Here is a 143,104-nt window from a genome sequence, read left to right as displayed (position 1 = left end):
GTTTTTATAGTTTGTACGGAGAGGTTGGTTTGCACCTGATCCAACCTACTAACCCATTAACATTATTCGATATTAAAATATTAGCTAAGTACTATTTTGACAGATAACTGCTGCAAATATGGATATAAATATCATCAAGTATGGAAGTGTAATTTATAATGCGTGTGAACATATACAATTGACGACTTTACATGAGGGTTATGGAAAGCAGGAGGTTTCAAAGTCTTTCACCAAAGAATAGCTGCTTATTAGAGTTCTCAAATTCTTGCTTATTAGAGTTCTCAAATTCTTGTTCTTAAGGTTCACGTACTGCTCTTAGTCTAACCAAGGCAATCAACCACAAGCGTCTATACCAAATATACAAGCAAACAAGAATAAATTTAGTCTATATACATGAAACTGAAGAATACGGGAAAAAAATGCAAATTGCATTCTCTAGTTTTATACTCTCAATTTCACATTGACCATGCCCTTGCTCTCACCCTTTTTCATCGATTTGGCCTGTCTCCTTGCTGCGCTGTGCGTCGGAGCTGCTTCTGCTTTCCGGCGGTGGCTGCTAAACGCTGGTGCTGCCTATTCGTCTGATCAATTTCTTGAACTACGGACTCGATGCCTTGCTAGCTAGTAGTAGCGTTGCGAGCAGGGGCTGTAGAGTCACGGACACCTACGAAAGCACCCAGCCCCATGACGGACCAACGGAGAGCAAAACCGAGACAAAAAAGAGATAAAGCACGTGCGGACCATACTGCATGACAGAACAAAAGTCAATATACGGTAGAAACGGTCCGATCTTTGATATAAATTTTACAAGAACATTCCGAAAATTATTTTGTTTTTTGTGATAAGTGAGTCAAAATTAGTATTTTTTGTGGGACAAATTTATAACTCTATAGTTACATTTATTTTGTGACGGAGGGAGTATAGCACTAAGATAATCCTGCGAATTTTGCCGTTCCAAAATTACACTTTTACTGCTTTTACCCACTGCCACAGCCGTATTCCGCAGTACAATAGGACTGTAGACACATACAGTATAGGTGACCTATACGATATACTCCTCCGTATTCTGCACCCCCCGTATTTCTCCCTTCTCTCCTCTACGGTGGGGCCCACGGCGGCGGCGACGTCGGGCGGCTAATCAGAGCCCGCGGGCGTGTCACGACGGTGAGGTGGCGCGCCCCTATTGGGCCCGGCCCCGCACAGGTACGTGGCGGGCTGCCACCGTGTCCCCGCCCTGCCAAAACCCCGCGCTGTTTAGGACAGCGCCCACTTTTACACCCCTCTTAATTATCACTAATTACTCTCTAAAAATCTGGCCTTATCCCATCCAACGATCTTTAGCGCCCCTTAATGACTCGAGAGATTTAAAATCATTCGCGGTAACCCCAGGGGCCTATCTGCAAACGCGGCCTGCAAATATCTCGTGACCACCCCCCGGGTCCAGGAGCCCCGCCGGCGGTGGGGCCCGGGCGTCAGCGACTCCGCCGCGGTGGGGCCCGGGCCCGCGTGGCACCGGTGGACTCTCCTTCTCCTCGCGTGGTCCGTCCGGACCGCCCCCTTTTAAAACCTCTCACCCGGGCCGTGCTCAGACGCCACCGCCGCGTCCCGTCCCCGTCCCGTCCCGTCCCCGGAGGAGGAGAAGATCCGAGCAGCCCACCATGGCGACCCGCTCCCCCGCGGCCTGGATCCCGCTGCTGCTCGCGCTCGCGCTCGCGCTGTCGGCGCGGGCGGAGGAGGCGCCCGCGGCGGCGGCGGCGGAGGGGGAGGCCGTGCTCACCCTCGACGTCGACACCTTCGACGAGGCCGTCGCCAAGCACCCCTTCATGGTCGTCGAGTTCTACGCCCCCTGGTGAGTGCCTGTGCCCTCCCGCCTCCCGCCCGGTTCGCTCGTGGGGTCGCGGCGGGTAGATCTCGCGCTGGGGGGTCGCGAGGGTCCAGCGTGCCTGGATCGGGGGCTCCGCCGCGGTGGGTTTATGTCCGGGGGTTCAGATGCGCGAGCTGGGGAGCCTCGTGGCGCGCTCGGGGCTCCGGTTTTGGGTGTGATGCGTGGGTTTGGGGCCGCGGCCAGCGCCGATTTGGTCGCTGGCTTCGCGTGATTTGTTTTGTTGGAGTTCCAGTTCCACACTCGGATGAGTAGTGATAGATAGTTTCCGTGGATTTCTAATTTGATTCGGGCCGTCGATGGTTTATAGGGGAATACGCATCAGGGGTTTTGGTCGGGGTTTTCTGCGTTTGGTGGGGTTTATTTGACGTTTGGGAGCCTTTTTGTGATGGGTCGCGCGCTTGCAACCTTGCTGATGTGCTGCTGCCTCCGTGTGTTTTCTGCTGGGGCGCACTTGCAAGTTGCAACTCCACTGATGCCATATTTTTTTGAGTGATTGCTGCTGCTGGGCATCCATGACCTCTGCTGATTTGTTCTGGTCGCAGTAGCTAATGTGGTCGAATCTAATTTGCAGGTGTGGACACTGCAAGGCACTCGCTCCAGAGGTAATGCTTCTGGATCCTGTGGCGACTTACCTGGAGGGTTATTTAGTGGTAGTTTCAGTTTCATATGATAAGCTGTGTTTTCTGCGGTGTTTCAGTATGAGAAGGCGGCACAGTCGCTCAGCAAGCACGACCCACCGATTGTTCTCGCTAAGGTCGATGCGAATGAGGACAAGAACAGGCCGCTTGCTACCAAGTACGAGGTCCAAGGGTTCCCGACCCTCAAGATCTTCAGGAACCAGGGCAAGAACATTCAGGAGTACAAGGGACCTAGGGAGGCTGAGGGCATCGTTGAGTACCTGAAGAAGCAGGTCGGCCCTGCTTCCAAGGAGATCAAGTCACCGGAAGATGCGGCATCCCTTATCGATGACAAGAAGATCTACATTGTAAGCTCCTAATTCAGTTTTGTCCAGATCTGTTTTTGATTTAGTGATGATCCGTATCATGACTTGTTTGCTCGAGTTGATGTTCTTGAGCTGATTACTGAGGTTGCAACTGTATAGGTTGGTGTCTTCACAGAATTCAGTGGCACTGAGTTTAGAAACTTCATGGAGGTTGCTGAGAAGCTGAGGTCTGACTATGACTTCGGCCACACTCTGCACGCCAACCACCTCCCACGTGGTGATGCTGCGGTGGAGAGGCCATTGGTTAGGCTGTTGAAGCCATTTGATGAGCTTGTTGTTGACAGCAAGGTTTTCCCCTAATTTCCTATTATGATTTGCAATAATCTTTTGTGGCACTCATGTATCCTACGCAGATGATTAAACATACTATATGTGTTACTATCATGTGTGAATTGTCACTAATGTCACATTGCTTCCACATTGTGCAGGATTTTGATGTTGCTGCACTGGAGAAGTTTATTGATGCTAGCAGCACCCCCCGTATTGTTACTTTTGACAAGAACCCTGATAACCACCCATACCTCTTGAAGTTCTTCCAAAGCTCAGCCCCCAAGGTAAGAAAATGAAACTTGTTCTCGAATTACCTTCAGTATTACTTCTGTCGGCACATTGTTGGTTAGATTGACCATATCTTGGTATTAGTTACTATCACTACTGGATATGTCCTCAGTTTGAGCCCAAGCTACCATGTCTGTATCCAGTTAGCTTTTAGCGTGCCGATGTTCTTTATTGAATCTATCATGGGCATATTGGAAGCATTCATTGCTCTTGTTGGATATGAAGTATCTAGTGCCATCAATGAACTTTTCAAATATATTCAACTGCTTAATCAATTTATGCTTTATTTTTAGTTATGACTTGACAATGCTTACTGATTGGAAAAGGCTGTTTACAGCGTTGCACAGTGGGTTTTATTTGTTGATTACTGACTAATTTCACTTTTCTGTGACTCCTAATGATTGGCAGGCTATGCTATTTTTGAACTTCTCCACTGGACCTTTTGACTCCTTCAAGTCTGCTTATGCTGCTGTTGCAGAGGAGTTCAAGGACAAGGAAATCAAGTTCCTCATTGGTGACATTGAAGCTGCCCAGGGTGCTTTCCAGGTTTGGCTCTCACTTCCCCTTTTCTCAGACTGATGCTGTCAATCAATACTGTAACCCTTCATGCTAACATTCAATTTGTTGGAATGACAGTACTTCGGTCTGAAAGAGGAGCAGGCACCCCTTATCCTCATCCAGGATGGTGACTCCAAGAAGTTCTTGAAGGATCACATTGAGGCTGACCAGATTGTCTCTTGGTTGAAGGAATACTTTGTAAGTATTGCTTTGAACTTTAATGCACTCTTGTGATATTTTGTTTGATTTCATATGATTTTAGATCTCATTGATCCGTTTTATTTGTAGGATGGCAAGTTGTCACCGTTCAAGAAGTCTGAGCCTATTCCAGAGGTCAACAACGAGCCTGTTAAGGTTGTTGTGGCTGACAGCCTGCACGATGTGGTGTTCAAGTCTGGCAAAAATGGTATGCATCCTGATTAATCTTTATTTTTTTCATCAGTTAGGGATTATTTCTGGTAGGCATACTTTGCACAGAAATATGCTTAGCATGAAGTTCTTGTCTTTATCCCTGTGATGAAGGTCTATGATAAGCTTGAAAGCCCCTTGATATATCTATTTATGTTGCAGTTCTTATCGAGTTCTATGCCCCCTGGTGTGGACACTGCAAGAAGTTGGCGCCCATCTTGGAGGAGGCAGCCACCACACTTCAAAGTGATGAGGAAGTTGTGATTGCTAAGATGGTATGTTTCTTCCTGATGCATCTAGACCACTGTTCTCCAAGAATTCCTGCTACAAAATTGAACAAGTGTTAAACTCAATCCTGTTTCCAGGATGCCACTGTGAACGACGTGCCCAGCGAGTTTGACGTCCAGGGCTACCCAACCATGTACTTCGTGACCCCCGGCGGGAAGGTCACCTCCTACGATGCTGGCAGGACGGCTGATGAGATCATCGACTTCATCAAGAAGAACAAGGAGACGTCCGGCACGACCCCGGCGTCCAAGAAGGCAGCGGAGGCAGCCCCGGCCTCCGAACCCGTGAAGGACGAGCTGTAAAACCCAACGCTCTGGGATGCTTGCGGCTGTGAGCATGGGAGAGGAGAGGGAAAACCTGGCGCCACTAACATGTTTGACAGCTCAAACGCCAGATTTTGCGAGGGTGAGAGAGGGGGGGGGGGGGGGGATCCGCGGTTCCCATGACGGATGATTCTGTACAATCACAGTACCTTTTAGTTGATTCTGAGAAGTGACAGTAGAAATACATGGATTGTGATCAGGCTGAATGAATAAATGGCGGTTCTGCCTTGCTGAAGCTGTGTTGCCTGCTTTCTTTAGCACGAACAACTGTGATGATGAATTGCCACTGGGTGATAGCAATGGCATGGGAGCGCGATGATCTGTTGATGCACGTTGTGGATTCCTCTTCTGCGCCTCTTACCGACGTGTAGCTTATAATTACCAATCATTGAGATTTTTAACAATCCAATTTTTATGTTGAAATAATCCTATGCTACTGACAAACAGATACAAATACAAAGTTTTAGGTAGAGAGAATTTTTATGTTGATTAATTTTTCTGGAGAAGTGAAAAAGTAGAAGCGACTGGAAATCAACGGGCTCGCTTTGCTTTCTGTCAACTTTTGTATCAAACTGAATTGCTGTCGCCAGGTCGTTGAGTGCGGGATCTGGAGAGTACAAGTACCAACACTCGCGCGTCCGTGCAAATTGTTCTGTAGCTGGGTGCCAAGATGAGGCCATTTGATGAGCTTTGGTGGCATCTGGCAGTAGTGAGTAGCTTTGGTGGCACTCATGCACATGCACTCCCTTACAGTTACAGGTAACCAAACATACTTTCCATGTTACTACAATGCAGGATTGTCACTAATGCCAGGTTGCTGCTACACTGTGCAGGATTTTGATGTCGCTGCTCCGGAGAACTTCATTGATGAAATAGAAAACAAAATTGTTCAAAGCATGCAGATCTGGAGCGCCCCATGTTTCAGTGGGAGGATTAGTTTTTCGCATGTATAACTAAATAGTCAGAGGCGAACCGGAAGCCAAGTGGTGGTTATCAAATGGTGACCTGTCGATATATCCAAATTTATTTCTCGAACACAAAGATATACTTTCTTTTCGTAGATATGTATGTATACAGATAATATCCGTATCTGAATGTGTAGACATAATTATAAATGTGGGTAACATGAAGTTTAGTCTTTTCTCTTGTTCCCTCTAATTCTTTCATCCTACCTGCCTGTTATTTTACTATTTGGCACACATACACTGTAGTGGTAAAATGTGGCCTTTTCATTGTCCAAAATCATCTTAAGTCACCAAGAAAAGGCTCTCCACCTCAAGGTAGACCATCAATCCATACATGTATGCTAGGTTTTGGTTGTAGACATTCACATGTTAATGTTGAAGGTCGGGATTTTCCTTAAATTTTTTTTAAAAAAAGTTTCAAGGTGAACGCGTGCACAACAGGAGATGGGGACACAGGGCTTTTGCAGTCCTTGTAACTTGCCGAGCTGGTGGGGCAAAGCTTAGCACGGCCATTGGACGCCTCTGACTTCTGAGCCCTTGTTGCCCTTGCCTGCAACTCTGAACCTCCTCCACGTCTCTGTTCCTCGCTGTTGCTGTCAGTGAACCTTGCCATCAAGCTCTGCATTTAACCTCCAAGTGGGGGGCATTTTTCCTGATTTATTTAAGGTTGGCGAATGTATCATTGGAAACAGAAATGAATGATCACTGTATGATAAAGACGCTTGCGATGACAGGACCGATTCTGAAGTTTCGATCACTACTAAATCCTTGGCACAACTGCCACACCAAAGTGCATCCATGGGGCCCCTCTCCGCGACAGCCCTACACTTTCACTACTCCCCTTCTCAAAATCCCAATCCATCCAACACAAAAAGGGCCCCATCCAAGCATATCCTTACAAGTCAATCCATTTCCTAATCAGTTGCCACGTCCACATCATCACCTGAACAGACGACCTGTCCAGACCCAAAACCCCAAAACCAAAGGCTGGTTTGGTTTTGTTGGTTGGTGAGTTTTGTCCAGACACCCAACCTCCTCTTGACAACCATGCATGCCAAAGACCAAGGAGCAAGCCCAAGCAAAGCAAGCTCTGTCAAATGTCAGGTTCATAGAATAGTATGCCAATCCTCTTGCTTCACTCATCAGCTTCCTTCCTCCCTCCCCCCTTTGAAATAATCTTCCCTACTCCTTCAAGAAACATACCACCCATTTGCAAAACATTGGTTTGATCGAATTGCCCTTGAATTTCAATTCCACACACATCATGTATGTTTAGCACACAAACACTTTCACACAAACAAGTGGGTATGGATTAAGCTTGCAAGCACTACTTGGATTTGGTTAGTTTGTTTGGTTTTGGTTTCTTCCCATCCATGCATGGGCAATTGAGCGTGAGGATGAGGTGCCTCAGGCCGGGCGGTCGCCGGCGATGCCCGGTTCTTGGCGGCGACACGGCCGCCTTCTGCGCCTCGCTCATCGAGGGGCTGGCGCACCTGGAGAGCACGCTGGAGGTTGATCATGGCGGCGGCGGCGTCCTGAGCTCGGGGTCGGTGTCCATGCGGTGGTGCGTCGACGCCATGCTGCTGGTGAAGCGGATGCAGCGCGAGATGCTGGCCATCTTCCGGAAGGCCGACGTGCCGGCGGCCGGCGCCGTCTCCTCCCGCGGCGGAGGTGCTGCCGCCGGCGCCGGCGACTGGTTCGAGCACTACATGCAGGAGACCGCGGCGCTGCTCGACTTCTGCAACGCCTTCAAGGCCGCCGTGTCGCGGATGCACCGCTACTGCATGGTCGTCGACTTCGCCGCGCAGGTCGGCGGCGGCGCGGGCGCGGCTGCTGCCTCGCTCGTCGTCGAGAGCGCCGCCGCCGCCCCCCGCGCCGTGGAGGCGGGCGGCCAGCGGGCGTCATCGGCCGCCGCCGCCGCCCGCGATAAGATCGCGGAGGTGAAGGCGACGGTGGCCGAGGCGGAGCGCCTGGGGAGGACGATCATCTCCGGTGGTTCCGGCGGGGACGGCGGCGGCATGGTCGTCGTCACGCTCGTCGCCAAGATCACGACGTCCGTCCTGGCCATGTTCGTGCTCCAGGCGCTGGCCTCGCCGCCGGCCCAGCTCGGCGACGGCGCCGGCGTCCGGCCCACGCTAGCCGCCGCCGTCGACGTCCCGGAGCTGGAGCCGTGGTGCGAGTCGCTGTCACTGATCCACGCCCGGTTCCCGAGCCGGGCGACGGTCGCCGAGCACGAGAAGGTCGCCATGGTGGTCCGGGACCTAGTCAATGGCGGAACCGACGGCGGAGGCCACGGCTGTCAGCAAGAGGAGGCGGCGAGGGGGCATGTGGTGGAGCTGCTGAGAGCACGGTCAGGCGAGCTCAGGGAAGGGGTGGAGATGTTCGCCTGCGTTCTTGACGAAGTGTTTGATGAGGTGATCAGGGGCAGGAATGAGATGCTGGGGATCCTCAGAGACAAGGCTCTAACCTAATAGCAATGAGGTGAGTTTTAGATTAGCCTCTGGATCAATTGATGGATTAACCTTGTGTAGCTGGAAGATCTTCTGAAGTAATGTTGCTGGGTTCATGCTGGTTTCTGTCTGATCAGTTGGGTTTCTGTTTTGCAAATGGTGTAGAAATGTAATGAGTGGTGAGTATCGACACGTGTAATTGTGTATGTTAGATGTGCAGATGATTTTTTTTTCATTTCCCTATGGTTTGCAACTTGTATTAATGACAGTGTTGAACAAGAGAAAATTCTTTGTATGTACCCGCTGAATACTTGTAAAGTCCAATCTCGGGTCTACCGTCTAGTACATACAAAGGTTGTTATGGAGATAAAAAAAATACAGCAGTTTATTAGGGAGACAGAGAATTACAATGGTTATTATGCGAACTGAGTACCTATCAACAGTTATTTACTTATTTATTTAACATGTGTAAGGGTTGCAATTAGATATACATACATCGGCATGTTTCATATTTCACACATAAGGTTGTTCAATGAAAAGAGGTTCAGAGACCAAACATACACAGGAGGTGTGAAGATTTCACGAAATTAGGACAAAAATTGTGACTTGCTATCCTGGATGAAATTACATAGTGCAGTTTCCTGTCGTATTGTACATTTCAGTAAGACCACAGAGAATTATAGAAGAATCATGGTCTCACTAAACAGTCCTACAGTATACACCGTGCATGACCAATCTGGGAAGTCGATGCGCAAACATAACTTCTCCAGATTATCCAATGGACCATGTTTTCCGAAAGAATAAACAGAACTTTACGGAGAACAAGGAAACCAAACAACTAGAAACTCCTAGTCCACCTCTGTTAACTGCAAAAATTAAGGTGGGAACTGGCCTGCAGGATGGGAGTAACAATGGTTGGATCACTTGATTATATAAAGTATAAGCTCCTTGACAGGGGCATAATTCTCAAGATGGACAGCCTTGTGAATAGCCGAGCTGTAAAAAAAGTACAATCCCTGATCTCCATTTCTTCCGCCCCCATCAAGAAGGATGTGTCATCTTGTTAGTTGTGGACCACTGTGTCTCTCTTCTGACCGATGATGGAATAGCTTTGCTATTGATCGCCTCTCACAATCCTGAAAAGTCGTAGAATAACAAATTAATTTCTTGAACAAAATTCAAAATGATTGAGGCTTGTAATCGTCAAACTAGATATGATGGCCAACTGTACCCACCTTAAACATATTGAGGCGAAATGGTTTGTCAGGATTCATCCTTCGAAGTTTCAAGTATGTATATGCAAAGCTGAGCTGGTCCCGAGGTGTGAAGCGGTCAACCTCATTGTACCACAGGCAAGAGAATAAGTTGGACATTGGTGTGTGTTCCCTCACGATAAAAGAGCCTTCAGGGACATCTATAGCAAGTAAAAATCGTTAGGTCAGCAGAATTAAGACAGTAGTATTAACATAGCAGGTAATAGAGCATACAGCTTGGTAGCAGCTTGTTGGGATCCGATGGGTTGAACCTTGTCAGCCCATCTGCTTGGTAAAACTCAAACTGCTGATCAATTATTGTATGATTGAACTTGTTCAGCTTTTTGTTTTGTGCTACTTCTTCCCAAACACAGTGCCGATCATAGTGATTGGAAATAGCATATTCATAACAATGCCTCCAGAGAAAATACTCGAGGATAAGGATTGGGTCAGTTTGTAGTCGCAATTTGCTATCCAACCAGATTGAAAACCTGACGCAGCAATGTACTTAGAATTGTCAGAGGATGGTAAATAAGAAAACAAAAAAAATCAAATACCAAGCGAAAGTAATACGCAAATGATGCAAAACTGAGCAAAAACACCACATAACAGACCACAAATTATTAGTCTGAATGAGCACCCTAGTGTTTGTATAATGAGAATATACTTTTCGGATTCAAAATTACTAATGTTTTTTACAAAACATATAAAATTAACTTGTTTGCGTGTTACACCACAAATCTTATAGCACAACACAAATAAACATTCAAGGCTGCAAAAAATACCCTAGAATAAAATCAAGAAGATTTCTGAACAAAACCTGATGTACTTGGCTCAACTCAAGCCAGCATAAATATGTGTGGGAAAGAAAATAAAATTCTGTGACTCTAATTATAATGCAGGCACTATAACACACCAGAAACAAACATATATTATTGTATCTCGAAATGATGTCAACAGATTAGATAACAGCAAGTCAGCAACACTGACATAATTCAGCTGAAGAATTGAAGAAACCAAAACGTGTTACAATTTTAAGAAATTTGTTAGGCAAATAAACATGCGGAAACAAGGGATCAGGATGAGTTCCCCACTTGGGGCACCGGGACTTCATGCTGAATGAAGTGGGGTAGTCCCAGGACAGGCAAGGGTTTTAAAACACATCTGTATTAAAAAAACTTATAATAGACATAATAAATAACTGTGCTAAATAGGTTCAACAGCCAAAAGGATTGTTGGAGATTAAAACATTTGAAAAAAAAGTTGACAACTCCTATGCATGGCAAACCAGGGCAGGAACTATTATAGAGAAACTCACTCTTACCTCGATGTTGGGAAAAGCCTATGTGCCAAAAACTTTGGTATTTTCCCCACTCTCCGCATATCATTATAAGGCATATTCTTAATCAATATGATCTTCCATATACCAATGAAACCCATGCTGTCCATTTTCTGGCCTTCAGATTCTAAAGTTTGCAAAGTCACTTCATCCAAAAACATAGCAAAGCAAACTGTCTTCTTTGATAGACTTGTAATCTGCATAAATATATAGTAATATATTTCTTAGGGATGCAACAGAATTTTTAAAATTGTGAAATATAGACCAAAATAGCAACTAGTGGCGCATCTTAAAACTATATTAACACAAAGGAAATATCACACAGCTGTTTAACTTGCAGTTTATATAACTTGTCGTGGGAAAATTGAAATATATTATTTTTCCATCTTCCAGCAGCCCTAATAAAATGATTTTGATGGCAGATATGATCATTATGATATTTACAGGACTTTCAATAGGCCTGCTATCTCTGCTATGCATGTCTTTAGTATACATCTGAAAATAAACGGCAGTAAAAGTACTTTGTTTTTAAAGTTCCTGTAGTGCTAGAACCATGGAAATTGTAGTGAAGCTAGCTAGTTTCTATAACTTTCTTAGACAAGCCATATAAAATGATGATTTTTTGATGTGAATGTATGCTTAGTGCAAATTGATACAAGCTGCTGAGTGCAACATGTGCAGGACATAAGAAGCATAATAAATTTACTCAACAATTTACCATCCAGAAATATCATACCGTTTTGCCAAATGGAGTCCTCAATCGATCAGAATTTCCAAAGATGCAGGAAGAGACAGCAATGTGGCATTTGCTCATGTACTTTCGGTCATCATCTGATATATCAAAACCAGTGCTTGTACCATTCGGACCCTTAATGAAAGCACATTTCAACTGTTGGTCATGGGCTATGTACGACTCCTCTCTTTCTTGCAGACTCTGGTGTCCGGCAAATCTTGGTTCCCAATATTCTGATCCAACAGGTCTTTCTTCAGCATCTACATACTCCAAATTAAAAGTAGCAAATTTCTCATTTCTTGCAGGCTCCACCAGTTGAGCAGTGGAGTTCAGAAACTTCATTTCACATGTTGAGCCTGTTAAATTTATAAACAACTCATTACATTACCATCTAAATCAATATGCTGCTTGCTTCAGTCACAAAAAGTTTCCAAAACTTAATATCATCAGCTGTTTACAAATTGTTGTCAAACATTTGAGAATGGTGAGTAAAGTTATGTTGAAAAGTAGTTTCATAATGTAACATATTAGTTATACTTCATATATGTGAAGGTACATATTGGAGACCAAAACTGTCTTTTGTGACTGGATGGAGTGATCATTTTCCTTATCAGATGTAGTAATCATATTCATATTCATAAACCTCATCATGAATCTCACAATTATTGATATGGACTTGCATGAGATACTAAGGCAAACGCATCATGGCATTGCCCCCAACATGCTCATATAACACCAGTTTCATGCATGTAAATAGTTTGCAGGAGATGGTGAGCAGCAGAAAGTTAGTTTTTCACGCAGTTTTTAGGTATCCATATCCAACCGCACATCACGAATATGTTGTGACACCACAATACTAGTTGGCAGTCAAATCCCAGGGATTCAATGTTTGGGTCATGTTATTCTTTTTGCAAGATGTAGGTACAGCAGGCACATTCTTCATGCAGTCATGCTCTAAGATCTTGGTAGTAACCAGGTGCGGAAGCACCTGTTAGAGGATTCTTAAAGAAGAATGCATGTTTCTAAATAACTATAATCACCATACTAGTCACTACAGCAACAGGTGAATGTAAAAAGGTCTTAACATCGTTCACAACATAGACTTGCCAAAGAGCTACAGTAATATATTAGAACAAAAAGGAAAACACAAAAAGTTTTAAGTTATACTAAGCTAGTGCCTCATTGGAATAAACATGTCTAACAAGTAGAACTATAACATCAGGTTTCGAAATTGCAATTGCAGAGCTAAAGCACTTAGACTTCAAAGAGAGAAACAGCTCACCAGACTTCTTATGTTTCGATTTCTTCTTGGACCCATGTTTCTTATCGCTAGTTCCTGAAGCCTTCTTTTTGTCCATGCTACTAACATCATGGCTATCAACAACCCCAGCACCTGTTTCTGTGTGCCTCTCAATGGCGATATCATCCTTTTTCTCAGCACTTTCATGAACACCATCACCAAGCTTCCTCCCACCATCAGATGCGTGAAGGTGAGCATCCTCTAAATCATCCTGCGAATCAATGCCATCATCATACTCATCATCTGGATCAACCTCCTTCATCCCTGTTCCCGAAGCACCCATGGCTGCCGCCTCATACTGCTCCAACTCCTTCCTGCCCCCCTCATTGTACAAGGTACCTCCTTTCCCACCTTCAGACACATCCGGAACATCCTTTGCGCCACCGCTGGTTTCCAAAGTCAATCCTTTATCCTCAACACCTGCCTCGGCTGTCACACCTTTATCGCCGCTGCCGCCAGCATCGGCAGCAGTTCCACTTCCACCCGAGATCTTCTCCTTCTCGTCCTCTGTGTAGTCCTCGTCACGGCGGCGATCGTCTCTGTCCCAGTACCTGGAGTCCCGCGCGCTCCGACCACCCCCGCCGTGCCCGAACTTGAGCTCCTTCCAGCTATTGCTCTGGTTCCACTCCGGCAAGCTCTCCCCGGCGCCCGCACCTTCACTGATCTCTGCGGAATCACACAGACAGCAAGGCAACCAAGCGGAGAAAATTTACAAATCAAGCACGCGATGGTAGGTTCGTCAAAACGCGAAATTGGATCAAGAACGATAGCGCGGCACCGAATCGCGCCGCGGACGGACCCGAGGCGTGCCAAAGATGCCGTTTTTATTTAGGAGAAGCGGGGAAGAACGGGGCGAGCGCGCCAACCAACCTGCGGGGCCGCGCGAGATGCGGCGGGAGAGGAGGAACACGGCGGCGAGGAGGAGGAGCGCGGCTGCGACGGCGGCGGCCGCGGCCGACGAGCGACGGCGCGGCGCGGGCTTCCCGGGGCGGCGGATCCGGGAGGCGGGCTTGGAGGAGGCGTGGTGGGGCCGGTGCCAGTCGGGGAGCCCCTGGTGGTGGTGGCCGCCGCGGGAGTCGGAGGAGAAGCCGCCGCCGTACTGCTGCCTGTACTGCGCCATCAGAGGCCGCGGCGGGGCTCGTCGGCGGCCACCAGCACCATGAACGGCGGAGGGCAGAGGGAGGGGGGAACGGAAAGCGAGGGGCTTTCTTGTAATTCCGGCGGGGATTTGGTTGGGGGGAGTTGGTTATTTGCACGTGAGGATGGTGAGGATTAGGAGTTGGTGAGATGGGGAGACAATTTGAGCCGCCATGTTGGCATTTCTACCACGTTACACTGAACTTTTCTACCACGTTACACTGAACTTGCTCCATTGACCATTGCTTTCACATCTTGGAGGTAACTCAGCAGGGGAGTTTTGTCTTTGTATCAAAATGATTGTTGTGTTTGTACATCGGCAAAATATTGTTGATAATTTAGGACATTAATGCTAGTTTATAGGCATTCTTTCTTCATGGTTAGCAAGAAGTGCAATTTTAAAGATAGCTAAGGGGTTAAGGAATTTTAAGGACTTTTTATGGGCTTCCTTTCATCACACTAATCTTCCAATAAATATACTTGCAAAATTTTAGTATCAACAATATGATAGGCGCAAGTAAGTGGATCGAGATAACAGATGAAAAAATAGTGTGTCAAAACTTGAATTCTAAAATAATATTTATTTTAGGACGGAAAGAGTATTTATCTTCAGTCAACTCGCTACATTCAGATTTTTCTCCAAGGGCTAGCTTTCTCTATTCTTGCTCTATCTCTTCTAATTATGACGTCCCTCGGACCCTGAAAATCATTAGGCATGATTTTGATTTGAAAAAAGAGAGAGAAAATCATTTTCATTTGGGATTGGAATTGAGCTTGGGCGACGACAGGCAGATTTGAGACGCCAGTTTTTTCGTCGACACGCGCGGTTGGCCTTGGGCCGACTTAAAGTCGTGCTCGATGATTGGGCCCAGATTAGAGGGCCTTAATCGGCCCAGTGAAAAATAGCGGGAGTATAATATTTTTTTTGCAAATAAGAAAAGTATATATATTTTTAAAAACTCTGTAAATGGATTTTGGGCCCACATTGTTGACGCATGCAAAAGCGGATGCTCCGGCCAAAAGATGCTTGATTTTGGGGTCGTCGGGCCATTTTCACCCACAACAAAAGGAATCGTCCATTCTTTTATCGAAAGCACGATTTCCTGATGCTACCAGCACTACACTGTAGATTTGGTATGAAATATTCAGCCATTTCCATGTATGAGCTACGATTATTCCGCTACATTGGACGCGCGCAATTTTTTTAACATTATTAGATGCTTGTATGCACACGCATAGTCACCTTTACCAATTCACTTAACTACACTATACCACTATCATAGACGCTTCGCAATCAACAGAAACGCCACCTATTATTCAAAGAATAGAGCAGGTAATTTTTAGAACAAATTTAGGAAAATGTGAGCATCATGCTTAGTTCAACGACTTGAATAGTGAACCTAAGTGCGTAGGTTTCAACCGTTCAAAACATGGGTCTTTTTTTTAGGGAAACAAGGGTCTGTTCGGATTATAGCCTAAAGTTGTTATCACTGATCTTAGCCAGTTTATACCGTTTTTAGTCAATGTTTGATAGTGTTTTTTTCGCGAACGTGCCTGAGCACGTATTTCATTAAGAGAAAAGCAATACGACCAGTATAAACCTTAATAGGCAGATGCTATTAAAGCGGAAACAGAGCCACCACCAAGCAGGTGGCAGACGACAACGGTGGCACAGTATCCGCCAGAGCAGACATCGATAAAGTATCCACCAGCGAACAGGGCAGCAAAGCATCCGTGAGACGACGACCAATGCAACCCGGACGATATTGACGAAGCGAGCGAAGGCAGGCGCAGAAGTAGAAACTCTCCGAAGAGAGCAGACGACCACCACCAGCAGAGCTTCCAAAACGACATCACCAGGGAGGGGGCGAAGCCACAAGCGCCATCGTCGTCCGACCAAAAAGGTCAAGGCTTTCGCCTGGAAAGCTCACAGGCGAGGAGGGAAGAGGTGGGAAAGATGACGCCTTCAAGAAGGTGAACGGCGCCCGCAGGCGTTGTCATCATGGATCCAGGAGAAGACCCAAGGCTTTCGCCTCCACCTCAATCCCTCCCTAGAGCCGAGGGCGAAGAGACGCCACCACAACACAGGAGAGCCTGCTTGCCGGCCACCAGAAAAGAGTAACAGATAGGATGGCGCATGTGAGATGATGGCCTGCCTCGGGGCGGGCGGCGGTGGTGGGGCAGCCACGGGCTACAGCCACCCGAGCTGCCGGAGGCAAAGCACCCAGGAGCATGCAGCCAAATACCACCGGCCACGAGCCCACCAGAGCGCGGCACGGCAGCAGGGCGGCGGTCACCCAAGCGCCGGCCAGGGGGTGGTGACTAGCAGAGCATCCATCTACCCGAGCGCAAATGGTGCGGCGCAGCATCAGCGCCCCATGAGGTGAGTCCCATCCATCGGCGGCCGCGAGCCCCGGCCAGAGGAGCCTCGGGCACTAGTAGAGCCCAAGTGAGAGGAGGGCCGGTTAAATCCCACTGAGGGAGCTCCGATTCGGACCGGGGGAGCCCCGATCTGGTGAAGGGGACGCCGGATCCGGCCCCAGGCAGCCGGAGACCGGTGGTGGCGCAAGGAGGGCCCAGGTTCACGAGGTCAGAGAAAAAGGGAGGGAGGGAGGGAGGGAGGGGGCAAACCGAGCCGGCTTCGTCTCAACAGCCGGGCGTCGGTGCCGGTGGTGGCCTATGGGAGGGGGTGGGTTGGGGTGCAGTGCGGCCCCTGAGTCGCCTGCGAGGACGACGAGGGGATGGGGGAAGAATGGTTTTCAATGTTTGATACACAACTTATAGTTTATTATCAAACTTCTCAATTAACCACTCGGCATATCTCTCGGTGACTTTATTTTTTGCCTAATATTCTCTAGACATAGCTGAGAGATATTTGGTATTCTCATTTCAACTTCACAAAAAAAATTTTCTAGTTATACCTTTTTTAGATTAGAGATAATTCCGGCCTCAGCATTCACAGCATGAATTTTTGTGTTATACCTGATAACACCTATGTGTGCGACATTATCAATATTTTCAACCATTCATTCACCTATATGTAGGTGTTTCTTGCCAAATACATGCATCCTATATATTCACCTACCACTTTCTTTGTCTTCTCCTGCGTAAATGAAGGAGGTATAGTTTGTCATCTTCCCCTTATGTTGTATATAAATATCCTCTAGACATAGTTAAGAGATATTTGGTATTCTCGTTTCAACTTCACAACTAACATGCCTTTTTTTTCCTAGTTATACCTTTTTTAGATTAAGGATAATTCCAGCCTCAGCATTCACAATATGAATGCTTGCATTATACCTAATATTACCTATGTGTGCGACATTATCAGTATTGTGAACCATTCATTCACTTATATGTAGGTGTTTCTTGTCAAATACATGCATCCTATTCACCTACCACTTTCTTTGTCTTCTCATGCGTAAATGAAGGAGGTATAATTTATCATCTTTCCCTTATGTTGTATATAGTATTCTCTAGACATATTTTCATTTTAACTTCACAAATAACATGTCTTTTTTTTTTCTAGTTATACCTTTTTTAGATTAGAGATAATTCCGGCCTCAGCATTCACAGTATGAATGCTTGCATTATACCTGATAACACCTATCTGTGTGACATTATCATTATTTTAAACCATTCATTCACCTATACGTAGGTGTTTCTTGCCAAATACATGCATCCTATTCACCTACCACTTTCTTTGTCTTCTCCTACGTAAAGGAGTTATAGTTTGTCATCTTCCCCTTATGTTGTATATAATATTCTCTAGACATAGCTTAGAGATATTTGGTATTCTCCTTTCAACTTCACAAATAACGTGTCTTTTTTTTTCTAGTTATACCTTTTTTAGATTAGGGATAATTCCGGCCTCAGCATTCACATCACAGTATGAATGCTTGCATTATGCCTGATAACACCTATGTGTGCGACATTATCATTATTTTGAACCATTCATTCACCTATATGTAGGTGTTTCTTGCCAAATACATGCATCCTATTCACCTACCACTTGCTTTGTCTTCTCCTGCGTAAATGAAGGAGGTATAGTTTGTCATCTTCCCCTTATGTTGTATGACAACTCAAATTTCACACTTCTTCATGTTTTTGTGGCCTGATTATCTTTGTAGAACAAAAATAAACTTATAATTATGATGCACGTGAACGCACCAATAAAAAACTATATATTGATACCCAATAATTTATACTTTTATATATTTTTGTGGGATCTCATCAAATATATGTAAATAGAGTGATAATATAAAGAAAATGTCACAATAGAGTGTGACATCCGCCCTAATTTGGATGTGGCCCAGTTGTGACCCATGAGTGCTGCATGCACATGTTTGGTACCACCTTACTAGTTGAGCAAGGGTTCTTTGGGGTGGGGGGGAGGGTTGTGACATCCGGCCCAATTTGGATGTGGTCCAGTTGTGGCTCATGAGTGCTACGTGCACATATTTAGTACCACCTTGCTAGTTGAGCAAAGGTGGAGCCAAATTACAAGCCTTTGTCCTCCAGCTATAGCACCTTCGGGTTGACCCTTTTACGCGAAGCGATGATGAAAGCATAAGTGAGGTGCTATGTATAAGCGGGCTCGCCCCTCGGAAGAGCTGGGCTGTGCGCGGGGGGGGGGGGGGGGGGGGTGGGGGAGGGTGTTACATAGAGCTAAGTGTATTGTAGGCAAGCTTGTAGCAAGTAGCAACCTTGTAAAGGATAGCAAATGTACCATATCTCATGTTTGAACATTAGTGTGCATGCCGTATATATGTACTACGTCAAGCATGTCACATCCTTTGGTAAAAAATAATAATGGCATAGGAGTTCATCCTTCTCCACTGCTGGTGAGATGCATAGATGCTATTTCTCTCACCAACCATGATGCGGTCCCAAGAAATCAAAGATACGAAAATCAAGTAAAAGCCACCTCCTGAAGTCCAGATGCTACCTCTTTAAAGTTGATTACATTTATAAAGAAATTATTAAAGTTAATAGCTCTATTATGAAAATATAATTATTTAGTATTATAAATACGGTAATGCTATTCTACATTCTAAGTGTGGAATACTATTCTACATTCTATTACAAACAAAAATAACTGTCAAAATATTGAACTAAATTTACCAAGTTACTTAACAATGTCAATAATAGCTTGTCGTTTACTGAACTACTGAAAAATTGTTTAGTAATTCTGCTCAATCCAGCTGTTGGTGTAGAATAAACTGCTACACCTAAGATGTAAAATAGCACATCGGATTATAAATAATATTAATTTATATATAGTTAAAGTTGAGATATATTGACCCTGTGAACGTTTAAAATTGTATCTTTAAGTGTCTGGGTATCTTTAATCCAGTAGTCCTCTGGTTAGCGACACCACGGGCTTGCGGCCTATTTGGCTGGCTCGGCTGAGTAGCCCAGCTGCCGCTGACAGCAAACACGAGGTCATCAGCGAGATTCCCCACTAGCTGCTGCTCTAGTCTCTGTGACGATATCCAGCCTAGCCACCCAATTGAGGTCAACCGAACAGGCGCCAAAGAGGGAGCTCAGGCCATCATCACCTTTTGATCCCTTTACCTGAAAAGAATGACCCTTTTATTTGTCCTGTCGTGGCCATTTCTTTCCTTAAACCCAGAGAGATCTAGAGAGAGTCTGCCCCAGCTTGTCACTGTAGTCCAAAGTCCAAGAAACCCGGTCAGCCTCCATTGACTAGTGGTAACAACTGTCATGTCGTGTCGAGACGGCTTGATGGCAGCCTAGTGGCCATTGTTTCCCCGCACGTGGTGTTTGTGAGACGCGGGCGGGGTGACTATTTAAAGTTGATGAGATAAAAAGTCACTGCGCACCGAGTGGTTGGGAGAACAAATAATCTATATAATACATAATATTCTACTAAACATTATGCATAATAATACATGTACTATATCAATTTAAGAATAACACGTAGTTTAATCCGAAGCATAAGTCGTGCGTGTATAAGCATAATAATACATGTACCATTTCAACGTTAGAATACACGCCAAGACTAAGTGGTGCGTGCATAAGTATGAGTAGAGAAGTGTGCGTGTATGGCCAAACATCGGTCATGATGAGGTGCGATACACATTCCCTGTATATCTCTACTTTTCTAGAAATACGCGCACACAAAAAATGGTTATCACATAACAACATTTTTCTATAAACTCATTTCAATCCTACAATTCTCACAGGATGACATAGTTGATGTTTCTCTCTTATCGCTAAAAACAGTTAATCCTTTGGCAAATACTTTTAAACTAAGCATGCAGCAAAAAAATATTTTTACATATTTACACTCAACTATATGAATTCACGCATCACACTATATTACTATGAGCAACTATAAAAAACTGAGGCAGCGGCTCGCAAATTAATGACTTCATAGGCATATGGCAAAGTCGACATGCACATTGCCTTGCCTGTTATCAGAAAAAAAATAATGTAAGTAATTTCTAGAATAGAATCAAGAAAATGCGAGACTTGAACATTGAACCTAATTAGAATGAATGTTGAAGACTTGGAAATGAAGATATTATCACTACTAATTAATGAATATGAGCCATTCATTCACTTATATGTACATAAAGTAGTCCATAAGCGATATAATATTTCATTCAGTCTTCTTATAACATTGTGTAAGTGGTGTGTAGGAAAGAAATAGTTAAAGCTACCCATAGTGCTATGGTAGGCCACAAGATAATAAAATTACACATTTGTACAGTCGCACTATACGCAAATGCTAGAGAATTGAGGAGTGCAGCGGTAGAAAGTCATGAGAAGTATAGCACGGTTTGGAATTTTTTACATTTAGTGGAACCCAACATAATTTTTACCATTATGGTATTTATTGTAGCTATAGACTTCCAGATGTGGATTCCACCCCTACTGCTTTTCCAAATACATTAGGGTCGTCCTAGTGCCATTGGAGTACACCCTTCTCCGTTGCTCGTGAGATTATGCACAGTTGTTGTTTCTCTCACCAACCATGACATTATCCCAAGAAATTAATTATGAAGAAATTCGAGCAAAAGACAACTCCTATGCTGCAGCCTGCAGATGCATATGAGCTGGAGTTTATCTCCAGTCCAGCAACACAGACTGGCCGAACAGGGAGTGTATCTCTAGGCCATCACCTTTCGATCCTCTCTCCTAAAAAGAATGAGGCGAGAGAGCCAGTCCGTGTGCATCACTGTGCCCAAAATCCAAGAAAGCTAGTCAGCCTCCAGTGACCATTGGTAACAGTCGTGTCTTGTCGAGGGCACCAGCCCAACCAATACTTTCCCGCACGCGGTGGTTGTGTGAGACGCGGGTGATGTGGCAATTTAAGGCTCATGAAAAAAAATAACGCTACGCTCCAAACAGTTGGAGAACAAATTTTGAAACTAGAGATGAAGTGTAGAATTTTTGCTATGCATCTGGATATACACATGCACTTTAATATAAAGCAAATGCCGTTTGAGATTGTAAGTACCTTTAGGGATGTGCAAAAGAAGCGAAAATACGCATGATAAAAGACAAGAAGAGAGAAGGTGTTTGAACTGATTATGGGTCGAGCCCTTTCAATGTTAGAATGCACACCAAGACTAAGTGATACATGCACAAGTATGAGTAGAGATTTATGCGTGTATACCCAAACGGACAAACGACGGTCGTGATCGGGTACGATGCACATTCCATGTATACCGCACTTTTCAGAATCAAGCGTACACATAAAAAATGGTTACCACACGACAACATTTCTCTATAAAATTGCTTAGAAGGTCGGCATCATGATATTTCTTTCTTAAGATAATCCTATCAAGTTCTTAGTATCTAATAAAGTAAAGTTGAAATTATTTTGCACTAAATGGCATCCAATTTTTTTCTTGCAAATTTCTATTAGTAATTTTTTACTTCACTTTTGTTTCCAATACTTTTTCTAAACCAGATATAGATCCAAAGAGTGGAGGAAGTAGACATGGAGGCATGGAGATTGACCGGCATTTCCGAAAGGTCCTGTTTATTTCAACTTTTGGAATGGAATATTTACCGAATTTCCATGAATAGGATCAAACCTTCTACACCCCGTCTTTTTTCACACCTAGCTTGAGAGCATTGCATCATCCCTCATTCCAGGTGGTGACAATCTCATATCAGGTGATGATCCATATCGTGACAACCTTACTCGGGTGATGATCATGCATGCTGGCTGTTTTCCTAGCTACAGTCCAGAGCACGCTGCCCAACAACCCAAAGACTGAGGTTCCATTTCAGAAAAGGCAGAAACAAATACCCCAAGGAGTACATCTAGGAATGTGCAAAAGAAGTGGAAATGTGCGTGATGAAAACGAGAAGAGAGAATGCGTTTAAACTGATTTGGGCCGAGCAATTTCAACATTAGAATGCACACCAAGAGTAAATGGTACATGCACAAATATGAGTAAAGACGTATATGTGTATACCCAAACCCAAAAGGCGGTCGTGATCCGGTATGATACACATTCCATGTATATGGCCCTCTTTACAATAAAGCGTACACATAAAAAATGGTTATCACACGACAACATTTGCCTATAAAATTATCACATCTCTCTTATCTCTAGCAACAATCAATCCTTCGGCAAATACTTTTTAAACTAAAAAACAAAGTATTGTTTCCAATCTTTTTAAAATGAAGCAGTCTTTTACCACACTTCTTTATGGAGGATCATCTCATTTAAATTGGGAAAATCTCTTCTATACCCCTGAATAATCTTACAGCGCCCCATATTTACTATGGGGACTGAATACTTTCTTCTAATGCTACTACTACTTTTGTTTCTAGTTTCATATATAGCATTGTAAATATGGGTGCTGTAAGACTATTCAAGGGTATAGAAGAGATGTTTTCCAATTTAAATGAGATGATCCTCCATATATATATGAGGCTCCACATGTAAGCTAGGCAGTTAGAGTTGATTTGTAATTAAACTCGGGAAGCTGGCACAGGAGAAAACGTGAAATTTTTTGAAACAGCAAGTTGGTGCTTGGCCCCTACACATATTTCTTTGTCTTATCTTTTTCCCTTTTCTCACTAATGTTTCCCCTTCGCACCAGATTCATGTTGGACGAGGATGAAATCTAGCCGAATCGTCGCGACACCTTCCACCTCTATCCCCATAGGCGCAGCCTTCGACGCCATTGGAGAAGGAGGCCACGCTAGGTGTGTGCCCCATATTAGATGGCATCACCACCCCGCCATTGCTTCAACATTGTAGATGGTCAGCTTTGTGATATTTTTCTTAAGATAATCCTACATTAATTTGTGTCAAATAAAGTAAATGAAATTATTTTGCACTAAATGGCTTCCAAATTTTTTGTTGCAAATTTCTATTTGTTCAGTACTTTTTATAAACTAGATATATATCCGAAGAATGGAGAAAGTAAGTGTGGAGGCACAGTGATTGACCAGCATCTCCAAGTGCACGCTTCTATTTCTACATGCATGTGCATGTCACATAGCCACCTCTCTAAGTTCTGGGAGTTCATATTAGATGGTAAGATTTCGCCGTTGAAAAAGATCTCAACGGCTCATTTTGTCCGAACAATAAATATTATACTCGATAAGGAAGTGTGACAACACATTATTGAAGTCCGTTTTCATTCAGTAATATGTACATGCCAGATCATGAATTAGTGTTCGACCACCGCCAATTTCCAAAAGGTCCTATTTGTTTCGATTTCGGGAACAGGATATTTACCGAATTTCCATGAATAGGATCAAACCTTCTACACCCCGTCTTTTCCACACCTAGCTTGAGAGCATTGCATCATCCCTCATTCCAGGTGGTGACAATCTCATCTCAGGTGATGATCCAGATAGTGCCAACCTTACCTCAGGTGATGATCATGCAAGCTGGTTGTTTTCCTAGCTACAGTCCAGAGCACGCTGCCCAACAACCCAAAGACCGGAGGTTCCAGTTCAGAAAAGGCAGAAATAAATACTCCAAGGAGTACATCTAGGAATGTGCAAAAGAAGTGGAAATGTGTGATGAAAACAAGAAGAGAGAATGTGTTTAAACCGATTATGGGCCGAGGTATTTCAACATTAGAATGCACACCAAGACTAAATGATACATGCACAAATATGAGTAAAGACGTATACGTGTATACCCAAATCCAAAAGGCGGTCGTGATCGGGTACGATACACATTCCGCATATATCACCCTTTTTACAAACGAGTACACATAAAAAATGGTTACCACACGATAACATTTCCCTATAAAATTATCACATCTCTCTTATCTCTAACAACAATTAATCCTTCGGCAAATACTTTTTAAACTAAAAAAGTATTATTTCCAATCTCTTTAAAATGAAGCATTCTTTTACCACTTTTCTTTATGGAGGATCATCTCATTTAAATTGGGAAAATATCTTCTGTACCTTTGAATAATCTTACAGCGCCCCATATTTACTATGGGGACTTAATACTTTCTTCTAATGCTACTGCTACTTTTGTTTCTAGTTTTATATATAGCATTGTAAATATGGGGGTTGTAAGATTATTCATGGGTATAGAAGAGATTTTTTCCAATTTAAATGAGATGATCCTCCATATATATATGAGGCCCCACTTGTGAGCTTGGCACTTAGAGTTGACCTGTAATTAACCTCGGGAAGCGGACACAAGAGAAAATGTGATTTTTTTTTGAAATTGCAAGTTGGTGCTTGGCCCCTGCACATATTTCTTTGTCTTATCTTTTTCTCTTTTCTCACTAATGTTTCCCCTTCACACCAGATTCATGTTAGACGAGGATGAAATCCAATCGAATCATCACGACACCTTCCACCTTTCTCGCCATAGGCGCAACCTTTTGACACCATTGGAGAAGGAGGCCACACTAGGTGTGTGCGCCATATTAGATGGCATCACCACCCCGCCATTGCTTCAACATTGTAGAAGGTCGGCTTTTTGTGATATCTTTTCTTATGATATCCTACATTAAGTTATTTTTGTGTCAAATAAAGTAAAAATGAAATTATTTTGCATTAAATGGCTTCCATATTTTTGTTGCAAATTTCTATCTTATCAATACTCTTTCTAAACTAGATATACATCCGTAGAGTGGAGAAAGTAGATGTGGACGCACAATGATTGACTGTCATTTCCAAATGCACGTTGCAATTTCTACACCCGTGGGCGTGCCGCTCAGCCACCTCCCTAAGTTTCGGGTGGGAGTTCATATTAGATGGTAAGAGTTCGCCGAAGAAAAATATTTCAACAGCTCATTTTGCCAGAACATTAAATACTATACTCAATAAGCAAGCGTGACAACACATTACTCAAGTCTGTTTTCATTTCGTACATGCCGGATCATAAATTGGTATCCGACCGCCGCCGCCAATTTCCGACAGGTCCTATTTGTTTCGATTTCGGAAATGGGATACTTACGGAATTTCCATGAATAGGATCAAACCTTATACACCCTTCTTTTTTTTTTCCCCACACCCATGCAGCTTGAGAGCATTGCATCCATCCCTCATTCTAGGCGGTGACAATCGTGATGATCCTCATCGTGACAATCCTCATCGTGACAATCCTCATCGTGACAAGTGACAACCTTACCTCCAGTCCAGAGCACGCTGCCCAACAACCCACAGACTGAGTGAGGTTCCAGTTCGGCAGAAATAAATAGCCCAGGGTGGTGCCTCAGGCCCTCGCCTTCCGAGCCCATCTCCCCCTCTTTTCCTGAAAAGACCAACTCTTTTGTCCTCGCCATAGCCATTCCTTAAACCCAGAGCGAGAGAACGAGAGAGAGAGAGAGAGAGAGACGGGCACTGCCGTGTCCTGGCTCCGAGAAGACACCGGTAAACTGTCCACAGTTTATCTGTCGCGGCAGCGGCTGCGTCGCCGGCGTGAATAATCATTGAATCCTGTTCATCCCGGGGTATTCCTCGTTGCTCTGTGCAGAGAAGCCGACCATGGTGGCCGGGCGCAAGAAGCAGCAGGGGAGCAGCGGCGCGGCGGCCACGCCCGAGAAGGAGAGCGGCAAGGGGAAGGGGAAGGCGGCGAGGGACGACGGCAAGGAGCCGGCGAAGGAGAAGGCGGTGGCCGGAGCCAGAAAGAAGGCGGCGAAGGGCAAGGAGCCGGCGAAGGAGAAGCAGAGGCAGAAGGGGAAGCAGCAGAAGGAGGCGAGGGAAGGCGGCAAGAAGGAGACGGCGAAGGCAAAGGCGAAGCAGCAGCAGGAGAAGCAGGCGGCGGCGGCGGCGGCCAAGAGCGCCGGCCAGCAGTTCTTCAAGATCTTCTTCCCCAACCAGTCGGGGGAGCGATTGGTGAGCTTCTTCACTGCGTCCCCTGTTTCATTTAATCCATGAATCAATGGCGACTGGCGAGGACTGTGCTATTGCTTTCCGGTTCCTGTTTTTTTTTTCCAAAAGAGAATTACTACTTTTGGTTGTTGCTCCATGAGATGCTTTGATGATGATTGATGATCCGACTTGATCTATCTCTGTTACAAATCTGAATCCTTTTGCTTGCAATGCCAAAAAAGGGACGTTTTGCCTTTGGTCACCTTTTTTTCTTTTCTAATGTTCTAGCCGTTAGTAGATTGCTTGTTGTCTACTCATTTACTTCCTCGTGCGGGTTTTGGTGTCCGATTCGGGTGTGATTATCCGATTCAGCAAGTTTATTGGACATGCCGAATACCACTCGGAATCCGACACCAGTGCGGAATGTCTGACTCAGCAAAAATAGTAGGACGTGGCTGATTCGGCAAGTTTATCGGATATGCCGAATACCACTAGGAATCCGACACCGGTGCGGAATGTCTGACTCAGCAAAAATTGTCATGACGTGGCAGATTCGGCAAGTTTTTTGGACACGCCGAATACCACTCTGAATCCAACATGGTGCGGAATGTCTGACTCAGCAAAAATGTCATGGCGTGGCTGATTCGGCAAGTTTTTGGACACTCCGAATACCACTCGGGAATCCTACACCGGTGCCGAATGTCTTTTTTTTTTGAAAAGGGATATTTATTGACGGTGCCGAATGCCTGACTCAGCAAAAAGGTTATAGGATGTGGTTGCCCGGATAATTCTGATAAGAAATATTCAGCAACGTTTTATCTCACCGCATACCATATATACGCCATTTGTCTGCAGGTTCTACTTTTTTTTTATAGTGTTGGTCTTACCTTTGACATGAGATTGAGTCATACATGCAGCTCGCCTCAGTGTCAATAAGTTCATGTGTGCATCCTAGAGGAAAATACTAACAGCTTCTTTGTTGATATGTGTAGAAAATCCCTGCATCGTTCCACCAGCACCTCAAGGAGCAACCTACCGGACTTGTTTCCCTGAAAGGTCCGAGTGGCAACACATGGCAGGCAGTACTTACTTCGGACTCCGAAGGGTTGTGCTTTGGGCAGGGGTGGAAGGAATTTGTTACGGATCACTCTGTCAAGCAAGGTCATTTCTTGGTATTCACATATGACGGACTCTCAAAATTCTCCGTGACAGTGTTCGGTTCATTAGGCGTCGTGGACCCACCAGCTTTGGTTGCGAAGCCTACTAATGATGTAGTGATTAAGATTGAAGATGATGAAGAGGTCCAGGGGGACATGGATGCAGGTGGCACCTCTGATACATCAATTCTCCCCCCAAAAGAGGGTAATGGAATAACAAGAAAGAGGACTAGAGGAGTGAATAATCACTCAGAAGGTGGCAATGCATCAAAGAGGCATTCAAGTGTTGCAAAAAATTCTGAGAAGAAGAGGCCTGATGCTATCCCTCGCACTTCTAAGGATCGTCGCACTTCTAAGGATGCATCAACAATTGACAACACTGAGAAAGGTAAAAGAGCCTTAATGTTCAGAAGTTGTATAATTGACCTGAATAATTGTTCTTGGTTGTTGTGTTCATTGCAGAAGTGCATAGCTATTTTCTGCTAATATTGCAATCTTTTTAGTATGTTCTGATTGACAACATGAAGTTGACTGCAGGATAACTGCATAATGACTAATCCATTAAGCACATACCTGCAACTGTACTGCTGATTAGGTGTCCTGCATGGTCTGAACTTAAGAGGCCATGTGCTTTGACGTTGCAGGCATGTAGTTGCCAGAACATCCCCATGCCTAAGCTATTTATTGGTGGTGACAATTGTCTAAGATTACCGCTGACTCTTCTCTCTTTTTTAGTATTAAAAATAAGTGTTCTATTATGTCAAAACAGGATTGCAATCCCAGTTCAGCACGGTACCAAAACAACCTGGTGGCCTGTCTGGTTACCTGCATAGATTACATGCATAGGCATAGATTGTCAAGCACACTCATGATCAACCATTATTTTTCTAGCTAGGATTCATTCAAAATTATTGCCATCCATGCTTTCTACTCAAGTTAATTTTTGCATATCACAGGTACCCCATACAGTTTGTTAGACGAATCTATGGCTTTCAACAAGACTCAGGTCAGAGAGAAGAATATGCCTAAGCTTGGTAAATGTAAGTTTTCCCACCCCCTGAACAATTTTGTTACAGTGAAATTGACATCATTTATTGTTAATAAGAGATTCAATTCTTTTGGACTACATGACTTCTGTGAATAATTTGATGCTATTGCATCTTTCAGTCATTGTGAGGAGGGCCAGGCAACCAGTGGTAATATCTCAGAGGCGTCCAGTAACTCAAGAAGAGAAGGACCTTGCTCTTAAAAGGGCTAAGGAATTTAAATCAGAGAATCCTTTTGCCGTGCAAACAATGATGGAATCTTATGTCTATGTGGGATTTTTCATGGTAATGTCACTTATTTCCCATATGGTATTTCATTTGTATCGAGCTCAAAAGTCTTCCTTGTAGTTGCTAGCATGCTCAGGGTTCCTTATTGTGCTTAGTTTGAATTTTTCCCAGATGGGATATAAATTCCTTGAAGATAATACTGAAGGTTCTAATAATGTTAAGCATCAATACTTTGATAGATAAAAATCTACAGATCGTAGTTTACAAGTGTTGTATGCTTTGTTGCATTCACTGTTGGCTCCACTGTTGGAAATATAGAATTGTTTAGTATATAAAAAAATACTGGCAGCTGGGCATAGCTGAAAGACATTCACAGTTACTACATGTTGAGATAATCAGCTTGATCCACGTATGGACCTGGATTCCTATTTGTTTCACTATATGCATTACTCTTGGCATTCCATTTATAGGGAGTTTTGTTTGTGTAGTTATCACATCTCTTGTAAATCCATTATTTATCACAGAGTCGTGCTTCCCAGCTCTACTCTGCTCTCTGCAACAAACTGTTCTTGTAACAGCAAATGGTTTCCCAGCATTTTTCTAGTAACTTTGCAGATTAGCTTAGTTTGGATCATTTAACCACCTTTTGGTTCCCTAGCTTTTCGATCCCTAATTGGACTATGTAAAGTTAATTTGGTACTTTGTGATTGTAATGTTCAAGAACCTAACGAAAAAGGGGGTTAATACTTTGTTTGTGGATAGCATTGCCAGCCATATCTACCATTGTCTCGTTTACATTCTCATTACTTCTCTGACTTACCTTGTATTGCAGAACATCACATGCGAATTTGTCAGAGAGTCACTTCCCCGGACAAGCAAGAAGATGACGCTCTGGGATCCCCTAGGGAAGCCTTGGGAAGTCAACTATGTTTACTATAGTGGCCGCTCAGTCGCCTCTTTCAGCGGTGGCTGGGGAAAATTTGCTCTAGGAAACAATCTGGAGAAGTTTGATGTTTGTGTCTTCGAACTTTTCAAGGAGGACAACATTAGAGTGCACATCTACAGGGTTGTCCCCGAGATAACCCCGCTCCTCCGTGCCAGCAATAAAGACTAGGGTGTCATTCGCACATTGGAGAGTGCGATCCCGTCGACCTGTGGCTAGAGAATAAGAACACTGGTCACTCATTCACATGCTGGAAATTGCTTCTATGCTCCTTGAAGAGGGAGAGCTTCACAAAAATAAGTGACAATAAACATAAGATATGTGCTCATGTTTTTCTCTGGAACCCTGTTGTACCGGTTAAATATGTCGTTGTGAACCTATCATAGTAATTTGATGTGCCCCTGTTAAATCTTTTCTTGCGGAGTTGCGGTTTCTAATGGAAACGCATTTTCAAGGAGTAGGAAAAACAGGAGAGCGGTTGCAATTTATCTGATCATCATCAGCCTTACATTGGCTGGTGGAGTGGTAGTTGCAACCATGTGGCTCTAGGGTGCAACTGAAGTCTTGACCAAAACTGGCTACTGGTTATGAAGTATTCTGCGGTCACTTATTAGTTTCTCTCTGAAATTGTTACTAAATTTACTTTACTGTGATCATATTCATGCCTGCTCAACTACTAATTTTATTGTTGTATGACTTGTGAGATGGCAGTAGCCCAGGACTTCCAGCAAATCTTACAGGGCACAAGATCAGGTCTTTTGGCACCTGCCTAGCAGCTGCAGATTGTTGTGAGGCCAGACCTGTCAGGGCACAAAAATTCCACAACCAATTTCCTGCTGTTCAAGACCAACCTGCTTATTGGTTGCTGCATCCATTTCATGGCTGTGCCCTTGGCCATCCATCTCCTTGTTGCTTCACTCTGTTTTCTGTTAGTTGCTGGCTTGCTGCTGATGGCTAGAAGACCACGTGTTGAGGTCTCAGTCAGGCTCTGCAGCTCAAGCCTCCTTTAATTCCTTTCTACTCAATCCAGCACTTCAGCAATGGAGAAAGATCACTCCTCATTACCCACAAAAAAAAAGATCTCTCCTCATCAGCAGACTTTTTCGAAGTACTGCTGATCAGTGTGCCAAGAGCAACAGCTAAACAGGAGATAACTGAAGTAGGTTAGGTGAGGCCTAATTATTGCTCAATGATTCAGTCTGCAGAAGAAGAACATCAGAATGAGAGACACGTGAATGGAGGCTGCCTTTTAGGTGTTACAGTTAGTTAGAGCCTTCCTTCTATCTGATCTTGTGTTTGTCCTTTCTCAACGAGCATTTTTTACTGTCCCTGGGAGGTGCAGAGAGGTACTACCATGTCAGCTAGACTGCTAGAGTTAATTTCGGTATCTCTTTGTAGAATTAGTACAGACAAATGGTACCTTCCCAAAGTAAAAAGAACCTCTAGAAGCCGGAGAAGTGAGTGCACAAGTACTACAACTGTACATTCTTTATGGTGTGATTAGGAGAGCCAGATTAAGACATGTGATGGATAAGGTAAGGCACTTAGATCACTAATGCTGAAAGGTGATACTCTGATTGCAGCTTCTTGTTGGTTACAACGTTTAGGGCAGTGTTTATGAGCTTGGGGACTTTGGGGCATCCGATTTTTTTGCCTCGCATACAGATGCTGGTGCAGCCACCAGACACTTTGGCTCATCTGCAGTTAATGGCCCGTTCATTTCGGTAGGTTCTTGATGGCAAAGGAAGCTACATCTACGAGGTTGTTGGCAAGTACATGGTAGGAGTAGAACTCAGAACAGTATCTAGTATGCCAACTAATTCCAACATATCAAATGCCAATAAATTAAGTTGACAAACATTTCTTCTTTTATTTACCCAGTCAAATATGCATTGCATGATTTTAAGTGAACTTGCTCTGGTTGATGACCAGATGCTGCAACTTGAATCTCAAGAAAAAAAAACTGTCATGGGGGCAATTATCTGATAACCACATGCAGAATTTGATGGTAATAACAAATAATGTATACCAAAATGCAAAGTCTAACAGGCAGTTAGGTTTATATTTATACTGATGATAAGAAACACACTTTTGAGCAAAAAAGAACACAGGGCTATTTGCCTTGTGAGAGCACAAACAAGTACAAACTTGTACAGATCAATGTCACGCACACTATCGATTAATCAAAACATAATCTGTATATTTTATATAACTCGCCATTGATGTTCTTGGAGGTAACAGCCTAAGCCCAATCTGATGAGGATCAAATCGGTGCAGTTCTCGGGTTCCTGGTTTTCTTGACCAGGAACAGCTTCTTGAGCAGCCTGAGCATCAGCACCAGGCTCCACCGCCGGCGCCGGACCACCCTGCCGTCCTGTGGATGTTGGAGGTGCTTGATGCGCTTCTCCAGATCGACGACGATCAGCTCGTCGTCGCGCCAGGCCGCCTCCTCCTTCATCGCCAGCCCTCCCTTGTTGATCAGAGGGCTCAGCGGGCACAGCGGCGGCGCGCTGGCGAGCTCCTCGTTGAAGTCCTCCCACAGCATGTCCATCTTCTCCTCGTTTTCATCCTCCTCCCCACCGGCGGCGGCGAGGAACCACGGCGGAGGGGAGCCGCCGAGGCCGAGCTGGTGGTGAGGGAACGCTGATGGAAGAAGCTGCTTGCAGTGCCCTCCTGCATTGTGGAGAGTGGGGAAAGTGAAGTCATCCATGTTTTCTTGCAAACCTGCAAATCTTTAAGGTGTATATATGTGTGGTGTTGATGTATGTGTACTACTCCTCCCTAGCTCTTTTGTATCTATATATATGTGTGTATGTTTATATGTGGAACACTTGGTGTGTACTGCTAGCTAGCAGTAGCAGCTATGGTATGAGAGTGGTCATGGATGCCTCACTGTCATGGATGGTGCAACATCCTCATCTACCAACCTGAAATTGGATTGTCTGTTGAAGATATGGCTTCCTGGAGTTTCAACTTTGAAGACATGGATGACAAGGCAATAATTGTCTAGTGATTAGTGCACACTGTTGAGCCAAAATGACAGGCACTGAGGGCCTTGATGCTTCAAATGACCACATGTTATGCAGAGGATCTATGCACTCAAAAGTTCAGGGGGGAAGGCGCTGTGTGTGTTGTAGAATGCACCTTAAAGAATGTTCATGGGTCTGGCCTGCCTAACAGAAGCTGTGAATAAAGGATGTTGCTGGTTGGACCAAACAGCCAGTACATTTTGAGGAAAGGGCATTGGTGCTGCATGGCTGGGGTGATTGGAAAGCAAAGGGAGGCTGCCTGGAATCCATGAACATGTAGATCAGGATTATTTGAGTGGTTTTGGAGGGGGGGAGAAAGAGCCCAGATGGTATGCATTCTGATGCCTTTCTGCAGAAGATGTGATGTTGCTTGGAAAGATGGAATCTGATCTGCCTGCTCCCTGTCAGTGTGTGTCCTATGCTCCTCTGGCCTTCTGGGGAAAGAGTAAAGAAGACTGAAAGAGGTGTTCAGCAGTGCTTTCCACAGAGAGGAAAAGATGTCTGAGTGAAATGGCCTTGGGTAACAGATTGTTTTGGCTGACTCTGCATTGTTTTACCTTGATGTTGCCATCTTGGTGAGATAAGATTCTGAAGATGTACTGTTGCCAGCACAGGTGAGAGTGTGAGATCTTTTGGAAGTCATGCAAAACATATCCATTTTCCATATAGAGAGTATCTAAAATTCCGAAAGAATCAACTGAAGTAGCAAGGTTGCTACTGAAAATCTCTGTGCTCACAATTCAATTTCAGGACAGAGCAAGGACCCAATGTTAATGCACACCTCGGAAAACATGGGCTTGACGGCACAACCCACTCAGAGGACTTGCCAAGTGGGCAAGTCATAGCAAAACCGTCCAAGAAATTCTTGTTGGGAACTTAGAGGGAGCTAGAACCAGAATAAATGAATTCTGGATTGGCTCAGAGACGCCAATCATTGGAGATCTTTGCTTGAGCACTCACAAAAGATGTCACAAAGTAGCCATAGCCAATAGGTGTGCACTCATGGACCAGTAGCAAAGTTAGGCCTTTTCTGGTGATGGTGTGGAATAACATGTTTAATATTACTGGGCTACTGTGCCATCAAATGTCATCTCATGATGTAAACCAAAATAGAAGGATGCACTCAAGAGACCAAAAGCAATGCGACATTAGGGCCTACAAATCTGATAACATGTGCCTTATCATCACTTTTATGGTATGTATAACATTAGAAAAGGATACATTTGCATAAAGTCATGGTATGGATCAGGGGTGGGCCCAAGTGGGAGCAAGGGTATTCACTTGAATACCCATTATATTTTACTAAAAATTTTATATATGTAGTAATTTTCAAGTATATGAAGAAAAAGAATGAAAAATGAACAGCAAAGCAGCATGACAGAGGTTCGAAAATGATGCAGCCCACCACCACCCCTCCGGACCTTCCCACCAAAATTTTGTTATGCTTTTTCACTTGTTGTATGTCGGTCTAAAAATATCAGTTGCATAAGTTAGAAGAAAAAACTAGATACAATTAGTGTATAATTAGCATTAATTGATGCTACAATCAATTACACATGCCAAAAATTAGATTTAGGCTGTCAAAAAATTGCTCTTAAATATTTTCAATACCCATGTTTGAAATTCTAGGCCCCTGGTATGGATGTCCGTTGTTCAATTTAGTACAGCTTTGTGCTTTGCTTGAGCAGGAAAATCACATGTTTTTTGGAAATAGATAACATATATACTATTATGATACACCTAAAATAGCCATGGCCTCCAACTGTTCGGCAATTGTTAGTTTTAAACTATTTGAATCACACTTTGTGCATAGCTAGATGATTATTGAAGTCACACTTCAACAAACTAAAGAGAAATCTACGAGGGGAAAAAATTACTTTTAACTCTCGCACTAGACATGTACAGTGAACAGAGAGTGTATTTTCAAAGCTAGCCGCAATCCATTCGTCATTCGACTACCTATTTGGACAAAAAATGAGAAAATAATATATAATACCTGTATATTTCCCAAAATTTTTCCTCCCCTCTCCGACTCGTGATTCTTTATCCTTGACGAGATCCGATATCATCTTCCCCATCTTCGGGGAGCTTGGACCCATCTTCTCCATCTCGGTTGATTTCTGCGAACGAGATTAGGATTAGGTTTTGGGTGGTTTGCAGAAATCAACGACTGTAGGCCTACTTGGATGTGGTGACGGTAGGTATAGGGCGGTGAAGCGGCAAGGATGCTGCTAAGTATAGATGGCGGAGGACGGCCGGTGCATAGAGTTGGGACGGGAGGGTAGGGGGGCAACCTACCACCAGTCGAAGATGGCTTAGCTCACAGAGGGGATCCGTCGGAGACGGATCCTGGAGGGAGGGGGTTGACAACGTGGTGATTTGGCGTTGAAATGGGTGGAGTGCTAGGGAGAGAGTGGAGGAAGAAGAAAATGGTGAAACTTAGATTTGATTCAAAAGTTTGTATGTAGGGGGTTGAATAAAAAATACCTAGGCAAACACAAGTTTTTCCTTCTATGTGGGCTTGCTCTATGGCTAGTGGGCCTCATGAGTTAGTGAGAGAAAAAGTAAGCAAATGAAGACAGATGAACTAGAAAGAGAGTACTAGGAAATGAAACCCGCTTTCACGACGTGTTTTCTACGAGGCCACATGAATCTATCCTGTCATCTCGTCTACTTTGTCATGTCGTGATCAATCACCACCCATGGCCACAAAGGTGTGACAGTTTGCACTACACAGCTCCAGTGGATCATTTGATTCATTTTTTAAAAACTATTAAATTTTAATTAATTTATTTATTAGAAAACCCACTCGATCAATTAGCAGCGTGGCAATAGTTTATAGTTCTATTCCTCTAGCTCGAAGCAGCGAAACCGTGGGCCACTCACTCAGTACATGGGGCCTATTGGCGAAGGCTCCCAAGTGTGTGGCAGGCCCAGGAGCCAGCACTGGTCCGGTGGTCAGATCTTTCCAAATCCTGTGACAGAGACGACACAGCTTGACGGTTATACACTCTAAGATGACTGGACTGTAATTGCAAGCTCTGTAGGGGTTTAGCATGATGACAATAAGAGATCAGTTCACTGGATGTACACATTTCATTTAGTGACAAAGTTTAGTGAAGTGATGTATTTGGGGTTGGATGTGTGGCACATAGATGGTACTAGACAAGAAATAAAAATGAAGTAGCTGTACACTTTTAGTTCAGTCTGGTAGGGAGGCACTGTTTGGCAATAACTCAACAGTGGCCCAGTTCACCAACTACTCAGATCCTTGTATTCAAGATCTTTAGATACGGTTCGGCATATAAAGCTCTAACGCTGCAGATAGGGTCTTATGTTATGTGCTATTGTATCTTAGGTTGTTTCTTCTCGTTTTAACCAGAAAAAGGGTAGCACACAAATCATTATATCTTAATGAAAAATAGTTTCAGACATGGTCGTGAAAAAGGTACTACCTTTCCTTCAAAAAACAAAAAGAGAAAGAGGTACTACCTCCATCTCCATGCCTAAATGTGTGATGTACCCAACGGCACACAAACCTTATTGTCTCCATTTTTATGATTTTTCTCATACGTATAAACCGTTGTAGCCTAGAAATTTTCCTTAGGGCCATTCTTACTAGTTCCCCTCATTAGAAATTTTCCTAGTTCCGTGGTCGGCGAAAAGTTTTGGGATCAAATGGCCCTACATCCAGATTCAAATTAGTGGGGGATTTCGTTGTTATGCCAAAAAAATCATTTTAGTTTCCTTGTGTGTATCCCGATCCCGTATGGACTGATGCACCAGGTTTGCCGCTATGTGGGGAAGCTGGCACCTGTTCAGAGAGTTCACATGCACAGTCCCCCACTGTTGTCTTTTTCTTGCTGCAAAAAGAAACGGAAAAGGGAGTGCTTATCTGCCTTCCCTGGCCTAACATTTTGCTGTAAAGGAAAAAAAATGCAAAGGCATGTGAACTCTGAACTGTTTCCCTCCTTTCCATTTTTCCATTCAGTCCTTCTATTTTGAATTGCGATTAAGACTTTGAGATCTATCTAAGGGATCATTTCTATTTTATTTTTCAAAACACGGCATAAACCATTACACATACATTCTTATGAATGTACACTTACATCTCACACACGTCAAATCTCTATAAGCACCTCTGAGCTATTGATCTTGTTATGTTTCAAGATTAACGAAGTCACCAGAACCATCTTTTATCGATGATCACGTCACCTATTATTGGGAAAGAATAGTGTCACTAATTCCTGACATTCTGAAATGAATCTAGAGAAAATCGACCTCCACAATGCAAAGAGGACTCCAAACTAGGTGAGCAGATTCCATCACAATTATTCAAACATGCTGTAGATCATAATCATGCAAATATAATTCAAATATAATTCCCTACAAATAGAACCCCTACACAAAAGGGAGGCGCATTTACGTGTGTATAAAGGTGGGCATCGAAATTAATGAGAATCCTGATACGATGAGATTAGTACAGATATGTTCATGGGGCGCAACCCACAAAACCACATGGTTGCGAGTCTTTATCTTGCAAAGCACATAAGGTTGCATGCCATTCATTAGTGAAGCAACATGAGAAGGACCATTTGGCCCCATGTGTGTTGCAAGTTCAGACCGACCTCCAAAGGAAACACCAAGACAGATAGGCAAGTAAAATGGTCTCGTCCTAAAATATCACAGCCACAAAGAAAATAAGAAAATAAACTTGCAGCAAAAAAGTAGAAGAATAATAATAACTTTGCTGCCAACTGCCGTACAGATTCTACCAGCTGCCTACCTAGGAATAGGATCGGTAGTCAGTTAAATCCTGGTAACAGCTAATATAGGCATCTTGTTAGGAAGGCAAGTATTAATTTCTTTTACGAAAGACAGGAAAATATTAATTAATAGCTCCGTAATTCATTTCTACTTACCATTTTAGAAACACGGCATTTTAGATACACGGATTTATTGTAGACTAACTATGTTAGTACAAATACAGTACTGTGAAGATAGTAGTTCATGAAAAATATATTGTTGTAATATTTTTTTGTGTGCGCATAATGAGCTATTTAAATCTGTAAAATAGAGTACCAGTCATTTCGCATAAATTTGCAGAAGTTTTAGTTTTGCTCTAGCTGAGTTTCCTATTTTTCTCCCTTATTGGATGGGACCTGTAGCCAAATCTATATATCGTGCGGGTAGGAGGAGAGCCATGAAAGAAGGGGGAGCGACGGGGAGGGAAGAGGGTGGAGCGGCTGCCTGCGAGCTAGGGCAGAGGGAGGGGTGGAGCGGCCGCTGGGGAGGGGTGAGAGGTGGGGGGAGCAGCCGCTGGCGAGGTCACCGGAGGCCGGGGTGGTGGACGAGGCGGCGAAGCTTTATGGTTTGGGGTTGCCGGGATATAGGGGGCTTCAATGGCCTCACGCTATAGAAGAGGAGGGGACTGGGGGCGGCGGAGGACGGGCGGTGGTGAAGGTTTGGCCAACAGAGGGCGAGGGGGCGCGGGAGTGCCGCCGACGGGGCAGGACAGGAACCCGGTGGGCGGTGGCAGGCAGCAGGGCGAGGAGAAGACAGTGGCGGTGGACGGGTGGCACAATGGCGAGAGTGGTTAGCGGCGGCGACGGAGGTGCCACCGGAGCTGGGGGTGGCGGGGGCGCTCGGCTGCTGCTATTGGATAGATTCCAATCACACGCAGCGAGGAATAGACGCCCCAATTACGAATCCTTGGATCATGCTATAGAATGTATACACCAGAGGATGTACCGAGAAGGTGTCAATTGCTCGGTACGGGCACATCTACATGACGAGTCAATTGGATCGCCCTAATCTTTCACGTACAGCCAGGAAAAAAATAGAGGAAATAACACAGCTGTATTTAATTAATTCATGATACAAAAGCCAATCTAGATATCTTAGAAAGACATCAAATATTAACTTCTCCTCATTCATTTTTTACAACTCGTTTGCTTGTTTTTACAAGCTGTAATTTTTTTTTGTTATGACCAGATAAATAATTACTCTATTAGTATTTCATTTCTGTGTTATGAAATTATAATAAGAAGAAAGTGTTCTCCAATACAATCTAATGGCATCAACTCTTTGGTATTTAGTTGTAACATCCCAGTTTTCATCATGATTAAGGGGGAGTGTTGAAATATATAATGCAAACTCCTAGAAGATTCTATAAAAATAAGGATAAACCATGGCATAATTTTGTTCACCATGACAAGGTTCTAGAATGTTCTACAAGAATCATAAGAAGACATGAAGCTTGGATAATTTCTTGTCATGGTAAAAATTAGAATTTTCTAGAAATAGATATTTGTAGGGAACTTAGATATTTGTAGGAAACTTCCTAGAGTGTGACATGTGTCACTCATCCAAGGGGGTATGGGTGCCTATATAAGGAGGGTGCCACCCCTTGCCATGCCATACTACTCCACTCCATCCCACACATCCAAGGGCATGGTAGAAGTGAGCATAGGTAGAGTGTGCTAGGTTAGCCACCACAAGGTGTGTGTTCCTTTGTAACTTTGTTGCTCCAATAAGATAAGTGTCTTTATAAGTGTTAGTCTCACGGTTAAGCTTAGTACTTAGTGTATAAGTTGTGATCCATCGAATGTTGGCTCTGTCACCCGGGATCACAAAAGGGTCTGGGCTTCATCGAAGGTTGGCTCTGCCACCCGGAAGCCAGTTTCATCTGTTGGTAGGCTATGCCTCCCGGAAGCAAAAGGCGGCTCTGCCGTCAAAAAAGACCCGGTACACTAAGTAACTAGAAGCTGACCGACTCCGAAGTGAGTTGGTGTAGATCCTCAACTTAGTAGGGCCACCTCAATTTCCAACAATCACTAAAATAAAACTTATGTTGCAATTAAACTAGTAACGTAAAATAATACTAACGTTATACGAGGTATTACATAATTACTAGGCAAACTATTTTATACTCTTGCCTTGCGTTAGTACATTCGTTCCCTCCAGTAACCAGCATACGCATACTTACACCTACGACAAAAATCATCTCGTCTCCATAAAAGCCTCTCGAGTCACCGTACCATGCCATAATTCCCAGACAATCATGACAGCGCCTACCTCCTTTGCCATAACTTCATCATTCCCTGGAAGCCACAGAGTACCCACACCATTGACCTTGAAATAATCCGTCATGGCAGCACCCACCTCGCTATAAATCGGGGTCGCCACGCACAGTGCCGGCCGAGATTTTTTCCGCCGAACCGCCTCACCCGCTCGCTCTCGCTCGCGCATGCGCGACACGCCGGCCCCACAACGGGACCGCGCACTGCTGCCGGCACCACGCCATGCCGCCCACCCCCAAGTCCCCACCTCGCCCACGCCGCTGCAGCGCCCTCGACGGCTTTGCCGCCTCGACGCTCGCGCCTTCAGCGCTGCCACTGTTCGCGTTGACGACGAGCTGCCGCAGCCCACGCCATCGCCTGTCCTTGCGCAACGCCGCCGCTGCTCTCCTCGCCTATAAAAGGAGCAAGGCCGTGACGAGCCCCGTCACCAGCCCAAGCACACCGAGCCGCTTCGCTCTGCTAGCTGAACCACTCCTCCCGAGGCCAGCTCACTCACGAGACGAAGCTCCAACAGCTGACCCTCTTCCTCGAGCTGTTCCGCGCCAAGGTGAGATGACATGCAGCTCCCCCGACCATTAACTCCATAACACTAATAAAGGCCCAAAACACCCACCAGGCCGTGAGCACTTAATCCAAATCATTCTACCAATCAATACTGTAAACTCAATATCTCCTTCATATCAACTCCTTTTCATGTAACTCTTTTTCCTTAACTCTCCTCAAATCATATACTATCTATTCTTCCTATTTTCATCTCCATTTGAGCTTATTTTATTGCTTGCTTGTGTTTGTTTGCGGGTTGTGCCGTTTTCACCCGTAGATCACGGAGTGACCGAGGAGGAGCCTGCCAAGGAGCCAGAAGACCCGTACCACGAGCAGAAAGCCGCCGCCGCCGACGCGTACGCAAGCGAAGGCAAGTTTCATCGACCCCTACGTGAGCGGTTGCATCCATGTGAGGACGTCTAGTTGTAGCCCTGGTTTAGGATCGATTACATATACCAGTACTTGAGTGATTGAGTGTGCTCATGCATGCATCTGAGTAGTCATGCATATCCAGAGCTGAGAATATGATACGAAGGGATCTGGCTGAGACCAGGGCAGCTGGGTATGCTGGAGCTGACGCTACCGTGGTGGTAGACTGGCAGGTGAGTGCTACCGTGGTGGTAGGCTCGAGTTGATATGTTGAGGGATGGTTGCTGCCCTGGTAAACCATAAGGACCGAGTTGTTTTGACATCTCACCTAGCTTACTTTAGTACGACCACAGGTTACGGTATGGTCCGTACTTAGCCTAATCCCACTGGTTAGCCTGACGGTCGCAGGGATGGTTTACGGGTATAGACCATTGGGGTCAGGGCCCGAGGGTTTGTGCGGCCGGGCTGGGGCGAGACCACGGCTGGGTGTCGGCTATGTCGGTTGTTCGTTCGGGCAGTCGAGCGTGTGGGTACAGTGTACGACCTCTGCAGAGTGTATAATCCATTCGAATGGTCCGTGTCCACGGTATGGACAGGCTACGGTGTGGTCCTGACAACTAGTGAGCTACCTACTGTGGGTTGTGTCGGGAAGAGTTGCATACCATTAGTTGCATTGCTAATGCATTGTGCTCAATGTGCGTCGTGCATGTCATTTCCCCTCCCGTAGGGTGAGATGGAGCTTGCTGAGTACTTTTGTACTCACCCCTGTTGATTTTTTTTTTCTCCAGAGGATCCTGACTTTGTGCCAGAAGACTACGAGTAGATCGTGTCCGCACCCAAGCTGATCGAGTGGAGTCGTGATGGATGAAGAGCTAGTCCTGCATGTCGCTATGCTAGTTGTTATCCTATGGTTGTTCTGTGTAGCTTTGTGTTGTCACTTTACTCCTCGTGTACGTGTTAAATAAAGCTCTGTATGACTCTGGACTCCACTTGATGTAACATGTATTATGCCGGAGACCTTATTCGGTAATTAATACATGATTTAGCCTTGATCTTCGGGTTGGGGCGCTTCATTAGTTAATAGAGTTTTTTTTTGCCAAAGCCTAGTGCCCTAGTCCCACTAAAACAAAATGTGCCTTGTAAAATACCTAGGGAGTATTTATTATTTTAGATATTGACATGGTTTTGTTACATTCATGTTATTTTTTCATATCTGTATTAATAAAATTTTATAAAAGTACAGTAATATGAAGCGACCAACGGCTTCCCGACCGTGAAAACCTTCCGAGCCCTAGCCTTTTTTTTTTTAAGCGGGGTGAATAGCGTCAGCGTAATTTGGATATGAGGAGTAGCTACTGAAGTGAGGTAGAAGCCCGTTCACACCATGGACCACATCAAGGATTGGACTTGAGCACCACAGGCTGTGCATGGTGTTTTCTACTCGAGGACACAGCTAGCTGACATCGAAGGCACGCCTATGCATGCTCAATTTGACCTGTAGCCAAAAAATTTTTTGTCACATCTTTCATAGAGTTCCCAAAAAAAACTAGAATATGTACACATACTTTAAAAGTGGTCCCTAAAGTATAAGGAAATCAAATATATATAAAATACTTACTTTCTGGTAACCAGATACTGTTACTAGTAGTACAATGATTGCGTAATGATTGTTAGAAGAATAACCCTCATCTTCCATCTCTGCCGATTCGTGCATCTCTGTCTAGATTTATAATGGAAAAAAGAAGACTCTTTGCATCTACTCCCTCCTGTCATATACTATGCGCATTTGAACATCACTGCGGTATATTTTAAAATAATTGCACGGCATTATTACGGCGCATCAAACGACGCATCATGCATCCATGTAAATTTGTAGTTATAAATTTTAGTATACAGGTTCCATGATCAGATACATTTTAACGTGTTAATTGTCTGTACACTGAGAGGCAGAATTACTGTTGCTGAGCAGTAAAGTTTTTATTTTTTGAAAAGATCTTTTTTTTTTTGAAATAAGGTAGTAGCACTGCCAATGCATTTAGGAAAGATTTTTTTTAAAAGATCTGAGCAGTAAAGTTTTGAACTGTGTCACTGTAGGAAGGGGACAAAATAAGCTGTTGCTGAACAAGCTTGCTGCTGGCCGAGCAGTAGTGACACAGCAGCAGCAGCGTTTGTTGGTTGTATAGAGCGCTGGACGTTCCAGGTGTCCTTGCTGTCTGGAGTACTCTGCACGCAGAACCAGAACCACCTACCCTCGTTCTTGGGCCCTTGTGTAGCTCGGAGGAGAGCAGTACAACACGATGGCGAGCAGTCAACTACGCCCGTGTTTAGTTACAAAATTCTAAATTCTAAATTTTTTTTCGGCATCTGCATAGCGGCTTAAATCTAGATAAAATAAAAAACGCATTGCGACTGTTGTCTGTAAATAGCAAGACGAATCTAATGAACCTAATTAGGCTGTAATCAGACACTAAACTGCTACACCTATAATGACGGATTAATTAGGCTCATTAGATTCGTCTCGCAATTTACAGACGAGTTCTGTAATTATTTTTATGATTAGTCTATGTTTAGTACTTTAAATGTAGAAAGATATATTTTCAAAAATTTTACGGAGCGCAACCAAACAGAGCCGTAACATCACAGAACATACCAGATTTTTAAACCCTTTTTTGGCACGCAGCTATTTAATTCGCTCATGAATAAGACAGATATGCATAGAGTCGATCTAGCTTTCAGAGGCTGTGTTTAGTTCCCAAAAACTTCCCCCCAAACTCCAAACTTTCCATTACATCTCCATCACATCAAAACATTAAATATAGCAAATGACTCATGCATGGAGTACTAAATATAGTTAAATAAAAAAACTAATTACATAGTTTTGATGTACGTTGCGAGACGAATCTTTTGAGCCTAGTTAGGTCATGTTAGGACAATATTTGCCACAAACAAACGAAACGTGCTACAGTGCGCTGCAGTGACTGATGTGACTTTTCGCATCCACTTTTTACACTCTTTTTACGGAACTAAACACACCTAGAGGAAAAAACAACAATATTCTGTCAAGCCATTTAAAAAAAATACAAGCATATAAAAAACAGGTCGGGGTGAAACGGCCCATCGTATTTTATTAAGACGAGACAATGGCTTCTTCGATCATGGAAAAAATTTCTGAATCCTGACTCATGCCCATAAGAGCCATGCCTTGCGGCAAGCATAACGAGAGGGATTTTTTTAAACCCACCGGCGGAAAATTCGTCCCATCCGGAGTTCGAACTCGCGACCTGCGGGGTGCCAATCGGAAAAATACAAGCATATAGACAGTATATTTCTTCATTGTGTGTATATGGGCATTATTATGCTGAAATCTGAGATCTTGTTCGCTTAATCCTCTTTCTTAAGGGGATTGGAAAAGATTGAGGTGGATTTCGACTTGCAGAGTCCTTCTAACCCCACTGAACCACACAAGGCTTGAAAGTCATCAAAATCGCTGTCTAACATCAACCTAGGAGAAAGTGAACTCCTTAATTTAAAAAGAAGACCTACAAACAAGCATAACAATTGGGGTCCTAATCCATAGCTGGTGGAGCCTACAACAAAACAATTGACGGGCATCTGAATTATCTGAACTCTAGACGAGTGCTGTTGTGCTTTGATTGGCGGTGCTCTCGTCTTACCTATCATCAAAGAAAAAATAGGATTAGTTAGGTCCCATGCATCCATTATTTTCCTACTATAGCTTTGTTCAAACAAACAGGGGGCAGTACCAAAGTATTTATTCCTCTTTTAATCTTGGCATTTTTTGACCAGAGGAAGATCCAAAGTACAAGCTTGGCTGCAAACTAGCTAGAGGTTCATAGACTGCATCAACATGACTGCAACAATTTCTTTTATACTTTATTTGTAGTAAAAGGTAGTACTGTACTGCACCCTTCGTTTCAAATTGTTGATCGTTTTAGTAAATTTAGATATATAGATTTTGCCATGCACTATATCTAAATTTACTAAAACGACCTACAATTTAAATCAGAAGGGATAAATTACGGTACTTTCGACTGCATGTAATAAAGAAGTTAGATAAAGACCATGTCTGAAAAAGCCAAGCCAGAGCCTTTGGAGGAGCCGGAGACGATGGAAGGAGGGCGCCAGCGTGGCAGATTCCTTCCCCTCCCGTCCAGAGGGGCATATTCCACGAGCTCCCCGGGCCCACCTGTCCCCACACGGCCAGGCGCTTCCGTGGACGCGGTCCATGGGGGCGCGACGGACACGAGCCGTCGGATGCAGCAGCCGACGGCGGATCGTGTCGCGCACGCGGGGGAGCCCACGGGGACGGTGGCGTGGTCCGAGTGGGTCTTGGTCTCTTACCCGTGGAGTCCACCGGACCGAGACCACTTCGATTCACCTGGAGTTTTGGAGGTGAGTCCCTGAGTATTTAAGATATTACGATTTTAGGCCTGGTAAAGATAATTTGCCTTGAATTATTTGAGCGAGAAATATTGGCAAATACGCCATAGGATACGTGTATGGCAACGGGGAGCTCGGCAAGGATTTTGTGTAGATTCAGCCAAGGGTGTAGGGGAGAGGAGCCATGGACTTGATTCATTCACTCTGTTCGGCTGACTGTGGCTGGTGACTGTTGCTGGTTGCCAGCAAAATAGAGTGGTTGAAGTCATTGCCAATAATTTCTCTTGCACAAGATCGTATTTGGCAAGCATCTGGCTGGAGACTAGATTCTGGGAGAAACTTCTTTCTTCTCTTCATATTAAAATTGGCAGCACGTCAAAAATGTTGCCAACATTAATTATAGCAATGATAAAAGTTAGGCACATATTAAGTTATTCTAGTTAATTCACAAGGTCCGAGTCTTGATGATTATAGTTCAAGCATCTAAGCAAGATCCATGTACCATGTTCAAAACAAGTGTCTTCATTTTTTTCCCTCAATAAAAGCATATATTTCATTTCCCCTTGAGAAAACACGCACGCACGCGCTATACCATAGGTGTTTCTTTGGGAAATTTCATTTACTTTTTATCATGTAAGTGGAATACTAGATCTGTTTCATTTTCCTGTGTGAACAGAAATATTATGTTTTTGAGTAAATCGAGCACTATTTGTTCACATGCCACACTGTGCTAACCGAAACACGAACAATGGAAAATATATATTCATTTTATTGAGTAGTACAAAAATACCTACATTTAAGAGGAATCTAGAAAATTGTAAAACCACAAATAATAATCTCCTTACAGAACCCTACGAAAATATCATAAAAATCCAACTAAAATAAATCAAGTAAATATATCTAGCATTTTACGGAGGACTATATATACATATGCATCCATGTGTAAATATCTTATTCTTAAGGGGCTTCGCCGCATATAAAAGTCCCGGCCCCTTAAAATTCCCACCTGTTCATCTTGCTCCTTTTCCCTCCCGCTTCCGACCGCTGCCCCCCTCCTCGCTCCACTCCCCATGACGGCGACGGAGGCGGCGGCGGCGGCGTAGGGGACGGATTCAGCGCGGCCGCACCAGTGCGGCAACCGGGGGATCGCGTGGGAGCGAGATGGCGGCGCCGGCGTCAGCGGCGGCCGGGCGCGGCGGGGGCATGTCGTCGGACAACGCCAAGGGCCTGGTCCTCGCGGTGTCGTCCAGCGCCTTCATCGGGGCCAGCTTCATCGTCAAGAAGATGGGGCTCAGGAGGGCGGCCGACTCCGGCGTCCGCGCGGGTGAGTGAGAGAGGGGGCCCCCCCTGCTCGCCGCGCCCGTCGGTGGATCTCCCCGCGCGTCGGCGGGGTGGGTTGGGTTGGGTTGGTTGGCTTGCGCGACGGCGAGGCGCGTCGAGTTGGCCTCTGCCAGCCATGTGGTTGCTTCGCTGGATACTAGAACCGGGCTGGAGCTCTGAAATTTGTTTCTTGATTTTTTTTTGGTTTTCCCTTTTTGCCACGCGGTTTCGGGTGGGTGTTCTTCGTTTGGTTGGTGAGAGGGATCTGTGCGCGGTAGAGAAAAAAAAAGTGGCGCGCTGTTCTTGTCGGCGGTAAACTGGGAGTCCTACCGAGTCCAAGAAATTTCATCCGTGGCGGAAATTTGGGGGCTCCGATCGGAGTTTGCTTTTCCTGAAGCTTTTTCTTTTTCTTGATTTAGTTTGTCAGAGGAGCCTGCCTAGTTGACTCCGAAAAGGTCAATTTCTTTGGCCTGTAGTAGATTCGATTGCGGAGAATCTAATGGAGTCAGCTAGTGAATTTAGTCAAAGGCGCTTTATGTTTCTTCGCATTGCAACTGGATGGATTGATCGATTCTGTTTTGCGTGGGGGTATAAAAGTTGTGTGGGTTTGACGGCGCGGTCAAGTCTCACCTTGGAGACTTGGGGTCTGCGCTGATGCAAGAAAGTTTGCCTGCAAAAGTAGTCCAATCAAGTAAAGGCTTATTTCGGTTAAGTGGCAACTTGCCAGGGGGTCAATTAATTAAGTAAAAAAATAGAGTTCATTTGTCATATTTGTTGAACATTTATTTATTAGAAAAGAGCTGAGTGACTCTGAGTTGCTGTGTGCTGAGACAATTTCAGTTAACAGTCTGTGCATTGCATGCTGAGTCCAATATATTTACTGATATCTTTCTTCTGTATTCTATAAATAATGTCGTATGCTTTCCATAATTTTTTGTGCATACTGTAATTAGATGTTTTGATGTACATAAACCAGGATATGGAGGATTTTCTTACTTAGTGGAGCCTCTTTGGTGGATAGGCATGATTTCTAGTAAGCCCTCTTTCTTTTCCTATTAAGAGTTATTTATTGACCTTATTTATTACCAAACTCCTCAATTTCCTGTCACTTATATGTATACATTCTTTTTCCATGTTGGGGTTATTCGTGTTCATCCTCTAATCGAGTGCATAGCATGCTCCTTTTGAACATTTTCCCCATTATTATTATTAATCTTGTTGGCTCTCACCCTGTGAGCTAACATTGTCCATGTTATTTTCTGCACAAAAGCATAGTTACTGAAAATATCTTGCGGAGGATTTGAGGTTGTTACTGCAAATATTACGGAGAGTAAGGGTTCATTCAGAAAGCAGCTTTTCTTAGTTTCATAGGTGCACTGGGCCATGAAAAATGCCATCACAATTGACATCCTATCATCTTAATGAAATACTTCATTATTAGCACTGTTTGATGCCATTTGATCTTCTCAAGGAATCTCTGTAAAATCTCTGTTCAACTTTATTCAAATGAATTGGATGGAATCAGATTGTGTAGTTTCTTAAGTTTGCTAAGTGCTTTCTGTGTAAGCCAAAGTTGCTGCAGCCTTATCTAGGAGAACATGCTACTGAAACTTTCCGGATGAAAGAAATTTGAAAAATGTTTACTTACATGTCTTTTGTGTACAGTGATTGTAGGTGAAATCGCTAATTTTGCTGCTTACGCATTCGCTCCTGCTATTCTTGTCACTCCTCTTGGTGCACTCAGTATAATTATCAGGTACATTTAGAAGATTACATGTCAAATTTACTAGCATTGTGGTTTATGGGTGTGACAATCGTTTGTAAATTTCTGCAGTGCTGTACTTGCACATGCCATTCTACAGGAGAAACTGCACATATTTGGTATACTTGGTTGTGTTCTCTGTGTTGTTGGGTCCATCACAATTGTACTCCATGCTCCACAGGAGCGTGACATTAATTCTGTAAAGGAAGTTTGGGATCTTGCAACTGAACCAGGTATTTACTATACTGAGACCAGACTGATCACATTATCATCGTTAGTCCTTGTTACAATGCTCATGGTTTATATTTATTCATTGTTGGTTATTTGTATTTGCAGCTTTCCTTTGCTATGCAGCTATAATAGTTGCAGCAGCCTTAGTGCTCATATATTTTGTTGTCCCTCATCATGGTCAAACAAACATAATGGTGTACATTGGAGTTTGTTCTCTTCTGGGATCACTCACAGTATGTTTCCCCCCACATAAATGGATCAAGCATAATCCTTTTGATATTTCTCTACAGGGATTTCATACTAAATTCCATTTTTATCTGATAGTGAGAAGTTTTGCAGGTTATGAGTGTAAGAGCTCTTGGAATTGCATTGAAGCTAACATTCTCAGGAACAAACCAACTATTCTATCCTCAGACTTGGGCTTTTGCACTAATTGTGGCCACCTGTGTGAGCACTCAGATTAACTATCTAAATAAGGTAATCGTTCTGTTTTTTCCACTCTTATTGTTGTCAGATTGTCGGCCATCAGCTTCACTGAAGAGATTATTATTAATAACTATATCTGAGTATGTGTCTAACCCAAAGCAAATTTAGCTTGTAAGATTTCCACATTGTGTAACTCTAGTTCTAATTCTGTGTGTACAATAGATACTAGACAATACTAACATTTGAAGTGATTCCTTATATGATGATCTAGGTTCTTGGATTAGCAAGGGACCCTAAACTAAAGGGACCAATAATTGAAAATGGAGGGAGTACATAACTGATTGCAATGTCTGTTTCCATAAGCATACACATAATGTGAAGTTGATAGCATTACTTATGCAAACAAAAGGAAGCACATGCAGCTTATTTCATACTCTGTATATGTGTTTGAACTGTCACTTGCAGTCCTTATTATCTCAAAATATGGTTAACAAATTTCATGCAAGCTAAGTTAATGTGTTTTTCTCTTTAAATTGCAGGCGCTGGACACCTTTAATACAGCAGTAGTCTCACCAATATATTACGTGATGTTTACATCACTAACAATTATAGCCAGTGTGATAATGTTCAAGGTAACCCATTTTCATGAGAAATAATGCACATTTTTTGTTGCAAAAAGCTATAAATTTAGGCTTGCTGTTTAATCTACCTATATTTTGTTCTTAAGTGTTCTTGTGGAGTGGTTTACTAAAAAATAGATCTCAAAATGATAGGCATTTGGCCCTTTAGCATTATAGCATAATTCTAACAGAAGTTCCCACGTTTTTTGATTTGCAGGATTGGGACCATCAAAATCCAACGCAAATTGTTACAGAGATGTGTGGTTTCCTGACTATCCTTTCTGGGACATTTCTTCTTCACAAGACCAAGGACATGGCTGACAGTATGTCATAATTCATGCAATTTTTACACATCCCTTGAGAATGTTTGTTTTTGTGTGTTGAGATTTTCTTTCCAAACAGGTCCTGGACAATCTTTCTCCACAGAACGGCTAAAGCATGCTAGTCAGAATGGGTTTTCCATTGAAGTCATGCCACTAAAATGTCAAGATTCTGTGGATGATGAGGCCTTGACGCTGTCACTTCCCAAGGCTGACAATGGCTACCTAAAGGAAGAGCATCCTCTTAGATATAAATACTCGAGTATTGTCTGATAGATAATTCTTCGCCAACCTTTGGCAGGATATCTTGGGAATCTTTTTGCTCACAACGATCAGCCAAGATTAATTGATTTAGAACTGGAGTAGGAGGTTTTACTTCAACCTGGCCTTGGATAGATTGAGATCACAGATTATAAGTTGTCAACTATTGCTTGCCTGTTTCTGGAGGATGTTTTCTGCTAAGGAGCAAGCCAGAAAGATGCCAAATTCAGGCCAAAGAAGTGTTACTCATCCAGGAATACCAGTTCTGGAAAAGCATTTGAAGTGTATTTAGAGACAGTGGTGTTGTTCACTATACTATTTCTTTTTCTCATTTTAGGTTAGCTGCAATGTGATCTTATCTGATTTCTAGGAAGTTGCTATATAGAAACGTCAGGCTTCATTTTCTGTACCTGTAATTACCTCATAAATTGCTGCCTGCTTGTCAATGTGTATACTGAGCCTGTGTAAGTATCAATTCATACTTTATGATAAGCGACCCCTTCTGATAAACAGTTGATCACTCTAATTTTGATGTTTCACATTGCAGATATTTTTTTATTATGCCTCATTGTGCATTCCTTTTGTTCATGGTGTTTAAAATGCAACTTTTAAGACCATTAGTGTGATTTAGGCTACATAGTTTAAAAACTGTGATTAAAGGAGGATGTTGTGGATGAATAGTTTCCAGTGTACATGATTGTTTTAAGTGTGTAGTTGTTGCCATGCTTTGTAAGTTTTCAGGTTATCTTATTGCAGAAAGCCAGAAAACAAGGGAAATGGTTGTTGAAGGGAGGAACAGAGTTGCGCCTCAAAAATATTTTTTTTACTACTACATTATTTGCTCCAATTATTTGGTACATTGAAGGGAGGATGCAGAGTTATTACCTATTAAAGGTAAATAAACCATTCTTCTGCAATTATTTTTGTGTTGTTGCTTCATGTTACTACTACATTATCTGATACAATCCTTTTACGATTACTCCTTTATATGCTCTACCAAATTCTTGTTCATGAAACTTGTCAAATTTTTTTGGAAGGGTCCATTGTCAACTTAGTGACTATTGTGGTTGATATATTTAGGGAGAAAAAAATGTTCCAAGCTTCAACCCAGTACCCTGCTGGTGCTTCCATCCTGATCAAAGATAGGCTGTGCAGATTATGCATGCATGATTGAATTCTCTTAGATGGAACAGGATATGCTTATTTACATTATTCATAATCATAGTTAATGACTGAGATTGATCACAGGAACTTACTTTCAGTTTCTTATGAGAAAGTTCCATTTTGTAAAGTTTTTAGGAACATCTTCCTTGCTCACGCTCACCACCGCCGCTGCCCGCCTGCTCACCACGGTAGGATCACTAGTTCTATCATACATATGCCTCGCTCAGTCGCTCTGCTTCAATTCTCACGTTGCTTTACAGCAATGGATTGTTACAGTACCAGTGCAGAATTTACTGTTCACACAATCTTTAATTTTCAACTAAAACACCAATGACATTAAATGGACCCAGTCCCCCTAAAACTGATATGCGGTTCAAATCTTTACGACTACCTTGCTCTGCTTAATTCTTTTTTTTTTTGAAAGACCCGCTCTGCTTAATTCTCACCATGCATTAAAGCGATGGATTGTTTTATTAAACTTCTACCCTTCTGATAGTTGGAGTACCAGTGCAAAATTTACTGTTCACACAATCTTTGATTTTCAACTAAAACACCAATGGGACTAAATGGACCCATCCTCCACATAAAACTGATATGTGGTTCAAATCTTTTCAAGTACATCGCGCTGCTTCAATTCTCACGTTGCTTTACAGCGATGGAGTGTTTTATTAAACTTCTACCCTTTTGATAGTTGCAGTACCTGTGCAAAGTTTACTGTTCACACAGTCTTTAATTTTCAACTAAAACACCAATGAGACTAAATGGACCCAGTCCCCCACATAAAACTGATATGCAGTTCAAATCTTTTCAACTACCTCGCCTTTGCAGAAGGATATGTACAAGGATGCGACGACGTTTGTCCGGACATGTGATGGCAACACCACTGACTTTCCTATTAACATAGGCCTACACCAGGGGTCAGCATTGAGCCCTTATTTATTTGCTTTAGTGATGGATGAGGTCACAAGGGATATACAAGGTGAGATCCCTTGGTGTATGCTCTTTGCCGATGATGTGGTGCTAGTTGACGAGAGTAGGGCAGGGGTTAATAGGAAGTTAGAGCTGTGGAGACGCACGTTAGAGTCGAAAGGGTTCAGACTTAGTAGGATCAAGACCGAGTACATGATGTGCGATTTCAGCGCGACTAGGCATGAAGGGGGAGACGTTAGTCTTGATGGGCAAGTGGTGGTCCAGAAGGATACGTTTCGGTATTTAGGATCGGTGCTACAAAAGGATGGCGACATTGATGAAGATGTTAGGCATAGAATTTCAGCTGGCTGGTTGAAATGGCGGCAAGCTTATGGCATCCTTTGTGACAAGAGGGTGCCACAAAAGCTAAAAGGCAAATTCTATAGGACAACAATTCGTCCGGCGATGTTATACGGTGCTGAATGTTGGCCTATAAAAAGGCGACATGTGCAGCAACTGAGTGTAGCAGAGATGCGGATGTTGCGGTGGTTTTGCGGGCACACAAGGAGGGATAGAGTCCGGAACGAAGTTATTCGGGATAGGGTCGGGGTGGCACCAATTGAGGAGAAACTTACTCAGCATCGGCTGAGATGGTTTGGACATGTCCAACGAAGGCCTTCTGAGGCGCCGGTGCGTAATGGGGTCCTTGAGCTAGTCGATAATGTAAAGAGGGGTAGAGGTAGACCTAAACTGACGTGGGTTGAGTCGGTTAAGAGAGACCTTAAGGATTGGAACATCTCTAAAGAGATAGCTTTGGATAGGAGCGCTTGGAGACTAGCTATTAATGTGCCTGAACCTTGAACTTATTTCTTTCGAGTTTCATCTCTAGCCTACTCCAACTTGCTTGGGAAAAAAAGCTATGTTGTTGTTGTACCTCGCCTTTGCAGAACAAATTTTACATTTTTAAGCATTTCCAAACATATATTTTTTTTGAACGCGCTAGGAGCTGCGCATCATTATATTAAGAAGAAGAAAGAAGGGTAAATAGAAATCCTCGGGTGATACAGTTAGGGGCTTGTATCATGCCCTACAACGGACGTCTGTGGACTATTACATATAGACATAAGGGTGAGACCTGACCAATAAGAACAAACCTAAATCCATTTCCAAACACATTTTTCTTAAGCCTGGCGCAGTTCTTTTCATTAAATTATTTATCTTATTCACTTTGTTCATTGTACAAACACCAATGAGATAAATAAATAGATAGGCTATGGACTGTACTGTACATCAATCTACTAATAAAGTGCAATGCCTACTTACCTATTTACCTTGCCAGTTGATAGCAACACTTGGGGCTGGTCTCTGGCTCCAGCAATAGATCAGACACTGCCTCCGGCAGCACGATCTCCAGACTCGACTACGGCCCCGCTAAAGTTCTCCATCTCTAAGCTGTGCTAACCATAGAGATGTATTTTTTTTTATCTTTCAAGCACTGGGGAAAGGCAAATTTTGCCGCAGGACACTGTTAGAGTTAGGACTTTGCCATAGACCACTAAAAATATCTGTTTTTGCTGAGGGACACTATAAAATTATGGTTGTTTGCTGGAAGACATTACATCCATTATACTATTAAATTTAATTGAAGAGCAACACGAAATGACAAGTTTATCCCTGCTGCCTTATCCTCTCCCTCACACAGAACTGCTCGCGGCTCGCGAACTAGGAGGCGACGCGACTCCTTGCACTTGCAGCTCGCGAACGCAGTCGTCGAAGCTGCCGGCCGTCGGCAGCTCTCCTCCACTTGCAGCCCGTCCCCGCCCCCATCCCCAGCTGCGTCTCCTCCCTACGCGCAACCCCGGTGGACGCCCCCTCCAGGCTACAGGTCGAGCTCGACGACGGGCAGCGCGGTGCTGCTGAGGCGCTTGCTGGCAGCTAAGCACAGCCGCTTCCTCCTCGTCGGGCCAAGCTCTCCACTGGGCTCGTCGACCAGGCGCCCCCTCCCCCTCCCCTGATAACTTCCGGGGCTTGGCTCTTGATTGGAGCAACAGCTACGCACTGCAGCGGTGGAGGCAACAGCAAGAGGTAGGCCGAGCCATCCTCCTCGTCTCTCGCGTCCGCGCGCGTCTCGCGGCAGAACCCCCTCCTTCCTGCGCTTGGACTTGATCGGCTACAGTATACAAGCGCGCACGACGGCAACGCCCACGTTGGCCACCTCCAAGTCAAGCCTAACTGCGGAGATCTGACCCTCACTAGCGCGCTGAGCTGGGAGCGCCGGCCACACCGGCGGTGGCCGGTCCGTCAGCCCCTCCCTCACGCACCGGGCAGGGAGCACTGGCCAAACCTCCGGCGTCCGGGCTGTCCGTCGGGCAGGGAGCGCCGGCCGAGCTGCCGCTCGCTTGCGTGCCGCGCAAGCAGCGCTGGCCAACCCAATACTGAATGTACAGTCACCCGTGAGTTTCAAAACTCACGGTCGATCCACCCCTCTAAGACTTATTGCTTTTTTTCCACAATCTTCCCCTCTTCTCTCCTTTCCCTCTCTCTGCTCCCTTTTTCCTTTCTCCTTTCCCCCATTCTCTCTCTCCGTGAGATCCCGGGCAGCGGCGGCGCGGGCGAGGCACGACGCTGCGGCGGGCTCCCCCAGGGCCGGCGACGTAGGCGGCGGCGGGGAGCGGGGGCAGGGTCGGCGGCAGCGCGGCGGAGCTCCAGCAACCTCCCCGGGCGGCGCGGGCGAGGCACGGCGCTGCGCGCAGGCTCCCCCAGGGCCGGCGACGCAGGCGGAGGCGGGGAGCGGGGGCGGGGCCGGCGGCGGGGCGGCGCAGGCGAGGCACGGCACGGCGCGGCGCGCGGGCTCTCCCCCAGGGCCGGCGGGGAGCGGGGGCGGGGCGGCACGGCGCGGCGCGCGGGCTCTCCCCCAGGGCCGGCGGGGAGCGGGGCCGGGGCCGCCGACGGGGCGGAGTGGGGTTGATGGCGGCGCGACGCGGCTGGGCGGGGTTGGGCGGCGCGGCGGGGCGGGACCGGCGGTGGGGTGGCGGGGCCCGGTAGGTTTTTTTCTTTTTCTTTTTTTTTGTTTGGTACAAAAAATTTTAACAAATTTTTTTATCTAAATTTTTTTATTTTGGATGTAAAAATTTTCCTCTTCAAATGTTTTTCAATTGATTTTGTAAAACTTTGTCTTTCAAATTTTTTCTCTTCAATTTTTTTCTTATCTCCAAAAGTTTTCTTGAAAATTTTTTCTGTCTCTCTAATTTTTCTTTAAAATATTTTCCGCGGCCTACAAATTTTTTGTTGAAATCTTTTTGTATATTTTTTTTCAGAAAATGACAAAAGAATTACCAAAAAAAGGGAAGAAGAAAACGGTCGGGAGATCGACCATAGGGAACCCCTCCCTACGGTCGACCGTGAATTAGCGAGCCCCGCTGGCCAAGCCGCCGGCGTCCGGATTGTGCATTCTGAAGAGTGGTAACACGAGAGGGAGAAGATGATAAGATAGTAGGGGTAATTTCGTCATTTAGTGTTGCTATGAAATTAAACAGAATAAAATAGTAGGTATAGTGTCCTCTAACAAATATACATGGTTTTTTGATGTCCGTGAGCAAAGACCATATTTTTTAGTGGTTGATAGCAAAGACCATCTTTTAACGTGTCATGTGGCAAATTTTGCCGGCCTGGGGAAAAGGCACCTTGAACTGGTATAACTGATTTTGATAATAGGTCCACGGCAGGTTAATGAAAATAGTATTGAAATTACGTCAAATTTTTAATACCATGCTATTCCAGGCACATACAACACAAGAAAGGGTGGCATTACTTGCTCATACAAACTATAGAATATGATCTAAACACACCATTGCTCTAAAAAATGCGATAAATAAAACAAACCAAGGCATAATTGAGAAAACTGCATACATGTGGCAATCACAATTCAAGGCCTAACCAGCTGTTGTACATTCTTGTAAAGATCGGAGAGGAGAGGCCTGACTGTCTTCCTTAGACCATAATCAGTTCCAGAAAAATCATGCAACTTTCAAGGCTAGACATAATTTTCGAAGCCTTAGACAGTGACTTCACGAATTCCTTGTTTCTGAAGTCCTCGATGTACTGGTCATGCTCCATCATCATTAATTCAGAAATCCGAGCACAAAGCTTCACAATTCTTAGACTGTCCGCTGTTGCCTGGCTGTTCTCTTCTACTATTTCCTTGAGCTTCTCCACAAATGCACCATGTCCAAGGCCTTTCTTTTCAACAGCATCAATGAAATGATCTTTATTGTCCAGCCTGACATATATCACAAGAGTAAGAGATAAAAAGGCTTCTTGCAATTCCTTCCTAGGTGTTTGCTCCTCATTCCTTTTATCAGATGAATTATATGGGTCCGATGTTGATGAAAGTTCCTGGATCTCTGTGCTGTCTCCCTGTGTAGAAATGCTGCTATGGGTTTCTTCATTGTTTCTAGCTGCAGAATTTTGCTGCTGGTTTTCTACATCGTTTCCCGTTGCAGAGTTTTGCTGATTTGCTCCATCGTTTCTTGGTAAATAATTTCTCTGGTTTTCGTCTGGTCTTTTATATATGAAAACTGACATCAGCTGTCCTATATAAACTATTCTTCTTTCATGCAGTTCTCTTTTGCCGGACGGTATTTCTGTAAGTACCTGCAGCAGCAATTCGACTTAGTTTTAGCGAATAAAAGGATTAAAATTTGAAATCAGTATATCACTACAAATGCCACTGCTAAAAGTAAAAAAAAACATGCTTGAAAATGTTACAATAACATGATTAACTGAATGCACGGTTTTAGAAACTCGTGTTGTTATCAATTGCCATGTGTAATGCTACATGAGGTGATCGAATTAGATAGATAAACTAAGAGACTCGTAGACTCACCTTTGGCAGTACTGTTTCCTTCAGGACATGTTTGCACGAATCATCTGACTGAGCATGGGTACATAAATTCTCCAAAATTTCCGCTGCTATTTTCCTGTATGGTTGTTATTCTTGGGGTCAATTAATTCGGCGAGATGAGCAAATGTGCTATTCATACCATCTGGTAATCCAGTGAGACGAGAAAGAATGCTGTCATATTCTTTCCTGATGTCGTCAGAGTTGGTCTTACAGTTGGTTGACAACAATACGAGCATTCTCCCTGCTGTGACCTTGAGCCGGTTCAACGTGGCGCCAGGTGCTTTCCCGTCAGCAATGAAGATCTCCAGCTGCCTGCCGATGAGGTTTTGCTTGGTGTTATGGGGGAGCTTGATAGACGCATCCAACGCCAGTTCTGTCATGATCTTCATGGCTTGAATCTGCAGGCCTTGGTCAGTTTCGCCACTGGCACGGCTCAGAATCCCCTTCAGGTTGCTCATTGCTTTATCGTTATAGACAATCTGCCGCCGGAGCCTTCTGCTGTTCTTCCCTGGAGCACAGATGAGCTGACCACGTTGGCCCAGTCATGGATCTTGATGTCGTCGGAAAAGGTGGCAGAGTAGAGGGACGCTGTAATCTTGGGAAGGAGACCCGGGGTGCTGCAAATGTCCCTGCAGTTGTTGTGGTCAGACGCGAGCCTCTTGAGGATGGTGAAGCCTTGCAGGATTAGCTCGTTGCAGCCACCTCCCCCGCTGCCCTCGCTGGAGGAGCGATCCACCACTTCCAGCTGCTGCTGCTGCTCATCATCAGGACCCTCTTGCTGGTTCTCGCGCATCAGCCACCGGTGTACCTCCTCCTATTTCCTCCTTATCCACGCCCACATCTGCCCGCGTTGCGCTTCAGTTTTCTGCAGTCGTCGCTCCAGGCCTCCGTCGTTTTGGTTGTTCATCAGATGATACGTCCTCGTAGTTTCCTCCTGGAGCAGCAGGGAGGAGATGCAGCGCATCGCCCCAGGGAACTGGGACAGATGGATGTCGCCGGCGAGATGCGCCACGATCCGTGCGGCCACCACCCTCATCTCCCTGCTTCTTGTCCCGGGGCCGCGTCTCCACCCCAGCGTGTCGATCAGCTTCTGAACCTTGGGCCTGGACGGGAGCAGCAGCGACCTGACGTCTGCCTTCTGCTGGATGAAGGCGTCGAGCATCCTGGCCCCCGACAGGTTGTCCTCCCACGACTCGGACTCGAGCAAGCTGACGGCGTAGTGGATCACTCTCCAGCCGTTGATGGTTGTAGGGTCCTTCAAGCCGCACCGTCGCCGGAGTGAATCGACGTCCCAAGCCGCCTTCAGATTGGCCAAGGACCATACCGAATAGAGCGCGCCTTGGCCAAGCACCAGGGAATAGAACACCTCCAGCGCTGGGGTCAGGTTCGCCTTGTCTTGGTCCCCGTCGCCGTCGGGGACGACGCCGTAGTCGCGCTTGGCTATGCGCCACAAGGAGAGCGCTATGCAGATCAGGGGCCCTCTCCCATAGATAATTGCTACGACATTGACCATGCCCATGGCCGGTAGGTATATCACACAAGAAAACAACGTGACAGTGAGCCTCAGAACCCCATTCCGTAACGAACTTTCCATTAACGTATTCACTGCTTGTGACAATACAAATTTGAGAACCTTGAGGAAAAGGTTCATTGCTAGATTCATAAAAGTGGGGAACAGTTTGTCAGCCTTGTCGTCGAAGATCCTGTGGTTGAACCATAGCCAGTGCACAGTAAGTGTTGTACTCTTGTGCAATCCATCAATAAGGAATTAAACAAACTATATAGTCGCATTTGCACGGGGACTGGTATAAACAAACTTGTCGCATATTTACCATATGAACATGAGTAAATTTGAAGGCTACGGAACTCTCCTTTAATATTGTTTGTAAAATTCCTGATTCATGTGTACATGTCCTTGACCTCAAATGCTAGCACCTACTACGCCATCTACTTTGAACCTTAAATTTACTTGTTGTTCGAGCTTGGCCATCGTCTCTGACAGTGATGACCGTGTGCCTTAGTAAGCCTAAAGAAGAACTCTTTATCAAGTTCATGATCACATCACATCACATAATTGAGCTATCAGAGAGTATTTACTAAGAGTGTAACGAACATGGCCCATTTATGCCATTTCGAGTGATTTTGGTGATCGTATGATAACACAATTAATGAGACTAACGAGTTCATTAAGAAAATCTAACTAGGTCCCAGGGATGAAGTAAAAAGCCCTAGAAAAGCAAAACACGAAGAAAAAACTCAAAGAAATGTTGAATTGGACAAGTTCTGCAGAAATCAGCAACATCGGTTAAACCGATGCAGTGCCATCGGTTAATCCGATGGGTGCCAGATACATCGACGCCTAAGCATCGGTGCAATTTTTGGTGCCAAATGGGATCAAGTCAGAACAGTCTTAAGACACCATTTTAACTGATGGTATGAAGATAGGCATCAGGGCATTCGTGGTACTATTACTCAGAGACGATGTCAAGTGCGCAGGAGTCAAGCTTTCAACACCGTTTACACCGATGGTCACAGGAGCAACGCATCAGTGCAATAATGTCAACAAGAGAAGAAGGGCTATGTGACATTCCCTACTGTCACCAGTTTAACCGATACCCCAGCATCGGTTTAACTGATGGTTGCGAATGTCGCAGCTTTGTCAGAGAAGCGAACGGATCTATTCTGCCTGTGTGTGACCAGTTGAACCGACACCAATTTAACCGATGTCTATGCAGAAAAGCTGTTAACGGCTAGTAACGGCATCCTTTGAGTTGGTGGCCTATATATATGGGTTTCCCCAGCCATTTGAAGCTTGTTGGAGTTTCTAGAAAACATACACACACCCAAGAACACCTCCAAGCCATCTAAGAGCTTAGTAATCAAATCTTTAGTCCTTAGCACATCTTTGAGAATGTTAGTGCTAGATTAGCTCTTAAGTGAGTGAGAGAGCAAGGTGTTGCTGCCTTGTGCATGGGGAGTGAACCAAATATTATATCTCGGTGCGCCGACCCCTTTGAGCATTGGTGGCTCGCCGACAAGTCAACGACCCTTCGGCTTGGTGTGGAGCGGCGTCGACAACTTTGTGCGGGGGACGTGGAGACCCCATCCTTCGTGGGCAAGCTCCTTAGTGGAAAGCGGGATCAAGGTGATCCTTCGTGCCTTTACTTTCTTAGTGTAGATCAAGCTAAGATTGGCTATAGATTGCAAAACTCTTTTGGGATGAGGGTTTCATACTAGTTGAACCATAGTTGCACATCTAGTTAGCATGTTCTAGATTAAGTTTTTGTGTAAAATTATTAGAGCCATTGGTTAAGATTTTAGCTTGCCTAATTCACCCCCTCCCTCTCTTAAGTTAGAGCACCCGATCATTTTCAAGTCCAATTAATCGAAATTGGATAGTTTGGAGAGTCTCGTTCAACCTCAAATCAGCTCCTAGGTAAACTCATACAACCTTGGTAGATAACCAGATTAATCAAGCTATACCTACTAACTGCACCATGGCATGCAGCACACCTGAACAGACACTACTAATGATGCAGCTGAGATTACTATAGCCTCTTTCGATTCTCTAATTACCCATCAGTAAATAAGCAAAAATATGCGTGGCATGTGCTTTAATTTATTGACTTTTGCTTGCCATGGTTGAAGCTATATATATACTCGAAACAATGCATATCGTTGAAGCTATCCGTATCTCACTTGTCACTTGTAGACCTCACTTCTACCACCGAAGTGGTCACTCGCTACCACTGTCTACTGGTCTACCAGATCCGACAAGTGGTGCTACACTTATGCTTGATAAGAGGGTCTAAAATTTACTCTACAAATTTTGAGGATCAGGCTAAAAAAGATCGGGACATGGATCACATGTGACGGGCAATGTTATTTGCTCGTTATCTATGACTTAGAGCTTGGTGATGAGAGAAGAATTACATCAATTAGGCGTCACTTGTAATTTTGTTAATGGTGAAGCTACAGATGATAGGCTACACTATGGCCAGTGGCGGAGATAGGATTAAGCCCGGGGGCTCTTCTGTTCTTCTCCTTCTTCCTGCCTCCCTTCCCTGCTTTCTCCTCCTCAAGGCTTTGGGGGCGAGGCTCCACCCCTTGCTATGGCGCATGTAAGGAATATGGCCCCATTTAGGCCATTATTTGTGATTTCGGTGATTGAGTGACAACATAATCAATGGGACTAACAAGTTTATGAGATCACACTTGTAGGAGTTCTTAGGTCCTATGGATATAATTCCACACGTCTAATTCATCGTCAAGACGCCATGACCAATCTACCGTCAAGACGCCAAGTCCAATCCACCATCAAGATGACAAGTCCAAACCGCCCTCGAGGTGTCAAGATATAGTGACAATCCAGAGAGAATATATTTCAAGAATCCAAATGATCGCCGCGATGAATTGTACAAGAGGATGCAGAGTTAGCTGCACCGGTTAAACCGATGGCTCCACCATCGGTGCATCCGATGGTTGCAGGATACACCGACGCCCTTGACATCGGTGCAATTGGACGTGCATATTGAGCCAAGTAAGGAAAACTCAATAGCACCGGTTTAACCGACGGGTCACTCAGAGGCATCGGTGCATTCAACATATCATTATCCAGAGACAATGTCAAGTGTGCAGCAGCCAGGTCTTCAGCACTGGTTGAACCAACGGTGCATCAGAGCATAGCATCGATACAATGATGTCAGAAAGAAGAGAAGAGTGCAACGGCTATGTATTTGGTCCAGTGTGACCGGTTTAAACGATGGCTAAGCATCGGTTTAACTGATGTGTACTGAGTCTGCAGCAGACTGCATCAGAAGCTCAACGGCTACTTCAGGTCTGAGAGAGACCGGTTAAATCGACGCTACCCCATACAGAGGCATCGGTTCAACCGATGGTATGCTGATTTCAGCTAGCTGTTTGAGCAACGGCTCTATGGACTTGTTGGGCTATATATATATGCCTCACCCCGGGTCATTTGAGGTTGCTGGAGTCTAGAGGAACCCTATACACACCAGAGAAGCATCTACAAGCCATCCAAGAGGAAATTGATCAAATCCTTAGGTTTAGCACTAGCTTTGTGAGTGTGAGTGCTAGATTAGCTCTTGAGTGAGTGAGTAAGCAAGGTTGAGATCCTTATGCTGTGGTTCTTGAGTGAACCAACTATTGTATCTCAGTGCGCCGGCCCCTTGGAGCATTTGTGGCTCGCCGGCAAGTCAATGACCCTCCGGCTTGGTGTGGAGCGGCGTCGACAATATTGTGCGGGGGACAGAGACCCCTCCTTCGTGAGCAAGCTCTCTTAGTGGAAAGCGGGATTAAGGTGACTGTGATTGTGTTCACGGAAGAGACTTGATTGCTGGGAAGCGATACTCTTCGTGAGTGCTTCAACAACGTGGATGTAGGGGCGCCTTTGTGGCAATCCGAACCACGAGATAAATTCTCGTGTCGAGAGTTTGCTTTCTCTCATTCCTCCTCTTTAAGCTTCCGCATTTCATATTGCAACTTGTGTGCCTTTACTTTCTTAGTGTAGTATCTTGTTAGGATTGGCTATAGGTTGCAAAACTCTTTTTTGGGTGAGAGTTTCACCCTAAAAGAACCGTAGTTGCACATCTATATAGCTTGTTTTAGTTTAAGTTTTTGTGCAAACTAGTTGGAGCTATAGGTTAAGGTTTTAGAGTGCTTAATTCACCCCCTCCCCCTCTTAGGCTAGAGCACCCGATCACTTTCAGCGCGCCTATGTCCCTAGTGAAGTTCGTCATCTTCGTGAAAAGGGAATCTTGTATGCATGGAGTATTAAATGAAATCTATTTGCAAAACTTTTTTACAGATAGCTGCAACTTTGCAAGCTGAATCTAATGAGTCTAATTAATCTATAATTAGATATAGTAATGGTACAATAACAATGCTCTAATCATCCTTCAAACATACGGTCAAATACCTCCTTAGCTACAGTACTGCTATAACTATGATTGTAGAAGTACTTTTGTAGTTAGACTTAATGTAATCTATAATTAGTGGTCAAAGTTGTAAAAAGATTTCGCAATATTTTTTACATTCCTAACCAAACACGGCCTGTGATGGAAATTGTCCATCAACTTTTGTGAGTAATTAATGGCACATCTACGGTGACAAACTCACAAACATCGTGACAATCACCTTTGATGGATCTATGCCCTTTCATATAGCGTGTGAATAGACAAAAACTGTATAATTACTGACCTGGCTACTTGTATGAAGCTGATGATGGTTTTTTTTAGATAAAGGAATATTGAACAATATCCCGGCTTCTATATCAAGAGTTATATCCGGCCCTTATTACAAACTTAGAGAGATAAACAGGAAGCAAATTACAAGCCACAAAGCCTATTACTAGACTGCCACCCATTCCGTGCAAAGATGTCCATCGCCGCCACTTCCAAAGCGCGACATGCATCTGCAATAAGACTCTGTCCTCCTCCTTTTGCAAAATCGCCCATGTCCTGGTAAGATAAGTGACCCTGAAAAGGATCTGAAGAACAGTTTGTTTTTTTAAGTATTATGAAAAACTACATCATTTCTGGATAACCAGATTGACCAGAGAAGCGCACATAAGCCCGTAAACATAACTTTTTTCTTTTCCCACATAAAATCCTACAGCCACAACCCGAATAAATGCACAATATTATTAGGTTTTATAAGACCGAAGGTGATAAAAATTATCCTCCAAAGTAACCTAGCCATATGACACCCGAAGAAGAGATGCACAATAGTTTCGTTATTCATGCAAAAACAACATTTTTTGTTCCCCTTCCAATTACGTTTGGCTAAATTATCCTTTGTCAGGATAACCCCACGGTGGAGTAGCCAAATAAAAACTTTTACTTTCAAAGGAATTTTCAGTTTCCATACGGGCTTGTTTATGGGTAAAACTCGAACATCTAATAGAGCTAAGTACATAGAACGAACTGAAAATTGGCCACTTTTGTGAAGCTGCCAGATTCCGATATCTTTATTGTTTCCCACCTGGATGTTAGCAACGCGATGTCCCAAATCCATCCAGTCTCTCAGATTAACTCCCGTAAGGTGTCTCCTAAACGAGACATTCAAAGGGTCTCCATTAAGCACTGTGTGAACGGTAACTTGTTTGCGATGAACCAGATTGAACAAATTGGGATATTGATCTTTAAAGGCCGAGTTGCCCAGCCACTTGTCTTCCCAAAATCTGGTTTGTTTCCCATTATGTACCTTAAATGTCATCCATTTAAGAAAATCTTGTTTTACTGACATAAGTCCTGACCAAAACTGTGAATCACCAGGTTTTTTTCTCAACCTGAGTGAGGGTTTTGGATTTAAGATATTTATTCGTGAGTATCTGTTGCCAAATGCCATCTTCATTAATAAGTTTGAACAACCATTTACTTAAAAGGCATTTGTTTTGGACGTTTAAATCCATAATTCCTAGTCCACCTTGTTCTTTTGGTCCACATAATATATCCCATTTAGATAATCTATATTTTTTGTTGTTGTGACCATCCCCTTGCCAGAAGAATCTAGATCTATAAAAATTTAGTTTTTTGAGAACTTCTTTAGGGATTTCAAAGAAAAAAAGCATATAGACAGATAGGTTGCTTAAAACCGAGTTTATGAGAGGAAACCTGCCTCCATAGGAGAGCAGCTTGCCTTTCCATGTACTCAGTTTACGTTCAAACCTGTCTTCTATGATCTTCCAGTCTTTATTACTTATTCTTCTATGGTGTAACGGTATTCCCAAGTAATTTAGAGGAGTTTCCGCTACCTGACATCCAAAAATGTTCATGTAGTCAGATTCTACCTCTTTCGCTTCACCAAAGTAGAAAAGTTCACTCTTATGGTAATTTATTTTGAGGCCAGATAGTTGCTCAAAGATAGTCAAAATGAGTTTCATGTTTCTGGCTTCATCGAAATTATGTTCCATAAAGATAATAGTATCATCTGCATATTGTAGAATTGAAATACCGTCATCAATAAGATGGGGGCAAAAGACCTGAGATTTGTCCATCCTGCTTTGCTCTAGCAATCATAACTGCTAACATATCTGCAACAAGATTAAAGAGCAAAGGAGACAATGGATCGCCTTGTCTAAGTCCTTTTTTAGTCTGGAAAAATTTTCCTATGTCATCATTGACCTTGACCCCAACACTTACTTTAGACACAAAAGATTCAATCCATGAGCACCACTTCTCGGAAAATCCTTTCATCTTCAGCGTTTGTTGGAGAAAAGACCATTTTACCTTGTCATAGGCTTTTTCAAAATCCAATTTCAAGATTACCCCATTCATCTTATGTCACACCCGGTTTTAAGGACAAAACCGAATGCATAACTATATGTATGCCAGGATCAAGTTTCATACATATAGAGACATCATAAGTGAATAATCAGTACAGTATCATGAAAAAGAGAACTAAAACCAATAAAAGACTATCAGAGTTTACAGCTTATCCTGGAAACGAAGGCTCCAAACTTCACAGGCAATCGACTGGGGTTGCGTACGCCTAGAACTCAGCATCATCTTCAAAATACTCCACATCAACTTTCCCTTCTGAGCAACAGTAAGCAAGGGTGAGTACACTTATGGTTGGTACTCAGCAAGGCCACAAGAAATAACCAGAAAATGATTTAATTCCATCTTTAAGTTTATTAATCATGTGAGGGTCCAAGCCGCTCTTGACCGTGAGCACGGCTAACCGGTTAGTTTTAACTCTGCAGAGGTTGTACACTTTCACCACAATTTGCGTAAAAGTTCCGAAGAACTTTGAACCCAACCACGCAATGTACTAGCTAGGCACAATACCACACTTCCGACGTGTGATTGCATAGGGACGCTACGAGGCCTTTCCAAAGAATCACTATATGTACGCACTGGTCCCTTTTTCTGCGGTACCTCAGAAGACGAAGCTTCCTTCACCCGCTCCTCAAAGCACGATAACCCAAAAAATCCACCAATCACCGCCCCAGCACGACATATAGATCATCTAGTTACTTAGCCAAGACCAGAGCCATATAGTATTGTGGTTGTACTGTTTTCTTGGGTGGTTCTCCATGTTCCAATTAAATCATATCATCTTGTAAATAAAGCATAGATAGAAGTATGGTTAGGGTCACTTGCCTTTCTCCAACGAAAAGCTACTCTTACTGCTCTTTAGCTTTTGCTCACTTGGAACTCTTGATCTTCAATCTTCAAACGACGATCCTTCTACTCGGGGCAATCATCGGGCAAACATACAAAGCAAACAAGAAGATACATCTAAGAACATTACACCAAAACAAAAGAAAGTCTTTAAAAGAACATACTAACGGATAGATCTCACTGCTACGGTCACAAGAGAGCAAGAAACACGAAAAACGGAGCTAAAACATCGATTCTATGTGTTAAACAGTGCTTTAGGGATCTAGTTGCAATTAACTATAGACATGAAGGGCTAGCAAAAAAGATTTGTGAGGCACATTAAAGTGTGATCACAGAGGATAACAAGGTCATAAAGTTATCGCACTCATTGCAAGGATCACATGAGCGCAAGAATCGATGAAAACGGAGTTAAAACGTGGAAGATATGGCTAAAACAAGGTTCTAGGGGCTTATTTGTAAAGAAACAGAGCTTCCAGTGACTAGATCTGAAGAAACCAGGGATCTAAACATAATTATACCTAATCTTCAGGGGTCAGTATGCAAAACTAGGGGTCTCGGACTGCGGGTTCGATTTGAGGAAAAGGCAGGGGCTAAATCAGAAAATAAAGGGCTACCTTGTAAATACTTTTGAATATGTGTGGATCGCGGGTTGATTTTAGCAAAACAGAAGGGCTCTTTTGCAAAAGATCCACAGTTGACCGGTATAAACCTGGTTGACCTATATTGCATCTAATCTGGGCCGTTGGATCTGATCTAGACGGCTCGGGTTCGATGGGGCAGGTTGGCGGCGGCGCAAGGCTGCCGGCGGCGAGCTAGGCGGCGGCGCATCGCCGGCGTGTCGCGTCTACGCGATTCCGGCCCCGATTCAACTCGGGTCTTGCTCTGGGAGCACGCGCGCGGCACGGAGAACGCATCTAGAGCAGCGGCTCGAGCTAAAGCGGACGGGGCAGTGCTTGTGGCATCGCAAGGCAGAAGGGCGGCGTCGGCGAGCTATCTTGCGCGAAGGAGAGGGTAAGGGAGAGGGAAAAGGGGCCAGTGAGAGTTCTCACCACGACTCGGTGCTCCGGCGGCAGCTTTTGGAGTCGAGGGAGCGACGGGACGGCGGTGCGGCGATGGGCTCCGAGCTCGGCAACAATGGCGGCTCGCGAACTAGGGTTTCGCGAGGGCGTGGTGGCTGCGGCTCGGTTGGATGGGTTCACAGGGTGCGGGCGGCGCCTTTTATAGGCCAGGGCCGGGGCCCTTGGCGTGCGGGCCACGCGAAGGCGGCGCGCGGGGTGCTGCCGGGACTCTGGAGTCCAGGTCGCGCACGAGGTAGAAGAAAGGCCCGACGGGCGGGGCCCATGCGGCAGAGAGTGAGAGGGGAGAGGGGTGCCGGATTGGGCAGGAAGAAGGGAGATGGGCCGGCGGCGTTGGTTTCCTGGGCTGCAGGAGAAGGAAGAAAAAAAAAGAGGTAGAAGGGGAGTTGGGCCGGGCTGAGATCTTGGGCCGAAAACGGATTTTTTTTTCTTTCCAAACTCACTTAAACAAAATCAAATCAAATTCAAACTCAAAGAATTTGAATTCAAATTGAACCACAAACATTTAAAACAATGCAAGGTAGCATGGATGCACAATCAACAAAACAACTTCGTTTAATTTTATAAAACCAACCAATCATTATTTATTTATTTATTTATTTTACTAAATTCCCTGTGAAGAAAAGTAAATGTTGAGAAAATTTTAAAATTATGAGAAAATTAATGTTTTATTTTTAATTTTAATCACATCCTGAAATTTAAAAATTTCAATGTGTGACATCTTATTTTTGTGAAGTTCATGTAAAGTTTCATGTAGGATTACAACCCCTTCCAAGATGTATCTCTCTGGCATGAACGCAGATTGTGTTGGTCGGATGACCTTATCCGCCACTTGCGTCAGTCTGTTAACCGCCACTTTTGTGAAAATTTTGAAACTCACATTCAGGAGACAGATAGGACGGTACTGTTGAATTTGTACCGCACTATCCTTCTTTGGAAGGAGTGTTATAATACCAAAATTAAGACTATAGAGAGGAAGGGTCCCATTGTGGAATTCTACAAACATAGCCATTAAATCATCCTTGATTAGATCCCAGAAAGCTTGATAAAATTCAGCTGGGAAACCATCCGAACCAGGTGCCTTGTTGTGTTCCATTTGGAAAATAGCTTCTCTAATCTCATTATATGAGAAATTCGCTATTAATTTCTCTTTGTCACTATCTGTCACCTGTGGTATATCCTCCCTTCTATTCTCATCCATGGTCAAAGGAGAGATGTCCGAAGGGCCAAATAGACCATGATAGTAATCAGTGATGTATTTCTTAAGTTGTTCATCCCCTTTAATGATTTTTTCCGTCATCTTCTAGATGGAAAATTCTCGTTTTCCTATATTTTCCATTTGCAATAAGCTGGAAATATTTGGTGTTCATATCACCAAAAAGTAATTTCGTGGTCTTCCCTCTTTGGTACCATTTAATTTCTTCCTCCCGAAGGAGCTGGATTAATCTCGATTTGAGAGTCTGTTTTAAATCTACCTCCCATTGATTGAGTGTCTGGGTTTCTGCTTTTTTGTCCAACATATCTAGTTTAGAGATGAGTTCTTTTTTCTCTTTCCTGTAGTGTCCACTTTTATTTTTGGCCCAACCTCTTAAGAATTGTCGTAGCCTTCTTATTTTATTTTGCCACAAATCAAGAGCCGTGTTTCCTTCACAAACAGACGTCCACGATCTTTCTACCACTTCACGAAAATCATCTCGAGTTAACCAAAACGATCCCTCCGTCACCCCAGAATGAAATGGGTGATCTCGTAGTTCTTGGTATGTGAAGATGTGTTGTTAGGTGCTCCATTTTCCCATTGAGGACGAACCTCAACCTATGCTTGAGAGATAGCTCTCCATACACTGATAAGGGATGTATGGATTCTCGAGAAGAGAGGAGCCACGGTGGCCCCCCCCGGACCGCCCGGATCCCACGAGTGAATAGAAAGTTAGATCTACATGGGATCTCACCTGCTACCCAATCTTTTTAGAATATCATAAAGTTTAAGTGGCAGAATTTTTTTCTAGGACTGTTTTATCAATTCATTTTATTCCATTTCTACCCCTGCTAAATTCGAGAGACGAAAGTCGGCCATAGTGATCCGGGAGTCCCGTGTGGAAGGGCTCTCGCTCAACGGATCAAAGGTACGCCGGCGGTTATTCTTTGCATCCCCGATTCTGGACTTGATGAACCTAATTCAAATCTGAAAATTGGTTGGCTTGCACCTCGTCTGTCACCGAAAGAGAGATGGAGTGGCGTATGATCCGAAGTAATTTCACGTGGTAAGGCTAGAACGGTGGCCCGTGGAAATTTGAACTCCTGTTCCGTGGAAACCAAAACTCTGTCTAACCTTTCAAAAGTAGGCTCAGGCAGAGAATTAGCCCATGTGAATTTGTGGCCAGATAATTCAAGTTCTCTTAGATCTAGACTATTGATGACCGTATTGAACAAAGATGGCCATCTATCATCATACCGATCATTATTTTTCTCATTTGGGCCTCTAATTATATTAAAATCACCCCCCATAAGGAATGGCAAAGACTCATTCTGACAACATTGGACTATCTCAGTCAAAAATCTTTGCTTATGCTCATCTTGAGCTGCTCCATAGACTGCGATAAGATTCCATTGAAAACCATCATTTTTATTTCTCAACCGAAATTTAATGTGGTAATCGCCTTGTGAAATAAAACCAATGTCAAAGATGGATGGATTAATACCCAACAGGATTCCACTGGAATGTCCCTTGGGATCAATCCAGCTCCACAAAAAATGTTTACCACCGCAAATATTATTTAATTCTGTATCCGTAAAATTCTTTCTACAAGTTTCCAGAAGAGCAATGAAATCAAGGTTCTGCTCCTTGGTAACATCAGACAGAAATCTAAATTTAGCCAAGTCACGAAGACCTCTGCTATTCTAGAAAATGCCTTTCATTTAGATTCTTTATGTTTAATTTTAATTTTTTTGTCCCTTTCTTATGAACTGGGACCTTTATCAATTTCTTTCCTTTACTGGTCTTGGATTTTTTTGTCAACATAGAGAGACAAATATCATCTAATTGACTATTGCTCTCTGTCGGACCATCCACCAGTTTATCACTATTAAAATCCTTCAAACCGACATGGTCAAGACCATCATCTTCCGGTGTATCTAATTCATCAAGATCTTTCATAAGATCTCATTTAACTTTGGAATTAGAAATCGGAGAATTGGCTATCCTACCATGTTCGAAATCTCTAATCTCCCTAGTCACTTTTTTTTATGGCAAAGTCATTGTTACCCAAAATTACACCTAGATTGGTAATATTTTTGACAATGCGATTATCAGAAAGGCATAAGAAAGAGCCCGAGCAAGTACCTTGATCAAGGTTGCGTTTTGCAGTAAGACGTTGCGCCCTTGCCAACGAGTGCTTGTCGAGAGATCCTGCCCTTCTCACGCTAGAGCGGCGACTAGGACCCTGCGCTTGCACAGAAAGCCCCTTCACTGGCGTCATCAAAGCCTCCTCGCGACCATCCATCTCAACGACACCCAGCATATCAGTCTCTGCACCAGCCTCAGTGGTAGAGTAACCCTCCAGGTCAGCCCCACACACTAGGCACCAGAAATCCTTCTTCTGCAGTGATGTGACGAAACCGCCAAGGAGGACCACCGTTGACCATGTAAACGCCACGAAGCCTAAGCCCGTCACGGCCATTAGAAGGTAGGTCTGTGAGAGCACATACGTGTTGAGCGAAATCTCCTCAAGCGGAATGGGGGGTTGCTTCGGCCGGCTTGATGCGCCGCCGTTCCTCCTCCCTCCCGCGCCACCAGCCATCTTGCTCAGACTCAACCGGCGAGCTTCTTGAGTGGCAGCGCTGCTCCCAAGGCTCCACTACTAACTTGCAACTGAACTGGGGAGGATAGATGGGATCTCGCGGTAATAATGTGCTGGGACTTTTAGTCATAATAAATACGTTAAAGTGATAGCCCCTGCCAACTTGAAGAATGCATTAGGACATTTCCAGTGGGGATTCACGAGAGTTTCATACAAATTAAATAGGATGCCATGTCACTATTTTAGATGACATGGCACTGGTTTAATGAGGAGAGAGATGAAATGAATTTCATCTAGATGAAATCATATATGCATGGTTACCAACACTATATGAGTTTCTTAGAATTAAATAGGATGAGAGCCTATGAAATAGCAAACATGAAATAATGCATTGTGAGGTGAGTTTTATCCATAGTTTCATTTGTGTTTTTGGTGATGTGGTATTTTTGGAAACAACAAAAAGAAACCACCCATTGGGATTAGTCTTATGATTTTTTTAGCGAAACAAGAGAGGCACGCCCGCCCCTACTGTGCTACTATGTATATTAAATAAAGAAAGCCCAAGAATCCGGAAGCATGACAACCTTTTTCAATAGGTGGACCGGTGGACCATGATTACATGGCTGCATTGCACTCGATCAAAAGACACGAAAGGATTGCGAAGCCTCATCATTTTGGTCACTTGGGAGTTAACGCAGTGCAAGAATTTTCAAGAAAAAAGAAATGGCATGCCTGATGCTGATCTCCAAGATTAAAGATCAAACGAACTGCTGGATGGCGGCGGGCGCCAAGTGCTTGACGGATGACGGTGCTCTTGGCTAGCTTAGTCGAAACTGTTCCTTTTTTCTTCTTTCTGGGTTCTGTTTCTGTTCTTTCTTTTTGTGATCCGAGCTCTGAGCTTTGTTTTGTGCTTTCTCCTTTGTACTCGTCCGTCGGGCACCCTTCTTTTTAATATAGCAGACAGCTCTTCTGTCGGTTCTTTTCAAAAAAAGAAAAAGAAAGAAAGCCTAAGAAACGAGGTCTTACAGGTAAATAAGAGAAGAGGACAAGAAAAGGAGAAACAACAGACTAAAACTGAACAAAGCTAATCTACACATAAGCAATCAAATAGAGTTGAACCAGCTTGTCATCTCAGGCACAGCACTATCTTTAACTCGGTGAAGGATGGTGGCCCTGACCTCACACTTGCGCCCAGCTCTCGCGCGCGCGAACACTAAGGCCCTGTTTAGTTTCTAAAAAAATTTTATAGTACCCGACACATCGAATGTTCGGACATATGCATAGAGCATTAAATGCAGTCGAAAGAAATAACTAATTACACAGTCTAACTAATTAGTTCATAATTGGACATTATTTGTCAAATAACAACAAAATATGCTACAGTACCAAAATTAACAACTTTTCACCAACTAAACATGGCTTTTCACCAACTAAACAGGGCCTAAGCTTGAGGTAGATGAAGACAAACTAGGAAGAAGAGAAGCAGAGGACACACACGAAGTGGTGCTGCTTGAAAAATCCTGAGCTGCAGCTCATCTTTTCTTTATACACAGCCAGTCAAAGAAGAGCATTTACTAGGTATGGCTTTGCAGCCACTACTACCTGCTACTGCTGTCCCTACTGCTAGCCATGCTGCTGCTTGCAGCTTCTACTGTGTACATAGTCATCTGTGGCCTTAGGCCTGTTTAGTTGGCAAAAAAGTTCCTACAGTATCTGTTACATTCAATCTTCGGACACATGTATGGAGCATTAAATCCAATTAAAAAAATAACTAATTATACATTATAACTGATTCATACGAGATGAATCTTTTAAGCCTAATTAGTCCATGATTGGACATTAATTGTCAAATGACAATGAACTGTGCTACAGTACCAAAGTCCAAACTTTTTCGCGTACTAAACACAGCCTGAATTTAATGTCAGGCTTGACTATGAAAGGATCGAGGCCGAAGAAGGGGGGTTTTGAATTGTGACTTATTCAGAATTCTAGCTTGTCCTTAACCTATCACCAGTGTTTCCCAATCTAACAATTTTGAACCTAGCAACTAGAGCACACTAACAATGGAACCTTAAGTTGATAAATACACTAACATGCTTATTTTGCCTAGTTGAGATCATACAAGCAAGAGAACACTCTGGTCAAAAGCTCACACTAGCATAGATATGTCCTAGTTAAAGAGCAAGCAACAAAGAGCAAGATCAAGCACGAGCGAATTTAAATGCTAGAATGTAACACGAGACAACCAAATTTTTTCCCGTGGTATCGAGGAGTTGACACTCCCTCTAGCCCATGTTGGAGCACCCACACAAAGGGTTTTGTTCTCTTGCCCCACCAAAAAGCAAGACATCACTAAGAATGCTCCTTCTCCATCTCCAGAATGGTGAGCTTCACACTATGTACAATCTTCTCTTTTTGGGGCTCCCATAAACTCCAAGAGCTCACCAAGAACCTCCCGATCACCAAGACCGTCTAGGTGCCATCAAACACCAAGAGTAACAAGCTCTCAAGACTTCACTTGACCCTCACTAAGTTGGCCCTAAGCTCAAGCACACTTGCTACCCTCTAAATGGTTGATTTCTTCAAGTTTGGAACAATTTCAAGCTCTAGATCTTCATCTCATGGCTCAAAACACTCTTTTCTTTTCTCTTGGGTGGCCTCAGGTATTCAATGCGTCAAAGACATCATAAATGAACCAGGGGTGGCCTTATATAGAGTGGAGAAGCCCCATAGCTGTTGCAAACCCACTGCACAAAAGTTGTGAGCATCGTAAATCCGACAGGTATGCGTCGGTTCAACCGGTCACACACATCACAAAGAGTAGCCGTTGCAGTTCTGACACAGTAAAAGGGCTGACATTAATGCACCGACGGCTTCACTGCTGGGGCGTCGGTTTAACCGGTCTTGAAGAGAAACTTTCTAACTGAAAACATGCTCTCTGGGTAATTGCAGCATGAATGCACCGACACTATCCAAGGGGACGTCGGTTTAACCGGTGTAGTAGAGTTGAGTCCCTTGTCCAAACAACCTCTCTGGGCAAAGGCGAGATCAATGCACCAATGCTTTCAACCTGGGCGTCAGTTTAACATGACTGGTGACCGGTTTAACCGGTCCTACTAACATTGTCTGTTGACTTCCCAGAGGTGCTGACCAATGCACCGACGCTTGCAAAGTAGAAGGCGTCGGTTTATTCGACGTAAAAATTTTTGCTCCATGAGCACAAGACTTGGAAATTGATTTTGTTTTCGAGTTTCTTCCTTTTTTGAGTGTTGATCTGACTTCTTCGAACTGTCATGAACTGAGCTTGAGCAAGTGTGCTAGTTTTCTAAGCCAACTTTCGCTTAGGTCAAGCTACTAACTCGTGAACCCCCCTTTATAGTATGGTCAAAGATTGGAAACTATAAAATTTAAACTAAATCAAGTATCCTTCATGTCCTTGTGATACTTGATACTAGAAAGGTTCTTGATCTTCATAAATGAGTCATTTGCACGTATAATCATTTGAATTGAGGGGTATCCTTTTATATTTCATATGTGACTTAACTCATAAATAATATTTCCTTCAAAACACACGTTTGTGCCGCTATGCCTCTGTTCCACCTAAGCCCGACCACAGTTGTTCCCTCGCCCGGTCTTGCCTGACTCTATCCCAAGCCAAAAGGCTTGCTCGTACTGTTTTTGCCGACCTCGCCGTTGTCACCTCGCTGCTGTCGCGCCGCGCCCCGGCCATGCCGAGTGCGTGCGCGAACCTGGCGCCATACCCTTTGGACTGCCATCATGATCCTGTCCTTGCCCTGCCACCTTTGCCTTGTTTTGCCGGGCCAAGCCAATTTTGTCGCCGCTGATCTACCCTGGTCTCTGCTGCCTGGTCGGCATCTATAGCTGAGCCGCCACCACCCTGCCAACGCATGCCACGGCCATGCCGTGCGCGGTCACCGTTTACCGACCCCACACCGTCGCAAACAAGGCAGCCGGGCATTTTGTCGAACACCTTTCCGGCGTCCTGCACACAACCACACACACACGCACACAAGCGCCTGCTCCGCACTAGAACAGAAACCAGCCGCAGCGAATCGGCCGTGTCACTGACACTCGGGTCCCACCCGTCAGTGGACGGGTGGGACAACTGACCCGTGGGCCAGCCATGGTAGTGAGAGGAGTGAGGGAGAGAGATCCGAGCAGACCGGGCCAAATCACCCTTCCAGCCTGCCAAGCTGAAGCCCACCTTTTTCACTTTCGGCCCGTTAACCCAAGTGCATAGTGGCCTTTTCCCTTTTCTTTAACCCGACCTAACACGCGGGTCCCTCTTGTCAGCGTCTCTTATGAGACTGACCGGTGGAACCCCCTGACCAACGGACCCCACCAACACCCCGTTGACTAGTCAACGGTCAATGTTGTCCTGGTCAACACTGACGTCAGCAGGACCCCCTGCTGATGTCAGCAAGACCCGACCCCCTAGTACCGTCATGCCATGTGGCACGCTCTGTTGCTGCCACATGTCACACTGTGTTTTTCTTTTTTAATAATTATTTATTAATTCCAAAAAATGTTTTAATCACAGTGTCTATAGCAATTTCTATAAAGAAGAAACAATAATTACTCTTTGCATGTTTCAGAAAATAGAAGAGGATTAGCTGTGGCAAGCCGTGCCAGTGCCACTTCCAATTAGCTGCTCAACGCAGTCAGGCAAGCTGTGCAACAACCAGACACTAGCACAATGATCATCCAAGAATCTGAACCTGCTAATGATCTCAAATTCAACCTAATGCAAGAATCTCCATGTTCAGTTCAGTAGTAGACATCTTGAGAAAGTTCAGCAACAGCCGCAGTTCAGTTCAGTAAACGCTAAAACTTTATCTCCTGGTGACAGTCGCACAACACACAAAACAAAAATTCAGCTCACCTTCGTTTCCAAAGGAAAACGAAATTCGGCTCACCAATTCCGTTAATTACATCACTTGACGCTTCAGCAGTTCCAAAAAATTATGACAAAACTCCCACGATACTATAGCATATTCGGTGCCAATTTTCTGCATCATCAGTGATCTCTGTTGAAGATTAATATGATGCCAAACTCAAGATATTTCAGTAAAGCGGACGGCCGCATCCATCTGTATCAGACTTCAGATCCCTGCATAGCGAAATCTGCCAAGACCAAGCAGCAGCAAGGAGACGAACCCCAGCTGGGCCACCGACGGCTGGAAGACGGGTGCCAGGAGCATAGCTGGGCTATGTAGCAGCGCCGACGACAGCAGGAAGGCCACCGCGGCCAGGAGCACCGCGCCACCGGTGCCGGAGCACCCCCGCCGACGCCTCCAACCGATTGAAGCACGGCCGCAGCGGATCGGGAAGGCGGAGAAAGCACGTGGGAAGAAACGAAGATCGGCCCCCAACGCAAAAATTGGTCGTTTCCTGTGCCTTGGTGTGTGCGCCGACGTGGTTTCCAGCATGCCACCTGGTGTCTACATTTTTTCTTCTATCCCCTCTTTAATTTGTATGTATTGGTGTAGGTGTATGTAATATAGATATGTGAGCAGGGTTAAAATGTAAATGTACCACACATAAGAAAGGGAACCTGGGGAGAAAAAATCCTCTCGGGGATTTTGCCCCAAATCCTCTTCATGGTATCAGGGCTGGGGGTGATGTTGGAGGCGATGGTGGCGGCCTTGTCGGCATAACGTCGGCCGGCGAGCAGGAGCTGGAGGAGAGGGCGTCGGAGCTAGGTTGGATTGCTGCATCGGGGGTGAGCATGGGCTCGCGCGGGCTCAAACCCTAGGCGGCGTGTGAAGGTGGCGCGAAGTAGCGGAGGCGGAGTTCCCAGGCGGCACGGAGGTAGCGCAAAGCAGCAGCGGCGGCGACTCCAGGCAGCGTGAAGCAGCGGCGGCGGCGTCCCAGGCGCTGCGGCAGGCGGAGGTGCTGGGCGAGCTGAGGCGGAGGCTGGACCTCCAGCGCACGCACATGGACCTCCAGCGCACGCACGCGGAGAAGGCCAGCGCCGGCAGGAGGCAGGTGGCCGAGGCCTTGAGCGGGGTAAGGAGCGGCTGCAGGAGCAGATCGAGCGGAGCGGGTGCTGCCACTGTCCAGGGCACTCACCGCCGTGCACTAGCGAGTGCAGGAGAAGGATGCGTCTGCTGATTTTCTGGCTGATTGAGGAGGAAAGCGTGGATTTGTACTGGAAGTAAGGGGTTCCAACACCACTAAATTATGGCAGAGAATCAGGGAATTGAACAGGTTCTTGAGAAATTGGTGGAACTGCTGACTGCAAAGAAGGATGATGTCCCGTCTTCTTCGAGTAAAGAGGTTGACATGGTTCAAAAATTGGAGTTGATGCCTGTTGACATTAAGCTAGAAGGTATAAAAAATTATCTAGCTTGGTCCAGGAGAGCGTTGTTACACCTGCAATCAAAGAAGCTTGAAGGTTTCATCAATGGGGAGATAACTGAACCCAAAGATAAGTTGAGCAGTGAGTGGAAAAATTGGAATGCCACTAATGCTTTAGTGGTTACTCGGTTATTCAATTCTATGACCCCAACAATTACTGGTTCTGTTGACACTATTACTTCGGCCTCGGAGATATGGAAGGCTCTTGCAAGCATGTATTCAGGTGTTGGGAATGTGATGCTGTTAGCAGATACAGATGATAAAATACATTATCTGAAACAGGGGGAGCGGACTTTGATGGATTATGTTGCAGAATATAAGCGACTGTGGGCTGACCTAGATCATTATGATCCTATTGAATTACCTCACTCTGAATGTGTGGCTTGGGTGAAGAAGTGGTCCTCTAGTTTTTGAGGGGCTTAAATCCAAAATTTGAAGGAAGACGTGCTGCATTATTCCATCAAGCGAATCTCCCTAGTCTCGAAGAAGCTATTGCTGCTATGGCACAAGAGGAGACAAGACTCAAAGTGATAAAGGGTAACACCTTAAATTCACCAAGTCCAGCATATGTGGTAGCAGGGTCCCAAGAGACTAGAATTTGTTATAATTGTGGTGAAAAATGACATTTGATTCGTGATTGCTATCTGCCACTCAAACCAAATCGTGGAAGGGGTCAAGGCAGAGGTATGTTGAGAGGTGGTACTAGCCGAGGAGGTGTTAGTCGTGGTGGAAGAGTAAGCTTTAGAGCTAATCATGCAGTGTTAGACGGGTGTGCTGCAGAATCAGTTACAGTTTCACCAATTGAGCTAGATGAGTTCAGAAAGTGGAAGGAAATCGGGAAGGGTTTTCAATTGAACAATCAAGAAACAACATCTTCGAGTGACACTATTGCTGATGCGGTTCACTCAGACTCAGGTATATTTAACCAAAACCATATAGCCAATTGGATATTAGATTCAGGTGCATCAAGGCATGTCACGGGTAAAGTAAATGAATTTACATCATATACACCATACTCACATTCTTATAAGGGGACAATTAAAACTGCGGATGGAATCCCTTGTTCTATTAGAGGTGTTGGGACAGTTCAATGCACACCATCAATTACCTTATCATCGGTGTTACATCTTCCATCTTTTCCTGTGAATCTTATTTCAATAAGTTTTTAATTGATCAAATGAACTGTCGGGTGCTTCTTGATCGTGAGCATTGTTTAATTTAGAAAGGAGGACCGGAAGAAATCTTGGAGTTGGAACATGGCATGATAGGCTCTGTATCTTGATAAAAGCAAGACAAGAAAAGAAGTCTATTTTGCTCTATCAGCTAGTGAAGATGAAGCTAAGGTGATGTTGTTGCATTGTCGTCTAGGATATATATCTTTTGATATCATGAGTAAAATGTTCTCTCATGAAATGTCTAAGGTGAATAAGAGTAATTTAATGTGTGATGCTTGTGAGTACGGGAAGCACACTAGAAGCTCATATGTGAGCAGGGGTTTAAGAAGTTTATCACTGTTTGTATTAATCCATTCAGATGTGTGGACTTCCCCAGTCACTGCTATAAGTGGGGCAAAATATTTTGTTACCTTTATCGATTGCTTTTCTCGCATGACATGGGTATATTTAATGAAGTACAAAAGTGAGGTATTATAATGCTTTAAGGCTTTCTATGCTTATGTGAAAAATCAGTTTGGCGCCTCTATTCAAATTCTCCGGAGTGATAATGGTACTGAATATGTGAACAAGGAATTTCAGGGCTTCCTTTCAAGAGAAGGAATTCTACACCAAACTTCATGTCCCGACACGCCACCACAAAATGGAGTGGTTGAAAGGAAGAATAGGCATCTTCTGGAGGTAACTCGTTCACTTATGTATACAATGAATGTGCCTAAGTTTTTTTTTGGAGTGAGGCAGTCTTAGCTGCTATTCACTTGATAAACCGTATTCCATCAAGGGTACTTGGCATGAAATCTCCTTGTGAGATGTTACTTGGAAAAAATGAGTTCTTGGTTCCACCCAAAGTCTTTGGATGCACATATTTTGTTAGAGATCATAGACCGGGGGTTGGCTGGATTCTCAGGCTATCAAATGTATTTTTGTGGGGTACTCATATGGACAAAAGGGATATAAGTGATGGAGCCCATCTGAGCATCGTATGTTCATAAGTATGGATGTGACCTTTAGGGAATCTATTCCTTTCTATGGTGAGAAGACTGATTTGAGTTCTCTGTTCGCTGACTTAGATCCTCCAAATGAATCAGAGGATAGTGAGTGAATGGAGTCTAGAGTTGAGACAAACACAGATGAGAAGAAAGTTATGGTTGGTTTAATTCCAAATTCAGTTAAAGTGAATGACACTATGTAGGAAAGGAGAGTACAACAGTCCTCTACAGAGTGGAATCTACGAGTATATACGAGAAGGAGGAGAGAGAATCTCATACAGCCCACCACTATTGTTGATGAAGTTGAAAGTGACCAAGCTCACTCGGGTGATGATGAGAATGATCAGTTATCTGAGTCAGGGGGAGAGATAATTGAACATTTGGATGACTTACCTATTGCTCAAAGAAGAGAAACAAAGAGTACTGCAGGTAAACCACCAGTGAGATATGGCTTTGAAGATAGTTGTGATGGTGAGCATAGTAATGAGGCAAGTAATTATGTATCATATGGATCGTTACCATCTGAATATCGGGCATTTGTGACAACCCTGCAATCCGTACAAATTCCAAAAAACTGGAAAGAAGCAAAGCAAGATCCGAGATGGAAAGAGGCAATGCATGAAGAGTTGGCAGCACTTGAGAAGAATGATACATGGGAGCTCGTACCTTCTCCTCCCGGGAAGAAGGTGGTTGATTGTAAATGGGTATATACTGTGAAACAAAATCCTGAAGGAAAAGTAGAGAGATATATGACAAGGCTGGTAGCAAAAGGGTACAGCCAGACATATGGGATTGACTATGATGAGACATTTGCACCAGTTGCAAAAATGAGTACTGTGAGGACCTTGATTTGTTAAAAATGCATTCCTTCATGGTGACCTTAAGGAGGAGGTTTATATGGAGATCCCACCAGGATACACTACTGCTGAAACAGAAGGCAAGGTACTAGGATTGAAGAAATCTTTATATGGGCTAAAACAATGGATATAAGCAGTGTAATGGAGATCATATTCTATTCTATCTATGTTCCAAAAACCACATAACTATCCTAGCTGTCTATGTTGATGATATTATTATCACTGGAGATGATACTTTGGAGGTGGTACGATTGAAGGAGAATTTGAGAAGGAAATTTGAAATTAAAGATTTGGGACAACTTCGATATTTCCTGGGGATTGAAGTAGTGAGATCTCCTTGAGAGATTGTACTCTCAAAGCGAAAGTATGTTTTGGATCTACTGGATGAGACAGGTATGCTTGGGTGTCATTCAACCACTACACCAATAGAGCAAAACCACAAGATGGGTGCTGAATCTGGACATCCTGTAGATAAGGACAAATATCAAAGGCTTGTGGGGCGCTTCATCTATCTATGCCATACAAGACCCGATATAATATATGCTATGAGTGTAGTAAGCAGATACATGCATGACCCAAGGAGTGATCACATGGATGCAGTCTATAAAATCTTGAGGTACTTGAAGAATCCAGGAAAAAGGTTGCTGTTCAAGAAAAATGGACATCTGAATGTGGAAGGTTATGGTGATGCAGATTGGGCTGATGACAGAAGGTCAACTTCGGGCTATTGTGTATTTGTTGGTGGTAACTTGGTGACTTGGAGGAGTAAGAAATAGCTTGTGGTGTCACGCTCTACTGCAGAAGCCGAGTATAGGGCTATGTCACAGAGTTTGAGTGAATTATTGTGGGTAAAAAATCTTCTAACTGAGTTAAAACTTCAGGAGGCCAATTCTATGAAGCTTTAGTGTGATAACAAATCAGCTATTAACATTGCCAACAACCCAGTTCAACATGATCGAACCAAGCATGTGGAGATCGACCGCTTCTTTATTAGAGAAAGGATTGATGATGGAACTTTAAGCCTAGGATTTGTAACTTCTGAGGAACAAATTGCTGACCGTCTAACAAAAGGGTTGAGTGTTAAAAGGTGTGAGTCTTCATGCACTACTAGAAAACAAGCCTTAGGTCCACCCCAAAAGTACCAGTATGGAGATGAACCGGTACCTATGCTACTATAGGTACCGGTTCATCTCCATACCGGTTCTTTTGGGGTGGATGGAATTTTTGAATGGGCCTTAGGCACCGGTTGGTATTATCAACCGGTACCTAAGACTCTCCATAGGTACCGGGTGGTAATTTTTATATTAGTACCGGGTGGTACCACCAACCGGTACCTATAGACGAGCCTTAGGTACCGGTTGGTGTTACCAACCGATACCTTAGGAGCTTTAGGTACCGGTTGGTAACACCAACCGGTACCTTAGACTCATCCATGGGTTACTTTAAAAGGAATATATCTCCTTCTCAATCAAAACAAATGTGTAGCTGAGATGGTAAAGGAGCAACGCACTAGGCTAGAGGTCACGAGTTCGAATCCCAACCAAAGAGAATATTTTGCATGAATTTTGGAGGCTTAGGTATCGGTTATTTTACCCGGTACTAAAGGCTCGAGCCATTGGTACCACTTTCGGGGTACTGGTTAAAAAAACCGGTACCAAAGGACACATGCAACCGGTGCCCTTAGACATTTTTCTAGTAGTGTTGTAACAAGATGGGCATGATAGATATATATGGCCCATCTTGAGAGGGAGTGTTGGTGTAGGTGTATGTAATATAGGTATGTGTGCAGGGTTAAAATGTAAATGTACCACACATAAGAAAGGGAACCTGGGGAGGAAAAATCCTCTCGAGAGATTTTGCCCCAAATCCTCTTCAGTATGCCACAGCAGATTTTTGGTTAATTGGCAGTTTAATTAATTTTATAGACACCAATCCTACAATTCATATGTTAAAGAGGGGTTCTCGACCAGTACTGGTACTGATGCTAAGTTTTCTAACAGTAATGCATTCTTATGTGAAAAGTGAATGCAACACTAGTGTAACATACCTGTAGCAATTCATCCGAGATCGTACAATGATCCGATTCACTTCCTCGAAGTCGCACTCCAAGTGCTATATAACAACACTATAGCATTTCCAGACCTCTCCTCCAGCTTTGTGAGAACTGAAATATTTTAGCGCGCAACACTGTTGGGTGGCAGCGTTCATGTACAAACACAATCAAAGCTTGTACATATTCTGACATTTCAAGTACTCAACCATCGTTCAGTTCTTTACCTCCCAGAAAGCAATCAATTTCACTGACACAATCAATTTCAGTCCCAGAAATTAATTTAGCATACGACAGTTCAAGGCTTTCAGTACTCACGATCATTTTTTATGCCCGCAATTACTGTCAGAATCACCAATCTCATTAACAATCCATGTGCCCTTGGAAATATAGTTTTGTCAACTGCATGGTGGTGTGTATCATGACTCGGGAAACAAGCAATTTCACCTACGCAAGAGATGCAGCCACCCTGGTTAAACAATTATATCAGGACATAAAAAATGATGGTGAGTACGAGACTTGAACTGTCGTATGCTAAATTACTTCTATTTATAGGATCTGGAACGCCATATTCCGGGATCTGTTCCTTGTGTTCCTACATTTCAATACCAGATCGGTACCATTCCACGAAGCATCAATAATGCTAGCTGTATGGGATTAAACTAAATAATCCAAGTCTACCTTTCAGAGTTTCAGAGGCGCCATCAGCCGAGCACTGCAATTATTTATTTGTTGCATATGCAGCGTTCTGAAGCTAAATCTTTGCAAAGCCTATACTTTTTACTCGGTACCATTGGCCCCGATTCCAATCTTTTTTCCCCAATTCTACTAGTTTTTTAACCACGGAGTAGTATAGTAAACTCTAGGACACGGAACAGGAACATGACCACATACAAAAATGAACCACATGAACCATGAGACACCATAGGAAAAGCCTAGAACATGGAGCAGGTAACATGACCAGTAAATACAAAAATCTACCGCGCGCGTGAATCATGAGACAGCGACACCATAGCAAACATCCCAGTAAAATCCCATGGGTTTGCTTTTCTATAAAGCAGGGCCGATGGCCTTTGGTCTAGAAAACTCAGGCACTGATCCCCAATTAGGATCGCAGTCGTCGCAGCGCGGCTCTCGCCTCTTGTAGTTTTGCACAACCCAAGGGCGAAAGTGAGAGAGCGCCATGGCCAAGCCTCACATCCTCGTGGTGCCCCTGCCGGCCCAGGGCCACGTCACCCCGCTCATGGAGCTCTCCCACCGCCTGGTCGACCACGGCTTCGAGGTCACGTTCGTCAACACCGAGGTGCCTCACGCGCGGGTCGTCGGCGCGCTGCAGGCGGCGGGCGGCACGGCGGCGCTGGCCGGCATCCACCTGGCGTCCATCCCGGACGGACTGGAAGATGGGGAACGCTTGGACGTCGACAAGGTCGGCGACTCCTACTCCCGGCACATTCCGGGCCACCTGGAGCGGCTCATCGCCGGAATGGAGGCGTCCGGGAGGCCCAAGGTGAGGTGGATCGTCTGCGATGTGTACATGTGGTCGTCCTTCCTCGTCGCCAAGAAGTTTGGCATCCGCGTGGCCGCAGTCTGGCCGGCGGCGGCGGCGTGCTTAGCCATTAGTATGAAGGCCCCTAAGCTGATAGAGGATGGGCTCCTCAACGACAAGGGTTAGTACGGACGGTGTGATCTCTCAAATTTACTTGATTTTATTTAGATTGGATCTCTCTCAATTTAATTATTCGGACACGCCACTTAAGTTTCCAAAGAAACTGGGCTAACCCAGCTTCTGGCCTCCAAATTATTCGGACACGGGATAATGCATTCCCACCATTACTAGAGGTGCAAATAGGTGCCCTAAAAGTATCCACTGCGCCTCTTCAGTTTAAAAGTTTGTACTTATTTTTTAAACTAGGAGTTTATTTTGAAAAATAAGTACTGATTTTTAAACTAAAGAGCGACAATGGATACCCTAAGCAGCACCCATTTGCAACTCTAACTATTACTAATTGCAGCAGGTTCGCCGGAGCGTGACGAGATGTTGCAGCTTGCCCCCGGAATTCCGGCGCTCCACACGTCGCAGCTGCCGTGGATCAATTTCATCGCGCCCGAGTGGCAGAGGGCCTTATTCGAGCTGTGCAGACAGACCGAGAGGGTCAGCGCCCTCGCCGAGATGGTGGTGTGCAACTCTTTCAGCGAGCTCGAGGCCGGCGCGTTCACGGTCCTGCCGCCGAACGTCCTGCCCGTTGGGCCCCTGACATCAGACAGGGAGCTCCAGAAGCCCGTCGGGCAGCTGCTGCCGGAGGACACCCGGTGCCTCCCGTGGCTCGACGCGCAGCCCGACGGGTCCGTCGTGTACGTGGCGTTCGGCAGCTCGACCTTCTTTGACCCGCGCCAGTTCCGGGAGCTCGCCGAGGGGCTGGAGCTCGCCGGCCGGCCGTTCCTCTGGGTGGTGCGCACGGACTTCACCACCGGCGACCTGAACAAAGCATGGTTCGACGAGTTCACGGCCCGCATCGCCGGCACGGGGATGGTGGTCAGCTGGTGCCCCCAGCAGAAGGTCCTGGCGCACCGCGCGGTGGCCTGCTTCGTGTCGCACTGCGGGTGGAACTCGACCATGGAGGGTGTCAGGAACGGCGTGCCGTTCCTGTGCTGGCCCTACTTCTCCGACCAGTTCCTGGACCGGAACTACGTCACCGACGTGTGGCGGACCGGCCTGGCCGTGTCGCCCGGCGCGGACGGGGTCGTGACCAAGGAGGAGCTGAGGAGCAAGGTGCAGCAGGTCATCGGCGACGACGAGATCAGGGAGCGGGCGCGGCTGCTCAGGGACGCGGCCGGCCGGGCTATCGGCGAGGGGGGAGCCTCGTACGAGAACTTCCGAAAGTTCGTGGATCTGCTGCGTGAATGAGAGTCGTCGCCGGCGCTCTCTGCACGCCAAGGGAATCCCATGCTCGCTCGCAGATGAGCTTGTACCTGTGGTGTGCTGCTGTTCTGATTGGGCAAGGACCCTTGTTTAATAATCAGAAATTCAGAATAATGTTTCCAATTTGGTTCGTTGACACTTGACAGTCAGTCCCATCATCAGTTTTACATGTCCATGAATTGATGGTGAGACTCCACGAGACCACCAGAGTTCAGCACGCACTACGTCCTATGCACGGGGCATAGGCAAGCGATCTGCCGGTGTATTGCACATGCGAGCCATGCATGCCGTGCGGAGTCCCATACATCTATCGATTTTTTAAATAATGGTAAATCGTTGTTAGTGCTGATCTACAATAATAGTAATAATCCTGACCTTCAGTAGTAGTCTTGATCCTCGTGTTGTTCTCCGCTAGCTTGACAGCTGCATGCGTGCTATTTTTTTAGGAGAACGGGAGGGGAGATTGAAAAGGATTTTTGCGGGCAATTGAAAACGTATTTCTAAGAACGGGTGCAGTATCTGCCTCTGCTTCTCACAGTAGAAATCGCTATTTGCACAGGCGGGTAACACGCCCGCTATAGAAAATTCATGTCTAACCTATTCATGGACCTGGTGAGCCCATGACTCGCCCCTGGAAATGGTATTGCAGGTGCGGGTTAGGGCATGAACGGCCTTGGAAACATCTAGCCCATCAAAAAATTCAGTGATTTGAATTTAAATTTTTGGAATCAGTTTCCCGCTATTTTTTTGAAAAAAATTATTTCTGCCAATTCTGACTTAAAATGCTAGTGTGCAATCAAATGTCATAGTGATCGATATAGAATATATTTCATAAATATAATTAATCTAGCATACAAATTTAAATCATATTGGAAAAAATGCATATATCATTACATTACATCATTAGAGTGCATCATAAAAATGCACATTTGAGTACATGTTTTCTCCTAGTCACAAACACTACTGGGAGGAGGCACAATGTTGGGGATTCTCCTGCTCACGAAGACCAACGTGTTTTCCTTCTGTTGCTAGTTCGTATTCGGAGTGAACAAAATTCCCGCGTGTGTCGACCATTTCATGCATAATGAAACAGCATAAATCGACTACTATATTTGGCTGGCAGACATGGAGCAGCTAGCTAGAAGAGTTGTTGCACTCGTGGTGGAATGGTAGTGGAACGAGGTCTGAACCAACTACAAGCACGTAGCACAAAGGTGGTGGTGGTCTTTTACCTACTCTGAAATTTAGTTCCTCGCAAAAAAAAAGAAATTTAGTTACAACCACCATTCCACTGCCAACAGTGTTTTCCTCTTTAATTTATTCCCACAGAATTTTTTCTGTCATGTCACATCATTAAATGCTATAGGGATGGTGGGTGGTCGACATCACTCATCACCTACATAGAGAATAAAAACCTCCTGAAGAATATAAAACTTGCAAGTAGCTCATGTCAAATAATAAACTGCGCAGGCATGCAGCTCAGGCAGTGCTACCTCAAGGTTTGTCTTGTGATTAGCATCCCACCATCGACTCTGCATTCCTTTTTGAAATTCGGAAGCTTCCCCAAAATTATCTTGGATCATCATGCTGATGATGCCAACTCAACTCATCATATTTTTGCCTTGCTGACGAACAGCTAGCCCCTCATATATCTGATCAGATAGAGTTTCAGACCATGTCCTACTCGAGTCGAGGTTGAGGCGCCAACAATGCTTCCTGCCTCGCTCCATGCTGGAAACGGAGCTTCTTCCTACTACCACGGGACAAACACAGGACACTATCACCGAGCACACACAAGGAAATAAGGAATCACCCAAAGCGAGAACACCGATCAGCCTGCAGACAACAGGATCCAAAATATGATTCCAACTAGCAGCAAGAACAAGAAACCAAGTGCAAAAATGACGCAAAATGATTTGCTAACCTATGGCGCAGCTACCCATAGCAAGCGACGATTCGATGTTTGTATCAAGATTGGTGACAGACGAAGCGTATACTAGAAGATACAGTATGTAAATCATCATCATTATGTTTACTGATGATGTGAAGAGGTCAAACCAAAGCCTGTTAACCCACAGACCGATTCACACTAGGCAGGAGGGAAAAGAAATACCAGCTTCTTATGGATAATGCTCCCATCTCTTGAATAGCGGAATTCTGGTATATCACGGGAAAACCTAGGCAAGAACCCTAGCCACATGCTTCTCGTTTATATATTATATAAACTAGTCTATCAACTCGTGCCCCCGCACGCGCTAATTAGAATTAATATAAAAATAAGATCTATATGATTATAATTATTTATCTTACACCCTCTTTCATCTATTAAATATTCGAGCACATACTGTTAGAAATCTAGGCAATTTTCGGTATATTTTAATTCCAAAATTAAATGTATAAACTAGCAATATTTCTATGACTTTAAGGAGTAAAATAAAACATGTGAACATGTTTATACTTATCACACATATAAGCATAAACAATATAAATAACCAAAGTTTCAGGGAGTACCCTAAAGCGGGGCCGTTGCCGGAGGCATTGGCTGCGCTGTTACCAACTGGAGTAGACATCTACTCGGTTGGCCTCAGTCGAAGTAGTCGAACTAAATCGGTGCAGGAAGAAGTTCGCAGTGCAGTCCCACGAACGGTCACCAAGATGTAGTCGACGTAGTCGTTCGGCCACCAGAATGTAGTCGACGTAGTCGTTCGGCTCGTCCACCAGGAAGTAGTCGTACAATCGGGCAAAGCCTTAGTATTTTTGAGCAGTCACGCTAAAGCGTTACCCAAAAACCTGATTGCCCGCCTATCCCGTGCAGGATCTCAAGGCGAGCAAGGTTTCGGAGGCCTGCTCACGCTAATTCTGTGCGCGCAGAAATTAGCGTTGGGGAACTCAGTTGTTGCAACTGGAGAGGGAGAAGAGAGGAGCCGAGTTGCCTCAGCGCGCAGAAATTAGCGTTGGGGAACTCAGTTGTTGCAACTGGAGAGGGAGAAGAGAGGAGCCGAGTTGCCTCAGTGCTCAGCGTTGGGGAACTCAGTTGTTGCAACTGGAGAGGGAGAAGAGAGGAGCCGAGTTGCCTCAGTGCTCTGGTGCAGGATGGATGAGGGGAATGGCACTCCTTATATAGTGACTCAGGTGCTCAGGTTCGTTGAACCTGGACACCATCAGAGTCATTTAGGTGATGCGGTTATGGCCATTAATTACAGATTTAATTGCACGTTTAATCGCACGATTAATTGCTGTCAACGGCAAAATAGCCATCATATCACACCGCGCCGCGCCGCGCCGCACCGCACGTCCGGCCGGCCGCGCCGCGCCGCGCCGCGCCGCGCCGCGCCCCGGCCCGGCCCGGCCCGGCCCGGCCCGGCCCGGCCCGGCCCGGCCCGGCCCGGCGAGGCGAGCGAGCGCGCGCGCGCGTGTGGTTCACCGTCCTCCTCTTACCGGCTTCACAAGTGGTGTACAAGAAGTCCACCTTTTAAGTCGGTTGAGATCCTCCTCAATTCTCGGTACGGAATTAAACATTGATTCCCTAGCATTAATAGTGGGCTTTAAATTCTTTTAATGCTTTAGAATAAATGGGCCAAGCCCATTACTCCAACACATACCCTAAAATATATATTTACCATTATCTTGTTGCAATAGATTTTATTTTGCATCACACCTACATATGTGTTTGATATAAATTTAATCAAACCATTTGTTTGTAAATTGATATTAATATTCTTGTCTCTTTCATCATACATGAATACATGGCAATATATACCGTGAGTAATCTTTTTATTATAAAAACAATAATATAAATAACATACTAATAATGAATAGTAATTTATAAATTTATATTGGTGCACTTTAATATTTGTTATAGTTATATAATTCTTAGGGGTTACATTAACTTTTAATAATGAATAATTGGATAATTACTGTTAATGACAAAGGTGGATGATTTATCATCCATGAAGATTAGGATGTTATTTTAGATTTTTTTTATAATGACTAGTCTATTTCCATAATTGCAAGGGTGGATAATTTATTAGGAAAGATAATAGATTTAATAACTATTATTATTATTTGTCTAATTGATGGCCGGATTTTTTTTTATTTGTAAGAATTTCTAGAATTCATCTATTTTTTAAGTGTCCATCTAGGATTCTAGGTGGCTTCATGTGAGGTTTCAAAAAGAGTCTCCAATTACTAATAGTAAGATCCTCAAATCTCCGAATATACTGAAATTATTTGTACGCAAGTTCCTGTTAGCTTTTGCTTCTTTTGTCCTCACGCGTGAATTCCAATTAGCAGGCTCCCATGATGACATCAGCCATGTGCTGTGAATATCGGCCGATAGCCGATGGCCCTCTCTTTACTCAGATCATACTGGATTACCTCCTTGGACAGTCCAAACTTGTCAATCATCAGCATGCAACTTTCCATCGGCTGATGCTAACCAGACCATCGGCTGCCATCTTTCTCATATCGGCTATTGTCATCAACAAGCCCACCGGCTCATAGTAATTGTATAGTTTTGCTTACTAGCCGATAATCAACAGAGTTGCTGATAAATTAATCTTCTAGCTGCCTTTCTGTATTTAGTTGCTTTCACGTACAAACTCCTTGAATAAATTAAGCTGGCCAGAATACTAAGCTCACTTGCTTTCCTTTTCCTTCCCAACGTTCTTCACATCTCTGTGTGCAGATCGTGATCCCTGCCGATACAGACCAATCAGCCGATCACTTCGTAACTCAGATTTCATCGGATTTACTGACAAAACCCGGTGTCAACAATTTCTTTTTATTAGGTGGAAGAGAGAACTAACGGAAAGAAAACATACTTGCTTGACACTTAATCTCTAAAACGTCACTCTATTTGTGGTGAAATTCCGAAAGATCAGGTTGGAATGTCATGAACTCACATTAGAGAGCCTATCAAAAATAAGGTTGCTGCCCTACGACCGGTACCAATGACAACTTTTCTTGCAGTGCACTAGGGCTATCTTAAGGGTTGTTAGCACAGATACATTCGTGCTAGACTGCTAGTAGCTAGTCAGATTAAGCGACCGCCTTCAAGCCGCCAGAGGGCTGCAGCTGCAGCTCCAGGAGGTAGGTTATGAGCAGGAGTAGCTGCTTGTTTTTGGATTTGAGTTTATGCGAGTAGGATTCGTTTACTTGGCGGCGCTAAACAGTGTAACTGTTCTTGTTCGTTGCTCCAGTGAGCATCATGTGACCTAGCCCTTTGATTGATTCCCTGTTCTATTAGTTCGTTGCTCCATGTGAGTTTGTGGCCTGGCCCTTTGATGCCCGATCCAAGGAGCATTGACCTGCAGCAGAGGCCGAGGCTCTCAAGATACGAGTCAACATCTCCCACTGCTCTCGCAAGTTCGCAGCAGTGTGTACTCGTGAGAGCAATGGAGGGCGCCGGGAACGCGACGACGACGACGACGACCGCGGCGCCGAGGCCTCTGAAGAGGCTGGTCGTGCTGTACCTGACGCCGGGGATGGGCCACCTGTTCGCCATGGTGGAGCTCGGCAGGGCGCTCGCGGCTCGGGGGCTCGCCGTCACCGTCACCGTCGTCGTCGTCGACCCGCCCTAGCTACGACACCGGTGCGCCGGGTCCGTTCCTCGCGGGCGTCTCGGCGGCCAACCCGTCCATCTCCTTCCACCGCGTCCCCAATGCCGACGCTGACCTCCCGCCGGTGGCGTCCAAGCACTACGAGGCGCTCATCGTCGAGGCCGTGCGCGCCGCCAAACCGCACCTCCGGGTGCTCCTCACTGCGGCCGCGCGGCCCACCCGGCCGGCCGCCCTCGTCGTCGACATGTTCTCGGCCGCCGCGCTCGACGTCGCCGGGGAGCTCGGCGTGCCCGCCTACTTATTCTTCACCTCCGGCGCCGCGTGCCTCGCCTTCTTCCTGCACCTCCCGGCCCTGCACGCGCGGAGCGCCGCGAGCTTCCACGACATGGGGGAGGAGCTCGTGCGCGTGCAGGGCGTCCCGCCGTTCCCGGCGACGCACGCCATCCACGCCACCATTGACCGCGACGACGCGGCCTACGGCGGTTTCACGGAAGCCGCCGCCGCGCTCTGCCGCTGCCGGGGCGTCATCGTCAACACCTTCCGCTCCCTCGAGCCGCGCGCCGTGGACGCCATCGCCGCGGGCCGCTGCACGCCGCCCGGCCAGTCCACGCCGCCGGTCCACTGCATCGGGCCGCTGATCAAGTCTCTAGAGTTCGCCGAGGGCGGCATGGAGTGCCTCCCATGGCTGGACAAGCAGCCCAAGGCTAGTGTGGTGTTCCTATGCTTCGGCAGCCTCGGCCGGTTCAGGGCGGGGCAGACGAGAGAGCTCGCCGCCGGGCTCGAGGCCAGCGGGCAGCGGTTCTTGTGGGTGGTTCGGGCGCCGCCCAGCGACAGCACTGACGATCCGGCGAAGATGTTCCAGAAGCCGCCGGAGCCGGACCTGGACACGCTGCTCCCGGACGGCTTCCTCCACCAGACCAGGGAGAGGGGCCTCGTCGTCAAGTCGTGGGCGCCGTAGCGCGACGTGCTGGCGCACGGGTCCGTGGGCGGGTTCGTGACGCACTGCGGGTGGAACTCGGTGCTGGAGGCGGTGGTCGCCGGGGTGCCAATGCTGGGCCTGCCGCTGCACGCGGAGCAGCGGATGAACCTGGTGCTCCTGGAGAAGGAGCTGCGGCTGGCCGTGGCGATGCAAGGGTACGACGGCGGCATCGTGGCGGCCGAGGAGGTGGCGACCAAGGTGCGGTGGCTGATGGACTCCGACGGGCGGCACGGCGCTCCGGGAGCGCACGCTCGCGGCCATGGCGCAGGCCAGGGAGGCGCTGCGCCGGGGCGGCGAGTCAGAGGCTGCGCTGGTGGAGCTGGTAAACTTGTGGATGAGCTCCTGACTTTGAAAACGTAGGGAGGTTCATATTGACCTTAGCGCCAACCAAGTTGGCTGATGACGAGGTATCGGAATTGAATCTCTTGCACAGGGGCGGGCTCAGAATTTTGGAGCTTGGTATTCAAAATTTAGTAGTGCGAAAAAAAATTTGACAGCTCAAAGTACATACATATTAATAGTGCATAATTGAGTGCTGATAGCACTAATTATTTGTAACTTGAAATTGTTCAACATACAGATGATGAATGTACTAAATAATGAGCATATTATAGTGGAAATATCTGGGAAGGAGAGGTTTCAGTGGGCTGTGGACCATGGGTGGGCAAGGTTTAGGCCTGTTAGTGGGTAGTTTTTGGGCTGCTTGGCCCATTTGAAGAAGGAATGTGGCATGAGTGCTGTTTTTTTCATTTTTATCAATACATATACATATATATATGACTATATATACTTGATTTTTTTTGTAAAAATAATTGGTATTCAATGAATACCCTTGAATACCAAGTGGGCCCGCCCCTGCTCTTGGATCGCTTGCGTTCCTGCTATCATATTGGATTCTCTTGGATGTGGTCAATTCTCTTGGGATGCTCTGAAAAAAATTCTGAAAAAATATCTCTTGGGATTTCATAAGTATACTAGCTAGATTATCGGGTGTACTCCCTCTGTCCTTTTTTATCTGTCATTTTCGGTGTGCGTGCCACAAGTTTGAATCGATTTGCAGAAAATACATATAACATTTGTATCTCCAAATAAATTTATTAAAAAACTAGATGAAAAGATCTATCTAATGATATCAATTATGTATCATAAATATTAATATATTTTTATATAAAATTAATCAAAGTCATTTCTCGAAAAGCGAGAACGATAATTATTTAGGGACAGAGGGAGTATGTGTGGATAGAGTTTGTGACACAGGGTAGAATTTTCGCTACTAGGAAGAACAAAGTCACAACTAAAATTACAAGGCGGGATACAAAACAACAGCGGCAGAGTGCAGCCATCATGAACCTGCGATGCCATTCTGCTGGTAGAGTCGTCTACCGATGGAGGGAATGATGCACACTGGGATGCATCCTCCACGATTGTGATGCAGCCAGCAGAGCTCCTTACGAGCAATCATAGTGAACTCGTTTACTTCGATCCGTGCACGATTCGTGCATGGCATAAATAAAGTGAGCATCTGTAAGATAAGGGCGTGATTGGTTTCCCGCACGAGTCTCCAGCTAGGCTCGCGGGATGCAGTTTCAGCTTGTTTATGCATGAGGTATGAGGTACTGAGAACCAATGGTGGTCCTCTTTAGATGACGAGCGATTGATAATATTGTGTTGATTTGATGTATTTCTTGGCTCGTGATGTGCAGACGTAGGACGTGATGTGGCGGTCGATGACATGTGGTTAAGGATTGAAAGTGATCGGGTGCTCTAGCCTAAGAGGGGGAGGGGGTGAATTAGGCACTAATAAAAACATAGACCTATGACTCCAACTAGTTTGCACAAAGCTTAAACTAAAACATGCTATCTAGATGTTGTAAGGATCGATGGACCAAGAGGGGGGTGAATTGGGCCTTTTTCAAACTTCTAAAGCAATAAAACAACCTTAACCTATGCAAGGCTAGTAAGGCTCAATTCACCAACCGGCTAAACAAAGCAAACTACACAAACTAACAAAGATATGAAACTAAGCAAGGTAGAGCTAAGCTATGATCTCTAGGGTCAAGCACATGAAAGAAAGCATGAAAGTAAGTGCTTGAAATGAAAGAAAGTGCAAGAGACAACCGGATTTTTCCGGTGGTGTCGATGTGTTGGCACACACCCCTAATCCACGTTGTGACACTCACTAAGAGTCTTGTCACCTCCCATGTCACCGAGACTTGGGCGCTCACTAAGAGTCTCCGTTCACCATCCCGGCGTGGTGGAGCTCAAGCCACGTACAATCTTCTTCTCCGGGCTCCCACAATCCTTGGCAAGCTCCGCGAGAAACACTTCGATCACCAAGATCGACTAGGTGCTGCCAAACACCAAGAGTAACAAGTTCCTAAGCCTTCACTTGACCTACACTCAGTTGGCCCTAGCTCAAGTACACTTGCTACACTTGCAATGGATGAGTTCTTCAAGGTTGAAACACAAACTAAGCACTAGATCTTCTCTCTTTTGCTCAAAGCTCTATCTCTTCTTCTCAAGGGTGGCCTCAGGTTTTCAAGGTGTCAAAGGCAACTGAAATGAACCAGGGGGTACCCTTATATAGAGTGGAGGAGGTCACATAGCCGTTGGAGGTTTTCTGCAGAAAAACCGTGACCACCGGAAGAACCGACGGTATAGAAAATATGGGCATCGGTTCAACCGGTCTCTCTGTGTCAAAGAAGTAGCCGTTGGAGTTCTGACACAGTATCCACGCTTGCGTCATTGCACCGGTGCATGCTCCGTAGGGGCGTCGGTTCAACCGGTGCTGAAGAGGTTCGCTGATCAACTCAACCAAGCGTTCTGGAACAAAGTACATCCAATGCACCGGTGCTTTGTTTCTGAACCGTCGGTTCAACCGGTGCTGAAGAGAAGTTGGAGTTCACCAAACATGCTCTCTGGAACAAAAGACTTTCATTGCACCGGTGCTTTGATTCTGAACCGTCGGTTCAACCGGTGCTGAAGAGATGTTGAAGTCCACCAAAACATGCTCTCTGGAACAAAGGACTTTCATTGCACCGGTGCTTTGATTCTGAACCGTCGGTTCAACCGGTGCTGAAGAGATGTTGAAGTCCACCAAAACATGCTCTCTGGAACAAAGGACTTTCATTGCACCGGTGCTTTGATTCTGAACCGTCGGTTCAACCGGTGATTAACTTGATTTCTGCCTTCATCCAGAGAAGATAGACCGACAGGGCATCGGTCCTTCCGCCATGCATCGGATGCTCCGATGCTAGAGCATCGGTTCAACCGGTGCTGTTGATTTTCTTTGTTTTCAGCTGTTTTGACTTGGATTCGAAAGTGACTTTGATTGTTTCTTCTTCCAAGAGTTGTGTTGACTTCTATTGACCATCTTTTGCTGTTTTTGAGTGAGTGTGTAATATTTCTAGGGCCAACTCAAGTTTGATCAAGCTACTAACTCATGAACCCCTCTTAATAGTGCGATCGCTACAAAACTATAAAACCTATACTAACCTAAGTGTCCTTCTCAACCTTGTGACACTTAGGACTAGAAAGATCCTTAGCCTTGACAAATATAAGTTAAAAGCCGAGATCGCCTTTTTGAATGACCGAAATTGAGGGGCCTCTTTTGACATATGACCAAATGAGCGATAATGATCTATTAAGCTGCACAAACTCATTAGTCACAATAATGGTTGTCATTAATCACCGAAACATACCTTGAGGGCCTAGATGCTTACAATCTCCCCCTTTTTGGTGATTGATGACAACACAAACATAAATAACGAGAGAGCGAGAAAGATAAAGCAAGATAAACACAAGCAAACTCGAAAGCAGGACCAAAGAGCTCAACGGCTCAAACGAAATCCATAGATATGTCTCAAGGAACGGCATACTCAAGCGTCAAATGTACATATCCATGAATTAACACCAAATGTGATACAAAGAATCAAAGTCCTGATAACTACGAGCTCTCTCTCTCTAGCTCTACCCTCCCCCTAACTCTCTACCCTCCCCCTAACACCTCTCCCCCTTTGGCAACAAAGCACCAAAAAGGAAGGCGATCTAATCCTGAGTAGGAGAAGGCGGGGTCTTCCGGCTGGGTCCGGTGGAGAACTGAGCGGCGGAGTCGTCGGCGTCGTCGTCTGTCCAGTCGTCGTCGACCGAAGAAGACTTCTGCTCGACCGGAGTCGTCGGAGCAGCAGAAGTAGCTGGAGTAGCGGTAGGAGCTGGCGCGGCGACGATCGTGGAGTCCGTCGGAGGAGCAGACGTGACGGGAGTCAGGTCTGGCTGAGTGGGGTGCACGACGGACGGACGGAGCACCTCGGGCTGAGAAGGAGAGTCGAACGTGAGTGACTGAGCCGAGGGGTGCTGGAGCTGGTGTAGGATCTGCTGCTGTCTATGAAACTCTGCACGCTGCTCGGCTGTCCAGACACTAGGCTGTGGAGCAGGAGCCGGGGCAGCAGTAGGAACAGGACTGGCAAACAACCCGGTCGGTAGAAGTGGTGACACCGGGAAAGATGACAAGGGTGTCTGCATGAAACCGCCAGCAGGTGGAGGAGGAGCAATGTGGTCGAACTGGAGCTGCTGGGGTGTAGGGAGCTGAGGCTCTGGCAGTCCAGTGTGTCGGTACAGCTGACCGAAGCATCCCGAGAAGAAGGTAAACATCTGCTGCTGGATCTGGGACTGCTGCTGAAGCTGTAACCTCATGGCCTCCTGCTGCTGTCGAATCCCCTCAAGCACCAGAGTCTGGGCCTCCTGCTGGCGAGCCTGCTCGGCCTGCATGCTCAGCTGAGCTGCTGCAAATCTGTCCTGCTGATCTGAGAGCCGAGTAAGAATAGCAGCGAGTGCATCTGGCTGAGTGACCTGAGCGGTGGAGACTGGAGGAGCAGGGGCTCGTGCTGCACCAGAAGATCCTGCCTCATCATCATGAGCTCCTCGAGGGACGGTAACAGTGGGAATGAAGTCCTCGTCATCCTCCGAGTCCTCTGAGTCAGTGATCAGGTAGTGTGGGAGCTGGGCCTCTGCAGCTGCTAGTGAAGCGTCCTCGGCTGCTGTCGGATCATCTGCAACTCTGCCCTCAGCCAAGAAACGCTCATCCAGAACCCGCTGTGCTCGGCGCTGGCCTCTCGAGCCACGACGACCATCTCGAGGAGTAGCTGGTGAGTAAAAACTGAACTGTGTCCTCGAGTGCTCCAGCTCATCCATGTGCTCATTCTGACTTAGCTGAGCCAGAATCCAACAGATCCAATGAGCAAACGGATGCCGACGGTCAACTGTCATGCCATCCAGAATCACATCCTCTAGCTCGCAGATAAAGAAGTCGACAAGGTCAAAGTCACGACCTGTCATGATATAAAGTAGAAGCCACTGCTGCAGAGCTGTGATCCCCTCATTATATCCAATCCGAAACAACAAGCTCTTCCTCAAGGCTAGATGGATAGTGTGTGCCATGGGAGTCAGCCTGTCCGGAGTCCTCGGTGTGCCAGGCAGGAAAGGCTGCTGAAACAGAACACTGATCTCCTCATCAGATGGAACGTGAGACTCGTGAGGACGTCGAGGAGGTACCGTGCTGCCATAAGCCTGATAGTGTATGAAGTGTGGCTCCTCGGCAATCTGAACTCCAAGATAGGTAGCCAGTCGTGCTCGGGTCAAGCGATAGTGCCTTTCCTGGAACATGAAGTCTATAAACTGCCGGTCCTCCTCAATAAACAGAGTGGCGTAGAAGACTCGAACCCACTCTCGAATATACCTGGACCTCTCACTGAGTAGAGCAGGCAATCCAACATATCTCTCAAAGAGAGGAAGCACTGGAGCCCCACCTGCTGCTACACGCATAGCTACCCAGTGGAGCATCTTGTGCTCACTAATCTTGATGTCCAACTGGCAGTAGGTGTGGTAAAAAGACTCCTGAAGCAGAGTGTAAAAACGACGATCAACTCCGACATCCCTCTGCTCGGGAAACCACTGCTCTGGGGTCACATAACGCAATCTCTTGACCCTAGGTCCTCGAATACCCTTGAGATCGAACAACTCAACCTCGGGCAGCTCCTCACCACTGTCCTGACCACCTGTCTGAGTCTGACTGTCGGTGTGCTGCTGCGGTGCATGACCTGCTCCCCTCTGAGTGCCACCACCTCGAGTTCGTGGACGTGAGCGGGACTCAGGTGTGGCCTGAGCTGTCTGAGTACGTCCTGAGCGACGTAACTGCTGCTGTGGCTCCCCCTGAGCCTGAGGCTCTCTGATCCTGAGTGAGCCCTGCCTGTCAGCTGCATCTGCCACTGCCTCGGCCTGCTCTCGCTCGCGGTCCTCACGGGTGCGCTTCTTCTTTTTCTGCACAACCATCTTGCTCTTGCCCTTCTTGTCACCAGCCATCTGACATAGAGAGTCAAAACAAAGTTTTGATTTGAGCCTATGACGTGAAATCTAGTGGATAGCAGCCTTGATATCGATGACACGCTAAAGGATTTAAAAGATATCTATGTGAGCATGTGCAAAGATAAGTGACAAGATTCTTGTGTGTGTGATCAAGGCACTGATATATGTAAACATGTGTGCAAAGGATGATGAAACAAAGGAAATTCACTTTGCAACAAGGTGTAAAGGTCATACCCTTGCAAATCAGGGAAGAAATCGAAGAAAAAACCTAAGAGGCAATTTCTCGAGCACCTTGAGTGCACCTGATCAAGGGGTGTAGGGAGTGAGACAGAGCTCTTGCTGCGGCTCGAGTAGGGCAAAGGAGCAGGGGAATGCGCGTGCGGAGGTGCTGCGAAGCGGCGGCGCTGCTCGTGGAAGGCGACGGCGCGCGGTGCGGGCGGCGCAGGGGAGCGCAGGGCGGCGCAATGTGGCGCGGGCACAGGCGCGGCGCGTGCGCGAGCACTGGCGCGTGGCGCGGCGGCGAAGTTGGGCAGGAGCGGCGCGCGTGCGGCAGTGGAGGGGCGTCGCGGGAGTGGCGGCGGCGAAGCGGCGTACGGGCGCGGGGTGCAGGGCGGCAGTTTCGCGAGGAGGAAGAGGAATAGGAGTGAGACTGACGCGTGGGCCCGTGGAAGGATTAAGTGAAAACAGAACGGACGGGCCCGCCAACCCTAAGCACCGGAAGGTCCGATGGTGCAGAGAAAAAGACCGTCGGTGTAATCACCAGTGTAAGTTTGACCAGATCTGAAAGAGATTGAAACGTGGTCAGAAGGGCACCGGAAGATCCGCCACTGAGGCACCGGAACATCCGATGGGCGTCGGTGTATCTGCAGGAGTAAGGTCCAGAGGCTATGCAAGGCCCATTTACTCCACGCAGTAGCACCGGTTGAACCGATGCTGAAGCGTCGGTTCATCCGCCATACATCGGAAGCACCGGTGAGCCATCGGAGTAACGGCCGGAGGTTGTTCCAGAGGCGTTGCAGAAACCTAGCCACGAAGACTTAAGCACCGGTTGAACCGATGAGATGAAAAACACGGCGTCGGTTTAACCGGTGGTTAAAGAAATTTTCTGCTGAACTACAAACTCTACTTCTGATCCAAAAACTCAAAGCCAAAGCCATAAACACTCAGTTTTGGATCATTTTCGAGAGATAACCTCACCCCTCAAACACTCAAACTAAATGCTCGCAAGCTTTTATATTAACTTAGGCAAATTAAGAACCAAGCGAGGTTTAAACACAAAAACCAAATGTATGAGCCACTTTGCCTATGAACTTAGAGATTTAAACTTTAAGTTCGATAGGACGTGACTCAATAGGCATGAAAGCACAACATTGATCTTATCACTCTTGTGGAGATGATATATCATATTTAGCATGAATATCTTTCTCGAAGTGTGATTTGCTCCCTTGTGATGCTACTAACGTGATGCAATGCCAATGCAAAGCGTGAAATTAAACATGGATGCATTCTATATGACAAGCACATGCATTGCAAAATTTAAATCTATCTTGTCAAGTTTGAACCCTCGTCAAGCTTCTTCATGATGAACCATTCTTCATGCCATGAGCAAAACCAAGACCACCGGCTCATGCAAGACCCATGTTCATCACTATCTTGACAAGGTTAGACAAGCCCCTAGCACATGTACATATGAAATGCATCTATATGACAAGACAATTATATGACGTTAGAAGCATCTAGAACGTTAAGCTCACTCCTTAGCCTAACAAAAGTACTCTCGTCTAAAGGTTTTGTGAATATATCCGCCAATTGCTCCTCGGATCTCACACCTTGTAGAGATATATCTCCTTTGGCTTCGTGATCACGCAAGAAGTGATGGCGAATATCAATGTGCTTTGTGCGAGAGTGTTGAACCGGATTTTTGGCAATTTTTACGGCACTTTCATTATCACAGAGGAGCGGGATCCTATCTAGTTTCACACCAAAGTCCAAAAGGGTTTGCTTCATATATAGGATTTGGGCACAACATGCACCGGCCGCTATATATTCCGTTTCCGCGGTGGACAAAGCCACGGAATTTTGCTTCTTACTCGACCAAGAAACTAGAGAACGCCCAAGCATTTAGTTTGAGTGTTTGAGGGGTGAGGTTATCTCTCGAAAATGATCAAGCTATCAAGATTCTCCTTTTGAAGCATAGCATTGATAATGTTGTACTTGGGCTTCGGAAGGAGCATGAGAATCTTGCGGTTGATGGAGCCACTGTCAATTTTGGAAACTTCAAGAGCATTAATGTCCTTGACAATGACATTCAAGCGGGAATACATATCATTGCAATTTTCATGAGCAAGCATTTTAAAAGAATCATATTTTGCTCTAAACAAGTGATATTTTTGTTCACGGACTTTTGTGGAGCCTTCATGAATTTCAATTAGCTCTTTCCATATATCACTTGCTAAGTCCATGCCATTTACTCTAGCAAAGACTTCCTCACTAATGGCTTCGAAAATTGCATTTCTAGCCTTTGCATTCCATTTTAATTGCTCCGTGGTGGGAGTTCCGGTGAACCCGGTCTTTGTTGCCAACCACACTTCGGGGGCAATCGCATCAAGGTATGCGGCCATACGAACTTTCCAATAGGCAAAGTTCTTGAACTCGAAGTGAGGCGGCGAACCTCCCATCTTGGCCATAGCTCTAGGCGGTGAAGCCCAATGATCCAAATGAGCAACGAGGCTCTGATACCAATTGTAAGGATCGATGGACCAAGAGGGGGGGTGAATTGGGCCTTTTTCAAACTTCTAAAGCAATAAAACAACCTTAACCTATGCAAGGCTAGTAAGGCTCAATTCACCAACCGGCTAAACAAAGCAAACTACACAAGCTAACAAAGATATGAAACTAAGCAAGGTAGAGCTAAGCTATGATCTCTAGGGTCAAGCACATGAAAGAAAGCATGAAAGTAAGTGCTTGAAATGAAAGAGAGTGCAAGAGACAACCGGATTTTTCCCGTGGTGTCGATGTGTTGGCACACACCCCTAATCCACGTTGTGACACTCACTAAGAGTCTTGTCACCTCCCATGTCACCGAGACTTGGGCGCTCACTAAGAGTCTCCATTCACCATCCCGGCGTGGTGGAGCTCAAGCCACGTACAATCTTCTTCTCCGGGCTCCCACAATCCTTGGCAAGCTCCGCGAGAAACACTTCGATCACCAAGATCGACTAGGTGCTGCCAAACACCAAGAGTAACAAGTTCCTAAGCCTTCACTTGACCTACACTCAGTTGGCCCTAGCTCAAGTACACTTGCTACACTTGCAATGGATGAGTTCTTCAAGGTTGAAACACAAACTAAGCACTAGATCTTCTCTCTTTTGCTCAAAGCTCTATCTCTTCTTCTCAAGGGTGGCCTCAGGTTTTCAAGGTGTCAAAGGCAACTGAAATGAACCAGGGGGTACCCTTATATAGAGTGGAGGAGGTCACATAGCCGTTGGAGGTTTTCTGCAGAAAAACCGTGACCACCGGAAGAACCGACGGTATAGAAAATATGGGCATCGGTTCAACCGGTCTCTCTGTGTCAAAGAAGTAGCCGTTGGAGTTCTGACACAGTATCCACGCTTGCGTCATTGCACTGGTGCATGCTCCGTAGGGGCGTCGGTTCAACCGGTGCTGAAGAGGTTCGCTGATCAACTCAACCAAGCGTTCTGGAACAAAGTACATCCAATGCACCGGTGCTTTGTTTCTGAACCGTCGGTTCAACCGGTGCTGAAGAGAAGTTGGAGTTCACCAAACATGCTCTCTGGAACAAAAGACTTTCATTGCACCGGTGCTTTGATTCTGAACCGTCGGTTCAACCGGTGCTGAAGAGATGTTGAAGTCCACCAAAACATGCTCTCTGGAACAAAGGACTTTCATTGCACCGGTGCTTTGATTCTGAACCGTCGGTTCAACCGGTGCTGAAGAGATGTTGAAGTCCACCAAAACATGCTCTCTGGAACAAAGGACTTTCATTGCACCGGTGCTTTGATTCTGAACCGTCGGTTCAACCGGTGATTAACTTGATTTCTGCCTTCATCCAGAGAAGATAGACCGACAGGGCATCGGTCCTTCCGCCATGCATCGGATGCTCCGATGCTAGAGCATCCGTTCAACCGGTGCTGTTGATTTTCTTTGTTTTCAGCTGTTTTGACTTGGATTCGAAAGTGACTTTGATTGTTTCTTCTTCCAAGAGTTGTGTTGACTTCTATTGACCATCTTTTGCTGTTTTTGAGTGAGTGTGTAATATTTCTAGGGCCAACTCAAGTTTGATCAAGCTACTAACTCATGAACCCCTCTTAATAGTGCGATCGCTACAAAACTATAAAACCTATACTAACCTAAGTGTCCTTCTCAACCTTGTGACACTTAGGACTAGAAAGATCCTTAGCCTTGACAAATATAAGTTAAAAGCCGAGATCGCCTTTTTGAATGACCGAAATTGAGGGGCCTCTTTTGACATATGACCAAATGAGCGATAATGATCTATTAAGCTGCACAAACTCATTAGTCACAATAATGGTTGTCATTAATCACCGAAACATACCTTGAGGGCCTAGATGCTTACAGATGTGCAACTAGGTTGTTCTAGTGTGAAACCCCTATCCCAAAAGAGTTTAGCAACCTATAGCCTTTCCTATCAAGAAACTATTCTATGAAAGTAAAGGCACACAAATTGCTAGTATGAAATGCGGAAGCTTAAAGAGAGGGATAGGAGATAGCAAACTCTTGACGCGGGTGTTTATCCCGTGGTTCGGTTAGCCACAAAGGCACACCTACATCCACGTTGTTGTAGCACTCACTAAGAGTATTGCTACTCGGCCACCAAGTCTCTTCCGTGAACACAATCACGTCCACCTTGGCCCCGGGTTCCACTAAGGAGGTTCTCCACAAAGGATGGGGGTCTCCACGTCCCCCGCACAAAGTGTCGTCGCCGCTCCACACCAAGTCGGAGGGTCGATGACCTTGCCGGCGAGCTTCACGCTCCAAGGTGCCGGCGCACCAAGCTCTTGTTTTGGTTCACTAGAGAACCACAGTACAAAGGCTCAAGGCCTTGCAATCACACTCACTAAGAGCTAATCTAGCACTCACACTTTACAAAGCTAGTGCTATAAGCTAAGGATATGATCTATGAGCTCTTGTATGGCTTGGAGATGTTCTTGGATGTGTATGAGGTGTCTTGGGACTCCAGCAAACTTCAAATGGCCGGGGTGAGGCGTATATATAGGCCACCAAATCTTGTAGCCTTTGCTCCAACGGTTAGCTGAAAATCTGCGTACCACCGGAAGAACCAATGTCTCTTGGCGGGGTAGCGTCGGTTCATCCGGTCACTCATAACACGAAGTAGCCGTTGGACTCCTATCGGCTGACGCAGAGACCACCGGTTGAACCGATGCTTTGCACCGATGCCTCACCGGTTCAACCGGTGCTGAAGGAATCTTCTCATGGACGCTGACGTCATTACACCGGTGGTATGCACCGATGCCCCGTCGGTTGAACCGGTGCTGAAGACACTTCTCCTGGGCACTTGACATCGTCTCTGGTACAAAGAACGGCCAATGCACCGATGCCCTTTCTTGGACAGTCGGTTCAACCGGTGCCTGTAGGCTGACTTGGCTTCGATTTCCTCCTGCACCAAACATCGTAGCGTCGGTTCTTCCGACAAGCGTCGGATGCACCGGTGCCCCTGGCATCGGTTCTTCCGGTGCTCCTGATCCGAAGAGCTTTGGGCGGAACCCCCGTAGGGGCGGCCCTTTGGGCCTTGCTACGCCTACCTTCTCTTCCTCTTTGTCATCACTTGAACCTAAAAGCCTGAGAATGATCATCTTAACAATCATATTAGTCCAAGTGTTGTGTTGTCATTCGATCACCAAAATCACTCGAAATGGCATAAATGGTGCCATATTCGTTACAAGGATAAACGAAAGGTTCATACTAATGGAACAAGGGCAGTGATGGGTGAACGCGCGTAGGCTTGGACTAAGGGATCTGAGGAGTCCGGGCGGAGTCATGGGTGGTCCACGTGGTTCACGGAAGAATAAGAGTACATGGACGTGATGGAGACGGTGTCGGCCAAGTCAAGGAGGAAGGCGATGGCGAGTCGATTAGGTTTTCCGTGCGGCGGAAGCACGAAAGATTTTGAAGGCGTCGTGGCATTTGGCGGGAGGTTGGACACGTGTCAATATTGGAGGTGGCTAGTTTGACGCTTTGGGCCTCAAAGCCGGGCACAGGCAGCTTTACCGGTTTGGGCCTCAAAATCGGTGGCGCGTCTGGTGCGGCCGGATAGAAGTTGCGGAGGGCATGTAGCGTCATCGCGAAGCTTGCGTCAAGGCGAAGTGAAGTCATAAATGCGGCGTGTCAGCCGGGGTTCTAATAAAAAGTTGGACGTTTTTACCCCTGAGGTGTATCTGGGTTGTATAATTAATGGATATATATAGAGTGGGCTGGTTGAGTGAAGGTACCTCTCCACATACCCATTTTGCAATCTCTTTTGGAGATCCTCTCATTTGCATTTGAGAGTTTAGGCTAGGATTTGAGAGGAGAGTGGAGGGATCTTTGATTTGATTTTTTTGCCATCTTAGGTTTGTGTGTGCTCAAAAGTGGCTTATAATCGGACCTTGTAAAATAGTATAAGATCAAATTCGTGTCCTTTTGGTTCATGCCGAGCATTTTTTTTGTTTCGCTATTTTTGGGTATTTTTCTGTTTCACACATATGAAGGTGTGATGCAAAATAAAATCTATTGCAACTATGATACATATGTATTTTAGAGTATGTTTTAGAATATTTAAAGGATGAAGAGGGTGTAAGATAGATAATTATAATTATTAGTTATAAGCCTTATTTTTATATTGATTCTAATTATCCCATGCGGATTGATAGGCTAGTTATGTCTGGAAATAAATTATAATTAATTATTCCCTCTAGTGTAACATGGATCTACTCACCTAGATCTTATTCTAAAATTAATATATAGACCTATATATCAATGTCAGACTCCTTGGAAAACTAGACTTATCTATTATCTTATTATTTGGCCAACAAACGGAGCCTCCACGTTCGCTCTCAAGGCTTAGAAATTTCCACATTAATCGGAGAAAAATAAAAATTACCCACCAATGCCATTACGATAAAAATTAACCTAAAATACCCCTGTGCCTAATTAAAAATCACCCACCAATGCCATTATGAAAAATTAAATATAAAATACCATTTAGCTACTTATCAGTTACAAATATATACTATTAATAAAACTAAAGCTAACAACAATCAATCAAAATAAAATGAAAATGAGAATAGTCAACAATAAGACATAATTTACGATGATGAACATGATGATGTATGGTAAAAAAAATAGTATAACATTTAAGTAAGGATACAATGACATATAATTTTTTTGAATTTTCAATACTAGCCGCGCAAATGCGCGGGCTATACGTCTAGTTGTATTGATATGTCATGCTCAAATATAGTGTGCATGAACAATTATATATATAGTAAAAATATATATAGAGAGAGACATACAAAATAAACACTGGACTAGCTAGTTTACAGTGACAATGATATTCTGGTGCCTCCAATTGTCATCACGAACGGCTGGTTTGCCAAATAAATGAACTAGAGGAGCTTCTGGCTTGGGTTTGGCTGGATTGGCTCCTGTACCCCCACAAGAACAGAGCTGCATTGCTCTGTATTGCTGCTGTGTCATTCTGGTTATGTTTCTGCGTCGTCGGCGCGCTGTTTTCTCTTGCTGATCCTGGAGAAAAAGAGATGGATTGCCATGTAGGCCGCCACGGCTATGACAAGAACGAAGACATACACAGATGTCTTCAACCCTCTGTTTGAGCCGGCTGCGTAGGCACCTAGGAGCCCAAGCAGATCCAGCACAATTGTTGTGTTCATCACAAAATGCCACCTGAGCTCTGTCCCGTCTTCAAATATCTTCTTCGGTACCAGCAAGAGCAGGATGACCACAATGGATGCCATGAACGAAGTGGAATTGCTGTAGAAGAAGGCGAGGTACCGGGGCCTCCTGTTGTCATGCATGACCGGGTTGCCTGCCTCGTGCCCGTCACCGCCGCTCTGCCAAGTTCTGCCTGGCGGAGCTAGGCCGGCCTGGTAGGTGACGCTTGCCACAAGGATTCCTAGCAACATGATGTACTTGCGCCTGGCATACATGATGTGCTCTTCATTTTTCTCTTTCTTTTTCTTGGTGGCCTCCATTGCTTGTTCTTGTGTTGGGTTGTTGTCGCGGTGGGGGGCGCCGCCGCTGGTTGTGCTGCGCTGCTGCCCACGAAGAAAAACACCAGGAACAATAGTCCTATGAAGAAGATGACCACTGCCACCAACAAGAAAGTGTAGATGGATGTCTTGAGGTGCTGTGTGCTTCCGGCGGCGTAGGCGCCCAAAAGGCCGAACAATCCTGCCACCGTGCAGACGGAAAGCGCGTGGCTTCGAATGGCCGGCCTGTACAGGATGGGGTTGACGAGGAGGAGGATGAGGGCGATGGACAACATGTAGCTCTCCGTGTTGCAGTAGAAGAACGTCTTGTAGCGGCGCGGAAAGTTGTACAGGAGGATCGGGTCGCCGGCGTGGTGCCCGGCGGACTTGTCATCTTGGAGCAGGAAACCACCTGGAGGAGTGAGGTCGGCTTGGTACGTAGGTGATGGTCGCCGCCAAGATTGCGAATAGGAGCAACCGCTTGCGTGTCTTCTCCACCGGACCATCATCCTGATCCTTGCTTCTTCCGCCCGTGTTCTCGTCCAGCGTGATGAAGATGACATGGATCACCACATAGACGAGCACGGCACCTGCCAAGGCCATGGCATAAATGGAGCTGCTCACATCCCGGCAGCTCCCGGCGGCGTACGCGCCGATGAGGCCGAACAAGTCCAGTATCATGACTGCCTCGAGGACGTGGTGCTTTAGCAGACGCTTCTCTTGGGCCAAGATGGTGGCGACTAAGGATGCCACGAAGGAGACCGAGTTGCAGTAGTAGAAAGCCCTGTACCGCCGGGGATTCGTCGTCATAAGGATTGGGTCGCCGGCCTTGTTGCCGTTCGTGTTGTCCTGCCAAACACCGCCCGGCGGGTTCAGCCCTGCTTGATAGGTAATTGTGGCCGCAAGACTGGCAAGAAGCAGGACAAGAGATCGAGCTTGTTCCATTGCTATCTGCTTATCTGTTAGCGGCTTTTCTTCCTGAGGTTTAGGTAGATCCGCCCTGATTTGGAGAGAAATTAAAAGATTTTCAACTATACAATATTTTGTGTTTGAACCAATTATGAATGCTCATGATAGAGTAAACTATATATATGGGCGGTTCTCAAACTTGCCTCGTATATCATTCAGGTCCATAAACTATCAAAGGAACTAATGGTTTTATTAAGAGAACATTTTCAAATCTCATGGATGAAGTAAAAAGGCCATACAAAGCAAAACACGAAGAAAGAACTCAAAGAAATACTGAATTGGACGAGTTCTGCAGAAATCAGTAGCACCGGTTGAACCGATGCCTAAGCATCGGTGCATCTGATGGTTGTCGGAAGATCCGACGCCCTGGTGTTTGTGAGGCACCAGTTGAACCGACGGCATCACAACAGGCATCGGTGCATTGGGCATATTATGTTCTAGAGACGATGTCAAGCGCCCAGGAGAAGATCCTTCAGCATCGGATGAACCGGTGATGCATCGGAGCAAAGCACCGGTGTAATGACGTCAGCACAAGAGAAGAAGGCCAGCGGCTTGTTGAGTGCTGTGAGTGACCGGTTTAACCGACGGGCAAGCATCGGTTCAACCGATGATCACTGTGTCAGCTGTAAGGAGTTCAACAGCTACTTCAGGTCTTAGAGTGACCGGATGAACCGACGCTACCCCTGCCAATGGCATCGGTTCATCCGATGATACGCAGATTTCTGCTGACCGTTGGAGCAACGGCTCCACGACTTGGAGGCCTATATATATGGGATCTCCCGGCCATTTGAAGTTTGCTGGAGTTCAAGGAAGTCACATACACACCCAAGAACTACTCCAAGCCATCCAAGAGCTTAGGGTTTATATCCTTAGCCCTTAGCACACTTTGAGAGTGTTGTGTAAAGGATTAGCTCTTAGTGAGTGAGATTGCAAGGTCTTGATCCCTTGTGCTGTGGTTCTCTAGTGAACCAAAAGAAGAGCTTGGTGCGCCGGCCCCTTGGAGCGGTGAAGCTCGCCGGCAACGTCATCGACCCTCCGACTTGGTGTGGAGCGGCGACGACACTTTGTGCGGGGGACGTGGAGACCCCCATCCTTTGTGGAGAAGCTCCTTAGTTGAACCCGGGGCCAAGGTGACCGTGATTGTGTTCACGGAAGAGACTTCGTGGCCGAGTAGCAATACTCTTAGTGAGTGCTACAACAACGTGAATGTAGGTATGCCTTTGTGGCTAACCGAACCACGGGATAAACACCTGCGTCAAGAGTTTGCTATCTCCTATCCCGCTCATTAAGTTTCCACATTTCATACTAGCAATTTGTATGCCTTTACTTTCATAGAGTAGTTTCTTGATAGGAAATGGTATAGGTTGCTAAACTCTTTTGGGATAGAGGTTTCACACTAGAACAACCATAGTTGCACATCTAGATAGCTTGTTTTAGTTTAAGTTTTGTGCAAACTAGTTGGAGCCATAGGTCTAAGTTTTTAGAGTGTCTAATTCACCCCCTCCCCCTCTTAGGCTAGAGCACCCGATCCTTACACAAACACGCCACAAGCATCATCATTAGTAAAGAAACGTAGGGAGGATGAGTACTCTGATTCTAGTGTTAAATCTCATCCTTTTCCACCGCCACAACTTCTAGCGGCGCGCTCTTCAATTTCATCCTAGACCACCGCAAGAAGCCCCACTTACTAACCAATGGACATGTAACTAGTTCTGGGGTCAAAACTTCCATCCGAGAGCTTAGTCACAAAATTCCATTTGAGTGTTTAGGGACCTTTGTGGCACCTGGTGGCAAATTTGGGACCCAGATGACACCCAAAGACGTACAAGTTTGGGGGCCTACAAATATGTTTTGAGAGTTTAAGGGATCTAGATAACACCACGTTTGATAGGTTAAAAAAAATAATGCATTTTGAGAGTTGGGGGACCAGGACCTAGATGCGACACCTCAAGAAAGTTTAAGGATCTCTTACGCATTTTACTCCTAATAAAGATTATTTGCATATGAAGTCTCAGGAAGAAGCTCTTGGTAGCAGTACCTGCCGTTCGTGTTGTCCCCACCATGATTTGTCACTAGTGCTGGTTGTGCCGCCGCTGGCTTTTGATTGAACATGGCGTTGTAGGCCCAAACAAGAAATAGGAGGAACAGGATGTATCCCAGCACGGCACCAACCAAGCTGACCACGTAGACGGTGGTGTCGGTCTCCCTGCAGCTGCCGGCGGTGTAGGCGCCGATGAGGCTGACCAGCGCGACCACGATGAACACGTAGGCATGTGTCTTCCGGAGCTTCCTGTTGAGGAGCGCCACGATGATGAGCAGCGACGCGACCAATGATATGGTGTTGAAGGCGAAGAACGCCACCAGGCGCGCGCGGTCACTACTACACAAACGCTAATTTGTTCCGGTTGGGAAACCCTTGTTGTCCCGGTTTTCCAACCGGGAATGCCAGGCCGGGACAAAAGGGGAGTCATTTTGTCTCGGGTCTGGCAACCGGGACAAAAGGAATACCAATCGGGACAAAAGGTCTCTTTTTTTTCTATTTTCCTTTTCTCAATTCTTTTTCTATTTCAATTATAATTCTGCATTTCAATTAAACTTATGTATTGGAATTCAGTGTATATGATCTCCACTAATATATACATATATATATAGTTACTTATATAATATTTGTCCTAGATAGTTTTCATATATAAATTAATCCACTTATATATATGTATACATATATCTATACATGTGAATTCCTTTACATATGAAAATATCTAGGACCAATATTATATAAATATATATATATACACACACATATATATTATTGGAGTGCTTATATATAATACATACATACTCATAAATAGAAATTTAATACATACACACATATATATTTACATAGGTATATTCGTTCTTAATTACATATATATATATATATGCGTATATTATCATATTTGCTGCGATTGTCAATATTAGATAGTCCATCATACGCCTTTTGGATCGAGGACTTGCTCAACAATAAATCCGGACAATTATTCTTGAATCGCCATAATCTTTTCCTCCGGTATGAGTTTATCGCGCATCTCCTCGACCTATGGAAAAAGAGGATAATTAATTTCGACTAATTAAAATACAAGTTCAAATATTAACAAGTTTTTTACTTACTTCCTCCTCTCAATCTGTCCAGGCCCTTGGAGAACCTACCAGACCATGGATGTTCTCGCATACATAGTATGCGCATAAATTAGTGCCTTATTTCTGTCTCATACACTTTAAGAGAGAAGAAATTATCAGGTATTTACATGAATATATAATAAAACTAATGAATCATGCAACGAATCATCCTAGTGCGTACCGCAAAATCTATCTTGACCTTCAATTTCTTGTCAAATTCGTCTAAATGATTTTTAGCGAATTGTTTCCAAATCCTGTGCATGATTAGAATAATTATAGTCAAATAACAAAGTGATTCAAATTATCGGTCATCGACGGAGTAGTGGTAGAATTACTTTTTCATCATGTTAAGAAGATTTTCGTATTGTTCTGGATTTCTCCTCAATGAGTTCATAACCACGAGTATGCTCTTCTCGGGAATTATGACAATCAGGACCCAGTGTTCACTGCAAGATTATACGGAGGCAGTTCTTGGTAGTCAAGGTTTAAACAATTCGATTACAGAATAGAAATAGTTAGACGGAAGGAATCACTCACGCAAAGTTGTAAGGAAACAATATCATTTGCTTGTTGTGATGAATGCTTATGTACTTGAACAAGTTTTGGAATAGCTCATCGGAAGTGTCGCGTAGAATCCTCCAATTACAAGTAATTGGGTCGATGAAGCCGAGGTGAGAGTATCCCTTTCTCCTACAAGTTTGTATCTCCATTCTACATGATACCGAATAAATCAAGGGATCAGTATGTTGAGATCATACAAAACAATACGTAAGGAGAGTAAAATACTTACAGAACCCACAAGCTGACCATAGAGATGTCGAGGTCCTCCTGATGGAATAGTTGGTAAATTTCTTCCCAGTTTATCCATATAATGGCCTCCCTCCGTAAGAAATCGTCATCTTTAATCTTTGCGCCCTGCATGAAGATGCAATCAGCCATCGCACACATATAGTGCTGGTGCAGCTTATACGTTTGCGTTGGAAGCACGGACACTACTTCGGGGGGTACAAGAGATTTGCCCAGCTCATACGTCCATTTGACGACCACATCGGCCTTTGGAATATCTTCTCCCCCTGCAATCTGAGCCGCCGTCAGGTTTGATTCTTTCAAAAATGTAACAAAGTCTTGTTGTTGCATCATCTGTCCCACTACGAGAGCCTCTATTGATTGTTTCTTTTGGGCTCCAAGCTGTGGAACGTCGGACGACGATGACTTTGATTGTCTCTTCTTTTTCTCAGTACTTTTGATAGTTGTGCGTTCGTAGTCTGAAGGGGGATCTCTCAGAATGAATTTTCTCTTATTTGCTTCACACATTCCCTTAAAATTTTCAAATCTACCGGATTTATCACTTTCTCGGGCTCCGTCTTCGGCTTCGGCTAGAAGTGCTCTTTAACTCTTTCTTGAGTTATTCGATCGCATTCTTCAAGGCTCATGTCCCAGGGTTTAATAGGAGCCTCCTTGATTTTCTTCTTCTTTTCCTTCTTCTTTGGAGGCACCTTAGCCGGTGCAGCTACCTTCTTTGCCGGTGGCTGTTTCTGCTTCTTTGCCGGCGGCGGAGGGGGTGACCATGGAGGCAACGGTGACGCTTGAGTGTTCATTGGCGCATGAGATGATGGTGATGGAGAATATGCCGGTGAACCTTGCTGAGACAGTGCTGCCCTTGGGGGGTTTTGCGGAGATGATGGCCTTGGAGAGGCATGCTGAGATGCCGGTCTTGGTGTTCGATCATCCGACTTTAGGACAATGGAGCGCTTATCCCATAGGATGTAGCCATGAATGGCTTCTGCTAGTGTCCTCTCCCCATCGCCTCCAGGAATATCAAACTCGAGTGTCTCCCAACCCTGGCACACCTGCTCCACGCCAACTCTTGTATATCCTGCCGGAATTTGCTGCCCGTGGTACACGTCACCTGGTTGGGTTGGCATGGTGGTACACGTCAACTGCGGCCTGGATCCCCGTTGGCTTGACGGCGACATCTGTGGAAGCGCAGCTGCTTTTCCACTGAGACATATGATTGGCTGCGACATTAGGCTCTGGAGGCACCGTTTGCGCTTGCTGTTGCTGGCTCATTGCTATGGCCACTTGGCGTTGAACCTCTTCCTCCAGTCTTTGATCGTGTGACATGAGCCGTTCCTCTAGCCTTCGCAAGTGCTCCCGCTCATCATTCTTTCTTCTTTGCCGGCTTCTATATGATTCAATGTAATCCCTGAACCCATACTTCCACGGAACCACGCCTTTGCCTCTTGTGCAGCCCGGATGCTCTGGATTCCCAAGGGTGTAAGTCAGCTCGTCCCTCTCTCTATCCGGCTGGAATGTTCCCTCGGCCGCTGCTTGTATGGCCTCCTGTAGTCTCTGGGCTGCTAGCTGGATCTTTGGCCCATAGATGCAGTCCCCAGTCAATGGGTCCAAGCTTCCCCCGTGACCATAAAACCAGATCCTTGACCTTTCAGGCCAGTTCATGGTCGCAAGTTGGATGCCTCTGTCAAGAAGATCCTGCTCCATCTTCTCTCATTTGGGTATTGCAAGCTTGTAGCCTTTTTGGCCTAGAGTGTGATGGTACACTTTCTTCAAGGCGTTGTCTTTGGCCTTCTGCACCTTCTGAAGCCCAAGGTCTGAAGACTTGTATTCCACAAATGCATTCCAGTGACCCCTGAACTTTTCGAGCTCGCCGGTAAATACGGGTGTGGTCCCGGTCTTGATATATTTCTTCGTCAAAATTTTCTTGAATGATTGCAGCTGTTCGGCCATCTTACTCAGGGTCTAGCGCTTGCATATCTCTTTGGATTCAGCTGGAACCATGAAGTTTTTCTTAAGCACCCGCCAGCACTATTCTTTTTCTCTTTCGGGTACCACATCCCATTCCTTGCTTGGATTGGAAGCTTTCCAGAGCCTGAAGCTGATCGGGATGTGGTCCCTGACAATACATCCGGATTGTCTTATGAATTTTTTGGCGGCAGCTTCTGGGGCGATCGGTTCGCCATCTGGACCAACTTCCGTTATAATGAACCGCCCTTCCAGTTTTTTTGTCGGGCTCGCTTCGTCTTTTTCTGCTGCGACGATGATCTAGACGGCTATAAAAAAACATTCATAGTATTCATATAGATTCAGATGAAAATATGATTTTCACTACAAATAAGTATAGTTGTGATATGTACATTAGCACTTTGTTCACCAGAAGCGTCATCCTAAATAGATGGTGGCTCAATTTCATCACCGGACATATTCAAATATATGTCGGTATTGCTGCCATCATCAGCTTGTTCAGGGACATCTCCTTGACCTTCGGCAATCATATTCAACAGGAACTGTTCGTCTTCCGCGTCTGTGTGTCGTGGGTCCATCGTAACTAAAATATGAATACAAATAAAACCCTTAAAAAATTCTCTAAATAATCCACATATTTGCGAGCATTTGATCAGAATTCGCGGGTCCATCTTGACTAAAACATATAAGAAAAATCACTAATTGCCTATAGATGGACGAGGTCGAGAAATATTCTCAAAGTAATTCAAGAAATATACATGAAATATTTTGTAGTCACTAAGTAATATATATGAAATGTATAAGTCACAATATTCAATGAGTAACAATTTTTAAAAAGTATACATGAAATATTATAGACATTTCAATAAGTAATTCAAATATATGTACACAAAATTTTACAGTCCAGGAAATACATGAAATTCTATCAATAATTTCACTATGTAATGTTCTATCAAATATATGTTACATTTAGATGTCGGCGAGGGTTGAAGGTCGATGAACGAGGTCGAGAAAGGGGTGGATGGTTTAGTGCTTGGTAATGATCGATCGGGCGTCCGTGCCTACATAAATTTAAATACACTTTACGCACACATACAAACATACATACACATTCATACATTTAAAAATTAAATATACAAATTTTGATTTCATTCTAAATAATATGAACTCATATTCACATTCATACACCAATATGTTTTCAAATTTACACAACAAATTATGGTGTCACTCTAAATAATATAATTTCAAAAGTAATTAACAAGTTAACAAATAATCTATATTTTAAACAATTATGATTTCACTCTAGTTGGCATCAATAATTATGATTTCACTCTAATTGTCATCACAATTAAATAAATTAACAAATAATCAATATGTTACAACATAATTTGTAAACAAATTTGAACTCATGTAATCCATATTTTCAAATTTCACTAAAAAATAGACATTAGGGTTAGGGCGGCGGCGCTGGCCGGCAGCGCACGGCCGGGCTGCCAGCAGGGCCAGGGCGGCGCGCGGTGCACGTACAGCGAGAGTGCGCACAGGCGACGGCGGGGCGACCCAAAGGCGCACAGGCGACGGCCAAGGCGCGGGCCAGGCAGCCCGGCCGGAGGCGGAGGTCGGGGAGGAGGACGACGATGTGGCGGCGCGTGGCCTCGGGACGGGGAGGAGGAGGACGATGGCGCGCTCGGGAAGGGCACGGGGCTCGCAGGCGGGGGCCGGCGATGGCGGACGACGGCGCTCGCGGGGAGGAGCTCGAACGGGGACGACGACGCTTGGGGACGACGCCGCGCGGTGGGGCAGCGGAGCTCGGACGGCGCGTCCTCTTGCGGCGGAGGTAGGCGGCGCTCGAGGATGACCACGGCGGCGAGCAGGAGGCGGTGGGAGCAGGGGACGGCGGCGGCAAAGGGCGCAGATCAAGAACTGACAGTGTTGGGGGAAAGCGGAGGAAGAAGGGAGATATAATGGGGGGGGGTCTTTTGTCCCGAGTGAAGCCACGACCCGGGACAAAAGGGCCTTTTGTCCCGGGTCGTGGCTTCACCCGGGACAAAGGGGGGGGGGGCTTTTGTCCCGGGTCGTGGCTCTACTCGGGACAAAAATGTGTTTTTGGGCGGGCTCGGAAAATTCCCAGCCCGCGGCCCACCTTTAGTCCCGGGTGGATCTACCACCCAGGACAAAAGGGGCCCGTTTTCCTTCATTCCCGCCAAATCTTATGTTTGTTTTTGTTTTTCTTACTTCTCTTTTAAAATAGGCTTTCATTTATTAATTCAGTTAATAAATTTTCATTCAAGTGATTGGGTCAACGAAATATCTAACTTTTTTGAAATCATATTTGTTATTTTGACCATGCAAAAATATATTAGGTGAACAAATTTTTTTCAAACTGTTGCTTTTTGACAGAAAGTGGATTCTATCACGATATTAATATTTAAAAAGTGAATTTTACATAAAATTAAGCAATTTCATGATATTAATGAGTAGTGTGTGAGTTTGAGAGATAGTGTGTGTGTTAGTGAGATTGTGTGTGTTAGTGAGAGAGTATAGTGTGTTATTGTGAATGTAATTTCATGAAATAAATAAAATTAGTTGAGTAATCCATTATTGAATGAAAATTATAATTGAGTCTGGTAATTAAGTGAAAAATATAAAAAATGATATATATATATATATATCACATAAAGTGTAATTATACAGTACATATATAATAAAAGTATTCGAATTGCGATTACGTTTTTATACAATAATATAAAATGATGCAAGTACATGAAGGATTAGCGGTAACAGACTTTCTCTTCACAAATGTCCCTTGATTATGATCAAGGCGCAAGTATGTAGCATCATCATTGGCTAGCAGGATGCATGGATCAGCATTTACTTCGAAAGGTGGAATGGCAACAAAATTATTACATTCTTCTGACAAGTCTGTCTTGTCCTCCACTCCAACGATGTTTCTCTTTCCTGATAGAACTATGTGTCGCTTAGGCTCATCCTTTTGCTTGTTTATCCCCTTCTTTGGCTTGCTGGACATGTCCTTAATGTAGAAAACCTGAGTGACATCCTGGGCTAGGACAAATGGCTCATCTCTATACCCAAGATTGTTGAGATCAACTATTGTCATCCCATACTCATCTTTTGTTACCCCTCCTCTAGATATCTTAACCCATTGGCAACGAAATAGAGGCACCTTAAAATTGGGACCGTAATCCAGCTCCCGTATCTCTTCAATGTAGCCGTAATATGTGTCCTTTTTTCCATTATTGTCCGTGGCATCCATACGAACACCGCTGTTTTGGTTGGTACTCTTTTTATCTTGGGCTATCATATAAAATGTGTTTCAATTTATCTCGTACCCTTGGTATGTTAATATATTCCAAGATGGTCCCCTAGCCAATAATAATAGTTGTTCACTTATATCCATATTATTTATTAGATGCTTCCGCAACCAGCTGCAGAAAGTGTTCATGTGCTCACGTGTAATCCATGCCTCAGACTTTTCCGGGAAATTGGAGAGCAGAATTTTCTTGTGTTCCTCGATATATGGGTCAACCAAGGATGATTGTTGAAGAACCGTATAATGCGCTTTCTTGAATGAGAAATCATCTATGCAGACATAAGATTTCTTTCCGAATGTACCATTTCCAGTTAGTCTCCCCTCATATCGCGATTCAGGGACTCCAATCGGTTTAAGGTCATCAAAAAAGTCAACACAAAAGTCAATGACCTCCTCAGTTCTGTAGGCACTGGCAATGCTTTCTTCTGGACGAGCTCGATTACGAACACATTTCTTGAGTACCCCCATGAACCTTTCGAATGGGAACATGTTGTGTAGAAATACTGGTCCGATGATATCAATCTCTTTCACAAGGTGCACTAGAAGATGTGTCATGATGTTGAAGAAAGATGGTGGAAATATCAGCTCAAAGCCAACAAGACATTGCACCACATCGTTTTGCAGCTTTATCAAATTCTCCGGGTCAATTATCTTCTGAGAAACTGCGTTGAGGAAGGCACATAGCTTCAGGATGGTTAACCGGGCGTTATCAGGCAGAATCCTCCGTAGCACAACCGGAAGAAGTTCGGTCATAAGCACATGGCAGTCATGGGACTTGAGATTTGTAAATTTTTTCTCTGCCAAATTTAAGATTCCTTTTATATTGGATGAGTATCCAGATGAAACTTTTATACTGCTCAAGCAGTCAAACATGGTTTCTTTCTCTTCCTTGCTAAGAGTATAGCTAGCAGGACTTAAGTATTATCGTGCATTATCATATTTGAAATGTGGTGCACGGGAGCAGATACATGGTGTTTTACGTAATAAGTAGCACAATGGGAAGGCAAAAGAATATATGGTGCTACAATATGGCAAAAATAATCTTGGATAAATAACAAATTTCATGCTATTACGGTATTACTACTATTGGTACAATTTTTCTTCTTCTTTTGTAATAAGCTAAGTTAACCATTGTCTTAATTACATATTTGTGTGGTTTGCTTGAGTAGTTGTCTAGCACAACAGAGTATAACAACTACGTAATAGCGATTACCACTTTCTAACATTTGAAATTTTTCGATGATATTAATTTGAAAAGTATTAGAAAGATGCATGTTTCTTCTTTCTATCAAGTTATAAATAAATAAATATTAATTATTATTATCAATCATCATGTATGGAAATCTAAGTAGTGGTTTGACTATGACATTCATTGAGTCTTGCATGCCCTTCATTATATGTTGATATATCAAACAACAGTACCTTTGAAGATAACCCAAGTAACCCTGATGATTATTAGCCCGGGTTTGTTTGCTGGCCTTCTCTAATAGCTTTTGATAAAGTTCTACCAAATACATAAAATAAAATGGCTTTATCGAAGAAACCAAATGAAATTCCAGAATGGCTTACAATAGAGAGGAGGAGAAAAAAATAGCTTCCGGTTTCTCCTTACTTTTAAATTTGTAAAGTATTCTCAAAATTACCATATTACCATTAAAATTTGATTTGGTAAATATTTTAGACAACAGTTTCAACTTCAAGAAAAATATAGTTTCACCATTGAAACCAAAACTAATGCAATCTTAGAAAGAGATGAGGTCCAACCAAACAAGTCGTTAGTGTGCAATTTAGGGAGCGTGTTAACAACTAAAAATGGCAATGAAGCACAATGTAATAGCATTAGTTTATAGAAACAAATATGAGTAAAATAAAGTAGAGGAAAAAACTTAACACAAGTCAGAGATTTTGAGAGTGATGACGACCATAGAGGACGATGAATATCAAGGAGAAGTTTGTACCTTGCCACCTGCAATAGTAAATTTGTAGAGCCCGTATATGGTATGCGATGGAGAAACGATACATCAGCCACATGACAATAGAAGTGCACATATGCATAAATTTTAAGGAATTGAAGATGAAAAAAAATAAAAACTAGCTATCCGCGCTATTTGCGCGGGCCACCTTGCTAGTTATATACATATTTGAGTGTTAAAAGAAACCACCACGTTCGCCAAGAGGATCAAGAAATTCCCACATTAATCTAAACCGTTGGATTTTATGAAGATCTAACGGTCTAAACTATCTCATAGTGTCCATACCGAATACTTAAAGAGTGCATATCAAATACGTCTAGACAATTAGAAATTTTAAAAGAAGTAAATTTATATCTCATATCGTTTAGTATGAGAAGCTTATTATGGTATGAGATGCTAAATTACCAATAGAAATTACAAAGATACGTACTTCAGGTGGGTTCTAATTTATGTAACTTCATTCTTCTACTAACAACGTGTAATCTACCTTTTTTTAGTGTAAACCATATGTAATACACGTCAATAGCATTTATGTAAATAGATGGATATGGAATTCGGCTGCCTATGTTCTCTTTTACAAGCTAATTTATTTGATTTTATCCTCCACCTATAAAAAAATAATTTTATAAAACAAAGTAAAAGCACAGATACACACATATACTCATGCTTAATTAATTATATGAATATTTGCTTGACACTACTCTATGTGCACCCTCGGAGAGATTGAGCCGATTGATATTGAGATTAAGAGAAATTACTTTAGAAGACTTGCTGTGCAAGCTTAAGATATCATTGCTAATGCTTAGCATAAATCTAAAGAAAATACAAGCATCCATGCAGAGTCAAAAACTCGAAACGAGTGGACAAGTTCACCCAACGAACCTAACAAACTAGCAGAGTTCATAAAAAAAATTAACATCATGTATTATTCTTATATCACTGGCCACCTTCAATGCTTTCCCGTTTGCCAGCACAAGGGGAATGACATGACATGACATTGGAAGTAGCTAGCATATTTGTAGATTAAAGATGACAAAAATCCCAATGTAAACTATGGTCAATGCAAAGTCAAGACCAACGACAAGTCAAAAGGCGACAACAGATTCAGTGTTAGTAGTCATCATGTCCGCCGAGAGGGTCTAAAATTTCTCAAATTAATTTAAAACGGAGGAAGATATACGCTATTAATTTTATGAAGATCTAATGATCTAAAAAACTTATAGATTCCATATCAAATCCGATTAATAATTAGGAGTCCTTGGTAACTAGCTAAATTTGGTATTTAAAAAAATAAAAAATAAGATTTGATCAAAGAGTACATGATGAATATGATTAGAATAATTAAATTCGAAATAAAAGAAAGAAAAATTAGCCCACGATAAAACAGTACATATTGAATATGATTAGCTAACGGTATAGACTAACTTAAGAGTTCATATCAAATACAATTAATAAATAGCTAATTTTGAAATTAAAATTAAGAAAAATTAGGATATGTGACCGAAGAGTCCATACCGAGTATGACTAATAAATAGTAAATTTGAAATTAGAAAAATAAGGGAACTCAAGGGTTAATATCAAATACAATTAATATATAGATAATTTCAGAATTAAAAGCATTAAGAAAATTAGGATATGACCAAGGAGTCTACGCCATGTATGATTAGTAAATAGATAAATTTGCAATGAGCTATTGATCTGCATTTAATAAAACTCCTTAAAAAGATTAAACATTAGATAACACTTCATTGTTGCAAAGTATAATTAGATGATAGGGGAAACATAACCTGTAGACACCAGATGTGTCCAGTCGCAACCTCATTTGACAGCGAAAAAAAATGATGAAGACGAGGATTGACTGTATTATACTACTTTTTTAAGAAAATAAACCTATAACATATATTATAGAAGCCGCGGTCTTACATAACAGCACCCCAAAGAGGAGCCAACTACAAACCCGGTCAAATGGCGAGACACACATGAACATCTCCACACATCACAAAAGTGCAAACCTGGATGAATCCACGAATAAGCTGCAAAACACTGTCATCACTAATGTGAAGCTCACCTATGAAGGCTACCAGAGGAACCGACATCCAAAGGGGCCCATAATGATGCTTGGCCAGTGTCGTGAAGCTTGCCAGGAGGCTTGAAGAGGACAAAGATCCCATTGACGAAGACCAACACCTCCGACCCAAGGATGCAGATGAAAACGGCGCCAGCAAGTAGAAAAGCAGAGTCCTTAAATCTAGGGGAAGGCTTGCAACACAACAAACAGTTGAGATCCATGAGAACCTAAAGAGAAAAAGGCTCAAAGCTGCTTCAATAAAAAAAAGCTGCAGGGGAAGACGTGAAGCAAAGTAGAATCACAACAAAAATTTGCTAGCAAAGACCGCATAAATTCATTCCCGTGAAGAACATAACCAAACCCGCAACACGAGCAAGCAGATCTATGATGACGACTAACAAAAATAAAAACTAAAACAAGCAGATTCAGTAGAAACCTGGAAGCGAGAGAAAGGGGAGAGAAGAGGAAGGAGGAGGAACTGGCGGAGCAGAACCATGCGGGACCGAGAAAACAGAGAAAGATGAGGAGACATGGCCGTGGGGAGCAAAAGAAGGAGGGAAGAAACTTTTATTTGGTTTCGTACTGCAGCCACCACAGTGGAGAAGACGATGAGGACACCATAGGCACCGGCAATGACCACAACTGTAGGGGAGCAGTGGCACACCGCCACAGAACGCCTATCCAAATACAACAGACCATAGTTAATATACCAACCTATACAGTAGGAGAAAGGGACCGGCCCACCTCCCTATTCTCCACCGGCGAGACGTCGGAAGAGTAGAGGAAGGGGCCTGAAGCGATGGGTTCTGGGTGAGCTATAGTAGAAAGGGTAGGAAGAGAATATAGATGGGAGAAGATTTGCGCACGAGGGTTGCGAGTCTGTATCATGCTATTTGGATAAGCATTGCATAAGGCATTAAAATAAATGAATGAATGGTGGTTTAGTAATGAGAAAAAAATTGGAATCCTAAAATATTCTTTTTGAAAATGCTTATAAATACTTCGATCTATATGAACTAATCAATTGATCTATGGAAAAAATGTTTAGGTTGATTAGATCTTGAAATTAGAAAGACTATAAATAGTTGATAAAAAATAGACTAGCCGATGAGACATTCGTTGAGTACAATAAATAAATGCAAATAAGTTTTAAGTAATAAGAGAATTTAGATAAATTATCACTTTAGTTGAAAAAATAAAGGAATAAATATCACTGAATTTTATGATGATTTAATGACCTTGATTATCCTATGAGGTTACCCTAGCCTTGATTTATCTTGATATAACTTCGATGGTCTAAGAATTTATTTGATCTTGAAACAACAAAACAAAATTTATTTTTTCAACTTTAAAAAGATACCAAAAGTTAGTAGAAAAGCTAGATACTCGCGCTATTTGCGCGGGCTACCTTGCTGGTTCTGTAATATGCTGTATTGATTGTGATGAGTGATGTCGACCACCCACCATCCAATAGTATTTGTCATTGACTTGACTCTGGACGAGTCGATGGCCCACCTGCCTAATAAGATACAAGGGTGACTAAAATCTTCTGTCCACTTGTTCAGAAAAGATTTCAACCCTTCTTGCTCCAGAAAAGGACCATCTAATAACTGTGCCGCACAGGTTTCTTCTACAGTTCTACTTGTGTGTTTGTACTGTCTGACGAATGGTTAGGATAGCTTTTGCCAAAGAGGAGCAAACGTTTTGCCGGAGTCAAGACTTACTTGATCATCGTTTACAAGTTACAACACCCATTAAGACTTAAACCAGGCTATGTTGCAAGAAGATTTGGGGAAAGAGGATGGCGTCCACTGTTTCCTCTTCTCCGGCGATCGGCGATGATGACTTCTTCCTCTGCTGATCCTCTCTCGGGCTGCATCTTCCTCCATGTCTTCTTCCCTCCTCCACCCCACCCCCGGGGTTGAATTCTCTCGTAAGGTGCGATCTTTGCTTGGATCCGATCCCCAATGGTGTCCCCTTCCCCTGACGATGCTCGAAGTTTTTGTCTTATTGCATCCTTCGCTCGTTCTAAACTCAACGGCCCACTTTCAACTAGTTCACACAGCCCCAATGGCCCACTGTGCTTATCTGGCCATGTGGTGTAAGGTGGACCGGACTTGTTGAGTCTCATGTTTTAGTTGTGCTGGTTTGTTACATGAGTTCTCCAGATGCATTTATATATGCCTGTTTAGTGATGTATGAATTTTAAATCTAACTTGTCTAAGGGACATGCACATATGGTACCAAACAATGTAGATATTCTCTAACTCTTCAATGAAAAATTTGAGTAATTTCTAGTCGTCTTTTGAGTCTTGACGAAGCGCACGCCTAAATTGTAACTGTGATTTGGGATGTTCTTTTTGACCGAAACATTTGATGTTTAATTTCAAGACTTTTAAGGAGCTGCCAATGATGTATCTGAAGATTTAGTCTTTTGATGGTCTGAAGCTCTATCTGATCAGATATATATCGGGCTGATTGCAGCAAAGCAAAATATTATGAGCTGAATTGGATGTGGGGAAGCTTCCAAATTTCAAAGGAAATGCAAAGTCGACGGATCTTGAATCTTGAGGAAGCACAGCCTGACCTGGATGCCTGTGTAGTTTATATATGACATGAGTGACGTGCAGGTTTTATATATTCTTCAGAGGTTTTTATTCTGCATATGGGTTGTGATGATGATCAACGAACTGCCATCCATATATAGCATTTGTCATTGATTCCGACTCTGGGTGCATGAGTCGATGGCTTAGTTGACTAGGATGGTTTCAAAACATTAATTAGGCTGTCACAAGATCTATTTAATAACGTGACATGATAATTACAAGTGAGAGGGAAACAATTTCTTGGTCAAGAAACGGTGTCGACAGGGACCTCTTTAGTGTTGGGGCAAGCATCAAGGGGCTCTTATATATCTTGTGAAAGGTGGTTAAGCAACTTATCTATAAAGTCCACTAAAGTCCATTTACCGAAAAATATTGGACCAACATTTTGGAAATGTTGAACCAATATTTTAAAATTGTTGAGCCAACATTCGAAAAATGTTGAACCGGCATTTCGAAATGTTGAATCAATATTTTCAAAATGTTGAACTGAAACGAACCGGGTTCCCGAAAGGGCAACCCGACTCCCTGTATCGTTGTGATGGTCCCTGGATCAGCTGTTGTCACATACAGAACTCATTTCAGGCAGTAAATATAGTCATACCATCGATTACAGAGCATTCACGGGTTTAATTTATTACAGCATTAGGGGACATACAGTATTAATCTCCGAGTACAAGCCCGTTGGGCTAATTGCCATGCAAACAGAAAACGAAATGGTAGCTAAACTTCAGGCTGGACTTTCATCTGGATCCTTCTCCGCCATAGGCAAACTTGAGTGTAGCACTGCTTCAGTCGTACCACCCATCGTTGTTGATGTCATACTCCGAGTCGGATCCTGCATCTACCTAAGCTATCCCCAAGGACGGGATAGGTCCACGTCAGCATCCGCATGAAGCGTATATGTGGATGCAATAAGGTATAAAGTAATGCCAAGGATAGGCTATGGTTTTCTATGCAAGCAAATATAAACAAGTCATCCAATTCACCTCTTGATGCGGGCAGCTCCGGCATTCCGGACTCCCGGTGTCCTAACTTCCACTACAAGTATACTACCCCAGTTTGGTGCGGGAACTCCCTCTCCCCGCACCTCAGCTACTATCCGAGCAGGAAAGTGGACTAGAGGAAGGTAGAAAAGTATATGTGGATCTAACTACATTTGTGGGGCTAGATCCAGAGTTGTACATGACCGAATACACGGCTATACGTATAGTTTTCACCCTGCAGGGGTTGTACACCTGTACCCACTTGCCTCGAATCCAGCCGGCAAGCAACTCTGACTATCTCCGAGGCACCAGTCAACGAAACTAATGGCTACGGCACCATCTTGTTCCTGGTCTGGGGCGCATCCTCCCACGTGAGGTCACCCGGGTCTGTGAAGCAATCTAGAATGAAATCTCCATGGATCCTGCGATCGGGGGCAATAGAGTCCTGCTCTCTCCCCCTGACACTGATACACTATCCTCCTACAGTAATGATGCTGCGCATAGCTAGCTCGGGCTGGGTCCACCCCCATAATGGATAAGTGGCGTGCACGTTTGACATAGTTTCGTCACTAGGGCCACAAAGTCAAATCCTTAATCCAGCCGAGGCGAGCATCTTCGTCCAAAGTTGCGTTCCGTCAACACGGTTCGCGGTCGGCACCCCTTACAGGTACCGCCTCCTCTACTCATCCACTAAAGTTCCCACCGGAATAGTCTTGCACCTGCCACAGGTGCCCGTCACCCATCACAAGTGTTCACAGGGTTGTGCCCAACACACAACCCCCGGCCCCCGATCTGAAGATCGGAGAAAGGGTCCGCTCGCCCCCGCAATAACCCTAATCACCATCTCCTATATGTGGAGGCAACTTTCAACAAGCAAGGACTATCTCAACCATGTATTCCCATCCCCCAATTCTCACTCATAGTAGCAATAGCATGTATCAAAACAATGATAAGTACGGGAATCAAGGAATATTGTAAATAAATGGCCATGCAAGCTCATCTCGTCACTCAATTTAGGAGCGTAGCGTATCTAGCAAGCAATGCCTAATAGGTATTCAGAACAAGGATGGGCGTGACTTTATAGTGTACTAATAATAGAACATCATGTTGGGTTTTCTTTAATTTGTGGGATTTTGGTCCGGTTGGAGCCGTTGGTTGGAAATTTTCATAGCATTCCTACGCCTCGTTCTTCATCAGTGACCTGGCGACTCCTCGTAGAACTCCTGGAAGTCGGGGTAGTCGTTCTCGCCGGTCGGCTCCTCGGCGTCAGGTCCTATTCGTAATTACAGAGAAACATAATGGCCAAAGTGCAAAGATGCACAAAACTCCCCAAAAGAATATCCAAAACACAACAACTCCTACTCTAACATGTAGATCATGATTTTAAAAGAATTATGAAACTGGTTTTATAATTTTTTGAGCTACGGTTGATTTATTATGATTTTTTCTAAGCCTAAAAGCATTTCTAGAATTAATAAAAGGATTTCGGAAAATAGAAAAGAAAATCAGTGACACGTGGCAGCCTCTAGGCGTGCCACGTGGCATGCTGACATCAGCATGATGTCATGTAGGGGTCGGTTGTGCTGACGTCAGCATGGCCCATGCTGACGTCAGCGTTGACCAGGTCAACATTGACCTGGCCAACAGTCAGTGGTCCAGGGGCCCACAAGTCAATTAGCGGGTCTCGGTCAACATTGACCTGGTCAACAGTCAGCGATCCAGGGGCCCACAAGTCAATTAGCGGGTCTCACCGACAGGTGGACCCATGTGTTAGTGCTGTGTAAAAAGAAAAAAAGAAAAGGAAAAACGTGTTAACGGGCTTGAAGACGAATTGAGCTTCTTTCCTTCTTGGGCTTGCAGGGCCACATCCGGCCCGTACTCCTCTTCTCTATCTTTCCTTTTCGTTTTTCTTTCTGCCAGCTGACAGCTTGGTCCCACTTGCCGTCCTCTCCGGGATCTGGTGCAGCTCCTCTCTAATCTGGTGCATCACAGGCTCGTGTGCGCGCGCGTGTGTGTGTCTGTGCGACAGGCCGGGCTTGCCATGCCGCGAATGCGATGTTGCGGCGTGGGCGCGGCGACGGCGCACTGGCGACGCGACAGTGGCAATGGTCAGACACGACGACGGTGGCGGAGCAAGGCGGTGGCAGCTCGTTCCCGGCCACCAGGTAGGCGAAGGCCCGGCCTTCGGCCTAGAACACGCACGCGAGCAGCTCCAGCGTGGCGAGGCCATGGAGGAACTCTTGCGGTGGGCGCGGCGGCGATGGCCAGCCTCGGCACCAAGGCGGGCAAGGCTCAGCCTTAGACGCCCATGCTTGTGCATGCGCACGACGGACGCATGGCGGCGCCATGGCGGTGGATCAAGGCGGCAAGATGGACGGCATCCGCGACGGCACCAAGGCTCTCCGGCGGAGCGGATCGGTGAGGATCCAGCCAAGTCAAGCAAAGGCATCACCTTGGTGGCCTGGCCGTGGCTGTGCGCACGTGCGCGGGCATCGGGTTCACCCGAGCCGCGGTGTGGCCACGCAAGGCACGGCGGCGCTAGGTGGGGGTCATGGCATCGGTGGGTTGCGGGTTACGGTGCGGCGGCGAGGCTCCTGTAGGCACACACAAGAAGGGAAAAGGGGCTCCTAGGGCTAGCTAGGTTCACGACCACGGCGGCCAGAGGTGACGCCAACAAGGGTAACTACGACAGTGGGGCCGTCGGCGTTCACCTGGTGGGTCTGAGGAAGAGGATCTCGACGCAGCGACGAGGCGATGCAGGGAGCGATTGAGGCCGTGCCGTGCCGAGCTGCAATGGTGTTATAGGGGTACGGGCGCCGGCGTGACGGAGCTCCGGCGGCGGCTCCTCTTCGTTCTTCTTCTCCATCCCTTCTCCTCTGTTTCTTCCCCTCTTCTTGGTGGTCGTGGCGGAAGGGTTTCTTCCCCTCGGCTAGGGTTTCCAAGGGCGCGGCCATGAGGTTTATATAGGCGGGGTGCTAGGGTTTTGGCCTGGACGCCGAGAAAGGATGGCGGCGATGGGATGGTGCGGGAGCAGGGGCATGTGGCGGCATCAAGGGGCTCTGCGGTTAGGGTTTTGGGCACTATTGGGATCGGATCGGGCGTGCGGGTGGTCGTGGCCAACCACGGCGGCAGGCGGTGGCGTCACCTTGACCAGGCGCCCGGCGGGAGACGCGCTCCGCGCGGTGTCGCGACGCGTTGCGGATGAAAAAGCAGAGAGGGGCGCGGAGGTGTGAGGAAGAAGGAAAAGCTAATAGGCAGGACCCGCCTGTCAGTGGCTCTGGGCGGCGAACGGGTGAGCGGTTGTGGTGTGGGCCGGTGCAGGGCGGTTCGGGCCGGGAGGCAGTGCAGGCCGGTGAGGCTGCGCGGGCACATGTGCGCACATGTGCGGGTTGGGCTGCGGCGCGGTTTGGGGCAGCTAGGCAGATAGGTTTAGGCCTTTGTTAGTTAGAGGTTAGTTTAGCTTTTGTATTTGAATTGAATGGCCAAATTCAAATCAAGTACCACCCAATTTCAAGCAAAAACCCATCAAACCAAATTGAAACAAGTAGACAAATAAACTCCAAATAAATCCAAATATAATTCACACTAGCATTTTAGGTCTTTGAGTTAGAATTACAAATTAAATTCTAAGTAGAGCCGGCCTCCCACCCACTCCTACAAATACATTTCATATACTCGCCCGCCTCCTTCTCCAACGCCCACCACCGCCTCCTCCGCACCGCCACCACCTCCTCCTCGCTGCCGCCCCTACCTCCTTCTCCTCCTCCTCCTCCTCCTCGACGCCCTCCTCCTCCTCCTCCTCCTCCTCCTCCTCCACCTTCTCCTCCTCCTCCTCCTCCGCGCCCTCCTCCTGGTCCTCCGCGCCGCCGCCTTCTCCTCCGTGCCCTATTCCTACTCCTCCTCCTCCGCGCCACTGCCTCTGCCTCCACCGATGCCTCTCGTCCTCCTCCGCCCGTCCCTGCCTCCTCCACCGATGCCCGGATCCGCCGCTGCCGCCTCCTCCGCCACCAGCGCCCGGATCCGCCGCCGCCTCCTCCTCCGCCACCGAAGCCCGGATCAGCCGCCGCCTCCTCCTCCACCACCGACGCCCCGGATTCGCCACCACCCCGACCTTCGACGCCGCTCCTCTGCCTCCTCTTCGACGTGGTGAGCTCCCTCCCCTTCCTCCCCCTCCCTTCTCCTTGCCCACGCCGAGCTGGCCATGCGTGTTAGGGTTAGGGTTAGAAAATGTGGGGCCCTACTGTCATCCCCTGTTAGGTTTAGGGATTAGGGTTAGAACTTTTTTCATTTCAATGTGAATGGGAGTATATGAATTAGTGAATTTTTGTTAGACTATGAATTTCATTACTCATATTTATTCAATGTGAATACTGTTAGATGTTTCGTCATGGTGGCGGTCGTGGTAGGGGTCGCGGTAGGGATCATGGGATTATGGACGATGGTGATGCTCAACATCTAGGCATACACTTCCATCAAGCCATTGCCTTGCCACCGGGTGATCGAACGCGCGGATCAATTCCAAACGTTATAGTTTTGCTCACATACAATGCAGTTTCAATAAATTCTAAATTCGCTCACATACAATGCAGCTTATCAACCTTGTTAGATGGCTTAAAGATGTTGTCGAAGATTTGGGTGGTACTACTTCTGTGGTTCACCTCGAGCTTGTTCGGCAATCGGATATCAAAAGGGTGCATATTTCTTTTCAAGTACCTATCCGACATGTAGATTTCTCCTCGATGGAACCAGGAGGATCCATCCTCCTCGATGATACCCATGGTTTCAATTGCCGCAGTGGGTGGAGAGGCACCCATTTGGACAACTTATGAGAGGCTAGAGGTGGAGGCATGCTTGCAGCAGCTTAAGGATCTTGGGTACTTTGTGTCCGACTTTTCATATTTTCGAATTAAGCAGCTACAGGCGAGAGAAACCAATATTATTCTGACTACAGAGAGGCTTTGTCAGCTTACTCGACAAGACATAGTATGAGATTTTCCTTTTAGTCATTAGTAACTTCAGTAATATGTATTATCCTTTCAACTTTCATAATGTTATTATCACCTTTCAAGATCTCATTGATGGTGAATATACGATTGCGGCAGTTAGCTTTCGGGCTATTCTGAATCAAGTCATGGACAACTTAGGTTTGGCTTACATGGGTGGAGAGCCATATTTTAAAAGAGATTTAAGGTTTCAAGCAAAGCTCTCCTTTTGTAGGGCAAGTTAGCTTAACACTCCATTGCTCGATATTTGTAGTTCTATATGTGGTAGGCATTAGGAAGCGGAGGAGAGTGCATTTGTTCGTGCTCTAGTATATTTTGATGAAGTTCTAGGGTGGACGATTGGAGATCTCAACTATCTTAGATATCTACGGTTGCGAGCATTTCAGTAGCTTCAAATTTGTAATATGCATGGATGTACCGCTACTATTATAATTGAACAACTTGTACTGCTACTCCTTTATCTAATGAAATTTGATTTGATTGCATTGTTATTTGAGTGTTGTATCAGAATGGGTCAATATAGACCTAGCTTGGTAGATATATAAAGCGGGAATTCAAATTTTACAACACATCGCGAAACAAAATAAAAATGAATTACCAATTATTTTGATGGGTTGGAAATTCATTTGCAGGGGCGGACCACCCCCACCCGCCCCTACAAATACATTTTCAGGGCGGGTCACCCCCCTGCCCGCCCCTGAAAAGTTATTTCTAGGGGCGGGCAGGGCGGTGACCCGCCCCTGAAAATGTATTTGTAGGGGCGGGTTGGGGGTGGCCTGCCCTTGCTAATGTGTTTTTAGGGGCGCTTTCGTTACCCGCCCCTACAAATAAGTATTTTTAGCAGCGAGAACTAGCAACGGGCGTGCTACCCGCCCCAAAAAATGTGTTTTTACCAGCCCCAACAAATGCTTTTCGTAGTAGTGACAGTGGTAAACACTAAGCACAACATAGATCACTGGCATCAGTGATCTAGAAAATAAAAACAGTTGATAAACTAGCGAGGAGGCCCCCCCAGCGGCCGCGCCCTTCCCCGGTGAGGAGGTCCCCTGGCGGCCGCACCGCTCCTCGGCGAGGAGGCCCCCCAGCGGTCGCGCCCCTCCATGGCGGCGGGAGCCCCCATGGCATCCGCGCCCGTCCACGGCGAGGAGGCCCCCCGGCGGCCACGCCCGTCCCTAGCGATGAGTCCCTCCGACGGCTGCGCCCTTCCCCGACAAGGAGGCCCCTCGGCGGCCGCACCGCTCCCCGGCGATGAGGCCCCCAGCGGCCGCTTGCCGACGTCTCTGAGGTCGCCTAGGCAAGGCCCCCAGCGGCTGCGGGTGCGGCGGCGGATGAGCTCCCTGGCAGGGAGGTTGGATCCGACCTCGGGGCAAGCAGATCTGGCCTCGGGGCTAGCGGATTTGGTCGGCGGAGCGGCGGCGGCGCCGCTGGCGGCCTCCCCCATGGATGGGCTCGGCGGGCCCGTGGATGGTCTTGGCGGGCCCGTTCACGGGTTTTCTTTTATTTTTGTTTTTTCTACACAATTAACCGAGGCGGACAGTCAACCGCCTCGGTTAATAGTTTATTTACTGTGACAATATGTCCGAGGCAGTTGCCAAAAACGTCTCGGTTAAGTGTTTTTGCCCGCCTCGGTTAATGTTTTTTTAATAGTGCAGCGCAATGGATGATGAAGGTGAACGGGTCCGCCGCTGGAACACGTCACGGCCACCTAAGGCCATATTTGCCACAAAAACCCAAAGGTTCAGGCGTGGTTTATCCGATTCCATGTCGTTGAAGATCGTGAAGAAGGTTCAAACTTCAGTTATAGTATCGAAATATACAGTGTGTGATAAATTTTGCGGTGATATTTGTTTGTCCACCTTTTGATTTGTCACTCTAAAAAATGATTCCTAAATCCTAATGCAACAACCACATAAAGTAAAATCACCACTAAATTATGTTATAATAAATGGATCGAACTCGGAGTGTACGCCCTTAGACCTTAAATAATAGAGACTGATTAGTTCACTTTTGTGAAAACGATGCTGGTTACAATGCTTGAATGAAATTCATTTTGACCAAAACCCTACATGTCTTTCCACACGCAGTGCGATTTACAAGCTGTCTGTCGTGCTAGCGGTTCCGTAGACGATTGCTTACAACAACCGCTTGTACGAATCAAATGATACCACAGTGATACCAGAAGCGGTTTCTTAAGTGAGTCATCTGGAAAATAGGATTTTCTGGAAAATTGTGAAATTTTTTCCCTCTTACCTTTTTAATTAGGCCGAGTTTGATAAATAAATTTTGTGGAGGGTTGTACCCACAGCCAGAGGAAACGCTACTAGTACCTGTCGGGGACCCCTATTTAGTACCGGGCGTCCGACCGATAGCGGTTGTTTGCCACAATGCCCGGTACTAAATAGCCCATTTAGTAGCGGTCGGTAGCCCATTTAGGCCTTAGTTCCCAAAAAATTTCCTACACTACCTATCACATCAATTTTTTTGACACATGCATGGAGCATTAAATAAAATTGAAAAAGATAACTAATTATGCAGTCTAACTGATTAGCATGAGATGAATCTTTTAAACCTAATTAGTTAATAATTGGACAGTATTTGTCAAGTAACAACGAAATTTGCTACAGTACCAAAACCCAAACTTTTTCACCAACTAAACACACCCTAAATAGTTTCGGTACTAAATGACCCATTTAGTAACGGTCGGTAACACGGATCGGTACTAAATGTTTTCCCAAAAAATAAAGGAATTTTTCACACGTTAGTACCGACCCGTACTAAATGGCTTCCGAGGACCAGAAATTTCTACCTGGTACTAATTTCACACGTTAGTACCAGACAAAAATGCGTCCGGTACCAATGTGTTGGACGAATGACCATTTTTCTGGTAGTGACCATATGTCCATCCTCTTCTCTACAAAATGTATAAACTATTTGCAAACAGTTTTGCAAACAATTGAGGACCAGTACATGAATCAAAACTACTGAGACATCTTCAGCAGTGAAGTATGGTTTAGATGCCATAGTGCTCTAACATGCGTTGTCATCTAATTTATTATAAACACTCCATAGTCACAATATCATAAAGGCTGGCGAACATTTACAACCAAAAGCTGCATCTTGCAGCACAAAACTGCGTGTGTTCTTGAGTCCAGTGATTTATTAAGAGCTTACAAAAGCAACTAGAAGGAGGTTCACTAACCTGGTTGCCTCTATCAGAGTAATGATTGTCAAGCAGGTAAAATCTTTTCTCCGCACTGAGCGGACGAAGCCACCCAGGAGAACTACCGTCGACCATGTAAATGCCAGGTACGCCATGATCGTGACTGCCACTGCGATATGCACCTTAAGGTAGACGAGCCTGTTGTGGCTCGCAGCCGACTGGTCGCCCATGACGGCGACCAAGGTCCTGACCAGCTCCTCCCGGGCGCTCAACTGTATCCCCGCCGGCCATCTTCTGGACTACTCAAGAGGAGGTTAGTTGTTAATTAGTTTGAAAGGAGCTAGCAGGACAAACAAGGATGGGGTGATTTTGTAGCGTAACCAGATGATGATCTACATGTGATCAGCTCGTAATGGTTGATATAGCTAGTGCTTAGTCCAACCACCTCTATTCTCGTAGCTAGCAGTCTTAGTTTACGTACCCCGAGCATCCAAGCATGTGATGAATTCATGGACTTTTCATCCTGCATACGGTTGACGTGATCTGCTGCAATCTAGTTTTATTTTATTTAGTACTTCAGCAAACCCAACCTAGCTTATTAGTTATTATCACATACATCCAGATCTAGAAACAGCTAATCTGGACAAGGAGCTACGTTTGTGATTTTGGTGATTGCGTGGCAATATAATCAATGGAACTAATAAGTTTGTGAGATCATATTTGAAAGACTTCTTACTTATTTTGTGTTATAGATATATATTTATATTCTTGTCTATATAGTAGATCAAACTTAAAAGATAGCTTCTTGACTTAGGACAAGACTACAAATTAAATTATTTCGAGACCAAGGGAGTATTTTGGCCGACTTGCCACCTTTCAGCTGGCTGGCTGCTTACTTTACACATTGTGACTTGCTATCTTGGTCTGTCAAACAAACATATCGTTTACTCAATAATGCACACTGGAACCGAGGGATGCTCCCAACTACCCAAAAAAAAAAACTTTCCCCTCTTTCAATAGGCCAATTAGGTCCAGTCTCTATATATTGTTCATAAAGTCGACCGGTTTAAGTTCGTCCAGTGGAATTAAAATACACAATGAAATCTATAAAAATCAATAAAGCTAGAGTCATCAACAGAAGTTTTTGCTGAGCTCTGCTGCAGCCTTCTTAATGTGGTTTCCCACAACAGATGTGACCTAGCCGGAGCCGCCTAGTATTGGGGACTCGATGGGCTAGAGACCTAGAGTTGCGGGTATTTTTTGTGTGTGTGTGGGACCTGTCGACTGAGTGAGGGACTAGAAACTGTAGGAACTAAAGTGCTCAAAGGGGTGATTTGTGTCTCTCAAAGATTATTAGCATTTCAAGTTGACACTTTGGCATCTTCATGTAATCTTTTCACATCCCTCTTAATAGTATGTTATTTCATATACTCAAATTCAAAGCAGAAATTTATAAAAAAAATCTCCAATGAAATTTATAATATCTGGCAGACAAGGAGCAGTTAGCTAAAAGCCTTGCACTCGTTGTGGAATGATAGTATCATGACAAGTCATTAAATTGCTTATGTGACAGCCTAATCTATATATCCTATATAGATGGAACCCACTAAACATCATTAACTCTGATTTTGCTGCAACCACATGAAGCCATATCATCACTTAAATCTAAACCGTTAGATTTCTCAAACCGCATATCATCCATATTGTTTTTACCATCCGATTGTTTTCTCGGCCCCTTTCTTTACTCAGCACCTTTGGCAGATTAAGAGCCTTCCCTCTTCTTTACTCGGCACCTTGGCAGATCAAGAGACCACCACAGCTAATGGCACTAATGGCATTAGTATTCCATCAATCATCCACGTTCACACTCCGTGCCTTGACGTGCTCCTATCTACCAACAATTAAAGGGGAACAAAATGCTCTCCTTCCCACTCACGTCATTTGCCCCTTGGGCGTGCCTTCCATGGACAACGAATCAAATAGTCAGCCACCACGTCTCTCCAACTTCTCATCCATTCCAATTTTCAGTAAAGTCACAGGTTGCAGCTACTAAGAATCATAGTAGTATATAATTACCGATGTGTTTCTCTATTCTCCTAGCACATGCGTCTAAGATCAACCTCTGGACCCTTTCATCACTCCCCAGTTCTCCAATGGCCTTGATGATGGGATTCATGTATGCTCGCTTGGTCGATTCAGTAGGCGTGCAGGAGCAACAAGTTTCCTGCTATGGCCACATCACAACATACTCGATCTACCGCATTGATATTGTTCCTTATATACCCAGGTTATCCATCTAAATATTCCAACGACAATTCCTTCCAATGTATGTAGTTCTTCATCTATTCTTATTGTAATTTTGGTAGGGAAATTTTTTTAATCATCTGATGACCCTCCTTATGTTGATGCAGCTAGATAAAAAACCCATTGTTTGCCTAAAATTCTTATTTTCTAAATTGGCAAGTTGTATCTCTAGAGCACGAGAACCAGCTCTCTTTTTCAGAAGGTAGCATTACATAAAGTTAGGAATTTCATATGCTAGCATTTAATTGACCTTTTACTTATTTTTTTCTTTACATCCAGTGTCTAATTTATTAGCATGCTTCTCTGAAGTGACCAACTTTAAGGTTTCACCTGAGTTCCAATTATTTTGTCACTGATTTTCTTTCTATGTTCAACATAGTACTAAAGAGATCCATCTTTCACTTCCTGACATGTATGCATGTCCCTCTTTATATCTGTATACTCACTCAACAATTGTTCCAGCATTTTTTGATATGATCCAAATATTCCTGCAGTAACGCGCGGGGAATTCATCTAGTTTATGCTATGGAAGTATCCTAATCAGCTGGGCCATCATGGACTCGTTCAGAGTCAAGTCAATGACCAATACTATATGGAGATGGTGGGTGCGTGGTCGACATCACTCATCACAACCAATGCATACAGAAAAAAAAACCTCTGAAGAATATAAAACTTGCAAGTCGCTCATTTCAAATAAACTACGCAGTCATCCAGCTCATGCTGCGGTACCTCACAACTATCTCGTCATTAATTAGCATCCCACCATCGACTTTGCATCCCTTTGAATTTTGGGAGCTTCCCCAATAGTATCTTGGATCATCATGCTGATGATGCCAACTCAACTCATCACATTTTGCCTTGCTGACGAACAACCCCATATAAATCTTCAGATCATCATCATGTCCTACTCGAGGTTGAAGAGACAACAAAGTTTCCTGCCTCCATGCCGGAAATGGAGCTTCCTACTACCACCAGAGAAACACAGGACACCATCACCGAGCATACACAAGGAATCACCCAAAGCGAGAAGAACAAGATCCAAAATGATACCAATCATCATCAGCAGCAGCAAGATGCCAAGGGCAAAAATGAGCCCAGGCCTCCCACGAGCGATCGCCTCATGAAGGAGCTCCGCAAGTACATCCTGCTGCTGGCCACGCTGGTGGCCACGGTGACGTACGCCGCCGCGTTCAGCCCGCCAGGGGACGTCTGGCAGGAGACGGCCGACGGCCACCTCGCCGGCGAGCCCATCATCCGGGACACGCACCGCCACCGGTACCTGGTGTTCTTCTACTCCAACGCCACCGCCTTCGCCGCGTCGCTCGTGGTCATCGTCATCATCCTCATCCTCGCCTCCCTCGATGATGATGTGAAGGACAAGCGCTCCGCCTCCCCAATCGTCCGCAAGAAAAAGGACGACCACCGCTGGCGCTGGGCCGCCGTTTGGCCGCTGCAGTGGGCCATGGCGCTGGACCTGCTCAGCCTCATGGGAGCCTACGCCGCCGGCACCTGCCGGGACACCTTCACCACCATCTACTCCTCGCTGCTGGTGGCCGCGGTCATCGTCTACCTCCTGTATCAGGTGGCGGTGGCCTGTTTTACCGACTACGGCTCCGGGAGCGTTTCTGGACACGAGCAGCCTGGCTGGCACCAAGTCCGACTCAGGCTCCCCGAGGTGATTGCTAATTCGCTGCCTGGCAACAACTCCGGGAGTGCCTACCCCAATAATGTAGAAGAAGAAAAACGAAAAGTAAAGGAAGAAGAAGAAGAAAAACGCAAAGAAAAGGAAGACGAAGGGTTCCGCAAGCGCAAGGTCCTGATGCTTCTCGCGACGTTCGCGGTGAGCGTCACGTACGCGGGCGGGCTGAGCACGCCGGGGGGCTTCTGGGGCGGCACCGAGGACGGCCACCGCCCCGGCGACGCCATTCTCAAGGACCTTCACAGCACGCGCCTGGCGGCGTTCTTCGCCTTCAACACCATGTCATTCGCCGCGTCGCTGCTCATCATTGTGGCGCTCCTCAACAGGAAGCTCCGGAAGACACATGCCTACGTGTTCATCGTGGTCGCGCTGGTCAGCCTCATCGGCGCCTACACCGCCGGCAGCTGCAGGCAGACCGACACCACCGTCTACGTCGTCAGCTTGGTTGGTGCCGTGCTGGTATACATCTCGTTCCTCCTATTGCTTGTTTGGGCTGCTTTCAAGATAAGCAGGACCAAGACTGGTATTTGGTGTAAAGAATTGGTTGTTTGGGCCATAGACGCCATGTTGAAGCCAAAGCCAGCGGCACAACGTGGTGGGGACAACACGAATGGCAGGTACTACCGAGAGCTTCTTCTTGAGACTTCACATGCAAATAATCATTAGGAGTAAAATGCGTAGCCAGTCCTTGAACTTTCTTCAGGTGTCATCTAGGTCCTGTGGGCCCGAATTTAACCGCTCAAACTTGTGATAGGGTGTTATCTAGGTAACTTAAACTCTCAAATTACATTTTTTTTTATCCCCGAACTTATCTTGGGGTGTCATCTAGGTCCCAAATCTGTCACCAAGTGCCACAAGGGTCCCTAAACTCTCAAAAGGAATTTTGTGACTAAACTCTCATATGGAATTTTTTACCACAAAACTTGTAACATGTCCATAAGTGTGAGTCTTTCACTTAGTAAGTGGGGCTTCTTGCGGTGGTCTAGGATGAAACCGAAGGGGAAGGGAGCACCGGTGCTAGATGATGCAGTGGTGGAAAGGATGTGATTTAACGCTAGAACCAGAGTACTCATCCTCCCCATGTTTTTCTGGGACTAGTGATGACGCTTGTGGTGTGTTCCGAAATCTCAAAATGCATTTTTGAAAGTTTTGGGACCCATATGAAATCTAGGGACTAGTTTGGGAACCTGAAAATATATTTTGATATAGTTTTGGGACCCCGGATGGCATCCTAAGACAAGCTCGGTGCTCTGAAAATACATCTTAACAGTTTATGGATCTGAATGATAGCATGAGGCAAGTTTGGAAACCGTCCATATAGTTTACTCTATCATGAGCATTCATTATTGGTCCCAAACAAAAAATATATTGTAGTTGAAAATCTTTTAATTTCTCTTCAAATCAGGGAGGATCAAGCTAATCATCAGGAAGGAGAAAAGAAGCTAACAGAGAAGGAGAATGCAGTGGAACAAGCTCGATCTCTTGTCCTGCTTCTTGCCACTCTTGCGGCGACAATTACCTATCAAGCAGGGCTGAACCCGCCAGGAGGTTTTTGGCCGGACAACATGGACGGCAACAAGGCCGGTGACCCAATCCTTATGACGACGAATCCCCGGCGGTACAGGGCTTTCTACTACTGCAACTCAGTCTCCTTCGTGGCGTCCTTAGTCGCCACCATCTTGGCCGAAAAGAAGCTCTTGCTAAAGCACCATGTCCTCGAGGCAGTCATGATACTGGACCTGTTCGGCCTCATCGGCGCCTATGCCGCTGGAAGCTGCCGGGATGTGAGCAACTCCATTTACGCCATGGCCTTGGCAGGTGCCGTCCTTGTCTATGTGGTGATCCATGTCATCTTCATCACGCTGGACGAGAACACTGGCAGACGCAAGGAAGTGGATGATGAGTTGGTGGAGAAGGCGCGCAAGCGGTTGCTCCTCTTCGCCATCTTGGCGGCGACCATCACCTACCAGGCTGGCCTCACTCCTCCAGGTGGTTTCCTGCTCCAAGATGACAAGTCAACCGGGCACCACGCTGGCGACCCGATCCTCTTGTACAACTTTCCGCGCCGCTACAAGACCTTCTTCTACTGCAACTCGGTGAGCTTCATGTTGTCCATCGCCCTCATCATCCTCCTCGTCAACCCCAACCTGTACAGGCCGGCCATTCGAAGCCACGCGCTCTCCGTTTGCACGGCGATAGGATTGTTTGGCCTTTTGGGCGCCTACGCCGCGGGATGCACACAGCACTTGAAGACATCCATTTACACATTCGTGTTGGTGGCAGTGGTCATCTTCTTCATAGGACTATTGTTCCTGGTGTTTTTGTTCGCGGGCAGCAGTAGCAGCACAACACAAGAAGCACCAACGGAGAAGAGCACCCAAGACCAAGACAAGGAGGCCACCACCAAGAAAAATAAGAGAATACATGCCAAGCGCAAGTACTTCATGTTGCTCGGAATCCTTGTGGCAAGCGTCACCTACCAGGCCGGCCTAGCTCCGCCAGGCAGAACTTGGCAGAGCGGCGGCGACGGGCACGAGGCCGGCAACCCGGTCATGCATGACAACAGGAGGCCCCGGTACCTCGCCTTCTTCTACAGCAACTCCACTTCGTTCATGGCATCCATTGTGGTCATCCTGCTCCTACTGGTACCGAAGAAGATAGTTGAAGACAAAGAAGACCCGAGGCGGCTCAGGAGCTGGCTTGTGATGATGTACACAACAATTGTGCTGGATTTGCTTGGGCTCCTAGGTGCCTACGCAGCCGGCTCAAACAGAGGGTGGAAGACATCTGTGTATGTCTTCGTTCTTGTCGTAGCCGTGCTGGCCTACATGGCAATTCATCTCTTTTTGTCTTGGATCGGCAAGAGAAGCAACCAGCAGAACACCCAGGGAGGTAATCGGAATGAAACAGCAATACAGCATGTGTGATTTATCTGTATCCTCTGCTGCTCTGTTCTTGTCATTGTAATCTAGTTCAGTGTTTGATTTGTATGTCTCTCTATTTCTTACTATATAATTGTACATGCACACTATATTTGAGCGTGACATCAATACAATAAGTCTAGTTTTCCGAGGATCGCTTGCAGAAATAGAGAACACTATATTTGAGACAAACAACAAAACAATAAGTCTTGTTTTCCAAGGAGCATGACATCAATATAAAGGTCTGTATATTTTTAAAATAAGATCTAGGTGCGTGAGTGCGTGGTTCAATGCTTGCACTAGAGGGAATACTTAATTAGAATTTATTTTGCTAGACACAATAATTTGAATTTATTTTGAGTTTGAATCAATACATTAATGAGCAGCGGATGCATCCTCTTTAACCTTTGAAAGAATCTAGGCCGATAGATGCACATAGTAAGTTTCGGTGATTAACATGTCTTTTGAAGAAAATATTAACTATTTGTTATGTCACTATTGAAATATGAACGGAGACCCCTCAATTTGCATAATCTTGCATGTCAAGGACTTAATGTGAAGATTAAGGACTTTTCTAGCTACTATCAAATGTCACAAGGAGATGAAGAACACTTGATTTATTTTTGGTTTTATAGTTTTAAGTCTTTGACTGTATTATTAAGGAGGATTCTTGAGTTAGTAGGTTGGCCTAATAAGAGTTGTTTTAGAAATTATGCACATTTGCTCAAGCTTAGTCCTAGATAGCTCAAAGAAGTCAAAGCAATGTTTTAAATAGCAGGCTATAGGATTCAACGGCAGGGTCCTCAAAACGCTGTTAGCGCCGCTATAACCCACTATAGACCGCTATTTAAGTCAAAGCAACACTTGGAAGAAGAAGAAACTCAAAGAAAAAATCAACTCCAAGTCATTTGTACAGAGGACAAGCTAAAGATATAGCATCGGTTAAACCTACTGGTCAGTGCAACTGGATATCAAACGAAGAGAACTCAACTGCACCTGTTAAACTGACAGTTAATTTGGTAGCATCGATGCATTAGTGTAGTCATTGTCCAGAGAGCTTGTTTTGATCACAACAGCAAAGACTACAACACCGGTTTACTTCAATTACAAGCGTCATACATCAGTCTGAGTCTAGGTATTGTCCAGAGCCTATGTTTTCAGCTCAGCAGAAACTACTTCACGACCAGTTAAACCGATGACCGAGCAGTTCAACTGCTGCTAACCACTACTACAAAAGTTATTAACTAAGGCGGGCAGCGTTTAACCGAGGCATTTTTGGCAACGGCTTCGGACATAGGGTCACGCTAAATAACCCATTTTCCGAGGCAGTTACTTGCCCGTATTGGCTAGAAAAAACAAAAAAAATAGAAAGCCTGGGGATAGGCCCGCCGATCCCATCCACGGGGGAGGCCACCGCCACCGCTGCGGGGGAAGGCTGGATCCGGCCCCTGCTCGGACAGATCAGCTGCGCGCCCATGCCCCACGCGCCACCGGTGCTCCTCCTGGCCGGATTCGTCGCTGTGGGGGGCCTCCTAGCCGGATCCACCGTCATGGGGGGCCACTTGGCCAGATCCCCCGCTATGGGGCCCCACCTGCCCAGTTGCTGCTGATCCCTGTTGTCGAGAACATTTGTGGGTCGAAAGATCCAACATCTACCTGCAGCTCTTTTGCTGTTTCAAACATTTTCCTATATAAAAATCAGATTTATAGTTGCAACGTTGTGGTAGAATTAACAAAACTCTAGTGTCAAGGTACTTGCAGTGAGAAGCACCTCGGCAAGCTGATGTCCAATGCTTCAAGTTTGAATAGGTCATACAAGTCATTAAATCCAACAATAAAATCATCTGGCTGAGATTCAAAGTGGTATTCATGATACGCTACACCAATGCTTTCTTCACCTTGTGCACTCAGTACCATGTAGTGCTTATGCAAGGCTTGACAAAAAAAATGTCCAGCAACATTTAGATCCTCCTCTGATAGCATAGGCTCACCATTCTTGTATTTACTATTTTGCTTGGTCCAAACGGAGTTAATAGGTGGATCTCCTCCCTTATCAGGCAGCGCCTTGTGGTTAGGAGGAGGAGGAGGAGTTTGTTCTTGCACTAGAGGTTTCGTTTGAGGGTGATGATGGGCCGCGTATTGCTGACCAGCACCTGCTCACTCATCACCCTCCTTGTCAACATGAGAATATGGCGAAGCTGATTTGAGATGAAGATGAGGTACACTTGAAGGTGAAGTTGAGCCAGAGTTGGGAGTATCCCTTTTCATCGGTGGTATTTCGATACATTTCCTTTGCCACTGTATCCGCTGAAAAAGGGCTTCACCAAGGGCTGTGATCTCATCACCGACTGGGCCTCACATTGGGCCAGACATAAGTAGGTTGCACCACAGCATAACCAACTTGTACAGGTACTGTATGGCACACCTCCTGACCTAGATAGACATTGGCAGATGCGAGTTCCATGTTGTGATTGCTATCCAGAAGGCTGGACATTGTCATCTCAGTTAGGCCATCTATGGGGTCTTTAATGGGTGATCGTTGCTGTTCATCGCCCCCAATTAGCCTACTTTTTGCATCAAAGGTAACGGCTGTAATTTGGTGACCGTTATTTCTCACAAATCATTGGTAACTGGCCTTCATTTACGTCCATTACAAATCTGCCCATGTCCCGCGCCCGACGACAGGCCCCACTTTGTTAGGATCGTATAACCTTGTAATAAGAGATAAGACAGCCAACAAGTTTGTCCGCCGACCGCCATATGACTGTGCAAAGGTTCTCCCTTTCAGCCGCGCGCGATCTCCCTCTACTACGCCCGCGTCGCCGCCGCTCTCGACCACATATTGCTCGTCGACTCTAGAGGTACCACCACACGCCGCAGATGGACGAGTTCAACATCAACGACAACGGTAATGGCGGCTGACCCACGGACTTCCAGTCGCAGCCTACGCCGTACGGCCCCGTTAGCGAATTCGACATTTGTGTCGATGGGTCATATCCCTTTGCAGGATCAAGCAGCGTCCATGCTCCCCGGATGGGCATGGCGGCGTTCAACATCGGTTGTGCTACGGGAGGGTACTAGCCCAGGATGGCAGGATCTGAGGCCTTTTGCTTCCCCTCATCTACGCAAGGTGGAGGCATCATCGGCTCTAGTGGCAACCATCCCTTGCGTGGCGGCGGCTGTTGTCTCAGCCTCGGCTTATGCGCGCCTCGCAGTGGCTGTGGATGAAGCGCCTTTGCCACTCGCGCCTTTTTGTTACCTTCTGGTGGTGCCCATCGCCCGCCCTTGCTAGTTGTGCCCCTGCCCAGTCGCACCTCGCATAGATCTGAAGCCAGCATGTCAGCAAGATCCAGTAGCAATGGTTATGCCCGTTGTCGTTGCGCGATAGAAGCTATTGCTCGAGGCAGCTTCAAAATGTATAACGACGA

General features: G+C 45.2%; 8 protein-coding genes and 2 pseudogenes across 12 annotated transcripts; 7 read left to right on the top strand and 3 right to left on the bottom strand.

Moving 5' to 3' along the window:
* The first annotated feature begins 1,557 nt into the window (after window positions 1–1,557).
* On the top strand, window positions 1,558–5,258 carry LOC120643884 (protein disulfide-isomerase). The gene is made up of 10 exons (XM_039920377.1): window positions 1,558–1,849; window positions 2,457–2,487; window positions 2,583–2,870; window positions 2,988–3,176; window positions 3,317–3,442; window positions 3,855–3,992; window positions 4,083–4,202; window positions 4,293–4,410; window positions 4,575–4,687; window positions 4,778–5,258. The coding sequence occupies exons 1-10, from the start codon at window positions 1,659–1,661 to the stop codon at window positions 5,000–5,002; spliced, it is 1,539 nt and encodes a 512-aa protein (XP_039776311.1). The 5' UTR covers window positions 1,558–1,658; the 3' UTR covers window positions 5,003–5,258.
* A 1,736-nt stretch (window positions 5,259–6,994) lies between these two features.
* LOC120643883 lies at window positions 6,995–8,833 on the top strand. The gene has a single exon (XM_039920376.1). It carries the CDS (start codon window positions 7,362–7,364, stop codon window positions 8,457–8,459), a length of 1,098 nt encoding a protein of 365 aa, XP_039776310.1. The 5' UTR covers window positions 6,995–7,361; the 3' UTR covers window positions 8,460–8,833.
* Window positions 8,834–9,007: 174 nt separating this feature from the next.
* Window positions 9,008–14,302, bottom strand: LOC120643882. Its single transcript, XM_039920375.1, has 7 exons — window positions 13,934–14,302; window positions 13,046–13,729; window positions 11,767–12,119; window positions 11,016–11,227; window positions 9,926–10,182; window positions 9,674–9,852; window positions 9,008–9,574 (listed from the first exon to the last, which is right to left on the bottom strand). The coding sequence occupies exons 1-7, from the start codon at window positions 14,181–14,183 to the stop codon at window positions 9,494–9,496; spliced, it is 2,016 nt and encodes a 671-aa protein (XP_039776309.1). The 5' UTR covers window positions 14,184–14,302; the 3' UTR covers window positions 9,008–9,493.
* Window positions 14,303–25,894: 11,592 nt separating this feature from the next.
* On the top strand, window positions 25,895–30,277 carry LOC120643881 (B3 domain-containing protein Os11g0197600-like). 2 transcript variants are annotated; one of them, XM_039920372.1, is made up of 6 exons: window positions 25,895–26,048; window positions 26,152–26,513; window positions 27,482–28,034; window positions 28,603–28,686; window positions 28,814–28,977; window positions 29,753–30,277. In XM_039920372.1, exons 2-6 carry the CDS (start codon window positions 26,163–26,165, stop codon window positions 30,032–30,034), a joined length of 1,434 nt encoding a protein of 477 aa, XP_039776306.1. In that variant the 5' UTR covers window positions 25,895–26,048; window positions 26,152–26,162; the 3' UTR covers window positions 30,035–30,277. The 2 variants fall into 2 exon arrangements, with proteins under 2 accessions (XP_039776306.1, XP_039776308.1); XM_039920374.1 differs by lacking the exon at window positions 25,895–26,048 and having other exon boundaries at window positions 26,081–26,513; window positions 29,753–30,274.
* Window positions 30,278–31,889: 1,612 nt separating this feature from the next.
* Window positions 31,890–35,347, bottom strand: LOC120643880. Of its 4 annotated transcripts, none has more exons than XM_039920369.1 (3): window positions 35,075–35,347; window positions 34,889–35,012; window positions 31,890–32,536 (listed from the first exon to the last, which is right to left on the bottom strand). In XM_039920369.1, exons 2-3 carry the CDS (start codon window positions 34,998–35,000, stop codon window positions 32,127–32,129), a joined length of 522 nt encoding a protein of 173 aa, XP_039776303.1. In that variant the 5' UTR covers window positions 35,001–35,012; window positions 35,075–35,347; the 3' UTR covers window positions 31,890–32,126. The 4 variants fall into 4 exon arrangements, with proteins under 4 accessions (XP_039776303.1, XP_039776304.1, XP_039776302.1 ...); XM_039920370.1 differs by having other exon boundaries at window positions 35,191–35,347; XM_039920368.1 differs by having other exon boundaries at window positions 34,889–35,347.
* Window positions 35,348–46,300: 10,953 nt separating this feature from the next.
* Window positions 46,301–50,753, top strand: LOC120643879 (probable magnesium transporter NIPA4). The gene is made up of 9 exons (XM_039920367.1): window positions 46,301–46,611; window positions 47,584–47,640; window positions 48,273–48,363; window positions 48,442–48,602; window positions 48,706–48,833; window positions 48,940–49,077; window positions 49,566–49,658; window positions 49,864–49,969; window positions 50,049–50,753. The coding sequence occupies exons 1-9, from the start codon at window positions 46,449–46,451 to the stop codon at window positions 50,237–50,239; spliced, it is 1,128 nt and encodes a 375-aa protein (XP_039776301.1). The 5' UTR covers window positions 46,301–46,448; the 3' UTR covers window positions 50,240–50,753.
* A 33,086-nt stretch (window positions 50,754–83,839) lies between these two features.
* LOC120643878 (UDP-glycosyltransferase 83A1-like) lies at window positions 83,840–85,729 on the top strand. Its single transcript, XM_039920366.1, has 2 exons — window positions 83,840–84,338; window positions 84,687–85,729. Exons 1-2 carry the CDS (start codon window positions 83,855–83,857, stop codon window positions 85,574–85,576), a joined length of 1,374 nt encoding a protein of 457 aa, XP_039776300.1. The 5' UTR covers window positions 83,840–83,854; the 3' UTR covers window positions 85,577–85,729.
* A 5,258-nt stretch (window positions 85,730–90,987) lies between these two features.
* On the top strand, window positions 90,988–92,477 carry LOC120646145 (annotated as a pseudogene).
* Window positions 92,478–106,106: 13,629 nt separating this feature from the next.
* Window positions 106,107–132,982, bottom strand: LOC120645419 (annotated as a pseudogene).
* A 2,766-nt stretch (window positions 132,983–135,748) lies between these two features.
* LOC120643877 lies at window positions 135,749–139,831 on the top strand. The gene is made up of 2 exons (XM_039920365.1): window positions 135,749–137,372; window positions 138,161–139,831. The coding sequence occupies exons 1-2, from the start codon at window positions 136,000–136,002 to the stop codon at window positions 139,680–139,682; spliced, it is 2,895 nt and encodes a 964-aa protein (XP_039776299.1). The 5' UTR covers window positions 135,749–135,999; the 3' UTR covers window positions 139,683–139,831.
* Window positions 139,832–143,104: the final 3,273 nt, after the last annotated feature.

This window comes from Panicum virgatum, chromosome 8K, assembly GCF_016808335.1.
Source record: "Panicum virgatum strain AP13 chromosome 8K, P.virgatum_v5, whole genome shotgun sequence".
Taxonomy (NCBI): domain Eukaryota; kingdom Viridiplantae; phylum Streptophyta; class Magnoliopsida; order Poales; family Poaceae; genus Panicum; species Panicum virgatum.
The sequence above is the reverse complement of the archived record's forward strand: the minus strand, read 5'-3'. Positions and strand labels throughout refer to the sequence as shown.

Bases quoted from the DNA above. Each gene is read 5' to 3' on its own strand.
- LOC120643884 (XM_039920377.1), top strand. From the start codon at position 1,659: ATGGCGACCCGCTCCCCCGCGGCCTGGATCCCGCTGCTGCTCGCGCTC. The intron at 3,443-3,854 runs GTAAGAAAATGA...AATGATTGGCAG, and splicing joins TCCAAAGCTCAGCCCCCAAG to GCTATGCTATTTTTGAACTT. The intron at 4,688-4,777 runs GTATGTTTCTTC...TCCTGTTTCCAG, and splicing joins AAGTTGTGATTGCTAAGATG to GATGCCACTGTGAACGACGT.
- LOC120643883 (XM_039920376.1), top strand. From the start codon at position 7,362: ATGCATGGGCAATTGAGCGTGAGGATGAGGTGCCTCAGGCCGGGCGGT.
- LOC120643882 (XM_039920375.1), bottom strand. From the start codon at position 14,183: ATGGCGCAGTACAGGCAGCAGTACGGCGGCGGCTTCTCCTCCGACTCC. The intron at 10,183-11,015 runs GTAAGAGTGAGT...TTGCTGCGTCAG, and splicing joins AGGCTTTTCCCAACATCGAG to GTTTTCAATCTGGTTGGATA. The intron at 9,853-9,925 runs GTATGCTCTATT...TACTTGCTATAG, and splicing joins CAACAAGCTGCTACCAAGCT to ATGTCCCTGAAGGCTCTTTT.
- LOC120643881 (XM_039920372.1), top strand. From the start codon at position 26,163: ATGGTGGCCGGGCGCAAGAAGCAGCAGGGGAGCAGCGGCGCGGCGGCC. The intron at 26,514-27,481 runs GTGAGCTTCTTC...TGATATGTGTAG, and splicing joins ACCAGTCGGGGGAGCGATTG to AAAATCCCTGCATCGTTCCA. The intron at 28,035-28,602 runs GTAAAAGAGCCT...TGCATATCACAG, and splicing joins AATTGACAACACTGAGAAAG to GTACCCCATACAGTTTGTTA.
- LOC120643880 (XM_039920368.1), bottom strand. From the start codon at position 35,000: ATGGAGAAGATGGGTCCAAGCTCCCCGAAGATGGGGAAGATGATATCG. The intron at 32,537-34,888 runs GTATTATATATT...TCCACAATGCAG, and splicing joins AAATTTTGGGAAATATACAG to GAGGGCACTGCAAGCAGCTT.
- LOC120643879 (XM_039920367.1), top strand. From the start codon at position 46,449: ATGGCGGCGCCGGCGTCAGCGGCGGCCGGGCGCGGCGGGGGCATGTCG. The intron at 47,641-48,272 runs GTAAGCCCTCTT...TTTTGTGTACAG, and splicing joins GTGGATAGGCATGATTTCTA to TGATTGTAGGTGAAATCGCT. The intron at 49,078-49,565 runs GTAATCGTTCTG...TTTAAATTGCAG, and splicing joins AGATTAACTATCTAAATAAG to GCGCTGGACACCTTTAATAC.
- LOC120643878 (XM_039920366.1), top strand. From the start codon at position 83,855: ATGGCCAAGCCTCACATCCTCGTGGTGCCCCTGCCGGCCCAGGGCCAC. The intron at 84,339-84,686 runs GTTAGTACGGAC...TAATTGCAGCAG, and splicing joins TGGGCTCCTCAACGACAAGG to GTTCGCCGGAGCGTGACGAG.
- LOC120643877 (XM_039920365.1), top strand. From the start codon at position 136,000: ATGCCGGAAATGGAGCTTCCTACTACCACCAGAGAAACACAGGACACC. The intron at 137,373-138,160 runs GTACTACCGAGA...TCTTCAAATCAG, and splicing joins GGGGACAACACGAATGGCAG to GGAGGATCAAGCTAATCATC.